We start from the raw sequence: 132,266 nt of genomic DNA on the forward strand, positions 1-132,266 counted from the left end.
CTTCATCACATCTCTCTTTCTTGCCCACCCAAACATACATACAGATCCAGCACGGCACATAGAGTAATGTAAGGCTTAATGGATTTTATACTGAGCTAATGATATTTTCTACCCCTACAGCTACATCTAACACTCATAGAAAACTTTATACATTCATCAATTTTAATAAAAGATTTAGCAAGTTTATTATACGCCATGGTAATGATAACAACAGTTGGGATGTCTTCAAGTTGTAGTAAATGTAGAAAAAAGGTTTTCATACCATTAATGTAGGTCAAATCCGCATAGACAGACACATGCTGTTTTTAAAAAGTGGCAAATGGGAACAGAATGTTCTTTGGCAGTTGCCAATTTCTTTAAAGTACACATAAAGATTCTGGCAGAAATAAATTTAGATTTATTTATAGTGGAGATGTTTGAGGCAGCAGGTCCAGGGGGAGCAATTGAAAACGGTGTGCTTATGTAATGTGTCGACAGCACAAACTCTGAAAGTATTAAAAACGTCTGGAGAGGGCAGGAAAGATTTCCTTCTGGAGAATGGAGTGATGTGTGTAAAACTGTTTGCTCCACCATGATGTCGGCATATAGCAAAGAAATCAAATTTTGTGAATCATATTACACAGGTCTGCAGTCTGAATCGAATGGGATCAGATAAAGAAAATGTGACGATGCATTTTTCTTTGTTTCTATTGGCTGACCTAAAATAAATAAATAACTAAAATAGAGTGATTTTGTGCAACAATTATATCACATGTCATATCAAAACTGTTTGTCTTTCTTTCCTCCATAGAACACAAAAGAAGATGTTCTGAAGAATGTTGGTGACCAAACACATATCAATGCAAGTAAGTGGGTGCCAGTTAACAACATTTCTCCAAAATTCTTCTTTTGTGTTCGGTGAAGGAAAGAAAGACAGACAGGTTTGAAATGAAAAGAGGGTGAGTAAATGATGACAGACTTTTTATTTTTGGCTGAACTGTCACTTTAACTGGTTCATTTAATGTATTAATTCAATCAATAAACTCATATAATCTCTCTTGCAAATACTGAATTAACGTCTGAATAACCTTTTGAAGTTTTCAGTTATCACCAAAGTATCATTACAATGAGATCTTAACTTAGTAATTGTTCATGCAATCAAAGACACATTTGTAAAAAAAAGACAAAAACAACACAAAGATACAGAAAAGACACGCACAGAAGATGTATCTCAAAATCCATGCAGTGCCATTGCAGAAATCTATTTATTTCAATGTTATTTATTGACTTTTTAATATGCACACAATATGAAGATCCAATGTCATAGACAGAAATAACAATTAACTTTTCTTCTTTACACTTATTTTTTTGCTTCATTCACTCAATCACTCGCTTGCTCACTCACTCACTCACTCACTCACTCACTCACTCACTCACTCACTCACTCACTCACTCACTCACTCAATTACAATTAATCTTTCCTGTTATAATGTGCACTCCTGGTTTCTTCTGGTCTTTTGTCCTTTCTCGATTTCCTGACATTGTTACATCATTTAACATCTTTTCCCTTCATTCTTCAGTCTGCTAGCTTTCGTTCAGAGGATGGTTGCCACGGCAACCGACTGAAGAAATGTTATTGACAGCTGAACAGGCAGGCATGGTTAACTCTGAAGCAAATGATGACATAAAGAAAAGCGAATGATTGCAGAGTAATTCCACAGAAAGAGAGAAAGAAATCAGAGTTGAGAGAATGAGACGAGGGTATAGTGCAAAAGAGAAGGGGAAGGACTGAACAGAGACACAGAGCGACAGAGGCAACTTTGTAGTTTAAGCAGTGTGGTCAGATGAGACTCCAGAGACAGAAAGAAAGAGATGGTGTGGGGATCAAGAGCTCGCTCTGTCTTCAAGTGTCCATTTAATTTTCTCGGCGGCATCCTCAAATGTTGCATTTACTGTCATATTGCCGTATACCTTCTGTAGTAATGTGCTCATTATTTGTGCTCGTAGCTTTAAATGTTCTTTAGCATAAATCCTGGCAGACGCAATGGCTCTTCAGATCCCAGCCATGTAACAATGGATACATTCTAGCATTATCAACGGATTTCACCTGTATGTCTCACATCAATTATTTTGTGTGCTTTTTTCAATTTCCCATAAGAAAACATTTCACATGCGCTAAAAGTCTCTAAAACACACACTGTACATGAAATTCTACACATTTCTTAAAGCTCTTGGTACATTTATAAAGGTAACGTCAAAAAACTGCTCATGAAAATCTTCAATTAAAAGATGAAAGAATCAGTGTTCAAACTTGCAGTTCATTCACATGTCTACATGAATGCTGAACATCACCTTAAAATCAAATAAACACGTTTGTTAGTGTGTTAATCGTGTTACAGTAACAGTGTACATTTCTCCATTCAGAATTCATTATTACACAATTTAAAAACTGTCATCATTATGAAAATGGACCTTTATCAAAAATGGGAATAATTCAGTTTACAGGGGGATGAATAAGAGAAGAACAGAGGAGAGAAAAGGAACGAGTCAGAAACGAGCAAAGACGCAAGAACAATGAGCAGCGTAATTGTACTTAATGACACGCTGACCTTTTCGACTTCCACAGGGAACCAAAGAAAACAAACTCCAGGAGAGAGAGAGCGGAGGTAGAACAAATGAGAAGATGAGAAGAACAAAGAGAAAGTGAGTGATGTAAGTGAGGGGAGCAGAGCAATATTTGAGGAAAAGCACAATATTCAGGTCTGAGACGTCTGACCTTTGTAAAGTGAGCCGGAGGCAGTGAGCGAGCTGATACACGTGTCTGTGTTTACACTTAAAGTGGCCGTAACTCAGACACTTTCTGCATATCTCGTGTTAATCTTGGTTACTTACAGTATAGTATCGTACCCATCAAATATCAGTAGAATCTTTAGTTTGATCATATTTATAATTGTGGAAACAGCTGTACGATTATTTCCGAAAAGATACGATGCCTGGAGGGATGGGGTTGGAGAAATGTTACCGCGTGCGGTTCTTCTCCGGCATCTGCCGCTCCATCTATCAGTTTCAAAAGATCTCCAAATAATTCTGCATTGTTTCCACCGATTATATAACATCCATCACCCAAAGGCAGTGAACTAACAAACACAGCTGAACTTCACAAACGTATGCTCTCTCTTCGTCACACAAGTGAAAGTGACGTGTGTGCATACTCCTTCTCCCGCTCTCCTTGGTTGACGCGTGGGCATGCTTTTCCGGGAGAATTGTCCAATAAGGGACAATTCGTTGTATTTTCATGTTCGAAAAAACTTTCCAAAACTTATGAATGCTGGGGGAGTGTATCGAGCACAGATCTACTATACTAGGTCATACGTCCAACTTGTTTTTGTCAAGTTGACCATGTTAAGGATGAGAAGCCTGCATGTTTAACATTGTAAAGAAGTCAGAATGCATGAAACACCATTGCATCCCCCCTTTAAAAGTGAATTTGGGGTGAGTTGGGCAATTCATTTAAATCAAAATCTCACGTATGCGCACGCCCTCCGTCCAAAGAGCAAGTAACACATTTCCTACTCTATGGGTGTACAAGTGTCTTCGAGGGAATGTTTGGTAAGTAAACACTCAATCAGCAAGTACATTGAGGCGATAAAAGATCCCGAAGAACACTCCAGCTCCACTAAACTGTCAGAAACGCACTCTGGCGACATGTGGACGGCATCACATTTTTCTTATATCTCTGCCTCTGCTGCCAGCCTACTTCTGTGTATGCGTTAGATGAAGAGCCTGGATGATGATCACTTGGCAATGGCGATCACACAAAGTGGCCAATGTGCTTGTTAATGGGCTGTCAGATAGATGAGCTCCGCTTACAGAGACAAACTCCCTCAGAAACCTCTTTACTCTCTTTAATATACTTCTTGCTCTCTCTATCTCTCTCTCTCTTATTTTTTGCTTGATTTCTGCAATATCCTCATATTTCATATCTAAACTAGCATTCTATTTTAAACACAGATTTTGGGAGATTTTGGGTTGTGTCCCAAGTGGCACAGGTACGTCTGTAAGACGTAAGCTAAAGATCTTACAGACATCTACTAGATGTCTGAATGACATCTGACAGCAGACGTCTCAGAGACGTAGGCTATTGCAGATGAGCAATCAAAATAATACGTTTTGCAGATGTACAGTAAATGCAGGCATCAGATGCGTCTGCCACACGTTTATGGGGTGAGTTTAACATATTAATTATATTTAAATGGTGTGTGTATGAAAATAACATAAAGCCCTTTACTGACTTTAGAAACCGTTCCGCCATTTCTTTGCCATTTATGAATTACCTAGATAATGGTACAGTTGATTCACTCTGGTTGTTGTCAAAACAGCTGAGTCAGTGCTGGGGTGTGTTTCCAGAAAACTTCAGGGTTTTATGATTAAAGATTGTAACATGGAGGGCTTACAGCAGCCACACAACAGCATGAGTTTACCCCCAAATGAATAAACAAACAGCCAACGGATGTGCTAAGCAATCAACACAAACTTTCTTTCAGATGAAAAACAACGAACATCCTTGCTGTTTTCCATATAGTTCCATATCAAAGTCTTTTAAACATGTATTTTTGTACTTCTTCACATAGTAGCGTTGCTTTTTACTTGGCCTCCCTCTCTTCACGCGTTGGCCGGATTTTCATTTCGGTGAATTTCAGCGAGTACTGCCATCCCGTCCAGGACGACCACTCGATGCCGTCGGCGTACGAGGTGTGCAGTCCGCGCAGGTATTGGCCGTTCAGGTTGGAGGTGTGGCAGTTGCGGTACCACCAGGCGCCGTGATAGAACGAGGCGCAGTTGTTCTCTGAATGATCGTTGTCTCTGTCCTTTGTGGTGAACTTCATTCCGTTGTGCTTTAGCAAAGAATCACCTAGGCAAACACACACATATACACAAAAGAAGAAGGAAAAGAGCAGAAAAGGAGAATTATAGAAGTTGAAACGCCGCTGACTTGCAGTATTCTTAATAAGTGCTACGAAACACAGAAACCCATTTCACACACAAACACACACCAATGAATACAAACGACCACAGACACAGATGTGCAGATAGTTTCCAGCAAACCTGCCTCATCTCCATGGCTCAGACAAATGACAAGAGCAATTTCAGCATTTTATCTCATTTCAGTGTGATTTATGCCTGTAGCGTTACCAATAGTGTACACTGACATGACAAAAAACCCCAATTTGGTTCTCTGGATTTCTCCTCGCTCTTGTCCTCATGCTAACTTCCTTTAAGGCTGTATCTATTTCAGCACTTTAAAGAAAGAATGCCTTACACTTACACTGTGGTGAATTTGGATTTCTGATAATCCACATCAAGCTGTCTCACACAAACATACGCAAATGTGCAGATGCTGCCACATAATTATCTGAACAAATGTGTCATGTCTTTTACAAATTCTCAAGGTGATACTTCTCAAAATTTCCTGAAAAATATCATCAAACTGCAATATATACACTCACCTAAAGGATTATTAGGAACACCATACTAATACTGTGTTTGACCCCCTTTCGCCTTCAGAACTGCCTTAATTCTACGTGGCATTGATTCAACAAGGTGCTGAAAGCATTCTTTAGAAATGTTGGCCCATATTGATAGGATAGCATCTTGCAGTTGATGGAGATTTGTGGGATGCACGAAGCTCCCGTTCCACCACATCCCAAAGATGCTCTATTGGGTTGAGATCTGGTGACTGTGGGGGCCATTTTAGTACAGTGAACTCATTGTCATGTTCAAGAAACCAATTTGAAATGATTTGAGCTGTGTGACATGGTGCATTATCCTGCTGGAAGTAGCCATCAGAGGATGGGTACATGGTGGTCATAAAGGGATGGACATGGTCAGAAACAATGCTCAGGTAGGCTGTGGCATTTAAACGATGCCCAACTGGCGCTAAGGGGCCTAAAGTGTGCCAAGAAAACATCCCCCACACCATAACACCACCACCATAATTGAATTAATGAGAAATTAAACAGGTGTTCCTAATAATCCTTTAGGTGAGTGTATATGGTCTTGAAAAAGAAGTATGGATCTGTTTTATTTTTATATAGCTGCAGTGAAAATAAGAGAGCACTCCAAAATGATTTCAGTTTTTCTGAATGCGCTTTTTATAGGTACGTGTTTAATTAAAATTACTTATTTATTGCTTAATAATAATTTCCTTTTTTACTCCTGAGGTTTTTCTCTTGAAATCTAACTAACTAACAGAAATGCTGATTTAAGGCAAAACTCAAAATTTCTGTGGCTGTACTGAATATTGTCAGATCAGTGGTCCTCACACTTTTTTGTTGTAAAGCCCCCCTTAGTGCAGGGTGCATCCCCTTGTGGCCCTTCAAATAAAGACTTAATGCAAAAAATCTTATGCATATTTACTTTACAAACTTTAACATCAAATTGTTTGGTTGGTAGTTTTATTTTTCTGATGTTTGATTGCACCAAATATATGATCAATTTCTATCTTTAATAAAATGGCACAAAAACTGTTCCCCCCTGGACCCATCCACGGCCCCCAGTTTGAGAACTGTTGTAGATCATATGAAAAGTCCTTATTCATGTTAACAAGCAATGTTCTGATGACACCAAACCAAACAGACTTTGAGTCTCAACAAAACTTGATGCTAAAGGGCTAAACAATTTTTTTGTCAAAAAGTAAAGAGAATTTTTCTAAACAAAACTGTAAAAGAGCTAGTACACTGAGAGAGAGGGCGAGAGAGACGGGGACAAAAGAAGAAAGTGAGAGCGATCTGTATTGGGTTGAGTACAATAGAAGTAAATGTCAGATGGTATAATGCAGAGGTGCTAAAGCTCTTGGCCATTCTATAGTCCTGTTAAAAACCCACTGCTTTCATCCAGTCTAAACGAAAAAGATCTCATACACAGTTCCAAGGCGATAAGCACCCATTCCTCTCCTCTCATATGCCCTTGAACATCTGCTGTCTTCTGATTCACAGTCAGTTTTTCTCACTAACGTCAAAGACAATGAACCGAGCACTGATCCTAGACGGCATACCAGTGCTGAATTTCTCTCCCGGAAACGCGCGTCTTTCAAGCTTGACAGATTTCGTCTACAGCTATGGAAATAAGCCATTAGTCACACTAGGGTCACATAGAGCCTACAGAAAAGATACTTGTATAGATGTCTTGACATTTCTGCATTAGGAGCTTTATATCAACTCATGTCCTTGCAACCCCCCCGATTCGCTCACCTGCTCTTGGGAGTCACTATTCATTTGTCAAGGGGATATTACCATCTCGCAAACCCTTAGGTTGTGATGTGGTAACACCATTTCTGAAAAAGCTGAGCCAAATGTGCATGCCGCATAAAAAAGTTGCTGTAGCGAAGCGCTGGTCTGCGTGTGTATGTGCGGCTATGTGCAGTTTGTGCTCACATGCTGGAGCGAATGTGGAGTCACCTTGACGCTGTCGGATTTTGACATGCATTAGGCCTCACCAAGCAGGTCCAAAGGAGATGCCTGTCAAGCTCCGATGCAAATAATCACAATAATAATCTCGGCTCTGTGATTAGGGAAGAACTGTCAGAGAGCGTGCAGGAAAGCCAGCAGCTCAAGGGCACCAAGATGCGGTCCAGCCGAGACCACCTGCTTTACTGACAGAAACGCTCCGGACACGATCCAATTCACGTCTGAATATACCTGCTGTAAAGACAGGGATTCTCTCACCTCTCCTTCACACTCTTTTCTTGGTATGTTTTATGTCTCTCCATATTCTCTGTTTCTCCTTACCGTTCCACCTGTCCTCGGGTTCAAACACAGAATGCACTTTCTATTTCTGTTTATCTCTTTAATCCTCGATGTTTGTTACAGGTTAGGAGGAGGTTTTCAATCTGCTCGGCGGAGATGCAGTTGTCTATGTTCTTGACATTTCAGTCAATGGTAGTAATTGATTTGGAGGCTTATGGTCACCTAGACACATGTGTGTGTTTGTGTGGGTTATTTTTAGGAGGAAATGTTATACTGACGGGTCCAGACGCCTGAGACCACAAGTAACTATTCCCCCAATTTTTGGTTAATATTTCAGCATATCAACAAGTTAAATTGCATTTGAAGAGTTTGGTTTCAAAATGAGATAAGTCTGTTTAAATAAACAAATTAATATCTAAAATCATGTATTTTTATTGTGCATTCCAATTATATCAAGTTGGTTTGTTTTCATTTAAGCCATAATAACTCAAGACATACAGCTACATAACACAATAAAAAACATTTTAGATTTTTTCTTAAATCAGAGTTATCTCATTTTGGATCCAAACTCTTAATTTTTACTCATATTTGAAGACGTACTGACAGCATTGTTTGTCTTATGCAAATTTGAAGAAACTAAAAATAGAAGAAAAATAGTGCCTGCACCTAAAATCTAAAAAATACATCTGAAATATATTTCATGTCGACGGTTACAAAGCAACATCATAAAAAAACGTTAATGCGCATGCACATGTTCGTGGATTGCTCTTAACTTCCGAAACACATTCACAAATAATAGAGTGCCAAGAAAATATTTCCGATAACGATCAAAAGAAACTGAGAAGAACCGTTACTTGGCTAAACTTAACTCTCCATTATTGTGAATTTAGCCTGCGATACCAACCTCAACTCAAGAAATTGTTTATTTAATAAAATAAACATTCAACAAAATTTAACAAATCATTTATTTAGGACAATTATTATACAACAAAATGATAATATAAATGATCATTAACATAAATTAAATATAAATAGTTATATTATTAAACTAGCAAAACCAATAAACAAACAAAGACCGGAAGTTAAATGCAGTCTAGGCGCACGTGTCCGATGAAACGGTCTATAATAGAGTAGTTGCCAAAAGTGATGTCCAATTTTGAACAATTGACATTTTCACCTTTTAATAAAACATTTGATTAAATATGCATTAGAAAGTGGTGTGCTTGGAGTTTAAACTGGAGCTCAGTTTTGAAAAAAAAATGGGCAATAAATTACACAGAACATGTGTAAAGTCCTTATATAAAGGAGAATGACTTAATATATTACCACACAAGAGGATCAAAAAATATTCATAAGAGAAAAAATGGTAGTCAATATATGCTTTATTTCCAGTGAGTTTTTTAATGCATTTGTTTTTGGATATTTAAATAAAACCCATATTCCCTGACACTCTTTAGTTAGCCTTTATGCCATATAATTTTCTTCACTAAATACCTTAAAAGTTTTGCGTTATGTTCCTTTTGTACAAACACCTTTGCCGCCTTATTCTAACCTGAGGGTGCAATAAAAGCAAATATTGTCCAAATTCACCATCACTCTCGGCCACAACAGCATTTTTCATCACATCATTTACGTCAACATCAATTTAAACGCTAAAACTTTGCTTGCTTCAGGGTTTAAAGCAGGTTTCAAATCCCATAGTTTAAAATGAACCTATTCTGTATATTGTGTTAGCGGGTGACTAAATGAGTGCATTAAGTGCTTTAATTACTCTGTCTATGCCAACAAACGCTGAGATGGACCAATTATCTATACAAATAAACACTTATTACTGGTGACAGAGATTTAATCTTCTCAACTGATTTGCATACCGGGTCCTTCAAAGTTAAACTTGAATATTGGAACACACGGAGGCAAACTAATCGTACAATAATGGTGACAGTGACCCACGGTTATTACAGTTACAGTTGTGCTGTACACTCTTTAAAAAAAGTTGCTTCAAAAGGTTCATACGATGCCATAGAAGAACCTTTTGGTTCCATAAAGAACCTTTAACATCGGAAGATTATAAAAAGGTAAGAAAGAGACGGTTCTTTAAAGAACATTTGACTGAATGGTTCTTTGTGGAACAAAAATTCTTCTTTTATGGCATCGCTGTGAAGACCATTTTAAGCACCTTAATTTTTAAGAGTGTATGTGTTTATTATGTGTGATTGTATACCTGCAGTTCCAGTGTATTCAGCGACGGTCAGGGGGTAACCGTCATCTTCTGGATCAACGGAGAACAATCCAACTCCAAACACAGCATATTGCGCAAAGGCCGTGCTGTTCTCAAAGTCCTCCAGATCTATGCGCAGCTCGTAGTTGCCTTGAATGGTGAGAGCGTGGATCTGTTTCAAACCTGAGGAGAGAAAGAATCATTCGTTTGACATCATTGTCATTTTTGTAAACCGCAGGGATTGTTATTAGATTAACTGTGTGAATGTGTGTGTTCTTGCATATAAAAGAATAAAGAAAGGTGAAGCTCAATTATCTTTTTATTATGCAGAGCAGTTGCATACTTTAATTCATTGCATTCGTGTATGGATTTTTTGAGTTACACAGAAAACAACCCGGACCTGAGGGAGATTCAGTCTTGTCAAAATTCGTTGTTTTGTAAATCAGCATTAGACCCATAAGCACCTGACAGGAAGTCTTGCTGTGTCATCCACAAATATAAATACAGATGTGAGCTCTCAAACTTAATTAGATGTGTGAGACATAGTGAGCGCTTTCACATGAGCAATCTCATGCTTAATAATAACATAACATTCTAACAGCTTAAACTGTATTATTTTATTATGTAAAATCTTGGTTTGAGCATGTAGATATTTGCCAATTACACCAATTTCGCTAAGCATGTAAATGTCTATAAAGGCGAAAATGTGTCTTGAGACTATAGTTCTGTTTATGTTTAGACTATTTAAACTACCCGGTCTCAACAATTGCGTATAAATAACATGTGTTGCATTATCGTGTAATACGTACGCCAAAGTTCCATTTTGCATGCATATGATACGCCAATGTTTGCGTGCACCTGGGTGGAGAGCAGCCATTTTTAAACTTACATGAAGATGAAACACTGAAATAATTAAACTAATACTGTTAGGTTTAAGGTTTGATTTAGGGTAGAGGTTATAATATGCACGCATGCTAACATTAGGTTTAGGGTTTGGGGACAGGTTAATGAGACAAATTGCTGTTTAATATGCACACACGCTAAATTGGCGTATCATATGCACGCAAAAATAGGCATGTAGTATGCAGGCAAAATCAAACTTTGGCGTACGTATTACACAATATTGCATAGCTCGTGTTATTTATACGCAATTCATGAGAATGGGCTGATTTAAAAAGACATTTAACATTTTCCGTATGTGTTTAGTGGGAATCAAACCCATGACCTTTAAGCTGCTATTGCAATGCAGTGCGAATGAAACAGAAAACAGAAAATAAGAAGAAAGAAATAGACAAAGACATTGCATAAAAGTGTCAGAGGTGAAGAGAAAAATAGCCAATAACACAGAGAACCACTCACAGGCTGGTTGACATGAGCACATGCTTGTCTCTTTTCCCCATTCCAGGAAAATTATCTAAAAGAATTTATGTTTGAAAAGAGGAAAAGAAACTTGATGCTTACACATGGAATTTACATAACTTTAATTCAGACTTAATTAAAACCCTTGAGACTTTCCCAGAGGTGCGTTTGGAATAATTAAACATTGAGGGAGTTTACGTCCGGTTTTTCTTCTGAAAAAAGGACCAGAGAGATGAGTCTGAGCGCATTAAACTCAGGTGTGCTCCAATTTTAAATTAACATTATTGTGGAGATAGTTTAAAACTAAGAACTAAGCAGCATTTTGTATGGAATTATCATACTGATTGCTCAATTAACTAGCGAGAGGTAATGCCAGTTTGAGTGTGTTGCCTTCATCAGGTGAATTTTCTTCCTTGATTATTTCAAAGCATAGATTACGGAAGAAGAATTTGCACATCAGAGCAGGGAAACATTTTTCATTTTTATGTCGTTCATGCTATAAATTCACCATTCTTTATGTGTGTTTTACTGTACAAAAGCATGCTGATACATTTTGAACACGTCAAAGAAGTTACAAGTTAAGACCACCTCATAAATGTCTTCAAAAAGTTTCTTGACACATACACACACAAACACACACACACACACACACATTGGGAAAGGATCATATATACCCCTATTTCTCTCTGTCCTACAAAACCTCCTGTGTCTTCAGTGAGATGCCCTGTATTGTGATACTGGCAGTCAAAACACTGAAGCTGAACTTCCTGTTTGCCAGTAAATATAAATAGGCAGTGATATATTGAGGTAGAAAGTGGATTGTGTGTTGAGCGCAAATTTAGGGGAGCAGTAGAATAAAAGCCTTCAGGCACGAGCTCTCACACAGCACACCTGTGATAAATACCACTCTAAAAATGACATATTCCTGCAATTATGCAGGTAAAAATTGGGTCAGAGCAATCTATAACATTTCAAAGCTCCCCTGGGTACCCCCTACACACACCAACACACTTTAAAATATTGTACAAAGACCAGCAGAAAAAAATACACATAGGAAATATAAAACCTTTAGCGTTAAACGTGCAAGCACACACACACACACACACATGTATGCGTGCACACACACACGTTAAACTGTTACTCTCTTTAACCCTTGTGTTTTGCTAAGGTTTTATGTTCATGCTCCTGGAGACCCCAGTGATGATTTGTAAAAAATAATGTTAGTAATATTTCTCAGTTAATTATTTTAATAGAATCCCTTAATCTAACCACACAAACATATTATCAAGCTTAAGCAAGCACTTTTCTTTTGTGAATGGTTTCTATCTGACCCCAGAAAAAACAACACAACATATGGCAGATATAAATACAACACTACAGGAGTATTTAGCATATGCACAAACAAATTATTTATTTACATGTCATACTGTGACTCTGAGCCTCAAATATATGTTTTTATAAACTGAGGTTGTTTGAAACATGTTATTACACTAAAAACATTGTTTACATGAATTAATGTAAATTTAAGTAAATGTCACAAAACATCCACCAGATACATTGTAATAAAAAGGTAAATGACCAGACATAACGATTTAAACTACAAATTCATTTTTCAACCGACAAAAAGTGTACTCTTTATACAGATTAAAGTGGTAAAAGTCTTCGATTTGCAGCTAATTAGAGTGATACAATCGTCTGGCTCATTAACAATTCATACACCGTGCCGAGCTATATTTTTCTTTGTGCCACAGTAAAAGGTTCAAATATTAATGATTTATTTGCTTGGATTTGAAAAGTATGTTTCAAGGGAAATGCATTGAGTGCTTATAAATATCCCCCGAGCCATTCTCCATATTCACGTGGTTTCACTAAAAGAAAAAGACACAGCGCTTGAATCGTTACAATATCTTTTTCTCTTTCTGCCTATTTCAGTGACATTTCTGTGAGTTAAAATATTCATCATGCCTTTTCTCCGTATGTGACGCTGCGCAGAAGAAATGAAATAGTAAGAAGAGTGAAAGAAAAAAGAGAACTCTGTACAGAATGTGAAGTGTGTATCTTCTTTAGAAGGGGGAGAATAGAGCCATGCAGGGCAGAGGAGAGGATTGGAAACGAAGGAGATGACTTTTAACACCTGTCTATTCTCAATTCACTCATCAAGACTAGAAACAAGAGGAAAGGATCACCCATGGACTTTAAAGGGAGAAGCTCACAAGGAAAACGAAATTTGTGCAAGCACATGGACATACAGTAGTATCCGCACACATATAAAACTTTTTTCCAATTATAAACTGTATACAGGGCTTTGGCTCTATAAGAGTGTCAATATTGTGACAATAATTGTACTATTAATAACTATGATTATTGATATTGTGCTAACACCAAACATGTGATAATAATGGTAAAATTTCAGTGCCACAATAGTATATTGCAGTTTTGCACATGTTTAACATGTAACCCTTAAAAGGGTAGTTCACCTTCAAAAAAAAGAAAGAAATACAAGTATGAATTGACAAGAGGGCATGCAAATAAAGAATAAGAATTGTCATTTTGAAGGTGAACTTTTCCTTTAAGAGCTATAATTGTTATAAACTCTCTCTGCCTTCTCCTTGAATTTTTTGTATGATTCATTGCCCGAAAAAAGAAAAATGCTAAATAAACAAAAAACAAATTTAATTTGACTTATTTTGTAAAGCTTAGCATAACTAGAAAGATGTGTGTAATAACTAAACACCAACAAATATATTGATTTTCAGTTGCTTTTGTATTGTTTAAATGCTTGTTTTGTTATATTTTAAATAAGTTTAAAGCCATTTTGAACCCCCTTTGGAAGTTTGTTAAAGCCCCCTGGTCCCCTGGTTAAGAAACACGGTTTTATTGAAAAAACTGGAACTGTAATTCATCAAATATCGATAATGTAAAGAAAATAAGTGTTAAAATCAGGCATAAATTGGATGTTCTGCATTGTACATCTCTAAAACACTACTGTCTGGATTTCTCGGAAGTGATGCCATATAACCATAACCAAACACTCAGGAAGCTGCCTGCAAACTGGAAAATTGCTTCATGCAAATTCATCTCATCCTGATTTTATTTCTTCACAGAAACAAGTGTAAAAACAATCCAGACATCGCATTGTATGGCCTCAATTGATGGTCGCAGTTGTTTTGTTTTGAGAAGCACAGCAGGATGAAGAAACTGGAATAAGACAGAAGCCCTGAGCTACACCAGAAGCTCTGGATCAATGTGAATGAGATTGTCACCTTTTTTTCTGTGTTCCAAAATCCAGTTACAGAAGGAAAACCGAAGCTTGAAGAGCGACTCAGAGAAAGTGACACCCCTGAGGAAAAAAGCTGCTGTGTGGTTGCTAACTCAGTTCCTGACACTGTGTCACATGTGTAAAGATATTCAAAAGCAGTCTGCAGACGGTAGGGAAAGAAAAATGACTCACACAACCCTCAGGAAGAGCGTGTCTGATTTGATACACCACATGCATTTTCTGCCATACTGCAAATTTAGTGGTGTTAATTAACCAAAATGATCAGCTTTCTGACTGGCAAAAAAAATCTGGTTTTAAAGAGGCAGTACAAATATATAACTTGAAGAGTATACTGTATTACAGAACAACATTATTAACACAGTCTCCATTTTGCATTAAGATTATTTCAATCTTAGAATTTGAATCAAATAATCCTTTCTAAAAGACTTTTTCCATGAGTTTTCGCAATAAATATTATCAAAAAGGTTGAAAAAACCTACGCTTACTGCCTATTACATGATCTGCAGCCATGTGGCCATAGCAACAGAATAGCAAACATGGAAATGAAGATGATATCACAGGGGTCATATTTGCAGAATCACAGGTTGTAGAGATTTGGTTTGGTACTAGTGACCAGGCCCACACAGAATCTGTATATACAGAACTGCAGATATCATAAAACCCCATTTTGGACTAAATTTAAGGCAGCACTCCTTATCAAGGATAATAATGCCAGAATGCACAGCAATGAGCTGAGTGAAAGGTTTATAAGGCTTGAGAAAATGATGTAAATGTACATTTAAATCAGTAAGTAATGAAGTGTGTAGATTAAAAGAATCATTTAAATTGTCAAATATTGTAATTAACACTGTTAAAATTGTAAAAATGTAATATGTTTACAATTACACTGTGGTCTATACACCAATACATAAACTGTAACACATTTTAAAGGGAGAGTTAAGCCCAAAATAATCATTCTGTGATCCTTTTCTTACCCTTGAGTTGTTCCAAATTTGTATACATGTCTATGTTCCGATGAATACAGAGAAAGATATTTGGAAGAATCCATGTAACCAAATACTTCTTTCCTACATTCTTCAAAATATATTTTGTTGTGTTCAACAGAGCATATACATGTATAAAGCCTTTTTTCCTAATATGGCAGTCAATAGTGGCCAAAAAATGTTTGGTTACAAGCATTCTTTCAAATATCTTTCTCTGTGTTCACCTGAACAAAGACATTTATATCAATTTGGAACAACTCAGGGGTGAAGACAGAATTTTCAGTTTTGACTTAACTGTTCCTTTAACATAGGGCTATGCTGCAGAATTTTGCATCAATTTTCTCTCCAACAAGTGCTGAACAATAAAATAAATAACATGCAGAGTGATCAAAATGCAGGAAAACAAGATTTACAGAGATGGTTAGTTCACTAATGGAGGCTGTTCGGAGTACATAATGAGAGGGGGTGAACAAATTAAAGGGGGTACAAGATTTGCAGAAATGACAAGGAATTCAAGTAAATAGCAAAAGCCTCGTAATGTGTGTTTAAACACAGCTTGAGAGGTGGCGACTGGATTATAGTTCATTCTTACAAAACAAACTCACCTCGGAAGTGTCTGCATGACTTTACTTTCACCTCTTTGACACCGAAATGAAATGAATGCACTCACTCACTCACTCACTCACTCACTCACTCACTCACTCTCTCTCTAAATACATCTTTCATCTCAACATCCTCTCTCTTTCCCCTTCATTCTGCACTTTCTTTTTATGCGTATCATATTTCTTAGCAATATTAAACTCCAATGACACCCATAGTCAGTGCGAGCTGGTGCATTATGGAAAGTGCACTCGCTGTGCTCGAGTTGTGTGTGAGTATGTGGGAGGGTGTGTTTGAGTGTGTGAGAGAGAGAGAATTATGGTGGGGCAACTTGTGAGTCTGCAAAGAAAATGGATGCTCTTTGTTAGCCCGCTATAATTCATGTTGATATAATTGATCCAAAGTGTGGGAACTTACAACCGGAGAGGAGAGAAATAAAAGAGAAAGTGCTGAGAAAGAGCAAGAATGATGGAGGAAGTGAACGTCTAATGTCTAAATAGGAAGTGATAATGATCTCTTGTCTGCTTCAGTTATATCTTCCCTCCAGTGATAAAGGAGCTCCGTTTAACATGGGTTATTCAATCTGATGAAATCTGATTTACGGTGAATAAAATCAATTTCAATGGATAAAGCTGTCAATGACAGGGCTCCCCTATAATGTGCCCAGAAACACAAAGAAGGCGTATCTGTTGGAGCCATGACTTGGTGAACGTGCCATGTGACTTAAAAAACCCACTGTCCTCACGCATTCTTGAAAGCAGTTCCTTTTAAGATTTTATGCCATTTCAGTTTCTCTCCACTTTTCTTTACATTAAAAACCAAAAGTCTGTTTAGAAACCGGTCAGATTTTTATCAAAGAGAAATGACACACAAACGCATGCATTTAGATGCACACAAACCAAATCTGTAGTTGCCTTAGGGTTTGAATTTAATTGCTATTATGTATTTCTGCTAAACAAACACAAATATTCAACAGAAAAAATGCAGAAATTAATATGCAAATGGTCTGTGTGAAATGATCTTTGTCTAACAGAAGTCCATCCTATGATGAGGTTAATGGCCTCAGTGTACCTCATGGAGCTTTCAATAATTCCCACCTTGTGCACTGGTGCTGACAATAATGTGTAATTCTTAAGAGATAAATAGTTTTTTTTCTCCTCAAGGGTGGTCATTTCAACACCCTGCACACATTCTGGTGTTCTCAAGCAGAGCTCTGACAGCATTTTTACATTAGGCTTACAGACATGCAATAAATATTTCCATAAATGAATTTGAAACTTTTTTAAGTTGTCTTGGAGACAAATGAACTGTAAATAGAAATTTATGTGCATTAACCACGTAAACTGACAAATTTTAGATTAGAAACAATGAATGTTGCAGAAAAGTGAAGATTGCAGTTCTGAAAACAAAACATAACTAACATAACTAACATAACATAACTAAGAACCAAGATAATAACATACACAAAGTACACACATTGGCAAAGTGTTTATTAAAAAAAATATATAAAAAAATAACCCCAAAACAAACATCCATTGTATCCCAGTGTACAAGCAGGTTAGTCTTGTTTCAGTGGGGTTACTTAAACTGCAGTAGCCCTCCCACAAGAGTGGTCTCAGGGCCCCTTTACCATATATTCAAATCAGTGGAATTCATGCATTTCAATATCGTGCATCTTTCCAGTGCTATGCCACTTAGTAGACCCTATCTTTTTGTGTCAAAACCATTGGACTACTTGCACGTAACCTTGTGACGTACATCCGACTTGAAATGCCAGGGTACAGCTCTATAGGTTCTGGTTATGTTTTTAAATTGAGCTGTAGTTGCCAATGAAACCTAAACTATTTGAAAAAAGATTTTAAGTACATACAATATCAACAACATGAGAAGATATATTCTAAACGCCACTTAGGTACATTATGTTTAAAAAAAAAAAAAAGCTTTAATGCAGTACAAATTAACGCACAGGCTTGCCTAGGCTGCAGCCTAGGGGCCCAGCCTGTTTAGAGGCCTATGATTGGTTAGATTTTTATTATTAATTTACTTCAGCGGATACAAAAGAATAGACCCTAATTGGCCCATAAGACATATTTTTTAAAATAAGCCGGTTATTGCTTAGATGACACGAATACAGATTGTTTTTTAATCATTGGGTTGTTTTATACACAGTTTACAGTATGTAATGCACAGTGATTTTGTCTCAGTAAAGATTTTTAGGGGCCGTTCACATTTTGTGTATGCTTGTGTAAAACTGGAGCTTGCGCTTTCGTCGTGTTTGCCGTTGCAAAGTAACCAGGAATGTAGAGGAAACACTGTAGTATTTGATGTGTGTGTATCCGAGTGATATCGTTCTGTGCCCCTCGCAACGTTGGTTTGTGTCTCAGCTTGATTCTATCGAACCCTGGTGTGTTTGCACTCATCTTACGTCATCACGAACGTGCATGACACATGATAGTAAACAGAACATGGGTCAATATCTTGTGCTTATTATACACTTGATGCAGCTCTTTAAAGGGCTGTGTCCACCAAGGCGATTTTACGTGGAAAAAATACACCAGCTGCCCGCGTTTTCAAAAAACACTGTGTTTCCCTTGGAAACAATTGAATAAAACATGCTGTACGCCGGCAGAAATCCCTCGGTCGACACCGTCCCATACAGAGCTTTCTGCTGCTTGCAAACAAAATATTTATCGTTTATTTTTAAATCTGGAAACATCATATTACCGTAGATTTGCCACTCTGATTTCACTCGCAATGCGTAAAACAATGCAGGCTCAATCGTGTAAAATTACCAATGCAATCATGTGTTTGATTGAAGTAAACACAGTATAATAGCCTGAAGCGCATGCGCAGGGTTCCATACCCATGTGCGCACCTGAATTCGCGTAACAGCTTTTACAGTAGCAATTTTTCATGCAAACCGTGCTCAGTTCCGAACTAAACTGCAAGCGTTAAAGGCACTTGAAAGCTACCTTAGGGGGGGCCTCACCCAAAGAGCAGCCTAGGGGCCCATGATTTCACCGGGTTTCACCGTTTCTCCTCACACACAAGTCCGTTGCAGACATTTAACCACCAAACGCAAATCACAGAAAGATATAAGGAGACTAAATTACCAGCACAGACTTAAAATACAGCTGTGTTTCATGCATGAGAGAGCAGGGACCTGACCAACACAGCAACACATGTTTTTATTACATTTACATGTATTCATTTAGCAGACGCTTCTATCCAAAGCAACTTACAGATGGGGTGAACAATGGAAACGATTGGGACAGCATGAGGATAACGAAAAGCATATGTGGAATCAAAAAGAGTGGTCTCATATAGCCTAACACAGAATACAGAGTTAAGTTAGAAGATATATATATATTTTTTAAATAAATAAATAAAAGTCAGAACTGATCGATCTGACTGATTGTTAAATGTCTCATTATTTCATTGACATAATATATATATCCATAGATAAATACATTGTTTGTCAATATTTAGGCCTATGTAAAAATTTGTTACCACAAAATGTCACGCAGGTAATGAATTTGTAACAAACAAGAAGGTTGCAAGTTTAGTGGTTTATTAAAAACCAATTGGCAAACAATCCAAAACAACAGGCAAAACGTAGTCAAGGGCTGGCAGGTAAATCCATAAACCATGAGACAGTCCAGCCAAACGACAAAATAAGAGGGTAATCCAAAAGCAGGAATCCAATAATCAAGGCACAATGGTCAAAACAAGGTACACAGACAATGGCAATGAACAGTGACATTCTCGGTACGGAGTAAAACAATACTTTGCACCGTATTCATGGCACAGGCATGGCTTAAATACAGTTGTGATACTCAGAGACCTTTTTGGAGATATTTTATCTTACTTATTTATCAAAGAATGCTACGATTATTACGTTCCAGGACATTTGTAGATATTCACAATTAAGACTGGATAACAACAACGACAAAAAAATGACTGTGATCACCAGTCCCAATTATTCACATCAAAAATAAGATTTTTTTGTGGGAAAGTGCGTGGCCGTCCGTTACACCACTGTCTTGTTTGAGCCATGACGTCAATGCGGATCTTCCAATGCCAGGTTTGTGAAATGAGTATATTTACGAGTTATATGGCTTTGTTCTACATTTAAAAGCACTAATGAACCACCTACACACTCTGCAGCAGAAAGCTGCTGAGCGGCAACTGTTTAGTGTAGATACCACAGTTTGCCATCATTAGCCCAGGCTAAAAAGCTGTTTATGAGCCATCTGACATCAGACAGGAACCCTGCTTCATTACAGCTCAGCCTGATGTTCCATCACTGGAAAACAGGCAGAATGCCTCAATACGGTTGGTTCGCTTTGAGAGCTCTGAGGCTCCAAAAAAAAAAAAAAAATGTTTATACATAAAATAAACCGTGCTGGCTTCGGAAAAAGGAGTTCCCTTTCTGTTGGTCTCTCGACGTTGTGTCGAGAACGGCAGATGGGGTTCGCCCTTGAGAACCAATCAACTCTGACTACTAGAGAAAAGCCATTGAAATTTGGCGAATGAAATTTGCATGCCGGTCTCAGCCCCCGGATGTCCGGTATAAAAGGAAGCCGGCGTGCAGCATTCATTTACCTTTTGTTCTTCAGAGGCTTCCCTCATGACTACGAAAAAAACGAATTCAACAAATTCTTCTTCTATATTGCCGGATCTACGACGCAGAGCAGCGAATCGTCCCTACCTGCAGCGACCTTCCCCTGGGCGTCTCCGCGGTTCCGGAGGTGTTAGAGATTTTTTCTAAAAAGTCCTTTTCAGGACTGAGCATTCTCCAGCGCGGCATGTCTCGCTGTTCTCTTGGGTGCTCTCATCGAGGAGGGGGGTTGACACGATAGCTGCGTCGAGTGTCTGGGCGTCCAGCACACTGAGGCAGCTTTCGTTGACATGTCTTATCTGCACTTCAGGCAGATGGTCATACAGAAGTTGCGTTCATGGGTGGCTGTGCAGTGTTAGTGATGTAGGGACCTCTGTGAACGTAAACCCGCCAGCCAAGTGCTCACGGGTCGATCACAGCCCGATTCGCTCTTCTGAATGTTCCCCAACCGATGCTGGCATACCGTCCGGATCCTCAGGCACGCAATCAAAAGGGGGAGCTAACCTTCCCTCCAGGGACCCCCGCGACATATGTATAGCTCCGCCAGCCGACGAAACCCCCCCGTGGGAGCTCGAGAGCTGCCCACACTGTCTCGGTGGCTAATGAGGGCGGTCCGACTTGGTTACTCGATCCAATTCACCAGAGACTCTCCCAAGTTTCGGGGCATCCTCTCTCCCTCTGTCTGAGGCAGGGTGGCCTCCGTACTTCGGGTAGAGGTCACCACCCGTCTGGCGAAACAGGCATCGAGTTCGTCCCTCAAAACCAAGATGTTCAGTGGGATACAGCCCGCACTTTATCGTTCCCAAGAAAGACGATGGGTCGCGCCCCATAGGTCTGCGTACCCTGATCAAAGCACCTTTACAAGCTGCCGTTCAGGATGCTCACGCAGAGGCGCATCCTGACCTCCATCAGGTGTCAGGATTGGTTTCGTGGCAATCGACTTGTTCTCCCTTTCGGTCTGTCCCTGTCCCCACGGTCTTCACGAAGATCGTGGAAGCCGCCCTATCTCCCTGAGGTGAGGAAGGTGTGCGGGTGCTAAACTATCTCAATTACTGGCTTATCTTGGCACTCTCGCGAGATCTGTTATGTACACAAAGGGACCTTGTGCTCCGGCACCTAGATCGATTGGCACTACAGGTCAACCGAGAGACTTTCCATGCGTTCTCCTCCAAGGACGAGACCATACCTATGTCCACCGTATTCCTCCCCACAGGTAGGAGGTGGCCTCTGCAGTGCATCCCTAATTAAGGAAGTTGCGCTTACCCGGTGTAAACCCGAGCCGGATGGCCTCTCGCCAGTAGAGAGCTAAGGCTTCCTTCTGTGAAAGGTTACCGGTCAGGGCTGTACCCATCTTTCTCCAAGAAAGCTCATGAACCCCCCGACCACCACACTGGAAGGTTACAGTTTCACGAAGCTTCGAGCTGACAAGCCCAGGCCTGTTACCGTTGCTTCAGTAGAGATTGTGACGCGATACAGCGTTGTGGTGTTTTTCATAGGTAACCCCATCTGTCTTTCTCGACACATCGTCGAGAGACCGACAGAAAGGGAAAGTCTTGGTTACGTATGTAACCTCAGTTCCCTGATGGAGGGAACAAGACGTTGTTTCCCTTATGCCACAAACGCGTATCGTATTCTGCTTCAGTCTTGAGAAGCTCTCAGGCTCTTCAAAACAAGAGGTAAATGAATGCCGCACGTCGGCTTCGTTTGATACCGGACATCGGTGGCGGAGACCGGCATGCAAATTTCATTGTCCTTTTCTATAGTAGTCAGAGTTGATTGGTTCTAAATGGCGAACCCCATCTGTCGTTCTCGACACAACATCTCGTTCCCTTCATCAGGGAACTGAGGTTACAGACGTAACCAAGACGTTCTTTAGGGTGTTAATATCTAAATATATAAAAACTATTTAGGTGCTATCAACTGACATAGATAAAGTAGATTTTTATTCTGTTCTATTATAATACATTCTATTTATTCTAAAAACAAGATCAAATTTTCACAGCATGATTATAATAATAACTTTTTGTCTAAATGGTTCCACAAAGAACGTATAACATCCAAATAATCTTTCTGTCTCACAAAAGGTTGTTTGTGGCGAAAAATGGTTCTTCGGATTATGAAAAGGCAAGAAAGATAACTTTAAAGAATCTTTGAATGGTTGTATGTGGAACCAAAATGGTTCTTGTATGGCATCGCTGTGAAGATTCTTTTAAGCACCTTTATTTTTAGGAGTGTATGTGACAAGCGTAATTTATTAAATTATTATATATTATAACTTTTTATTATATATTGAAAAAAACAAATAACCTTACATGGATATTTCTACTACAGCCAGAAGTCTTTATAATGTCTTTAAAAAAACATATTTGAATTTATTTGTGTCCAAGTTATACAATTAAGTACATGGATTAAAACAAAAGTTGACTCTCTCCTAAATGTGGACTTAGTGTTAACTTTAACTGTTTCCTTTACTCTCCATCTGATTCATGACTCACTGAATCCCTTAGTTCATAAAAAATGTATAATGAAAAACTTGTTCTCCTATTTGACGCATGATTTTTTTTGCTTCTTCCTCCCCCATATTCCTACTGATGGAATCAGGTGGATCACAGAAATTAAAAAAAGAACTGAATGATTTCACTTTGTTGAATTCTGATGTTGTTTGGCTTTCATTTTATCCCGTAATAATCTTTACCTTGCAGGCATGAGCTGATAATCAGCCTTGTAGAAAATAAATAAAATAAACAGATTAAACAAGCTAAAGCTGCTTTGCCAATCTTTGGTAGTCTCAAAGCTTGGTCTAGTTTGTTGACTGTGGTTATACAGTTCTTTTTTACTTGGCCAGTCTGACCAATTTCAGACTAGTTTTTGCTCATTCTATTTTAGCAGGATTATAATGACTGCTCAGCATGTTTTTCCTTCTATACAGAATGGTGTATATACATACACATTATATCTAGGGTAAGGTACTGCTCACATTGTAACCAGTACCGGTACGGTACCTAGAATTTTGGTACGGTACCAAACAGTTCTTTTTTCGGAAGCACTTTTTTTACAGACCTGTTTCCCATGTACATACTGCACTGTGTACTTTTAACAGTACATTTAATAACTGGGTGATAACTAGGTACTAACTCTAACCCTTCCCCTAAACCAAAGTCCAAACCTCTCAAATTCACATTGTACACACTGAACAAGAAACACACAAAGAAGCAAACACTATAGAAATAACTAAAGCATTATCAGTACTACCAGCTTATTCTATTTCCTCATCACACACATATCACTTATTTATGCTGTGTGATAATTGACATAAACAATGAGGCCTCCACCTTTAGTAGACCATTAGATAATATGACATAAAACAAAATTTAAATCGTCAACAAAAACTATTTTTAACAGCATCATTACTGAAATTAACAGATTGTTTTTTAATATACATTTGAACAGAGTAACATGTATTACACTGTATATAAAGTTATGCTGCACTTGTTAACAGCTTCAAACTGCACCTTGATGGCCTCACTCACCTCTTTCCATCATTTGTTTTTATCGTGTTTTTACTGCTCTAACGCATCTGTCACTAATAACTTTGTTATTGAACTTCATGAGATTATTTTATTCATTGGTGGACAGAAAACACAGAGAAAACACAAGACCTGATCGTTCGGCGCATTGTTAAGTGTGTTCGTTCCTGATACGTCTGAGCGCGCATTTCCTTAATTGGAGCGTATCCTTATATTTTCTAAACAAGAACAAGTGAACAAAATAATATAGATATGATAACCATATGTAGAGTCAAGTGTTTATTTACATGTCGTACATTAATTTGGAGGACAACCTGCTTTATTTATCTCTCTTATGCACCTGCTCTCGCGCAGCACCTGATGCGTTCTCAGGACCCGATATTTGGCACCGATTGCTTTCATGTGAATCGATACTTGATAGTACCGAATTAAATTGTTTGAGGCCCTTAAAAGTACAGAGTTCGGTACCATCTCTAATTATATCTCACATGTGGATTAACCAGTATTAACTAGCACCGAAAAAAAAGTTAATTCTAATCTGTGCTCGATTAGCAGGGATGAGTGACATTTTCAGAGCAAAGTTTTTGAGGACAGACAAGAGATCCGAGTGTTGAGTATATGAATGAAGTATAATGGTACACTTGTATTCAATGGCAGTCAACTGCAGCGATTTTATAAAAGTAGATGTTCTCTCTCCTAATACACAACATAAGTGAGATTTAAAGTTTCATTCGACACTCTTTACTTTTGAGACTCCAGACAACAGCGAACAAGCAGGTTCAGAAACAGATGCAAAAAAGTACAGATATGTGGGCTGGCCTCAGTCTGGCTTTACTTGACACTGTATTCCACATACAAACTCAAGCAGCAGGCAACTTTAAAATAGCCAGAAAAAAAAATCCAAGCATATTAATGTTTTTGAATCTCCTAAGAGCATCTAAGTTGAATAAAAAAACAATTGTCTGGTCCCTAGAGTCAGAAACTTTCTATTTCTCATAGAATGATATTAATTGTAAATTTTATTTAAAGTAAATTATCTAAAGCTGTAAAAAACGTTTAAGGTCAAAATAAAAGTCCTTGGCCACGATTGACTCCCATAGCAGGAAAAATGAAAAGAGAACGTTCCCCAGAACTGTTTGCTTTCCTACATTCCTCAAAATGTCTTCTTTTGTGTTCAACAAAACAAAGACATTTATAAAGTAATTTCTGCTTCAGGGTGAGTAAATGAAAACAGAATTTTCATTTTGCGGTGAACAGTTCCTTTAAGCGGCTCATAATTCCTCACAAACTCAGTGGAATGGGGGTACTGCAAAGCAATGTCCAATACACATTCAACTAAATGCTGAAGGAAATGTGAAAATAATCTATGTATAAAAGTTGGCTTCTGAAATATTGGCAGACCTGTACTTTTGAACGCGTACATTTTTTCCACTTTGGCACAGACTGCAGACTCAATCTGAACAGGCTGAGCTCTGTTTTCCAATATTCAACTGCTGTGTGATGCTAAACCTGCAGTGATTCATCCAACAAGGGCGGCATCTGCCATCACCAAAACTCTCATGAGCTTGCAATGTTTGATGAGTTGGAGGTCAAAGACAATGAATAAAAGTATTAAGGGAATTTGATTGGTAAAAGGAACATGATGTAAGCTTTATCTTAATTCTCCATGCTCATACTGAGCATATAACACTGCATCCTCCTCCTGTGCCTCTCTCAGCCTGTGGGGATCGAACAGAACAGTAAAACTTTATAGAAAGTGCAATGACAGCCATCCATTTGCGCCACAGTGTGTGGCGAAAACAAAATGTGTGTCTGTTGAAGGAGGACGAGAGTTGGAAAAGGGGTTGGAAAGTTCACACTTGACTAAACCAAACAGTCTGTCTCTTTGATTTAAATGTATTTAACGTAGAAAAGACACAGATATTTAATTTCCATTTATTAGTATGCCCTAGGGCACACGTGTCTTTCTTGGCCACACCCGGGAGGTGTGAAGAACCTCTGTATCTACATTTACAGTACATTCTCATGGGTCACTAATGTCAATCTATCTCCTCGCACACATTTTACCAATTTGGTGTGTTTGGTTCCATTCTTGTGTCCTTTAAATTTGTTTCATATATACTCTCTTTTTCTCGGCAGCAGAGACCAGTAAGCCACTGCTCATCTCATTATGCACTGAGAGAAACAAAAAAAACCTCACTCACAATAATGATTCCAGTATAAACCTCTCTGCAGGTTAAGAGCTTGATTATAGAGCTTTGGCTGTCAAAAGCCATTTTGGCTCACAAAAAATGGAAAACACAGCAATTTGGGCTTGCTTGTTGATTTGATTCCCGCTTACTACATGAAGAGGAGGGAAAGTCGAGGGAACGGGTGCTTCTGTTCATTCTCTGATCATGTAGAAATACCATATTAAGCTCTAATTCAGTCTTTTTTTAGTTCTGATTAGAACCCCCCACCGCCAGAAATTGTACATTTTAGGTATCAAGTTTAATCATCATCACACATTGATACCAAAGTTGAAACCCGGTTTAAAGTGTAATTATCATCCTTAACAACGGAGTCGGAGATGTGTGTAGCCAAGCAGTCATGGAGGGATTACAGACAGTAGAGGGATTGCAGCAGTGTAGCCATGAGTCTGAGGTTTGATAAATTGTGTTTGTCCGCCCCATACTTCCTGCAGTCGGTCTATGTTTTCACATCAGATTTACTGTCAGCATCCTACTGTCTACAGTCAACACTGGGCTGGGTTCCATGATAACCAGACCAGATCGGTATTCCTACTTCAATATCCTCTTAAAGATGTGTGAAAAGGCTGTCATAGTCTGTTTGCACAGTATGTGGTTGAAAGAATGTGCAGGTGTTGCAAGTTAATCTTGAAAAGATCATCTTTAAAAAATCTGTTTATGCTCACATGCAAACACATTCATTACTTACCCAGCCAGTGCTCTCCAGTGATTTTTCCAAATCCTTCTCTGTAGGAGTCCCACTCTCTGAAGAAGTTCACAGATCCATCTTCTCTACGCTGGATCACCTGACACACAACCAGCATAATAATATCAGGACCAATCAGAGAAAGAAAATACGGTTACACTTTACTTGACAGGGGGATCAAATGACTGGTATGAAACCTTCATAATCATGACATGACATTATCAATGTCAAAGATTCATAGATATTTTAAGACCACCTAACAAACCCCCCCCCCGTACCTAACCACTTGTTAACCATTAAACACAACACTCAAATAAAATTTCAGTCACATGTATTTATTCCATAAAATGAAAAAAAAACAGTGTAAACTAGTGGTGGGCCGAGACTCTTATCGCGCGATAAAAAAAATGTCGCCGTTAATCTATTCTCAAAGTTGGGTTGGGAGCTGGGTCTATACAACGCAAGCTATGATGACTTTCACCTTGATATTTTAGCGCAGATGTATACCAGCTTAACTGCACTGTACAGGGCGAGAACGAGATTTTTCAACTCGCGTGATTCGCGTCATTCGCGGAAGCAGAAGCCGCCTCATCATCTCATAACCAGGGCTTCATTTGTGCGATTCGCGCAGCAAGTAGGTCTATTGGCTCTTTGCATTAACATTTAAATCACTCGCGCTTGACACGCCATTCGCGTTTGGTCCGAACACAACATAACGTTACTGTGAAATTACCGCATCAAACGTGACGTGCTAACATGGATGCAGCTATGAAGCCGTCGGGTTTGCTTCAGGGAATATTAATTTTTAAGAAGCTTCCCAATAGAAACATCGACAAGACTAAGGTTGTTTGCACCTTGTGCAATGCGGAATTGGTTTAAAAAAACACTTTCTCTCAACAGGTACTGGTCTAGCTTTAGTTGAAACCAGTAACTTTGTATTGAGATCTAATGTATTATGGCTCCTGTATGACATATCGCTTGTTGCTCCCTCACTCTTTGTAAGTCGCTTTGGATAAAAGCGTCTGCTAAATGACTAAATGTAAATGTACTGTAGGAGCTCTTCCAGTCTCAAGTACCACCTAAACGCAAATCATCCGTTAGCTAATGCGGAAGTAAACACAAGTTCATCTTATTGAACATAATTTAATTTTCATCACCAATTATCATAGTAGAACAGCTTTCTCAAGCAGTTTGTGATGCATTTTGGAAACAGGAGATGAGCCCCTGGTCTAATGCGCCACCTGGCTTGAGAAACCCGTTCTCACAGACTTACTTTTAGTCATTATTTGGGTAGCACACATATTCTGAATGCCTTCGGCAGAAATCAAATGAGCCATTTTAATCTAGATTAATCTAGATTAATCTTGGAATTAATCTAGATTAATCTAGATTAAAAAAATTAATCTATGCCCACCACTAGTGTAAACATATTACAAACAAGTCGCTTTGCAACCTTCTAAACTGTAGGCATACAATAACTAAGTTGAAGGAAATCCGGGAAGGGACATCAACGCATCTTTTTTAAAATAATTATTATTTTACGGACAACAACACATCTGTAAACAAGCCGGAAGATTAGACTGACATAATCGGAAAATTAGAGCCAATGCGTCACTCATGCGTTAGTTTCTGCGAACAAAAGAGAGGGTAAGTACCATCCTTTTATACTACGTGTTGAGGGATGATAGGCTAACCAGTAATTAATTATGATGTGAGGAGTCTTCCTGATAGAACTTTCGCGGAAGCTTACATTTTTATAAAAGTGTCATGAAACTTTTCTTGATCTCTACTACAGTGGTACGAATTAACATGTTTATGACAGATTTATGACAGGTTATGTTGTCTTGGTAATGTCAAATTGTCATGACAAAGACACTGACAGAATATTATGCATTGCTTTATGTTAAGTTGTCACAACAAAGACAACTCAAACAATCTTTGCATTAAAATTGACATAAATCAGTGAACGACACTAAGTGACAGTTGTCAAAAACATGCATAAAATCTCCTTCATATTCATGACATTGTCATGTCATGATTATAAGGTGTCATGTCAGTCTTATGAACACCCCTTCAAGTAAAGTGCTACCGGAAATACATTATGAGGATACAGCAATTTTATAAACTCTGTCCAAAATTACAAATTAAGTAATGTCTTAATTATTTACCATAAATTGGAGTAAAATCATGAAGAGTATTATTTTTCCTGCTTCTGAGAAATAATCTCACAAGTCTTCACTAGAGTGTTAAAAGAGATGTCACAAAATGTGAAGTAGATCTGCTCTCTGATGTCAGGGCTCTACCCTAAAATAAACCTGTGATAAGAGTGAATTATTAATTCATAGCCTCTCATGTCACAGCAGAGAGTGATTTGAGACTTGATGTTGATGAAACAGCTCAAGGCTGACAAACTTCATCGGGATCTTGGGGATAATATTGTTTAATAGACCATAAGCTCTTCATCTACATAGAGCAGGACTCTAAAAGTTCCTAATCCCTTTTCATATATACGGTGCTTAGCAAATTCATTAGACCACCACCCAATTTAAGGTTTGTGTACATAAACTAACAGTGCTGGTATTATCCAAATAATTGGGTATGTTTCTGCAATGGTTAATCCACTTGTATTTCATTTCAATTTCATTTCATTTGAATTTTATTGATATAGCACATTTAAAAAACAAGCAAACTTTAGCTTTCCTGTAGCTCAGTGGTAAGAGCATTGCGTTAACAACACAAGGTTGTGGGTTCAATCCCAGGGGATTGCAAATACCTATGTAAAATGTATAGGATAAAGCAATGTAAGTTGCTTTGGATGAAAGTGTCTGCCAAATGCCTAAATGTAAATCATACTGTAATAAGATTCAAGTATGGAAGGAAGGAGTCGGGAACCGGAAGACATTTAAACAAACATTTAATAAAGTAATAATAGCCGGCGGCCCCTCACGGACGACCGCCGGCGCAATAACATTAACATAAACATAAATACAAATACAAACACAAGTTCGGGCCCGGTCCTCTCTCTTCGACGGTCCGGTCGCCATTGTTTCTTTATACGCTCCCAATCTCCTACGTGGTGCGAGGCCGGTGCGCGCACCACTGGCGCTAATTAACAATCACTTACCAGCCTCGAACCACGGTCTCGCCCCGCCTACTCTACTACATACCCCCATCACCCCTCACAGGCCGGGGGGTACCCCCGCGACTGTGCAAGCTCCCTCCCCCTCACTCGGGGGGGGGGTGGGGGGTGGGGGGTATGCAGCGACGAGACGAGACAACGGGGACGGGAGCTCTCGGAGCGACCGGAAAGAGAGAGGGGAGAGAGGTAAAAAAAAAATTATAGTCCGGTTCCCTGACATGCTGCCGCTCGTTCCTCAACCAGCCGAGAGGCTCTTCCTCGCGGTGCTATGCGGTGGTGCTGGACGTTCGATGGACGGCCCGATCCTCCTCCGCCTCCTGGCGGTTGGCGATGGCTCCTCCGTGTTAGGGCACCGGGGCAGCGAGTCAGTCCGCCGTTTCCTGCTCCTCACCATCATGGCTGTTGGCAGCAGGATTCCGGCTCACGGCCAACGGCGCTGACTCCTCCCCTCCCTTTTGGACGACCGCCATCCCACCTCGGCCCAGGAGCACGGCAGCGAGCTCTCTGTCCCATCCGAATCTTCGCTCCAGAACCACCGCCTCGGGCAGCCACTGGCGGACGTCGCTCGTCCGCGCTGCCCGAACTCCTCAGCACCGCGATGCCCCTCAGCAGCGAGGGCTCTCCGACAGCATGTCTCTCCTTCCTCCCGGGTTTCGGCACCAATGTAATACATCTCAATAAAATGGAAGGAAGGAGGCGGGAACCGGCAAACATTTAAACATTTAATAAAGTAATATAACAGCCGGCGGCCCCTCACGGACGACCGCCGGCGAACAAAACATAATATAAATACAAACATAACATAAGTTCAGGCCCGGTCCTCTCTCTTCGACGGTCCGGTCGCCATTGTTTCTTTATACGCTCCCAATCTCCTACGTGGTGCGAGGCCGGTGCACGCACCACTGGCGCTAATTAACAATCACTTACCGGCCTCGAACCACGGTCTCGCCCCGCCTACTCTACTACACATACATACAAATACAGTAAAACATCACAATGTCTCAGCTCAACTCAAAATAAAAACCAAGGATTACATGTGTTTTAAGTAATGACTTAAAAACTCCAAGGACTGAGCAGTTTTCATGTGTACAGGTAAACTATTCCACAAATTGGATGCCACCACTGAAAAAGTACGGTCACCTTTATTTTTACCTTTTTTTTTTTTACCTGGTTCTGGAAACTTTGAGGAGCACCTGATTGGAGGACCTCGGCAATTTAACAGGAGCGTTGACATGTAAAAGCTTATAAATAAGATAAGATAAATAAGCAGGCGCCAACCCATTTAAAATCATATAAACAAACAATGAAATCTTCAAATCAATTCTGAAACAGACAGAAAGGCGGTGTAGTGAAGCTAAGACTGGGATAATGTTCTCATACTTTTTAGTCCCAGTTAAGAGCCAAGCTGCTGCATTTTGGACAACCTCTAAGCGTTGAACTGTTCCAAACCAAGATATAAAGAGTTACAGTAGTCTAGTCTAGATGTTATAAAAGCATGAATTACACTTTTAAACTCCTTACGTGGCAGGTAGGGCTTGACTTTAGCCAACAGTCTCAGTTGAAACAAACTAGCTTTTACAACAGAACTATTCTGTTATTCAAATTTAAAAGCAATGTCAATAATCACATCACATCAAGATTCTTGGTAAATGGACGAACACAGAAACCCAAATTACCAAGAGTATCTACACAAACACTTAAATATCCAGGACGACCAAACACAACAATCTCAGTCTTAGGTTCATTAAGACAAGGAAAGTTCTGAGCCAGCCATATTTTTTAAATCTCTCAGGCAATCAAGAAATGACAGAAATTTTTTGACAGGCAAATACACTGAAAAAATTATAAACGCAACACTTTTGTTTACGCCCCCAATTTTTCATGAGCTGAACTCAAAGAACTAAGACCTTTTCTATGTACAAAACTGGCCTATTTCTCTAAAATAAATTCACAACTCTGTCCAATTCTGTGTAAGTGAGGACTTCTTCTTTGTTGAGATAATCCATCCACCTCACAGGTGTTTAGGGTTGCTCGTTGTTTCCAATTTATCGATTCCAAATTAAATTCTGCTTATCAATTCCGATTCCTAACGATTCTTAGTTTCGATTCTAAAGCGATGAAAAAGCAATAAAAGTCAAGCAAGATCAAAAATATTTATTTTGTGCCATTAGTTACAGCTGAAAACACAAAAATTGTCCTGTTTGAGCATTTCTTTCAAAGCGAGGGAGTAGGGGGTCTCACGTGTAGCATCATGTGAAGGTGTTCTGTCGAATTGTCCTACCCTGTCAGATTTTCCTACTGCAGGGCAAAATTTAATATAATCTAAACCACATCGACAAAAGAAACAGGTAGGATGATTTTACAATGCAAAATACCCTGTCAGATAGTCCTACCAGCTAAGAATAAACACATTAAATAAGTGTACATCGTAAATACCTTGTCAGATTTCCCTACCAGAATAAAAAAAACATGCAGGATTAATTTACAGGGCAATACCCTATCATATTGTCTAACCAGTATTAAATAAATATGTAGAATGATTTAACAATGGAAATACACTATCAGATTCCCGTCGCAGTATAAAATAAACAGGTAAGATGATTTTATTCTGCAAAAAAATGACGTGACATTTATGTGCACATGGCTTCGTCCTTGTCCCCGCACTAGTGTCATCGACGGCTAATGAAGAGCACTTGAAAACGGCAGTGTGGGCTATCGTGATGCACTACGCATTAACCAAGGTGCATTCTTATAATTCGATACGATTAACCAACCGCAGATGCTTTTCCATATTGCTGGTGACACCCGTCTTGTAACATAATAGTTTGTCACAATAATTACACTTAGTTTTGTCTTTTTGGATCTGATTTCTTTCTTATGTATCTGTTTACAGAATTGAATTTCGATTCCCAACCCTACAGGTGTGCCATATCAAGATGCTGATTAGACAGGATGATTATTGCACAAGTGTGACTAAGGCTGGCCACAATAAAAGCCACTTTAAAATGTGAAGTTTTAATGTATTGGGGGAGTCCGAAAACCAGTCAGTATCGCGCAGTGCAACACATCTCCTTCGCATAGAGTGGATCAGGTTGTTGATCGTGGCATGTGGAATGTTGGTCCACTCCTCTTAAATGGCTGTGCGAAGTTGCCGAATATTGGCAGGAACTGGAACACGTGTCGTATACGCCGATCCAGAGCATCCCAAACATGCTTAAATGGGATACAAATTCGGTAAGCAAGCTGGCCATGCACGAACTGGGATGTCTTCAGCTTCCAGGAATTGTGCACAGATTCTTGCAACATGGGGCCGTGCATTATCGTGCTGCAACATGAGGTGATGGTCGTGGATGAATGGCACAACAATGGGCCTCAAGATCTCAAAAATATACCCAAAGGGCAGCATATACAAATAAAACAACATAGGGCCCAATATTGACCCTTGGGGGACACCACAAAATACTTTACATAGTATTTATGTAAAGCACTATAGTCAATGCCTTTTTACTTCAGAAAACATGTAGTCCTTAATAGAAAAATATGTTTTATTGGTTTAATGTTACACTTGATTTATTTCTGACCTTAAAGAGAAGTTGAATGAGTTTCAATTTGAGTATAAATAAGTGCATACATATTATTTAGACATAACCGTTTGTAATTTGCCTAATAAATAAACAATTAAAAACATGTTTCTGACAGATTCTTTAAATATTAGTGCTTTCTCTTTATTATGACAGATGGTACTGTATCAACATTAATGAAAAGGAATTATGAAGAATTACTAGACCAGTGGTGGTCTACAAAGTAATCTTGTATATGTGATTCTATTCGATAAATGTTGTTGATAGAAAAACAGAATAAATTATGTTAACTGATGCATTTTGCAAATGTACCAGAGGGATCAAATGAATCTCTGAACTCAATTCAGATTCAAAACATTGAGTGTAAAAATAACTCAATGAGGCGTCCTACAGCAAAGGCCTGTGAGGTATAAATCGAGACGTGTGCAGAATTAGACGGATGAAATAGGGCCATATAATTAGCCTGACACAATTACTGACACTGAGGTGTTGAATGTTTGTGTGTGGGTAAGAGTTTCAATGTGCTTTCTGTGGCGTAGAAATGCACTCAGTGCATTATTGTCAGATAAACAAAACTCAGGTGTCTGTTTTGTTATTCTGCATTATTTGTCATCTCTCTGTCTGAATTACATTATTTCAAAACTGATAATTGTTATAATTTGGTTGATGCATTAAATACTAAGTTTAAAGCCTTTTACCAAGCAAAGTGCAACATACTCTGCCTTCATTCGATTTAGAAACTTCAGAATCTAAACTCTGATTTTAAACAGCCTTTTGGAGCAGTTTTCAGGTCAAATGTGAGTGTAAACAGAAAACATCAGTTTAATGTTATTGTCCAACCCATTCATTGTTAAATATCCGTTCCAAATTATTCATAGACTGAAAAAACGTTTGATTGAAATGTGTATGAGAAAAGTGCAAGGTTTAGTCGTTACACAGCTAAAACTGTCAATCATTTTTAAAGTTACGCTCGCTCCTCCATCACACTCACCCTGTAGCTGCCCTGGAGGCTCCTGGGAGATCAACCCTGCCTACACAGAACTGAGGCAGAAATTGCTGTCAAAGTTGAAATTACACATGCAGGCACACACATGCAATCACAGCTCGATGATGTCTTGCTTTTTTTCACTGATTTAAGGCAGGCAAGCGGTAGAGGTCAAAAGAGCTCTGACCATCACTGTCTAAGCATGGTGTCAGTAGAGACAGGGAAGGGAGTGTAAAGGTAAAAACAGAAATGGGCCACCTCTTTCCCTGTGTTCCTGTCAACAGATTTCAGGATTAGAGCAATCTCTGCAGCTCTCCTTGCCATGACAAGTCTTGGGAATTTATGGTAATACTGTTTAGCAAGGCTAGGTGGTATGACAGTTTATAAAAGAGATTATTGGTGGTGATTGCCCAAAAGATGTGTTATAATCCTGATATGATGTTTTAGCCAAGCTACTGTTTGCATCACTGCATAGCACCGACCTCTTATCTGTATTTGTGTTGCAGAATTTTCATTTTTTTCTCCTTTTACGGATTATGAACTATATCTTATAATGAAAATGCATAAATATACAAAACAATGGTAAAAGTGCATACATTGGTACAGATTAAAGTTAATAGTCAATGGCCCGGTTTCACAGAATTAAGATATTTATGTCGCTTCAATATTTTAAGGTATTTCTGGGCAAGTAATATTGAGTTAAAACAGGTCACACACATTCATATTAGTCTGGGACTAGCCTTAAGCCCTTGTATGTGAAACCGGGCCAATAAATCAAGCTATGAAGTTAATACTGTAATTTTGTGTATGGTGTGATTAAAAAAAGTAACACTGAAGTAAAAAGAAAAAGAAAATTGTTTTTAAAAATGGTTAAAAATAAAGAAATATGGTATACATTTATATGATGGTATTATATTTTATATATGTACATATATATACACACACACACACACACACACATACTACAGTATACACTGTAAAAACAGCCCATAAAAAAAATTCTGGCAGCTGGGGCAACAAAAATAATTGTACAAAAAATGACATGTTATCCCCATTTTTCTTGTTTATTTGCAATCTTTTTCTGAAATTTTACATTTTAACTATATAAAAAACATAAAATACTTATAAAAAAACTGTAAAATTCAGGAAAATTTTATGCATTTTATATGCATCTCATTTCAGTATGCATCCAATGTGTCAGGAACTAGATAAGGGAAGAACCCAAGCGGAGGGCAGCGGTGCACAAAAAACTAAAACTTTATTACGATAACAAACAAAAAGCCCACGATGGGGAGTAACACAGGGATATAACTAAAATGCTTAACTACTAACAAAAGACTTCCCACCTGTTGACAAAAACTGGGAAAGCAGGAAACTTAAACAAAACTTACAAACTAGACAAGACTGGGTCTACAAGGCATCAAGACAAACTTTTCACTTGGCAAGGTATAATTCCAGTGCATGATGCATACATTGCATTCAGGGAAGCAAGACATAAGCATAACAAGATGAATCTGCACAGGACAGAAAACACGAGGGCATTAAATAGGGAGACTAACAAAGGATAATTAACAAGTGACAAGTGTAGGTAATGAAACTCTGAAGGGAAGCTAATGAGGAATGAGAGGGCGGGAACAGAGACGAGACCGGATAGAGAGTATGCAAGGCCAAAAGGGTCAAAATGTCACTCTCCACATATAACAAGAGGCCCAGCCATGATTCTGCCCACAAGATCAAGAAAGACAAGACATAAAGAGGCAGAATCATGACACAACGATGTCCAACTTAATGATGAATAAATACCTGCTGGGTACGAATTGGTGAGAAAGGTACGCTTTCAAAATTGAGAAATTTGACTGAAAATGCAGAAGTCGGAACATAAAAAACATCCAATTGTAATTTTCAAACATATCATTTTACTGTATTTTTCTGGCTTAAAAGAAGTCATATGGCACGAATGTGTGTTTTTCTTTGTCTTTGGTGTGTTATAAGTTGCCCATGCATGTATTAGACACGTACAATTGCAAAATTTAAAGTTGCATTCTATCTAAAAGCGAATGCTCACACAGACCTACCTGAAACGCCTCGTGTAACCACACCCCCAGACATTAATGTCAGTTTGTGGTATGATTTGACCAAGACCACCCAAATGCATACCTAAGTTAGGTAAGCGTACCTGTCAGTACAATTGCTTTGGAACCTGATTTTCCAAATACAGTAAGAGGCGTTACATTTCCGTCATACCCTTGCAGTCTTCGACCAATCACTACACACTGGTTAACTGGCCTTTTCAGAGCGATGAGCATTGTAAAAATTCTCTGTTTCAGAGAGGCGGGGCAAAGAGGAGATACAAACATAAACTGTATGTGGAAAATACAGCGTTTTTGAACCTTAAATTGTATATAAACATTGAGTTACATCTAAAACAAACGATAATTTTCGTTTTAGACTTGTCATATGACCCCTTTAATAAAAGTTTTTTTACAGTGCAAACATTCACTATTTCAAATTCATCATCTTAATGCCTTGGTTTAGATTTTTATCATTACAGTAGTTACTCTGTATTCTTCAAAACATCAAAGAGCCTTATATACTCTCACTCATTCAGCCAATCAAAAGACTAAATCATGTCACCTCGTATAATATTAACCTTTTCGCACCCTAGTGTTTACAGCAAGTGATCCCAAACTCTTACAGTGCAATGGTTTGTGAATCGCTCCCTGTGGTCTTTGTGGCACGGCCCTGCCATTTCACAGCAAATTACAACTGCACCCAGAATGTCAGTCGCTGTAGACTGGACTAATTAAAGATTCTCTTTTAATTAAACTCCTCACCAGAGGATTACAGCAGCTGAGGGCATCGCTATGACGTTTGCTTTCTCTGTTGTTCTGTAGTACACAACCTTTATAAAATTGATATCCTATTCTAGAACACAGTATGACTCAGAAGGTGAAAAATTATCTGTTGTTGTTTCACAAGCGCTCTGTTATGTTTGCTTCATACAAGGCAATTTATGACATTCAATCTGTCGCCTGGATTGTGCCTTTTAAAATCCTCAGTCAATACCAATGAAATATTTAGGCATTATTAATATTATGCATTATTAAAGTTTTGAGTTTATTTCATTCATGAAATATTCAGAAGACCCAAGTCAAGTTCAAATTTACCGTTTGAGTTAAAAGTTCTCTTTTCAATAACTGCTGAATCAAATGAAACTGCATTTTAAAGGCATTTATGTCCTTACATTTAGCCCAAGGACACACGTCTTTAATAAAAATAACTGAAATGTGCCCTCACTGGACAGTTGGCATTAGAAAGGAAATGAAGTCTGTCACTGTTCCTCACATTACCGTATTTATGACCATTAATCAGTCTTATATTGCAGAATTCAGAAAGTTCAAACTAAGTATAACGTCTACCGTTACAGACGTGTAAAATTAATGTGGTTCCTTGTCTGCAAATCTTTTTTTCTTAAAGGCAAAATCAATAAACATTTATACTTTATCAGTAAGACTTAAATCATGAGTAAGACTGGTTTCTGACTGGAATTAAACTTTTGTTTTAAGCCAAAACATTTTTAATAATTTATTGAGACTTACTCCAGAATCAAGGGTAAGCACTTGACTCGTTAGATTTATAAAACAATGATTAGAGCACACACATAGCCAATTTAAAATACCATATAACTATTAACTAAATTATACAAATAATACCATTGACCAATGCAAGCCATTGATGGTGCATGTCAAGGAAAAGACAAACTGTCGAGAACAAAGAGCAAAAAGCTGATGGAAAGACAAGGAAATAATTATTAGATTCTCTCTTGCGACTATAAGACAAACACTAGCCAACTTAACGAAAAAATAAATGCTTTATTGGGGTGATGTAATGGTTTGGAGTCTTAGGTTCTGGACATCTACCAGCCACTGAGAAATCAATGTGTCTGTCAATGCATCCGTCTCAAAAGCAAAAACCAGCTGTGTGTGCATTCATTTACACCTGAAGGATGATAAAACAGCTGCTGTAGGTCTCCATGTATTTTATATGTTTAATCCTAGACTCACAATAGGAGAAGTTGCCATAGTAACTCTCAAATGTATTTGAACGTATTTATGACACTTACGTACAGATTTCATTGCATTAAACCAAGAATTCTGTCAACCAACCAACTACAAGTTCACGAAGATGCTATTTCATACAATAATAACAACGTGTAGGTAATTTGATTTACTAAAGACAAAATTCACACCCAGAAGCTACCACAATACAGTCATTTTTGTCCTCTTGCTTTCAAATTCTGTGATGAAATGTCATTTACATTATATGTTTTAAAGCGTGGTGCAAGTATCCAAATCCTTTGTATTCATACACATGAATCCACACAGTAAGCTTTCACATTTGCTGCATGGAAAGCCACACAGGTTTGAGCTGTATGGGATCTGATCCGATGAGATTAAACCAGTTTTTTGGTCTTCCACACCACATTGTGATTAAGAGATCAGTTGTAATCTGTGGTTGGCAGTGAGGCAGATTACATCACAAGGGCAGGAACTCTTGTCTGATAGACAGTCAAAACAGATGTCCGGTTTTAAGCAGGCTGGCAATAATCATCAACAATAAAAGCTTAGGGAGAGAGAGAGGAAGATGTGTAGATGGATCCAGAAAGAGAATAAATGAACGTGGCAGGGAAAAGATGGCTTTGTAGACACAGTTTAATGTTTCTCAGACGCCATCACATTTGAACGCGTATGTTTGGATATGAAGCTGACTTTTAAATGGCTCTATTTTATATACAGCATTCTCACCCTTCATTTCTCATTCCCATTCACCTAATGTTCTCTGTAAACCTATTCTTCACAGTTTATCACCCCTTTCCCTCTCTGTTATCTGCTCTTTTTTCCTTCTCTGGAAAGGGATTACTGGATTGGTATGGAGCAATCAATAGGGAGAATTGGTATCATGAATGATGTCTAATCTGAAGATAGAAAGATAATGACTATCATTGACTGCACACAAGAGAGGAAGTGTAAGAGAAATGTGTTATGTTGCCGCCTGATCACTAATGGTATAAACAGAAAATGTTGTCATCATTTATTACCCTCTTGTCATTTCAAACCTGTTTGACTTGAAGAACATGAAAGAAGATATTTTGAAGAATGTTGGTAACTGGTGCCAGGTACCAACATTCTTCAAAATATCTTTTTTTTTGTTCTCCGTAGGAAAATCATACAGGTTTGAAAGAAGGGGTGAATAAATCATGAAAGATATTTCATTTTTGGTTGAACTGTCGCTTTAAGTGCCTATTTCAAAGTAACAAGCATAAATGTGTATCGACTTCTAAGGTGGTTATTTTCAAAAGGTCAGGTCTTATTTTCTTCCAGTTAAACTAATAAAATAAGTGATCTCCTGCAGTATTCCACAGGATATTCACTTAATTATGTCATATTGGTTTGGCGCAGAACACACTGTATAAACTGTAAAAAAATCATTTTTGGGTGAATCAATCTTAAAATTTTCTCTGTATGCCTCAAGTTTCATTATAATATCAAGAACTCTCTAAACCACTCGTTTCCCCGTCAAAATCTAATCGCATACCATAAATCCTGCACGATGGGGCATGTTATAAAAACAGAGGCTCACTTTATCTAATCAAAGCTACAAACCTGTGCAACTGCATTCGCCCTGTGCAATAATTTAAAAACATGCATTCAGAAACACACGACCGCCATATACTGCTAAAAAATGGATGAGCAATAAGAAACAGTCAGAACAGTTTTTCCAGAAGGAAAAAAAAAACGACTCGCATTCCAAGTCCAGGTTTCCCCACAGCCGCTCCACAAATTGAGTTTCAATCTAAAACTTTTACGTTTCAAGTCTTGGTGCATTTTTTATATTTCAGAGAGGAGTTGTGGGTACTTTTGATAAAAGCACCATTTGATAATGCCGGATCACGTAGCACTCTAATAGATCTGCTCCCATAAATGATTTATAGAGTGCTCATTTTTAGTCTTCTCCTCTTAGCAGATAAAATAATAATAGTGGAATACATTATCCAGGGCCAGTGCGTGGGTCACGGACAGAATACAGAACGTTGCAGGTGATAATGTGAGCCTGTGAGCGAGCTTGGATGTGTGTGTGCACGGATGCACGGATGTGTGAGAGAGGAACTTTGTAGAAATAAAGGAGAGAGAGAGAGAGAGTGTGTGAAGAAAAAGCAATGAATCTGTAGTGCATGATCGAATCAAGAGAGAATGTATGAATCATTTTTGACTGACACCTCCACCATGTCCTGATTCTTTCATCTGTCAGAGCTTCGATGTGTCTGCGTGACCATGTAATGCTATGCTTGGTTTTACCTGAGGAAAAATCACTCTGGCAGAAATACGGAACTATTAGAATTCTTACAATTTTCCCTCTCTCTCTCTCTCTCTCTCTTGGTCACTTTCTCTCTTGTTCGCTAGCTTTCTCTATTTAGCATTTTTGCTGAGGAAAAGTGTCACTCCTATTTATAGGAACTCTGGGTGTCTGGCAACAGAATGTTCTCTCTCTTCTCCTTATCATGCTTCTTGCCGAAATGAAAACAAGAGGCAACAAAAAGACGAGGGCAAGCAACAGGCACTGTGATGGAATTGATGAATGAGAGCACAGAGGGTTGAGGGGACTATTTCCTCACATTAAGGCAAAGCTGTGGCTAAATCGTCTGCTCAGAGTAGCTCAGTCTGTAAACTCAACCATTTTGGTTTCCATTTGTTAAAGCAGTGAAACGATTCACAGTAAGCTTACATTGCCAGGCCAGCGTAAACATCTGCAAAACATATGCATTCCATTAATAGATGCCTGAAAATGAATAGCTGTTCCTTTGGCGGGTAAGTGTGTGTGTGTTTTAAAGGGAGGTTTCACCCAAAAATAAAAAGTGTCATAATTTATTCACCCTCTTGTCATTTCAAATCTGTATGACTTTCTTTCATCTGCAGAACAGAAAAAAAGAAGATAATTTTAAGAATGTTGGTAACTAAACAAGCCATTCACTTCTATTGCATGGGCACAAAAAACCAATAAAAGTCAACCGGTACCACCATAGTTCAGTTACAATTACTCTTCAAAATATCTTATTTTGTATTCTGCAGAAAAAAGAAAGTCATACAGATTTAAAATGACAAGAGGGTGAGTGTATGATGACAGACTTTTCATTTTTGGGTGAACTATCACTTTAAATTAATAATTTTACCCATTTGGGTGTATTCACATAAAAATTCCTCATCCAGAAAAATAACATAGTGATCAGGAGGCAACATAACACATTTCTCTAACACTTCCTCTCTTGTGTACAGTCAATTATAGTCTCTATCATTATATCTTCAGATTAGACATCATACATGATTCCGATTCTCCCAATTGATCGCTCCATACCAATCCAGTAATCCCTTCCAGAGAGGGAGGGGTGAGTGAATGATGACAGACTTTTCATTTTTGGGTGAACTATTCTTTTAAAGAGATTTTGGCTTGGAGTGGTAAATTTAGGACCTCTGGTCTAAAAAAATAATTAATTTATTTTTTATTATTATTCTTATGAATCTCCTATAAAGCCTTATGGCTAAAGGTTGGTGAATTTGACACTCTGTGATACCCTCTAGCGCCAACAACTCTTTAACATTTAATGCAGGTTTTAGCTAATAACTTTTAAATTGCATGGCCTAGAAACAAAATCCCTTTTGGTCTGATTTCAAACTATCTCCAATTTAAGGTCACGCGACCATGAAGTCAATTGTGATTATGAAGTGATTACAGCTTTTTGAAAAACCAAACCGTTCACGTACACCACCTCAGCGAGGCACGAGTCGCAGAATCCACCAATTTAAAGATTCACATCTCTACATGTCTCTCTTGTTGTTCTTCATCTTGAACATCAAATGCCTCTTGCCTCTCTGGCTACATTTTCTTAGTCTCCTTTCAATTTACACACACACACTATGACAGTGGGTGTCTGTTTTCACACTTGTAGAAGTCTCATGAGCATCAAAAAGTGGGGCAGTTATGAAGAACTAATAGCCTGTCAGACTGCACACAACAGACTCTTTCGTCTCAAGCAATTTCCTGCCTATGACCAATATGCCAGCACTTTTCTCTCTCAAAAGCTTTGTATAGTCACCATTTTTTTTTCTTGTATTTTTTGAATGCATAATCATATGCAGATGACTCATTAACTTGATGTACAATCAACATTATAATCATGTAATGGTCATTATTAGAAGATATATTTTAATGAGTTGTGTAATTCACTCACTGGTTATTTACATATGGATGACTTGAATGTGACACTGTACATAGATGGATTGTTATGCAGCATATTGATTCTCAAGACGTACAGGAAAGGAGAGCCGCTGTAGTCAGCAGAACTAATTTTTATGCAGGGAAACTCTATTTGTATATACAACTTATTATCTAAAAACGTTGAGCATTAATCACCAGCAAACCTTATCATCATCATATCATAATCATGATCAAGACTTTAATCTTACTAAGTGCTGCCATGATACTTTCATCATTTCAAAATATGACAGCATCTTTCAGCTTTAAAATATAATCCCATTCTGTAAAGACTTTCAATAAAACCGTCCAGCTACATTTTATTACTGAACTGCTTTTCTGTGGCTCAGTGATTAGAGCATGGCACTAACAATGCCAAGGTCATGGGTACAATGCCAAGGTCATGGGTTCGATCCCAGGGGATTGCATATAGTCAGAAACAAATGTGTAGAACAATGCAATGTAAGTCGCTTTGGATAAAAGCGTCTGCCAAATGCATAAATGTAAATGTGAACTGGATGAAGGATTATTGATACTGTAGATGTTTGTTTCGAGAGATTCAATGAAACATTTTTATACGTTATCTAAAGTATATTTTTTGCTTTTATCTTTTCCCAAAACACAGGAGTGATTTTGAATTGTGATGGATTATTATGCTCTTTTCTTTGGTTTAAGACATCTGTGTATGCAACTAAGTGCAATTGTTTAGTCTGTGTAATAGACCTGAAAGTAATGGGTTTGTGTTTGATGGAGAATCTGCACTTAGTGGTTTTACCAATGCAGTTTGCTGTATGTCTTTTTAAATGTATTAATATTGAATTGTCTCAAATGAAGCAGGGTTATTTTAGTTTACTAAAATTAAAACTTTGAAAATGTTTCTGTTCATTGAAATCAAATTAGATATTAATCAAAAAATTATTGGAAAGACTTAACTAAAGTAAAAATGTAAATGTTGCCTAAAAAATGAACAGAATGAAGTTAAAAACACAAAAAATTTATAATAAACAAAAATAAAAAATCTTATGTAGCAACAAAAAAATATGCAAAGAAATTATAAAATGACAAAAGTATATATCAAAATGGCAAAGACTTTAGCTTAAATTAATACAAAAACCAATAATCAAAAAATAAATGCTAATTTCAAATATTAATACAACTAAATAAAACGTAGTTCAAAACAATAATAACTCTGAAATTAAACTTATGCCACACATACTTGAATGGCAACCTTCACGTCATTGAATAAACATTAAAACACACTTTTAATTAACTCCTTTTGTTGAACAGACATGAAACATTTGACACAGACACCATGGAAACCGAAGAATTGCACCGTTCATTTTAGCATGCCAAAATGTCAATATACAGACTTTAACTTGTGCCAAAATGTTTTAAATTGATTGATGAAAAAGTTGCATTGTGGTGCATGTGTGTGCATGCAACCCAGGTTTGAGACCCGAATTCTGTCACATTATCACTACATCTAGTAGCCACAACTACTGAACAGAAATCTGAGAATAAATTGATAAAGATCCTACAACAAGTCTATGGCAAATCCACTCAAACAGAATACTTCCTGATAAAAGGGCAAAATTTAATTCTGTGGAATAGTTTCCATTCTTTTTGGACCTCTTTTTAGTACCCCCAGCACATATCGCCTCCACACTTCAACATCCAATCAGGGGCAGGATTCAAGAAACTGTTCTTGAAACAAAGTATAAGATTGTTCTTAAGATCAATTATGGAAAGTTTGTAAGAACATCTTAATTTTTTCATAAGAATAAAATGGCATTTCCTTTGTAAATCAATCTTGAAAAAATATGTATGAACTGTCTTAATTGTTTTCTCGGCAATACAAAATATTACTAACATTTTTCTTCAATTTGAATTAGGGTTAGGAAAAAATATGGCAGTTCAGCAGAATTTTCTTGTGAATAAAGCCTCATGACAACAGGAGTGGGCAATCAAGATGACATTTGATGGTAGCTATTCAGTCGTTCTCTTATGTGCACATCATGTGTCATTCAAACCCAAGTAAGCAGTGATGCTTTTCCAACCACAGATACAACGGCATCCACCCCCATGTAGTGTGTATCACCGCAAGCTTAGACCAACATATGCATGTGTGTATGTGTGTGTGTGTAACTGTGACTCACCGTCCAGCCACCTCCATCCGTGCTCATATCACAAGAGACCTGAAAGCCGGCAGGGTAATGAGTGGGAAAAATAGAGTAAATGCCATCTTCCCTCTGACCACTAGAATATATATCACTACAGTCACGTGGACGAGAGCCTGAAAGAGAGAGAGAATTTCATTCTGGTTATATGCTGAACAGTAATATTTTTGACAAACCACAGATTTTTTGTCTAGGAAGTCTGTTATGTTTTAACCCTTTTTTTAAATAACAATAGAACCCATATCACAAAATACAATTCAACATATCACTACTGTCCTTCTGAAACCTCATACATCGATATTTTATGATTTTATTTTTATGCCATAAATCAATATTTTAAGTCACTCTTTTTGTTTGTCATTTGGTTTTGCAAAAATCTAACCAAAGAAACTTTGACAAAAGTCCTTTCCCTGAAAAACAGTGAATTCATACATCCAAGTTTTTGCAGTATGTCTTTTGATCTGGTAAGCCTACTACATCACCTTTAGCAACAGAATAGAAGATAGCTAACTAGGCCAAGGCTAATTCAATGTCCAGAGGAATAGTGCTTAAGGTTAGCCAATATCACTTCATGCCAGCTTTTCAAGGCAGCTGGTGCATCTCAGTTCACTGGTCTTTGCTCCCAAAAGAGCTATTCTTCTCTCTGATTATAGCAAACACTCCTTCCTTCACTGCCGCATGCTTGCATACAAGTGTCTGCCTCAAACCGGGGTTCATTACAACCACACCTGTGGCTTCAGCAGAAAGTGGCAAATGCTTTTAGACACATTAGGCTTCCCGAGAGCGCAATTTAAGCACGGGCACTTTCCTCATGTTCCCAGTCAATCATCTAATGAGAATTCAAATCAGCAGGGGTATAGAAATAAGGGTATAGTTATATGAACACTTTAAACACAGTTTTCAGTTAAATTGTGTATCGAGAGCGAGTCGGTGAGTCAACAGTGGGAAGATTAGCACCTCTGCTCGGGGACTGGAAAGCTCATGACTCTAAGCTGGTGATGTCAGAGTGAGATTTCGAGGGGGCATGTTGTGTTATCGAGATTGTGGGAGTTGATAATTGTCTCGCGGTGAAGGTAGAATGGACAAACAGAATTAATCATTTTTAGATGCTGCTGAGAGGGTGAGTAAATGGATTGAGTGGTTGAAAAAAGCTTGGAGGTCTGAGGAACATGTGGATTTACATAATACATTTTGTGATTGGCCAAAACTTGTCCAATTGGTCATTTATACAAATCTATACAGTATATGCATTATGATCACTTAGTTTCAAATCCACAATCATTTAAAGGGAGCCGGTCTTCTTTTTGATGCTACAAACGCTTTTACACTTCTAGAAATACATTTTATACAGGCCTGTCAAGCTCTTTCCCACCAGAATCAGTCATCCATATTTCTAGTGGTGCCCTATGACATTACCACATTTAAAGTCACTGAACCCTAACATATTTTACATACAAGGCAATCTAATGCGTGAACAGTAGGCATGCTGGTTGTCTCACCATTGGCACAGCCTTTAAGGCGGACACCCCTGACTGGTGCCCTCTGCAGGTCAGCCTTCACCCTGGCTTTCAGACCACCTGTTTCCTTCTGCATGGCATTCAGAGCATCGCTCACGGAGTTCACAACCTTCACCATGTTAATCTGGCTTTCGGAAAGCAGCTGCAACACAAATGTATGAACTGTTACATAGACAGCATATAGTTACATTCAGCAAGTGCACATGAACTATAAGGAACAGATGAAATATGAACTGACACTAAATAGGTAGAGGTAAGTTGCACACCATTCACTGTTGTATATTTAAGTTTTGACTGAAAATGTCACATCCGTATTGGTGAAATTGCCCTAAAGAAAATGAGATAAATGCTCATTCACAGTCATTCTAAAAAACCTAGAGAACTTTTGTCTGTTTATATTAAGTGTAATTTGTCAGTTGTAATCCATATTCCCCATTGTGCGTACCTTGCATCTTCTACCATACTAAGACCAACTTCAGCACCTTGGACAGCAACACATTAAATTAGAGTTGTGCAGCTCAACGTAAAAACAACTCTTATTCTAAGTGTGAATGGGTTTAACTTAAGAAAACACTTGGCATTTATGAAACTTTAAATCAATAAAGTGCCTTGTCAAACTGTGACTGTCCACTGAAAATCCCTTGTAGCCTATGGAAAGGTAAGATCTGTTTGAGGTGGTTCCCAAAAGGCAATCTGTCAAGTGAAGTCAATTGCTTGACGTGCAATAAAGCTGTAAAGGTCTTTGTGCCAGAGTTATGGTGTGGTTTTCTGCTCGAGGCAGTGAACTGGACCTGTCACTGCTTGACTACCTAGAAATAAGACCCCTGTACAAGATACACACAGATGGACACAAACAAACAGACCCAAACCTACTGTGTTCTTTCCACTCTAAACCTGAAAGAACTGAACCATTTTAGATAAATAAATAAAAATTCCTTTGAGCATGAGTGTGTGCTTGTGTGTACGTTCGTGAGACACATTCAATGGTTTAGATAAGTTTGGTGTTGTAGCTTCAATCTGCGCTAAACAATGTGTCTTTCAAATTGAGTACAGTGATTTTTTTGAAGACACCTAAACTCCTGAGTTAGATGAAGTAGGATATAGCACAGGAAGATCCTGCCTACATCTGTTACAACTAAAGGATTTGGCTTTTCCGATATTGAGGTATGACAAGCAGTATTGACTGACAAAAAAATTCACACTGACGTGTGAATTTTATGTAGCATAAAAAACAACTCTAACCATATATTAAGTTGAATTTTTTTAAATGTGTTTTCTTGGGATTCTATATTTCGCTCTCTCTTGTCAAATGTTGAATGTCTGGTTATATTCTTGGATAGAGGTAAATGACACAAACATGGAATATCTGAAGGTGTAATTTCTCTCCCGGGACAAGAAAGCAGACAGGGCCCTTGCTAAGGCACTCGGAGCCTTGACAGTTTATAGCTCACTGAACTCAATGATCACGTCTGGATTGACACATCACTGAAACCCCACACACAAACACACACACACACATGTAAGTGCAATGACAGCGTTGTGCCCAGAGGAGGTAACCTTTAGCTTCAGGGCTTTTCCGGGTTTATAGCGGTTGTAATGCTGAGATGATTGACAGCGCAGAATTACTTCCATTAATGGCAGGGCGTAAACGGAATAGTCTCTACAGCTAAAATGCCACTGAAGCTAAAATGAATTCACACAGAGCTCTTTCATTGCTGGCTTTAGTAGGTAAAGCATTTACTCTTGGAGCTTGGAGGAGTGGTGGGGGTTGTTTAGTGTGCATATCCTGGTGCATCACCGACTGTATGTGTAAAACGCTTTCACCTCGGTGCACAATCGTTGATGGTTTCACCACAAATTAGCAATTAAATTGGCAGTACAATTAGGTTTAATCAGAGACGGAGGAACTGCCTTTCTGTTCCACTTACATGCATGTTAATAACAGGTAGAACTAGCTTTAATTAACACGAGTTAGACGTTGTCTTCGTAACTTCCTGCTCTGTCCACAGCTGGCATAAATGTAATGCATGCAGTTTAACTACAGAACCGTGGATAATACAGACTGAGTACAATACACAACAAAAAAAGGTTGTTAAACCAATATGTTCATGAAAATCCCTAAAACAGCGTTTTTTACTTTTTTACTTTTATTACAACAAGGCAATTATTAGAAAATCATTTGTTAAACAGCACGCTGATACCAGGTAGACCTTAAGATCAAATAAAGACATCTATAAAGTGAGCATTCAAATTCAACGCTCACAAATATTAGTAACTTTACTATATCGCTCAAATGTATTGTATATGTATACGTTTCTTATACATTTATGTCTACCTGCTGAGGGACTGTGGAAGGAAATCAGCCCGTGGGCTAAATTCATCAATTTTATAATTGTACATGGTCCCTTTCAAATAAACTTAAATAATAATCAATAATTTAATAATTTAACTAATTTAAAGAGATAAATATGCATGAAAGTCACACTAAAAAGTTATTTATATTTTCAAATGTTTATTTTCATATTGTTACATTCCATAAAAATTATTCATAAAACTCATGTCATAACATCATTTCGGCAAATGCAATGTGTAAATGCATGTGAAGCATGCACATGTTACTGCACATGTGTAAATGCATATGTTTGTGTTATATCTGTCACTTTACTGTAGAAGCAGCTTCTGTGTCACCTTTGCAGTTCATTTATTGGAATACATTAAAAATAAAAAAAACTAGCTTTTCGAGACTTGTGATATCTTTGTGAGGTTGCCTCTGGTCATATTGACTGTGCTCTGATGTTTCTTTCACACCAGTGGTTTTGATGCAGTCCCAGTTTCGATTATCCATTATGTTGATTTTGATTACTGTGAATGCAGTCATAAGTGTGAACCAAGAACTGGGCTTAAGTCTACTTGAACACACAGGGTTTGGAGTAAACAGCTTACACTTCGCTATATTCTTGTCTTATTTCCAACGGTAAGCTCCCCTCAAGACATGCATCTTACTCGTTACTGGTTTTACAAACAGTGGTAATAAGCGGGGTCCTTTGGCGAGGTCCCACCTGTTTCTCAGCAGTGCTTTGCTCAACTTGGCAACTGCTTGGACGTGTAATGTAATACACAATAGGGTTTGGCCGATAGACGATGCCATTTTCCACCGCTGATGGCTGATAGACATGACGATGTTGAGCTGGCATCCTGATTCCAACAAATGTTTATTTTTTATCACGTGACTCTCGCTGCTCTGTGCTGCGGGCTCCAATTTGTTAACAAATATGAACAAATGCTAAGAGGAATAAAAACATGCACTGTACAGATCAGACTTGCCTGACTTTACAACTGTAGCTTGCGTTGTATAAAGAAGATGCGCCATACTTTACAATTATTTTATTGAATATAACATCAGAATTAGAATACATGCTTTTTTTTAGGCTATGATTATCGTTTATGGATGTTTAACAATGGATGTTCATGTTTCTAATAAAAAAAACGCTTTATATTTGACATATTTTAAGTCTTTTGTTCACCGCTGTCCCTCTTCTCAATAAATGACTGGATTTCTTTCGGTCTATATAAAGTCCCGTCTTCCAAAACACTCTGTTTGGTAAAGCAGACCCAGTCTGTCGTGATTGGTTCCCTGCTTAGAGTGTGTGTGAAGATGTCCCACCCAGTCCCAGCTTTCACAGCCGATGTTGAATTCATGGAAGCTGTTCGTTGGTAATCTTAGAATGTGTGTAGCTGAATTCTTATTACCAGCTGTAGGACTGTGATGAAAGTGAAAGTAGTTTAGCGTGTAGCTCAGTTAAATGTTTACAATCTCTGATAACCAAACACCTCCCCAGCGGCTCTTCCTCTTCTCTAAGGAAGGCCTTGCCCCTTTTTTGTAGTCCGATCCAGGCGATGTCTGTAGTCTTTGAAAAGCGAATTCTGTTAAACACAATATCTCGCTTGGCACTAAACTTTGAGCTTTATCATTTTGCAGGTATTATTTATGCTCTAACAGCAACATAACACACTAACTAAAGGTTGAATAATAGGATCGCAGGGAACGTGCTCTGTAAAATGCCGCAGGGCGATGTCACGGTCCATGGGGACATTTGCCTGTAGCCATCACCTGATGCTAATTTGGTAAACATCGCCCAACCCTAAAACACATATTACAAATACACAAAGAAACCCTAAACATTTTCTACTAGTGTAAATTTGTTTAGTGATTCAACAAACTGAGTCTTATTGCTGTTCTTAAATTTTTCCTGTGTTTTCAATGTAAAACCTTGCCGTACATTAATCAAGTCTGTATGAAGTCGCTTGAAATGTAAAAGGAAATACTGGATATTTGCTATTTTAATAATGTAATATTTATTAAAATGACAGATTTATATCATAATACAACGTTTGACAGCTAAAACTAGATTTGATTTGGCTAGCTTTCCATGCAACCATTCATGCCTGTCCAAGGCTTATTCATCGTGCTTGATTATTTTGCAAAATATAAAGGTGTAGAAAGTAGAAAGGTTAAGTAACACTATTACGGTATGATTCAACAAAAACAACATACCTGAGCTAAAATTGTTCTGACACAATTCCATTTGTTTCTGCAAGCTGCATGTGCTGTCACATGCACACTCTCTATATAACTTCATTTTGTAAAAAGATATAAACACGCTTTCCAACAGGTTGGAACAATGTATTATTCCAATAATTAATTTATGTTAAAGGTTATGTTTTTTGACCTTATATTAATTCTGTATAGAAATGCACATAGTAAACCAAAATCAACTAAAGACGGCAATAAGGTGATTCAAATCTGTGATGTTTTGTAGATGTTATACATTATCAAAGCCCAGATAAAATATTGATTTATGTTGCAAAATCTGCAGAATTCAGGATATTTGATTTAAAGATGGTAAATGTGTTAAACACAGATGAGAGTCTTATTGGTAGCATCATGAAAAATAAATCATAAAACAAACAGGGGCAGGGGATGCGTACATCTTTGTGATGGATGAGCATTCAAATTCTGTGGAAATCTGTAGAGCTTTCTGCTGAGTTCTGCAGTCACAAATTTTGTGTGGGCCTGGTTATATCTGAAATCTGAAAATGCAGCTGTTTGGTATGTGTCTGCGTGTGCATGTCATTACCTGTATAAGTCTGCTCTGTTCAGTCTGCAGTGTGCTCAAGTCCTGTCCCAGGTTGTTCTGTCCTCTTCTCAACGACTCATAGTCCATCTTCAGCTGACCTGCATGGGCAGACAGCTTAGCAACTTCCTCTGCCAAGTTGACCAATAGTGCGCGATCCTGTCCTTTGACGGATTTCAGATCTGTGTCGTGATCAGTAAGTGAGTGCAGCAAAGAAGTCTGCACGCCTTCCAGCCGAAGAAAGTTACTGTTATAATCGGGGCAGTTGGGGTCGATGAAAATATTGATGCGCGATCCATCGCCCCTCTCAACTGTTACCAGTGCATTGGCTTCATCCTGATTGGTGCTAATATGGGGCGGTCCATCCGACATGGGCGGGGCCTGATAGTGGTTCATAAGAAGAATGGTTCCGGTGACTGTGACGGCGAGGAGCACGGCAACGAAGAGCAGGATGGTACATAGCAGGTAGCTACAACTCATCCTCTGCAGAGAGATAGAAAAAAGAGAGAGAGAGATTTAGAGACATCATAATATCATAATCATCATTAGAGTTTCTGCAGAACAGAGAGTGCTTTTTAAAGCCCTTTGGGAATAATACTGCAGTCTGACAGAACTGAAGGAAAGAAAGACATAGATGAAGGTGTTCCACCATCCACTCCGCTCCGCTGTGAGCTTTTATCAACTGACTACTTTAATAACAATGAGCACTAAGTTCTGCAGGCCTAGATGGAATCTACTATTTAATTTTTTTACATTTGGAAGGAAATCTACAGAATTGTGCCAAAAGTATTTTACCATGCTAAATGGCGCCGAATGCATAATTAGACAAAATTGAAAAAAACATGTATGATTGGGAATGAACAGAACTTGGTTTTAAAATTCAGCAGGTGCAAATTCCACATTGGACACTCATTGACACACCCAAGCACAAAACTTTGGGTCCATTAGAAGTATACATCTCATAAACAAGCATTGCTGCACATCTCAGATCCACACCTACTGTAGAAGTATAGAGTGTGTTGGTATATGTGTGTCTGGGATGTCAATGCACAGTTATCCTTCACTCCATTACAGTACCTGTTTCACGCAGTTAATAGATATCGCACTCCATCTCTCCCGATTCCGTTAATGGGAGAAAATCTCAACCACTTTGAGTTTACCGTCCAGACAAATGCGTATGTGCGTGCTGTCTGCATTTGTATGCGCATTGGTTGTTGTGCAAGGATGCGCTGCAACGTGGGTGTGGTTTCCATGTGAACGATGTCATTTTGAGAATAAGTGCCCACACATATGTTCTGTCTCAAGCCGTCCTGTTCATTAATATGCAAAACAGTCACGCTGGCATTGGCCCATGCTGATGGGTGGTTAATGGCTTGCTTTATGATTTGGCTTTTACTACCATCTCTGGGAAAATAAAAAAAGATTTCTGAGATGCACATCAGTGAGCAGTTTACACAGAGAGCTCAGAGATCTGCCCCGTTTCATTGGCGATGGTTGATGAAACATGTAAAGGACAGGTTTCAGAGGCAATAAATCTCCGCTGAATATTTAAAATCACACTGTTTTTTTTAATGTTTGTAGATATGCACTACATGTATCATTTTGCTATTGCTAGCTCACTGGAGACACATAGTCCTAGTATACTTTGGAGCCAAAGGGAGCTGTTTTTATTTAATATACTGTCGATGATTTTATTTTAGCTCCGCACTAAAGTGATTAAAAGAAGAAACTATGCTGTCAGCATGAATGGCAACGTAGCAAAACCCTTTGGCCAGATTTTAATAAAGCTTTCCAGTTGCATCATAATTTATTGGCTCCTGATGCTTTGTATTTATTCCAGCCAACTGTTCATGATAAAGGACAAACGGTATATTATTTAACAGCCCTGGCTGATGAGCGTATGAACTACATGTAATCTAATTGAACCCAATCCAGTAATGCCCCTTGGACACTTTCCTCCTGAGCAGCTGTTTCATCTAGATGAAAAACTGGCAAAACAGATTTATATGCAAAACTTTTTTCAAAAGGTGGAAGGGGGTTATTGATGACGGGACTATAATAGCCATTTTCCCTGTAGATTAACCGTCTTTGTTATTGTTTTCCGTTGCATATTTTCTACAGCTGAACCACGGTAGATTTATAGATATTTTTGCTTGTTGTATTCTGTTGTTGAGTGAAAACTGCACAACTGAGTGTCACTCTTGTTCTTTCAACACACAACCAGACACACAAACGTTATTTTAAACAGTCAGGGCATCCTAAACAAGCACTTAGCATTCTATATGCGAGAGAAATCTGTGTACTCCCACACATTTGTGTATTATGTTGATTTTTTATTTTAATGCCCAGAAAGATGGAGGGTGTCTCATAGCTCATAATGTATGTGTGTGTTAGACGTATCGGTGCAGTAACAAACTACTCAAAGATAATCAAATAAACACGCAAATGAAGGTTTTGATTTTGACATAGGGTTTACATGTTAAATGCTATGTGTAATATAATCTCATTTGAAACTGGATTCAATTCCTCATTTATTCCTAATCCAAACAGTTAACAGAAGCCACACAGAATAATCAAGTTTACAAGATTCACAAAATATTAATGGGATAGTTCACACGAAAATTAAAATGCGTTCGTAATTTATTCACACTCATGTCTTTTTCAAACCTGTATGCCTTTCTTCTGCAGAACACAAAATATATTTTGAAGAATGTTGATAACCAAACAATATTGGGCTCCGTTGAAACCACTGAGACATTTCACAAAATACCTTCTTTTGTGTACCACAGAAGAAAAAAATTCCAAGTGTTAAAGCACATGAGGTTGAACAAATGATGACAGAAGTTTTATAATTGGTTGAACTATCCCTTTATAATGCTGGGAGATTTGACATATTTCTTGTCTGTATTTCTAGTAATGTGTGTGATGTACAGTTTGGACTTAAATTATGTGGAAGACCGTAGCCCTTACCTTGGGCGATGTTTGTCTGACTGTATCTGAGTCTGACCAGCGGTGTTTGAGTTGAGAAGAGTTGGGCACACAGAATGTCTGCATCAAACAAACAAACAAACAAAAACACAAAACTAAATAAAGTGCTGTTCTGTTTGCTATTTGACACCTTTATTTGCATTTTTAAATACGTTCTGTTGACAAGAGCTAAAGGAGTTTGCAGGAAAGCACTGTTGGTATGAGAATAAGCTCATGAATACTCTCTAATAATATACTTTTCTTAGCGATAGAGCTCCTCTTATCTCCAAAACAAACAAACACATAGGGTCGCATACACTTTTGTAAGCATCTTATCTGATTTTCTGTTTTATGTCCCGGGCAATAAAAGCAAACAATATTGCATTAGCATTTCACTATAATGGTTACAGAATAAGATCAAAGGAACATTAGGAAGGCCTCTCAGTGCTTTCTGAAATGCTGCTTTCGCTTGCTGTGCGAATGGTCCGGTTACCCACACAGCAAAATCACCAGTATTATAAAAAATCTAATTAACACTCACATTGTGGATTATATATACACTGTGAGTGTTCATTTGACAATGCCGAATAGGAATTCAATACATTCATATGCTCAAGTGAAGATGTGGAATTTACAGATTTTACAAGTACATGTTCCCTGTCAAATTCATGAACAATTTATGGCTGCTAATTATTGAAGCCTGCCAACCAATTTAGAGAGAGAAAGAGAGAGAGAGAGAGGTAGAGGGAGAGACAATTAACCACAGATATAATGAAGAGAGTGAACAAACTACAGTTAGTTCAGAATGCAGCTGCAAGAGTTCTGACCAGGTCAAAAAAATACGATCACATAACCCCAATTTTATCATCCCTTCACTGGCTACCCGTTAAGTATCACATTGATTTTAAAGTTCATTTAATTACATATATTGCCTTAAACGGTTTAGCTCCTACCTACTTAACAGAGCTTCTATCACATTACATCCCATCCCCCAGCTCTCTAAGATCTAAAAACTCCAGACTTTTGATAACACCTAGAATAACTAAATCCACCAAAGGGGGTAGAGCTTTCTCATGTGTAGCACCTAAACTCTGGAATTGCCCCCCCCCCAGATGCTATTCGAGGGTCAGACACTCTCTCGCAATTTAAATCTAGATAAAAGACACATCTTTTCAATCAAGCTTTCGCTTAATGCATAGTTAATGAACAGCAGCTACACTTATTATTCTCTTTCTGGCAGAGATTCCGCCAGGCCCAGATGAAAATCCAGTGCCATCCTCCTGTGAGAGCCTGCAGACTGAATGACCATCCCAGCTCTATCTCAGCCAATTCCGTCACCACAAGGGAAAGGCGACCATCTGACTATCCCAGCTCAGGAAATTCCATCCCCAGCCATGAGCATAGACGGACTACTTGTCACATTAATGCTAAAGTTACAATACTTGGTATTTAATGCTAAATTTACATCACATTACAGCAGTTTGAAGTTATCGCTGCATTCAGTGACCCTGAATGGAGGTTGCTGGATGGGTGTTTGTGGGGCCTGGGAGGACTTGTTGGCTGGGGGTGTTCATTTGTCGGGCTGTGTGGGTCTGGTTTGGTCTTGTTTTGTGGTCTATGACGGACAACAGAGGAATAAAGTTACATTATGCCAATACTATTTTCCCTGGTTGTTCCTCTGTTTTCTGGTGATGATTGCGGAGTGGGACTGGTTGGACCTGCACGGTTTTGGAGAGTGGGACTTCCTGGCTCGCGGATGGTGGGATCTCCCTCTTCTTCGTGGATGTATGCTCAGTGGCCTTTGGTCGGGGTCACGTCAGCGGAGATCTATCCCTCCCGGCTGCGCCTTGATTCTCCCAAGTTTTTTTTTTCCATTATTCATCATTGGAGTTTGGGTTCTTAGCCTAAGCAGGGCAGTGTTGGCTTGCTCACCGGTAGGGCTGCAACAAACTGTTATTTTGATAGTCGATTAATCTAGCAATTATTAGACCGATTAATCGACTCGTCGACAATTATTTCAATGACTAATCTGTAATTTTTTTAGGATTATTCAGCCTTTGCAACTAGTTAAAATATTGAGTTGAACATAATTAACGTAATGAATAAAATCAATTCAGCTTTTTAAATTTGTTTTAATCAACTTGAACCAACTGGTGGTTACTCTCTTTAAGTTCGCTGATTCTGTCCAACTCGAATCACACAAATACTCTCTACAAACTTTTAAATACAAATAAAATTTTGACATTGCAGGCCCTTAAATGAAGTCACGTAATCAAAGGACTCTCGACAACAAGAATATTTGTCGACAATTTTTATTGTTGACTAATCGTTTCAGCCCTACTCACAGGGAGACTGGATCTATTTATTTATTAGATATTATTTATTAGAATGATCTTGCTTTCCTGTAGCTCAGTGGGTTCGATCCCAGTGGATTGCATATGCCTAAGTATAAATGTATAGGATAATACAATGTAAGTCGCTTTGGATAAAAGTCAAATGTCAATGCCAAATGCATAAATGTAAATGTAATTGTTCTATTAACACCATGCACTGTGCTGTGTTTTACCTTTCCGTGATTTTCTGATTTGCTTCTGTAAAGCTGCTTTGGAACAATGCATATTGTGAAAAACGCATAATAAATAAATTGAATCGAATTGAAAAGTGAATAATAGATGATCACTGATCAGCATTATTTACTACTAAGAATTCTGACTGTCAAAACTTGCAATAAGAGAGAAAATGCATTAAACCGAAAGATTAATGATTCTGTGAGTTGTTTTGAAGCATTCTCTGGAGAAATACTAAAATCAAAAAAATGTACAGGCACATATTGTAGTAGAAAGCTTTTAGTTGTACTTTCTTTATCCTAAAAAATAAAAGATGAAAGCATCACTCTCTGGAAGCTCCCTCTGTTGACAAAGCTGCAACTTTAATCTGATGATAGCTGGGTGTTCAAAATGATTTTCTGCTTAATAACCTCAAGTGTCCATAAAATAAAAAATGAATAGAAAATAAATTATGATTTAAATATTGCAGTGTTTATTATATAAGATTTTTTTAATTAATGTGCCCACATAATCTTTAATAAAAATTCCCTCAGAAAGTCCCCCTCCCATTCTTCTCTGTATGTCTTGACCTGAGGGGGGAACTATATTAACTGTGGCCCAGCCCCTTTTTCTTCTCATTGCAGAAGCCGTTACACTCAAATATATGTCACAATACAGACAAAAACATTACTGCAAATTCTGACTATATAAGTAACTGATAAACAAAAATCAAGAAGTCAGACTTTCAAAAGTTTGCACAGCAATATGTGATAGAAAACTACACTACATTTCGTTACACTGTACTTGTATATGTGTAATGACAATAAAGTTGAATCTAATCTAAAAAAGCAGCTTTGTGCTTAGTATTTGTGTCACCGATGCTGATTCCGGCAGAATTGATGGAAAGACTTTTCAAATTATTTAAATTGTCCATTATACTGGCTGATATTAAATTTCATTTGATAAGTCACATCCACCCTCCATCCAGGGTGTATCCTGCCTTGATGCCCGATGACTCCTGAGATAGGCACAGGCTCCCCGTGACCTGAGGTAGTTCGGATAAGCGGTAGAAAATGGAATGGAATGGAAGTCACATCCAGTTTATGTAATTTTGTATTAAGAGATAGGCCTGTTAATTTTGTATCTCAAAATCTAAAAGTCAAACAATACAATACAACCTGAACCTCAGGCTTTTTAAACATGACAATATACAGACTACTGTATGTTCACAAAATCATATTAGCCTATTGTAAAAGCAATTTATATTTGGATCTTACAAACAGCACCAAGCAACATCACTTCGCATCCATATCTCTCCTGTTACAATGTGAGTCTAGAGTCTGTCACATACGACATATGACATATGTGACATGCATAAATGAAAACACACTCGAAACTACATTAACTACATCTCACCTGTTCAAAATCATCCTTGAATCAAAGTCATAGACACACCTTGATGTTTCAAATAAGCTCAAGTAGGGGACATGAAACAAACTGCATGATGCACAGACGTGCTGAGGTGAGGAAGACGAATGGATTTTAAAACCACTGCTTATATCTCCAATCACACATGAAAGAGTTTCCTGTGAATAATGCATGTAATAACTGCAGAATCATTACCACCTGACCACAGAGATGAACTCTCTATCATTCTCTTTCTGTCTTTTTCTCAGATTAATCTGCACATACTCCAGCTTCATGTGTGTAGAGAGGGTGGGGAGTGTATATACTGTATATATTATACATTTGACATTGCCGCTGTTGGGTCGGTGTACATGTGGCGTGTGTTCATTCAACTCTGATCCACCCCACATACAATCGGGTGTTAAGTGATGCTCAATTGAACTGAGAGATACAAGGGCAAGCCAAGGAGACCTTGAACACACACACACTTTCCCTCAAAATCATCCCACCACAGAGATGATGGTTGCAATTATGGCCAGAGGCATGTGTGAACTGATGGGTAAGAACTGCTGGGACTTTGATGTGTAACTATAAAAGCTGGATTATCCTGATTTGACCTTTCACTCAATAAGAATGCTTTTGAAGAAAACGAAAAATTTAAAATCTTCCAAGGGACTCTATTTAAAAGCGTGTGGTGATTTGTATAAAATATTAGTATAGTTCTGTTCATACGAGATGATGTTATTTGAAACATGTAATAAAAGATTGTCAATCTATAAACACCTTGAACACAGCAGAACAGTGCTGGTTCTCATATTGACCAGGGTGTTTTTCAAATTGTGGTCGGCTTTGCGATCTTTAAAACCACTATGGTCAGAGATTTGTGTTGTTTGTTGAAAGACATCCAGCTCCTAGCAAACATAACCAAATTCTCGCAAGACCACAAAAGTGCATTCTAATCCACATAGATATTAATGAGTTCACAGTATCCAAAACCACTTCAAATTAAATGTTATAGAAGAGTTCATGTAATAATTACGCTTACCATCCTAAATATAATAAACATCTAGAAAGTTGCGATAACAACACAAACAACAACATAAACAAATGTTATGTGGCCCAAATTTAAAGGAGTAGTTCACCTTCAAAATGAAAAATCTGTCATCATTTACTCACCCTCTTGTCATTTAAAAACTGTATGATTTTTTTATTTCGCAGAACACAAAAGAAGATATTCTGAAGAATGTTGTTAACAACCCCCCATTCACTTGCATCGGTTTTGTGTCCATACAAGAGAAGTGAATGGGGGGCCGTGCTGTTCTGTTACCAACATTTTTCAAAATATCTTCTGCAAGTCATACGGGTTTGAAATGACGATGGAGTGTAAATATTGACAGAATTTTTATTTTGAAGGTGAACTGCTCCTTTAACTTCCTGGTAGACCTCACCAAAAAAAACAATCGACAAGTTTTAATTTAATTCAATACACTTAATATACAATAAATATAAATATGAATTTATATGAATATAAATAAAATGTAAAATAAATTGTTATATTATAACCAAACACAGACCAGAAGTCAACTTCAGGCCAGCGCATGTGTCCGATGAAACCGTCTATAAAATATGTTTTGAATACATAAGGGTTAAACGTATTCTAAAGGTTACCCGCTCATTTTCATGGCCTATGTTTAAAAAAATCCATCTTGGTGAAAAGTGCTTCAGAGCTCAAAAGTCTCTGTGCAACCCACACACACAAAACACTTAGCATGCAATTATTCTAGCAATAAGCCCAGAAAGGCCTAAAATGCTGCTAAAGAGACAATTACTCGACTAAACGCCTAAAACCCTTGACACTTTTCAATTTACAATATTCACCTCACTAACATCCCTTAGAAACAAAATACATAATCCCCAACTTACAACACAGAGCACACACTCTAAAGAAAACAGTCAAGGGTGAAAAAAACACACCGTGCCATGCTCTGTCACTGCTCAGTGAACGTAAGAGAGCAAGAAAAGAGGCTTTCACACCTCAAGTGAACAATAAAGCATAATTGTCACCTTAAATTTCAAATTGTACCTTTCACATCAATTTTTTTCTTCCCCCACATCATTCTTACCAAATCTCTCAGCATCTTTTTCACAAACCCATCCATCACAACTTTTTCTCTATCTCTCTTAAAAATCTAACATTAAGCATCAGAAATGTGTGGATAAGAGCAGGGTTTTGTGTGTGCGAGAGTGTTTGTGCAGCTCATAACCTTCACAATCACACAGGCCCGTGCGTTAGAAAATCTGTTCACGGCAATGAGGTGGCTAGAACTTTTCAGAGCCTATCAGAATCCAGGGATTTTGGAGTATATCATGGTATAATTACAGCACTGAAAATAAAATAGACTCATTTAATTTAGGTCTCATGAAGAAAAATAGCAGGAGTAGGATAACAGACCATATTGGTCTATTTTTTGGTAGGTGCGAGACAATGATTTTAGAGATCTCATTTATTTATTTTCTCTCTCTATGGGTGTCATTTGGGGCAGCAATGGGTAAATCAGCTTATCAGTGGTTCTGTAACACAACTGACATTTTTTTTGTGGCATACAAAAACTTATTGAACGCATGCTCACATACTTCATTTTCAGACATTATCTGCAATAGGCTGTTACCATCTAACATGACACATACTCTGACAAATTAATGTTTTTTTTTCAATCAAATGAGCAAAACATAAAAAACTGAAATGTTCTCTAAAATGTCTGCAATATAATCAAAATAGACACAGCGAGGGGGACTATTTTGCTCGAAATTAACACTTGTTAAGTGATTATTGTGACTGTGAAAATGTGATTATTTAACAAGAACACGTCTTGCTTTCAAGTATCATTTCTACAGTGACAAGTGACACTCCGATATACAAAGCTGTAATGAGACGGGCATTTAAATAGGTGTTTGGAAAAACAAGTGACAAAACACAGAAACACATGCACGGCAACATACAGCATATAAAGGCAGATTTACTAGAGCTAAATGAGCATAAATCCAATGAAATATCCACCTTTATCACCTACCGAGCCATTTCACACCACACCGTTTCACAACATTTCTGCAACTATTTTCACACATGCCAAATAGGAAAGAAACAGCAGAACTGATCATGAATTTCATTAGGTTGAAATTAAACATGAGATATTAAACTGAATGGATTTTCATCTCTTCATTTGAGCGAATTAAAGTCTTTTGTAGCTCAACGGGTAGGTCGTTTAAATATTTTGTTCTTTTTTAGCATTTAGCAGTCAAATAAATTGACTGAACACCTAAAATGTGCTTTACAAGTCATCTAAACATACATGATATCCAAAATTATTATTATACTATTTTAAAGTTTATTAATTACTAATGTTACTTTAAAGAAACAACGTATACACACTTTACATTGTAGCGGTGACAAGCTGAACCACCAGATTCCAGTCATTTGATGGCAAATAATGAGTAAAATCAAATCACTTTTCCTAGTCTTTACATCTGTATGTCTACAGTGAGTCAAACTTTTTTTTTACCTCACGTTCCCAGTTTCCCGCAGGGCCGGTAAGAACAGGACATTCAGTAGAATATACTGCTTGCTCTTTGTGAGACAGTGAAGAGATAAAAGCATTCAGATCAGCTAGGATAGGAATCTCGCAAAAAAATACAATTTTGTTCAAAAGATCATTTGCAGATGGGGAAACAAATTTGTTTGGCATTTAATAAATGTCAAACGCAGAGATACTGTTGGTAATTAAAAAAGTGTTGTCCAAGGCTTTATTTGTTTACTCTTAAACAAGCCACATCAGATTCTGAGGCTAAAGCTTATGTCCTGAAATATGGTAAGATCAGTCAGTGTCATTCTTCTCACATCATTAGCTTGGGTTAAAATCATGCTCCCTCTCTTTCTCTGTGTGTCATGCCATGCTGCACCATGACCTTGTCATTTTGGTTGCTCAATGCTGACAAGCCACCTGCACGAATCACTGTTTCCATGGTGACAATTAAACACATTTTAGCCCTATCAAAAGATGTGACGGGTGATATTTCCTTTCCGACCATCTCATCCACTGTCTCAAAAATTCACAGATCTAGTAATTTTCTTATAAGCAGAAGCATTTATGACACACAACAGGTTGTATTACTCTATAATAAAGCATGTTTCTCAACAACAAAACTATAGACGTTGTGTATTATTAGTCACAGATTAAAGCACATTCATTCCACAAAATGAGACAATAAAATGGTTATGGTTCTTATAAAAAGCACTTTCAGCTCCTTTTATTACATTGTTTGCTTCCGTAATGAGCTAAGAGGACCTCCTTTGGAAAATCAAACAAATGATAAAACACCTTACGGATGTACCGATGATCATCTGCAATTTATGCAAACCTTAATTTGAGCCTGTTTAAAGTGAGTTACCCCAAAACCCATTATTACCTTGCGGCAATTATCACTATCTATTCAGAATGTTTCAAAATTAAACTTTAACAATAACTGCTCTAATTTAGTGAATTAGTCAGAAGAGCTAATGATAAAATTGCCGTTTGGCTTTCCTTGTCTCTAATTGGGCTCATTTAAAAGCCTGACAGTATCTCCACAGTGGCTTTAAAGTGGAGCACCTTTAAAGCACCCTTCATTTGCTGGTTTTGCAGTGCTTTTATGCATTCCAATGTACCCTACATATTCATTATCACAGCACCTGTTAACAAACCCACCTCTGAATGCAATCCTAATGCATTAGGTTTATATCATGATGGTTGTGGCGACACTTCAAATTCAAATCAGCTGCTTTCTCTCCTTTTCTATCGTTCAGTTTTATCTGTTTGTTCATTTCTCTGTATGTCTCAGCTTGAAGTTTGAAAGACAGATCTTCGAACCTATCAATCACAGTAGCATTCAACCTTATCCGAGACACACACACAGTGAGGCTCATTATAAAGTGCACCTGTGGCTCAAAGTCACTCAGTTGGAGAAAGTCATTATGTTCCTCAGATTCTGCTTCAGGTTTGTACCCAACTTCTGCATAGTCAGCGCAAGAATACTGCAGATAAATAAACGTATGCCTGCTGTTTAAAAAATTATTCCCGCTTTATCATTTGAATTCAGTTGTATTATGCTTAGTGAAAGGACTGAAGAGAACAGTGACACTTGGGGATCCTTGTGTTCCGCTCTGGTGCTTTTTAATTGTCTTTCTATGTAATCATGCATTAGAATTGACATTGCGTCACATCTAACTAGCACAAGCTGATCATTCTTAAGAGGCCTAGTAAAGTTGAAAGAAATTAAAGCTCAAAGCTCAAACAGAACATTGATTTTGTAAAAAAAAAATCCTCATTTATGCTCCTCATAAAAAAAGATTCAAAGAGTTAATAGTGTTTTCTGTGTTCATTCCCTAAATCTGAACAGTGAAAATCGAATCAGTCGTATCTTGTGCAAATAATTCTCTTTAAACTGAAAATCCATCATCACGTTTAACACTTACATATAGTTTACATAAAGTACTACTACAGTATGTTATCATGCACTGGCATAGTGAACTGTTAAGTTGCACTCGCCTTCATTGATTTATACATGCTGGAGAACCAGAGAGACTGTAGTAAAAGTCATTATAAAATATAAATTGTTTTTTTAGGAACGTTGGTTCCACGTGTTAAAAACCGTAGAGTTCTTCCAACCAGTCACTTTCTCTAATCTTGATTCTAAAAAAATAAGCAGTTACTGCTGATGTATTCGCATGTTTTATTGATCCAATCCTCTGGCCTCTCTTCAAACCTCTCTTTTATCCGGTTTCTTCTCTTCACACACCTCACTTCATCCCTTGTCTGCCTTAAAATGAGGCAATCTCACAGCTATCTATTCTCAGTTCTTCTGACTGATTTGACATGTAAATAATTTAGAATTTGAATAACTTCTTAAATTAATTTATTAATCCACCCACTCTCTCTCCACTCTCTCTCCCTACATCATCTATCCTTTTCCCTCCCCCATATGTTGTGCAGAGGAATTGATCGGTGTTTGGTAGATTGAGCTTAGATGCAGTTTAAATAATTCATGCGCTGGATTACTGTTACCGAGGGCCTGAATCTTTTGAAGAACCTGCAACGTTTCTTTCTCAATACTTTGGCTTTCAAATCCTTCTCCCCATCTGTCAGTATATTCGCCTTTTATAATTTTCTGCGGAACCATCGCTATTAGCATCCCTAATGGCTACCACCCCCATACAATCATCATCTGACAGACCGCTTCTGTGGATGCATGCGGAAGTCAGGACACGAGATGTGGTTACAGTCTGGCAAATGCTGAAAAGGTGAAGCCTTCCTTGCTCTCCGTCTTTCCTCCTTTTATCTCTGTCTCTGGGCTGTAATTAGTCCAGTGATTAACCTTGACATTCCTGATCACATCATTCCGCCTTAATGATGCTATTACCACTCAGTTTTAAATCAACTCACACATTCACGTCCCCTTATAATGCACACATAAGCGTGAACATACAAACACAAGAGCGAGAGGGCTAAATAATGTCATTAATCAACCACCTAATACACGAGACGAGAGTCAATTTGGTGCAGAAATACACAAAGCCCCAATTTCAGGGAAATTAGAATCTGAACAGCAATTTAAACCTGTCAAACACACGGCTCGATGCTGTCTAAAAGGGGATGTAATTAAGTTATTTTCGCAATTTCTCTGCCCATTTGACCATTTGCTTGATTCCAGGAATCTGATTTCAAAACAAATAATTGATGAACAGGACCAGGTTTATTAGAACATTAGACTGCAGGAAGCCAAATTTAACACTATTAGCACTACTTAAATTAGTGCTGCGCTGCATACTTGGGCTAGCGGCTAAATACTGCTTTATTTGGATATTCTGAATAACTTTACGTTCATTTTGAATCTTGTACTGACAGCTCAATCAACAGCTACACAGTTAATGATTTTTTGGCTCATTACATACTTTTCATGCAAAGCTCTTAAAGACCAACATCAGATATATCTTCTATTGCTATATTTTTCAAAAGACTCCACTTTTCACTCCTGGACCCAACTGTCAATTTTAAGAATTTTAAATTCATGGCATTGTGGAAAGATTATATGGGCCTCATTACTAAACATCAAAGGATAGTTCACCCAAAAAAAATTGTCATCATTTACAGCAGAAGTATACTTCTACGTCGCGCCAGTTTTCATTTTTACTTGTGCTTTGTTGTCCACATCGACAGGCAATGACCACTAGGTGTTAGTGTCCATGGGCGTATTACTAAACAAGAGCCGAAGAAGAAGCAGCTAGGCTGTCTGAGAAGTATTTGCAGTTATAGCAGCACTTGTTGTCCATGTCGCATTGACGTGCTCAACCTGATTTTGCCAAGTGGTTGATACATATTTTGTGACCTAAGGACAACATTTTTACAAATAAAACCTAAACCCACACCATACCCCAACTATAACCATAACTTAGCCTCTAAAATCAGAGGGAAATGATAAGTCAAAAACAATGGTCTAGAAGCATCTAATGATGGTTGGAAGATAAAACTTAAAATTAACTTTAAAGTTATTTTTTCAAATCTGATTGGTTGAATAAAATGTTGTCCCAGGGTCAACATGATGTTGTGCTACGGATATCAACAACTTGGCAAAAACAGGAGAGCCTTTTGGAGAGCTGTGCGCCAGGCTAAGGCATATAGTCAATTGTGTAGAAGTATAAATCAGCCTTTACTAACCTTTAAGTTGTTCCAAAACTGCGAACATTTCTTTGTTTTTTTCATAGACAAGAGCAGAAGAAGAAGAAGCTATGCTGTCTGAGAAGCATTTGCAGTGATAGCAGCACTTGAGTGTAAACTCTGCGATGCAAAGCTGGCTTATCATCGATCAACAACTACGATGCACAATCATTTGAGGGCGGAGCACCAAGCAGGTCCATCCACAGGTCAGCAAATCAGTTTCTAGTTTTATGGTCAAACCAACCACTTTGGATGCCAGACGGGCGGAGCAAATAACGGCTTTAATTACCAAGATGATCGCTAAGGATATGCTTCCGATCGGCTTTGTCGGAGGAAAGGCTTTTAAAAATCTTATGGAAGTTGTACAGCCTGAGTTTACTGTTAGTCTAGAAAAACCAACACTGCCAGACTGGAGAAACTTTTTCATGACAATAGGAATAGAAGCCTTTTGAGCTGTTAATTCATGAAATCGTTCCGGACTGTTAATAAATGCCGTCATTCGGTTAATAACGCGTTTTAAGTCTGCTCTAAAATCTTCATGGCATTATTATATTTTTATTGATCAATCACACTGCAGTATTTTAGTTGGTATAAATGAGCATGCTCATATTTTACAAGGAAATGTTCTAGCATTATGACCGGTTGATTCTGATCGAAGTAGCCTACTATTTATATGTGACGTTATTCAGTTGTTAATATATTAATGTTTCAGCGCGTTATCTTAATGTATAACTTAATGTAAGATTGCCTATTCCATAATAAATAAAGCAGTGTGTCGTTTTGGATTTAAAGCGTAAATGATCTCTCTCTCCGTGTATGTGTGTTTGATACTGTAAATGCGTCCATGTGGGGGAGGGGTGCGAATTTCGAATATTTTTCGAATACTTCTCATCGACCTTCGAAAATTATTTTTGCTTTAAATGTCCATCCCAAGTATAAAACAGCCTTTACTCACCTTTTATACAGGTTAGGTAATTAAATGCAGAATTTTCATTTTTAAGTGAACTATTCTTTAAAACAGACAGAAAACAGAAAGGCTATTTGTAAGGTATACACAGTAGTTCAATGAAAAATGTTAAAACCATGTTTTGATTGAAAATGACTGACAGTACAGAAACCAGCCTTAAATTTAAACTGGTATGTCAACCGGTAAGGGTTGCTCATTCACTAATATAATCTAAGACTGCCTAAGGAGCCTTCAGACCATCACACACTGACACACTCATTGATGGATTTACACTCTCTCCAGACAGTAATCTGATTCATCTGTCCGTCTTGTTTCTTCTCAGCCCCTTATGCTTTCTCTCCTCTCTCTCTCTCTCTCTCTCTCTCTCTCTCTCTCTCTGTCTCTCTCTGTCTCTCTCTCTCTCTCTCTCTCTCTCTCTCTTAGAACTTTTTCGTTGTTCATAAATGATTCAGTTATTGTCCTGTTTTAATGCTTTACCTACCATCACTGTTTAGAAGTTCACAACCAAATAACCATACTCTGGTTTTTGTGTGACAATTCATCAGCAGGCAATATAAAGAAATTGTCATCAGGGAGGCATTGATGAGGATTTTCCATGAATCACTGAACAGTCATCTTTAATGAGTTTAATGTATAACCAAGCGTGGAAATAGATCTGTCAATGCATCTGAAACCTTGACATGTGAATGTTCAGCTCTATACAACTGAGGATAACAAAGGAAGTAATTACATAAAAAAACAAGTAATTAGCTATATATTTAGAGTATATATAACCTTTTTACCAGGTGAGATAAAAAGTAAATGCATGTAAAGCATTTCAGCGAGAAAATACATCCCACCTCCATTTCCCTTTGAAACATTAAGTACACTTTAACACCCTTAACCCATAATTCTTCTGTATGGAAACAGCCGGAATTTATGAAGACTTCATTACAGATGTATACGATTATTACTGCATCTTAAATACAGCATAATGCACGGTTTCATGCATTTTTCAGTGAGTGAACAATGCCTAATGGCTTAAGGCTATTGTCACATGTGGTGCTGAATGCATAACAGGAAGTGAATTAAGAGGCCCTGTGCAACCGCATGTGCAGCCTCCGTTTGATTGGCCCGCAGGGCACAGAATTCTTTCAGCGTACAAGGGCATCATACTCTGCATAACACGGGCATGGCGAACCTTGATTCCTCATTATAGTGCGTGGGGTGATGTTTGTGTCAAACTGTGTGTCTGTGTGCATAAGCCCACACTCCTGTTAGCTGTGCATATTTGTGAATGAAAGCAATAATATGGGGAGGAAGATATGAGAAAATGATAAGAGGTTCAAACAAAAGCCAGGACGAGTAGAATTAAAGAAAGAAAATGACCAAGTCCACCCCCCAGGCCTCTATTGACGAAACCGTCAGAGGTTGACCTGATGGAGGAAAAGAAGCAAGAGGTAGACTGACAGGGTGAGGCAGGGTAAGAGACAGATGGTCTGTGAGAAAGAGAGAGAGAGGAGAAAGGATCAACGAGGAGAATAAAAAGTAGAGAATATAAGAACTATATTCCCAAGCACACATGTAGAAAAAAGTAATGGTATATACACAGACACAACATGCAGATGTTAGGTACATTTGAGTGGTGTTGGCATCTGAGTTTATGCATAAACAGGGCACTTTTTTCTACAGGATATCATGCTATAGAATATTAATCTAATATAAAGCAAAATGCAATCAAGCGTATCTGTGTCTGTGTGTGTCTGCCTTACAGCATATCCTCAAGCTTAAAAAATCCCCACAACTTGCAGTTCAACCTTACACCTCTAACAGCTTCACCTTTTTTCCTTTTTGAGGGTTGCTTTGTACTGTTTTAAATATTCACAGACTGTCACTGGTCCCTCTTAGCATGACACACTTGTGTAATATTGCAATTTATGGCTGAACTAAAGGCTTTTGCAGTAACATTTGATTTAAACTGTTTTTTTATTTATATATATTTTCTACCAGTCTTTTTCATAATTTAATTAAAATTCCACTAAAAATTGTATTATGCACTTTCATGTTTTGCTTTGTTCTAGCTAAATAGTCGTATAAGAGAATGGCCATAGTTGATTGCTGAAAATATTTTTAACAACAATAAAACTACAAGAAACATCTAAAAATGCTGGGTTATTTCCAACCCAACTCTTGGGTTAAATTAACATAGAAAATACCCATCACTGCACTCTAAAAAAAGCTGGGTAATTTTACCCATCATTGAGTAAAACGCAACCGTTGGGTTATAAATTAACACAGAAAAGGTTTATATTTGACCCAAAATAGGTTAAAACAACCCTTTTTGACCCAATGTATGGATGAAAAGTGTGTAAAAAAAATATCAACTTGAAAACGTTTTCCTGATCAAAGGTAATAAAAACAACTATTATTTTGTTAAAGTGCAAGACCTAGTACAGGCTCTGTCCATGGTTCTGAATGTGGCACTGGTGTGTTGTTGTTGCTGTCCGTGGTCCTGAAAAGCTTTGTCAAACAAGTAGAAGTGTGTGTCAGTGTGTGCTTGAGTAGCTTTGGAACAAATGTTTGTTAAAAATGTTTTAGCAGATAATTTAGTAGTTTAGGAGATCATAACAGGAGATCATCCTTTGAGGAAATCTAAACTCTAATAAAAGGTTTTGTGTTACACCCATAAAGGTTTTTCAGCCTGTCCCCATAGGAAAGCCTAAACTCTCACTGGTATTAACTTAGTTTTTTCTCTGCAAGATATCAAATACAGTATTGCTCTTTATGACTGATTTAATTGAATCATTTCTTTTTTTTAATCTTTGTTCTCTATACATCACTATGATTATCAGTTGAATCTGTGTACAACTGACACGTTCAGTAATTCTGCAATATTCCCTGGGACTTTCTTGTCAGTGTTCTTGCAACCAAACTGCTCAGCTAAAATGTAAACACATACAATAACAAAGGATTTTGAGAGGAACAGTCACCTAAGGTCAATAGTTTAAAATGCATGTGCAGAGCCTGCTGTTGACTATTGTGTGTGTATATATATGAGAGGATGTGCATGTTTCGGGAACTTTTTTATTGATTGATTGAACTTTCTTGAAATTCTTTGGCAAGCTAAAAATTGTATTAATTTTTGTTGGTTATAAGTTTCATTTTTTATGCATTCATTCTAATCTTCCTAACATTTAACCACCTCATATAGGCTAGAAGACAACTGATATGAATCAGAAGGCCCTAAACTCCTTTCATGAAACCAGCAACTGATGCAGACATTGATCCAGGTTATAAACATTCAGATCATTTGAATCCAAAGAAACTCACACCAGATCATATAATCAGAGACCAGTTTTCATAACTACTGCACATCAAAGTAAAGTCATTTTTGAGGACTGATTCTCTCTCATCGCACCACAGACTAGATTGTACTGAGATTCATCCCAGGATAAAGAAGAACATGCTGTCTAGTGTCTAGTGGTATACATCCAACCTAGCACAGATAAATAAATGCTGAATTGTGGTACAGTCTAATCGTAGGGCTGTCACAATATTTGAATTTCATTACACAATTATCATGGCCAAAAGAAATCAGAAAAATCTTATTATTTCACTATTCAAATGATGGTGGCAGAGAGAGAGAAATTACTGGTCAACCAATTACTGGTTTTTAGTATTTTTTTTGACAAAATGATCATATGTATAGTAATGCATCAATAATCATAATTATTAAGATCATGTCAATATATTAATATTGTTTGTCAGTGCTGGGACTGTATAATTGTGACACCCCTAATCGCAGCATAGAGAAACACAGACTGTGGTACAATGGCATCATATTGTTGATCATTAAAAAAAGCATTACAAAATACACAAAGTATGAATTAAAAAAAAGATGAATGGGAGAGAGGGTGAGGGGAAAAAAAGCACAGGTTGTACTAACTGCACAGTATACTCTACCTCCCTCTCTGCTTTTCTCTCTCTATCCCATATATGTCTGTGTACTTGATTGTGCAATGGTGTGGGTGTGTACTAAAGCTTCAAGTATTTCTTGAGATGTGTTGCTTTTGATATTTGGTTGTTGTTGTCAGTGTATGTGTGTGTGTCAAGGGTTGTCTTTTCAGATGCTGGTTGTGTTCCAGTAAACGCATTGACAAATACAGTCACATACTTTTAAATCACTGGCTATTGATTCTCACGTTCACCATAAACTTCTTATTCAAATCAATGAAAACATGTTTTACGCACTTTCAAGCCATTTGATATTCAGTGATATTGATAAAGGAGTTTCATTATGACGTTTTGTAGTGTTTGCTTAGTCTCTATAACCTTCGATCTGTTTTGAAGAGCCCACAAAAAGCGCCACTGTGGCGTATCCATGCCTTACCGTTCCGTTCGGTCTCACCCTCTGCTGACCCTGAGGTAGAACACAAACGCTCCCTTACCCACGCACACACACGACTACCACAGCCATATTTCTATTCGTGTTTTTTCTATATGTAAATGGTCTGGGTTTAATCATGCCCAGCACATATCTCTTCCAACATCTGTGCGTCAAACAGTCTTGTTATTAACCCCCGCGATCCTAACGAAACACGTTTCAGTGCAGTGTTCGGATCGTGAGTCAAATGATATTTCTAAACCGTTTAGAAGGTTTAGTCAACTTATCGGATATAGCCTACTCTGGAAAAGGAACGGATAAACTTCATACTAAACCATTTTTTGGCAAATCCACACAGCAGCTGCATTTCGCATAACTAGACCACTTCAGCAACATGCATTACAGGGAAACCAAATTCAGCCGCTTTCAGTCGAGCGCATGATCTACGGGCGCGCTTATGCGGAGTGACAGGAACGAGGCGCGCTCCACTTATTGTGCTACTGTTCTCTGAACACACACACACGACTGCATTGAAAAACTCTTACATATATACATGAATGATTATTATATATAATCAGGAATCGACATTGTTCCGTTGCTAAGTGTAAGACGGAGTAGTGGGACACACACCTGGTTTTTGCCCCGCTGTCCGTCTTCGAGTTCCGATGAGCTGTTCATGATTCCCCATCGATCATTGAGCATTCTCCGGAGAAGTGCCAATCATCAACCGCCTGTCAGTTTCAGGCGGAGGTGAGAAAACAAGACACAGGGTCGTTCAGTCGCTTTTCTGGCCAGTTATTCCATAGAAACAGACAAATGACATTTTCAGAAAAGAAGGGTAAGGGAACCGAGGGGAGAGAGAGAAGACTCCGATCTAGCCTCTACTCCTGGGACCACGCGGACTAAATTTAGTCAAAAAGGGGCGACGAAGACTCTAGCACCACACAGATCGTATATCATACGCACTTGATAAGAAAAGATTGTCATAAGAAAACCGTCACAGATTTCAGTTAAGTTGTTCTTTAAGAGCTTTTTTCTTTGGTCCACACTAAATAATGGCAGAAAGAACACGTCCTCAAAAAAGGGGCGCGAAATCAACTCGCCGACAACGAGTATAATCCAAACCGACTCCTTTCCAAAGACGATAAACTCCACTTTTTTGTCAAAAAGTGATTACTAAAAGAAAGACGTGCAGGCTCGAAGATTCTATTACAAGTGACCCGAAGCACTATTCCGTTTGCGGGCTGAGCCGTTAGAGGAAGTGTGCGGTGATAAAATGTTGCTTCAAGCGCAGCGCTCGCGGGTGGCTCGCGCAGGAGTAGTTGGTTTGAGGAGGAAATCCATTTGCCGGACTGGGGCGAAGGATGTCTCGTTAATGTTTTGACAGCCAAGAGTGCGGCAGGCAGATTAACGGGTTCTTATTCGTGTGCCGAGCTTCTCGCTCTCCTCGAGCCTCAGAAGCTTTCCGTTAAGCGCGCTCCCTGTGCTCGCTCAATTTCTTCTTTACGCTCCGAGACGCCGTCGGCGCTGACTTTTCCACACCCTCGTCTAGTTCAAGAAACTCCCACATCGCATAAAAAATGACCCGTCACGACAGTGAGAGCGAACAAACTCTGAGTGAAACAAACAAAAACCTAAAGATTCGTTTTGTGTCAGGTGTAGTTTAATTTGATAAGCACGCAGCCAATGGACGCAGGGATGTTTTTGTAATGTTACCTATTACAGAGCATGACTTTGCCATGTTGATTATATGACAGGACAGGGATTTAAAAGGAAATCATGCAAAGACGCAGTCCAGGTGTGACTGAAAAGGAATGAGCCTTCAAGTTTATGTGTACAAGCTCACTGACAAAATAACTTTTGCTTTTTGTTTTCTTGTAAGCCTTTATTGGTTAATGAAAGCATGCAATTATGACACAATAAACTTAAATGAACAATACAATAATATTAATAGAAGTTTCCCTATTTGGCCAAGGGGTATGATTTAATACCTGTTGGGAGGCCCAGATTTATATAAACCTAGTTTGAATTTGTAACACTCCTATGAGCAAGGGTACATTTTTGCATTTTATTTTGTGATTTCATAGTGATTTTTGGTTTTCATGAACTGTACATCATTATCCCATAATCTCCCATGGTCTGCAGCATGTGAGAGAGTAGGCTATGGTACACTTTGACATTGAAGATTGTGACTTTATGTTGGGGTACGTGCTTCTATTAAGAACCCGTTACATCAATGAAAACGTCCCATTGCACATAAGGTTCTTTGAAATAAAAAATGTTCTTGCCTAAAAATAAAATGTGCGCATTGCTCATTTTTTATGTTTAGTTCAGCATAGTGTTTGAAGAAAGAAAATGCAAGAACACTTTTGGAATTTTCGAAAAGATGGTTGGGGGGTGGCAGATCAGATGCAATCCGGTAAAACTGCCATGAATGAGCGATAGAAGAGGTGGAGTGCATAGAGCAGCTACCCTGTCTGTTTGTCTCATCTTCCAGAATATACACAAACCATTTTACAGACTTATATCTAGTCCATGTTATAAGGCACTTAAAAGTTACATTTGCAAAATCTGTGACTGTAGAGTATGAATAAATATTAAGATGGTAAAAGCATAAATGGCTCATATCTCATAGATATGCAGCTTTGCATGAGTACAGTAAAATACAAAAAAGAAGTTCTGGTTGTAGATTTTTTCTCTTACCACACAAACATATACTTATCCATGATGCCTCATTGAAGTGTTTTCAATCAAATTTCACTTACACTGTCATCTTCCAAAGATATCAGCATGGACACTGTGCGCATACTTCAATGTAACAGGATTGAAGATGTGTGGAGCCTAAACCCTCAAGGGCCTCAGGCAACAGCCTGCCACATGCTGAGACTACTTGATAGTGGACAGAGGGGAGCTTTTGGATGCAGGTGTGTATGTTAGTTGAAGAATCCAGTAAGACTCGCATCTCAGCCAGAAGCCTTAGGCAAAGGAGAGAAAGGCACCATTGGCATGACTTACAAAACTCATAAGTGGGCGGGCCCGCATTCCCTGTCTGCCGGCTTGTGAGTCTGATGAATGTGGGCACCAGCTTTCCGTGCAGAGTGTATTTTTGTGTTATTTCTGTGTGTGTCTGTGTTGCTGATTCTCTGCATGTGTCCTATTTTTTTTAACATAAAGAACAGCATGTTGCTCTATGCGTGTGCGTACTTGCAGAATTGCGCGCTTTCATGGATGATAGAGCATGGGGACAGAAGCAGAGGTCTGTGAAGAGGCTAGTCTCCCTCAAATGCCAAAGCCACAATTTGTAAAACATTTGAGGGGTGTAAGGAAAGGGGGAGGTGATGTGACAGCAAAAAAATAAGAAAAAATGTTGGTAGATATCGAACAATGAAAAGTGGATAAAAAATATACAGAAGTATATTTTCTTTCTCACTTTTCTTCCTCAAGCACATACCCAAGACCTCCAACCACCCTCGGCTAGTTCAGAATGAGAGAATTAAGCTGGACTTTAAATTATAGCTTTTGTGGCTGTATTGACAGACACGAAAGAAGTCATTCAAACTCCCAAAGAGTTAAATGTAAAGAAACCGAAAACATAACCAGACTACACCCCTTCAGACAGCAGGAGGGAGATCAATACAACGTACAGGTGGGCAAAGGAAACAAACCTATTAATATATAATGATAACGTGAGGGAGAAACACAGTAAGAAAGGAGACAGAGGAGAGCATGATGAGCTATACAAGCCTTTTGTAAACCTTGATGACAGGGAACGAAGCCGATAAAGACATGTGGTGATTTCCCCCCAATGTTTCCCAGGATTGGTGAGGAATGAAGCTGTATCTGCTGCAGTAAGATTCCTTTTATTGATTCTCTCTCGCATCACATGCTCTCCCTTCTCTGCAATTCAGCATCTCTTTCTCTCCTCTCCTCTCTTCACTCCATCTCCTCGTACACACGGAAGAGCCTGGCACATATAAAGGTGACATTCACTGATGGTGTAATTAGTGGCTGGCAACTCACATGAGGTCAGCGATGGTGATGATGTGGTGTGTGATAATAGCACTGATTATTCTCGCCAAAAACTGAATGGAATTATAGGTCCACTGATATTAGGCTAATAGGCTTTGAAAGTAATTTGCATTTCAGTCTATCCTCTTTGTGACGGAGTGATGAATTAAAGATGGAGAAATGGACAATTTGTTGCGAACATTTAAAAGCGCTATTGAAAATGTCGATGTGAATTATTAAAAGATGCTACCAAAGGTTCTTCACATTGATGCCATAGAAGAACAATTTTTGGTTCCCCAAAAGTGATTTACTCAAAGGTTCTTATAAGAAACGTTTCTATCATGAAACAAAAATCTCTTCAGATGCTAAAGGTTCCTTATGGAACCGTTAAGTCAATGCCGTTAATGCCATTGTCAAGCATCTCCTTTATAAATCCTGATGAATGCTACAACTTTATATCATCTCTGTCCTTCCAAAACCTTGCATGTCCAAATTCCTTACACTTTACTTTCACAGTTTCACAGTTTACACTGTACTTTTTTAATGATTACATACTTTATTTTTATACTTTTCATTGGTTAGATGTTTACCAAACGCAATAGAAGACATACAGGGTGACTTATAATAATGATTTATGTAAGGAGGGACAGAGAAGCGGAGACTCAAATGCAGGAAAACAAGACTTAAATGAGAAGAATGTCAATAACACAAAAGGCCGCTCTAAAACAAGGTCCTGGAAAGCGAACGGGAGCACAACGGCCAAGAAGGGAAGAGGGCAACGAATACTAAGAAGCTGAGCAGCAAACAACATGATTAGATAAAAAACTAGAATAGGAACTAAACTGTTGAAAACGACGAGACTATGACTATGCTAGGAAACGACTGTGACTAGGGTAAAAGTTTCCAAAGGGGAATGTCAATGCTGGCAAACGCAACGGACCGACACAAGACAGAAAGACAAAAGGAACTAAATAGAGTTACAGAGAAGTAAAACCTGTGCAGGGGAAAGCCTGAAAGGGAGACACGAGGCGGGGCGAACGACACAGACAATGAGCACACGGCAAGCTGTCAAAACACAGCACACGTGTGCTCAACAAAACAAGCCCAAACACCCATGACAGATTAACCACCAACAAACAAGGATCAGACAGACAGATTAACTGAAATCACAAAATATGGACATACAAGATTTTAGAAGAACCGAATCAAACTATTATTTGAATTGTCTTATTTGAGGCATTAAAGGCAAAGTTCACCCCAAAATGAAAATTATTGTAAATTTACTCACCCTGTGCTTTCCCAGATATACAGTACATATGAGGAAAAAATAAGTGACCTCTTCGGTTTTGTCTTTAATCAGCATTTCTGCATGTATTGTGGCAATTCCAGTCCGGTGTCTGTTCAATGCCAACAAAACAATAATTACCTCACGAGTGACAAAGTCACTAAACAAAAATGTGAGAGACTGAGAGTTGTGATAAAATCAGGCTTATGAAACGATCAGTTCTGGTCCTTGATTCTGATTGGCTGAGCGGAGTTCTTAGCCGTTATAAAATACCCAGATGTATTACGGCTGACCACACCACATAGCCTAAATATCATTTTATTTACTTTATTTTATGAAACCTTGCTAAGCATATGGAGTAACTGTTTTATAAAAACAATAAGCCCCACGAAGCTGTGGGTTACAGGGCATTTTATAACAGCTACATGGTTTTACATGCCCTTAGCTGTTATAAAATGCACTATAACCCACTGCTTCGCGGGGCTTATTACTTTGTTAATCCATCATAAATTCGATTTTGATTGATCCTAAAATATGTGTAAAAACATAGTATTATGATATATGAAACTTGTTGTCTTTTCAGCGTTCAAGAACTGCAAACATTGCATCTTGTTTTGTTATTTTGAGCATTTTTTTCCGTTTCAATTTCCTGCAATTAAATGTAAATAAAAAACGAACATTTTCTTCAAAACAAATATTAAATTCACAAAGTAAATTCAGAAAAAACAAAAAAAGATGTCTCTTAATTGTTTGTGGCTGTATACCACCTTTCCTGAAAAATGATGAACCCATATTTACTAAAGCTGTTTTTGACGTTCGACTAAAATAACCTTCCCCTCTACGTTTGCCGTCTCTTAAGTAGTTCAGTAAGATAAAACATTTAAAGTGCATTAATTCAGATCACCACAGAAGGTTAAACTGGTTGAAATAAGCTAATGTCAAGCTGATTCAGTTCCTTCACATCATTCCAACTTTTCACACGGGTCTCTACGCTCTATGGTTTCTGCCTCCGTGGCTCAACCAATCGGGTGTCTGTCTGACAGTGCAGGGCATCACTGAGAGCTTCGTAATTATCTGCGATGGTCCCCTGAGCTCTGCTCTGGAACTTCCCAGCGTTCTGGCTCCGTTCTCCTAGTCTGGCATTCACAAAAGGCCAGTGGGAACAGGGGAATAGAACCATGCTGGAAGCCAGTGTAAATAACACCCAAACCTGTCCCCACAGGCTGAATCATGGTATTTTACTGAGCTTTTAACCTTACGGGACAGACAGTGACCTTCTGGAGGTCTCTGAGATGGGTATGATTGTGGTTGTGTTTTTAAACGTACACCTTTTAAGGAGTTTGACCAGTTGTAACATCGTCAGTTTGGAGGGATGTGTTTTGATGTCATGAATAGTTTCCCTCCCTCCCTTCTACACACATCCCAGTTTCATCATGTCTCTGGTCGTAACTCAAACATATAACAAGTTGACCTTTTGAAAGCATAAGAACTATATTTTTAATTCATGGCATTTCTCATTCTGGAGCCCCCATCTAAAAGCTCTTTTCCATTGCTAAAGGGGAAATGGAATTGAAGAAAAAATCGCAGATTCAAACACAAGTTATTAATATTTTTTCCATTTCTTTAATCACATTCAGTTACCCCTGCTACGAACCCAGGGGCTGATTCCCCTTGCTTGACTTCTGTCTTTTTCTCACGCGTCACATATTTGACAGGAGACTTTGTTCTGCTTGAACACAACAGGTGTAAAACCGACCCTTCAAGTGTTTAAATGGCACACACCAGGAAACACCAATTAAAAATGTTAAGAGCGCTATTTGATATTTCAAGAGGAAAGGAATTAGGTCTGGACAAGTTCATTTCATTGCATTCACACTACTGTGAATGAAGACAACTGAATCACTAGCGCATCTGAGAGCAGGATAATGATCTCGGATTTGATCAACTGCTTATTCAGTCTTATTCAGTCTTAGATCCGCTCGAAGGTCATGTGCTCTGTAACACAAAGCTTAAAACACTGTCCTCACCTGACTCTCTCAGAACAAGCTATTATTTATCTTGAGACTTTAATCCAAAATATCTCAAAAGCTTTTCTGCTAGCTCATTTTTGATCTTAATAAAGTCGACATCTGGATTTGAAACAAAAAGATTTTTGTGGTCGAGTCGTGGTTCTTGTCTTTGTCTAAATCTAGTTTGGTTTAAGGGTTTTCATACACTTTTGAATTCTACACATTTCAATCTTTGGTTTTGGTGGAGATCTTCCAGTTTGGAATGTTATATATACTCTGTAATGTATTCTCGTTCATCCTTTATTAGGCTGGAAAAAAGCACTTTGTACAGACTAAAACTAGTTTACATAAAAGATGAAAACGACAGTTCAGAAGGTCAGAAAGAACATTAAATCCAACGATAATATTGGTTTTATTCATAATTTGCTTTTTGTTCAACTGGGGCTCAAGTCTGGAGAGGATTATGACTACTGATATTCTCTACTTCCACCTGTGCCAAGATTCATTTAAAAGTCTTCAGAACTCTGTCTGCCCTCTGGAAACCTGTAGACTTTGAATAGTTTTCTGTCTGGACAAAACTCTATTAATACTCTCATCATTCCCCTGGGGATTTAACACAGACCTATAGAAGCTTTTATTTGAAAGCCCTTATTATTGTTTGTCCCCCTTTATTATGAGCTTGAAAACTTGAGGCAATAGGTTTGTGTGAGGAAATAATACACACTAGCGAACTAGCTATTCAGCTAAATTATTTCACAAAATACAAATTGCAATAGCCTATTTAGAACTACAAACAAGTCAAAACTGATGGAGCTAGCTGTGTGTTATAAAACAAACCAATAAGCTTTTGAAAGATGTAAACAACACTTCCTGATTAAGTTTAAATCAGTTTAGTCTAAATGCTCTGTTAAAAAAACTTAAACATTTTTCATTTTCAAATAACACTTATTTTTGATCACAGTGTCACAATTATGTAGTTATAAGTAACAAAGCAACAAATCAATCCATCAAGTTCCCCTTTTCTACTCAGTTGACAAACAAAAACAAGCGAATGACAACTTACCTAAATACCACCTTCCGTACTTGACAAAAGAAAATCTATAGACCTTTACACCTTTATCGTCAGCAGTTGTTTCCGGCTACTGTTTCTCCTATTCATTGTGATTTGATGATGCATGACACTTTACCATCAAATTAAATGTAGCAGAAAAACAAGTGACTGTTTGAAAGAGCTCTGTTTGAAAACAAATGCTCTGTTGCTAGGAAACAGCCATCTGGCTAGTTTTTTGTCCTGAATGAATGAGAGTGCTTTGTGGAGGGCACTGACCAAACAGTGTTTGGCATCTTTAACGAAATGGTTCGTTCAAGTCACGTCGGAATCATTGTGTTTGTGTTGAGCACTCATGAATGGCACCAAAACATTATTTAGTTTTTTTTAACTTTCACCGTGTCTACACAAGCGCCCAGCATCCAGTGTGGACAAAATGTTAAATTATAATGGGTTCTAATGTGTTTCTAATGTCTTTTGTTGTATCGCGTCATGCAAGTTGGTCTGGTGTAGACACATGTTAGACTTTTGAAGTTGGGGATGGGTCACTTCAAAATTCATGGTGGACATAAACTGACAGCGATCAGTCGTAATTGGAAATGTGGATGGAACAAGGGAGATAACTGCTAACAAAAAGTGAAGCTTGCTGAAAAACTACTCATTTAACCAATTTATGAGCTGACAAGCTTTTGCGACAAAACTACATTTCCAATCAATCTTTGTGGCAGCGTGAAAACAATAAAAAAGTCAAGCTAATCATCAGTCACACTTAATGCATTCTTTGCTCTTCATTTTGTTGATGTCCCGCTAAAAACTATCTTGTATTTGTCACTAAATGGAAAAAAGAGCAGATGTAAAATTGCCTCGTGCATCCATTTTTTTCCAATCAGAATCACTTGAATGCACATCACTTCCAAGCTCATAAAAACACCCCAAGAGGACTTAAAGAACCCAAAACTTGTGTTTCAACAGCTTTTACATATGGAATTGTTACGCTAGAATAGCTTATAAAGCCAGCGATATTTTCTTTACACCTTAAATGAATCAAATTGATACAGTATGTATGTACGTTCTTCATCTAAATAAAAGCCCTATTTATGTATGACAGCACATGAAAAAGCTCATCTACCCTTAAGATTCAAGCACTGACACTGTAGTTCTAAGTTACGGATGATATTTTAATTTTTTTAATGATTGTATATGTCATTTTTCAAAGTTTCAGTGGAAGGAGGATTGTGTGTCAAAGTAAAAAACTATGTTAAGTGACTCCACAAAAGTTCTCAAGGCTAACCATCTTCAAGAAGGCAAAGGACCAAAAAGAAAGCATGCTTTCATTTTTAAGCTAGGAATGGTTAATCGAGGGGGCTGAGGTAAAGAGAATCATAAGATGCATTACAAAAGCAAAGGAGAGAAGAAAGACATTCCAAAGACAAGAAATTAGATGACATACTATGAAGAGTGTTGAGGGGGAATGAATCTGTCTTTAAGAACAGCTATTGATTTTAAAAACTTTAGTTTTCTATTCGATTGCCAAGTGCTGTTCCTGAGGAGTTAAACCAAGTGTTGTACGAAAGAAAGAACAGCCCTTCAACGCTTCATATAGATCGTTGGAAAAATATTTATAAAGGAAGCCTTGGATTGTTTCTGCTTCGCTCCCACTGAGGCTCATGTAATACTTTTAATCTGTGAGATTCAGTTAATGTTTGCAGAAAGCAGCTGGGTTTATGAGCAAAAATAACAGAACTGGACTCAGTCTTGAGAGACAATACTCAAATGTAAAACTGATTCTGGCCTTGTAAAGTTCATTCACCCACCTTTCCTTCTGCATAATATAATTTATTCTCTGGTTGCCTTTCTTCAGTAGCCCTTCCTTCAATGTAACGGAAACCTCTTTAAACCTTTTTCTTTTATTCCATCTATCCACCCATCCACTACATCTTTTAATATTGAATTTATATTTGATGACAGCTTCATTTGAAGACTTCTCTATAGCAACTGAATGAGAGAATAAAGGTTCTATTCCACTGTCCCTTAAAACCAGTGCTAATGTTTTCTGTTTGCTTCAAAACAGGACGCTGGTATTGACACATTACTGTAACAAGCGTGTACCTATGAGCGATGGATGTTCCCTTGCTGCCTTCCTTGGCAGCTACAATGGTTTTTGCTCTTTAAATCACAACTGACATTGTTTGCCGAGATTAATAGTTCATAGTTAAAGTCTCCATGAGTGATATGCTGTAACCCAACGCTCCAAACCAGCAGAGAATTACTGTCAAGATTTGATATCTGTCATCTATTCAAATTTACAACGGAGGCCTATAAATGACATTCAAGCATTACGGAATGGATAAAGTCCGTCTTTGTTCGTGGTTTTACATTCTATGCAAATAATAAAAAGGAATAAATAGAAAAGCGATAAAAAAATATCCCTATGAGGCATGTGAGGTGGTTGTGCGCCGATGTGATATGAAAGGATTGTCACAAATTTGCTCATTGTGATAGGATCATTGACAGCAGATGTAATGTAGCAACATCACAGAAAAAAAACTGTTTTATTGAAAAAAGAGAAACCTGTATGAATACAATTACATAGGCTTTCGTGCTCAGAGGTAAACTCTACTACTGAAAACCCTCTTTAAAAGAGGCTGTTTATCATCTGAGAGGATGAAAGGACAGATTTAAGGATTTCACAGAAATTTGCTGATGCATGTGAAAATCTATATGGGCTTGTCTAAACGGTTAAATTGATGTGCTGAGACTCTCTGTGCGTGTACCTCTGAAATCGGATAATTCTCTTAATACAAATGTAGTTGCACAGCAAAAACTGAATGACATTAAACACTAATTTCTGTAATAAGAACTGCTTGTTTTTTCCTCATGTTTCTGTAAGCATTCATGTTTCGTAATGACTCAGGAATATTAATCGTGTAATGCTATTTCACTAAAAGGCATGTATTGGTAAATTGGCCACAGACGTTCAATAAATGAACACTATATTCTTTCTGTTGATGCTCCAGGAACATTCTGAAGAAAAATGAACATGTCCGAAAAATATTCCTGCTATGCCTTTTACATTGTAAGTGTAACAAGCTCTCCTCAGCGGTCAGCCACACCCCCTCCATCAGCACCTTCTCCTAGATCCACCCGTTCACTTTCCTGGGACTATTGATTCTCATGGACTACATTCCCCATCATCCTTAGCACTCATCCCATGGACACTATATGTTCCCTTTCTTGTGTTTAGCTGTTTGTCAGATCTAGTTGTATTTTGTTTCCGGTCTATTGCCAACCTTTCATTCTCCCGTGGGTTCCTGGTTTATTCTGATATAGTTACCTTGTGGATATTACCTGTTTGTTTTTGTGGATCACCTACCTTTGGAGTTTACCTTTTTTGCCTTGGATTTTTATTAAACCTTAATACATCACAGAGTCTTGTTGTGGCATCGTCACTGTAGTGTTACAGTAAGATTCATTTTTCACAAAAATATTTCCTCTACTCCTGAAGAAAAAACGCAGTATTTTTGTATTATTTATCATTTCAATATATGCATAAAGACAATTTCCAAATTGCTTTCAGTTTTTCTAAATTTACTATTTAGGATTTTTTAGGTATAATTATAATTTTTGTTTCATTCTGTGAAATACTAACAATATTTCCCCTAATTTTCAAATGAGAATTTTTTTTATATTTGCGTTTACTTGCAGAGGAAAGAAACTGGAGAAACGGTCAAAATATCAGAAAAGATGCTCTGTATTTTTTTCAGACCTCTAATACTACAAAGAAAACAATTTAGAAAACATTTGCATTTTTTTTCATGTGATAACCTGGATTTTAATCAGAGTTTTTATGTAACTTTTCATGCTGCTAGTCTTTCACATTGCTGTTGGATGACTTTGTCACTCCTGAGGTTTGATTTTGTTGAAATTCAACAGACTCTGGACTGGAATGGCAACAATACATCCAGAAATCCTGATTTAAATGAAAATGGAATGGCCGTTTAATTTTGTATAAGCCTACATTGATTTCTGCACGTTTTAAGTTAAAGATATCTCAAATGTACTGCAATTGGTTAAACTATGTTCCTTTCAAGGACGTCATCAAGTATTGGCATATCTCCAAAATGTGCTAGGATGCCAGGTATCTCCTATAATTAGCACTCCTTAAGACTGAAGCCCTTTACCTGACCCAATATTTCATGAAATATGGTAAAGTTCAGGTTGCAATCTTTAGCATTAACTCTCACCACCAGAAAACTATGAACCTTTCGCAAAAAAGTAAACTCACTGCTAGTGCGGAGATGGTGGTCTAGTGGGTTAAACCACTGAACTAGTAAATAAAGGTTGCTGGTTCGATCCCAGCAGCCACCACCAGTGTGTCCTTGAGCAAGACACTTTACTCCATGTTGCTCCATGGGGATTGTCCTGTAATAAGTGCACTGTAAGTCGCTTTGGATAAAAGCGTCTGCCAAATGACTAAATGTAAATGTAAATGTAGTGCAAAAGACTAAAAGTTGCCAACAAATAATATATATATACACACACACAAAGAGGCTCTGGATGTTCCTTTCCCTTTAAGCATGTAAAAGCTCCAGAGAAATACAAACCACCCTATTCTTTTGTCGTAAGCATCCTTTTCCAAATAGATCATGCTGCCCACAATCTCTCCTGTGAGGTAAATTTGAGAACATTTATGCAAAACTGCTGCTCATTGCTGAACGAGTCCCTTCTGCATGTTACTGTTGTGATAGGGATTAAGTTATTCTTAACAAAAAATCTGCAGGCTTTCAATATCTTTAAAAGATGATGTAACAAAACAGTCTACATTTGGAAATGTATGTTTATCTAGGAGGCTGTCAATCAAAGCCTAGACAGGGGTATTCAATTAAAGTTCCAAGAGGTCCAGTCTTTGTATTTTGTCCCAAACGAAGGTCTGGACAATATGTTTTTTGAAAATAAATATTTAATAAATGTAGCCCAGTTGGATGTAATGTATTAAAGAGATTATATTTTATCAGGCCATTTATTTTATATTTTGATATCCACAGTGTGTATGTATTGTAGGCTCTGTGGGTTTAGGGGAATGCCCTCTTAATAGAAGTCTGATAATTTATATTTGTAAATAAAAAAACCTACTGAGAATATGCAAACAGCAAATGTAAAGTAACAATTTATGATGAACAGAAAACAAAGTTACTTGATAAATAAGTATTTCCATGCCTGGTATTTTCATACAAGAACTACTTCTATCTTTATATAATTTCCCAATTAAAACGTTATCCATTGCAATTTGGACCCTGCTTATGAAAACCCAGCAAAAGTCACAGGATATTCTGTGAAAATATCTTCAGTATTGATTGAATAATGCCAAAATCTTAGCGAACTGAATTCTAGAAATGAATCTTTGATGCTTGTTGAGCCATTCGATTGAGACTTTAGCCTGGGTTTTCACAGGGTCACAAATTTTTACATGCTGATCAATAATGCAAATGCTAAAAGTAGAAAAAGACGTTGTGGTTAATAAAATATCACAAATCTGGTTGAAAGGTTGGAGACAAATAGCAAAGAGTTAACAGACTGACGGTTACAAATGTTTTAATATTTGCTGCATATTGTTAACTGTTCTTTGTCTATTTACCTGCTCTGCATGTCTGCAATAGTGTTTTTGAATTAAACATGCGTTTGGTGGTCTTCTTGAGGCGCGTCTTTGGCTGGAGAGAAGCAGTGCACGCGGAGCGGATACCCTGCAAACAAAGGCAAGTCCAAAAGACGTCTTTTCAACATCATTGATGACGTTGCATAGACGTCCCATGAGGAGCCAGAATGAAAGTTTTTACAACGTCTTTTTATGATGTCTTCTGAACGGGTGCTATTGTTGTCCTGGTCATCTCCATAATTGTATTGGACTGATATCACTTTTGTACCTGCAATTAATATTGAAATTGAACAAATCCACCATTATTGTGATCAGTGTTTGCTTCAGTTGGGCTGTTTACTCTTATTTATTACAGAAATTGTAGATGTACTTTGCCTTTATAAATGTGTTTTTATACACTGTGGCCAAAGAATACTAAATCATATCGTACCAGCTTTCAAATTTACTTTGCGGAATGAATATTCTCACTAACATGAGTGTGTCGTATTGTTGTGTAAATGTTTGCTGATCTATTTACTTTTGCATAATATGTGGTTAAAGCCTTTCGTTTGTCATTTCTTAACAATCTTATAAAATATATTTTCAAATGATTGAACAGCTTGAGCATTTAAACACACAAAGATGTGATGAATTAGTGCATGAAACTCAACAATGGTGACAACCAACAGAAGAATACTTTGCGCTGCAATGCATGCTGGATGACATCATATTACAAAACACATACATGATTCCCAGCATGCATTGCAATTGAGCTAATTATCTCAAGTTTTTGTTAATTGTCACCATAGTTGAGGTTTGTATGACGAGTGTTGATGTCAAAGTGTGTCAATGAAGGAATGAGGATAATTTTAATTCAATACTTGTAACATCAGTCATGATATAGTTTTATCTAACTGTCTTCAACACTTTAGGATGACATAGTACAATAACTCCCCGTCACCATCTTTTTCTTTAATGACAAACAAGTGTTGTAAAACACTATTGTCTGAGAGGGGATTCGTAGAATGAAGGTCTAAATAAGAGTCAAGAGCCCAACTAAAGCAAACACTGATCACAATAATGGTGGATTAATTCAATTTCAATATTAATTGCGGGTGCAAAAGTGATATCAGTCCAATACAATTATGGAGATCACCTGGATAACAATAGCACATGTTCAGAAGACGTCATAAAAAGACGTTGTAAAAGCTTTCATTCTGGCTCCTCAGGGGACGTCTATGCAACGTCATCAACGACGATGAAAAGACGTCTTTTGGACTTGCCTTTGTTTCCAGGGAAGGGTTCAAATGATGCGTGTTTAAAGGATACAGCGGCAAAAGATAATTTACATAAATGTGCCAGAGTATGCGTGTGATGTGATTCTCCATTGTATAAATGCGAGGCTCAATATAAACAACCAAAATAGTCAATAGTTTGAAATGGTTTATTAGTCTAAGTCTCGCTGTCCGGAAGGAACTCAGGTCCGGAACCGGACCGCGGTAGGCAAAGTGAGGATTTCCCACATGTCCCTATGAGACTAAATTGTCCACGCCCGACTATAAATTCAGATCTTTAATTTTTCTTACTCTGGTAATGCACTAGACCTTGGCTTTTTTAATTTGAACGGTTTCAACCCCTTAATCCGGCATTGTTGTTGCCTGCAGAAATTTTAAACTGCAAATCACTTTACACATAGAAACCAACATTTTTACCGCAAAACTGATTGTATATAATTTTTGAATGTAAGTCCAACAGACAGGGCCAATGATTTTTATGACCTCTTTACTTCTACCACAAGGCACAAAGGTATTTTGATTGCTTGCTCCACATTCACTGCACACCCTGTAATAGTTCATTGTAAATATATATATATTTTTTGATCACTAAAGGCAATGATTTCATGAACAATTATCTTCTAAAAGCCATTGCAATAATCTTTTTTTCCTGCCACCCATCTAAGCTACTAACACACATGACTTTCTATTGTTATCACAACAAAAATGAATAAGTCTTATGTTTGACGCTTTATCCTATTTGATTTGAGACAGCGTCTTATTGTAATACTTTCAACCAAAATAATACAATTCCTAACCAATTCATTTTGTTTATTTTGTTTGTCGGTCGGATTTCTCCGTGACAAACGCTCCACCCTCAGACCATTTACGCGGTGTGTTGGTCAGATAGGTGGATTCGCCGAAGTGCACAGGCCGCCGCGTGAGGATAGATTTGTCAAGTGCTTGTTCTTCAATGACCTGTGCGCAAAAAAAAAAAAAAAACAGTCCTAAGGGCAATCGTGGCCTAATGGTTAGAGAGTTAGACTCGTGATCAGAAGGTTCTATCCTCAGGGCCTGCGATTAACAATTGAGGTGCCATTGAGCAAGGCACCTTACCCCTACTTGCTCCCCAGACACTACAGCGATAGCTGCCCTCTGCTCTGGGTGTATGTGTGTTCACTACTTGCTCTGCGTGTGTTCACTACTCACTGGATGGGTTAAAGCAGAGGTCACATTTCTGGTATGGGCTACCATACCTGACATATAGGTCACTTTAACTATTCCACCCCCCAGCATCCGTGGATCCCTATTTCCACTTGTTTTCTCGTGACACATCATCACTAGTGGACCTTGGGGTCATCGGGTGTTTCGGCCTTTAACACTTACCCGAGGCGGCCCGCCATAGGTAATCAGCCCAGGCGTGTGTCTTCCTTCTATCTCTTATTATTCTATTTACTGACTTCCAACGGTGGTTCCCCATTTTGATGCTGACCCCTTCTAGTCTATTTTGGTAAGTACTAGCCTTTCCCTCGATCCGCTTCCTTCCGATACTCTCCATTTCAATTCAATTGGTTCGTTTTCCACTATTTTTTGAAGATTTCCCCTGGGTATTCGGCCCTTGTTAAGAAAACTATTAGTGTTGTGGTTGCTATGTCGTTCGATACCCGTAACCTCTCTCGGTACGAGGTGTTAAGGCTGTCTTCTCGGTTTACTGTGTGTAAAATCTCTTCCTGGTAGGTATAAATATTTCCTTGGTATGATGTGTGTAAAATGTCTGTTGTGTGGTCGATGCTATCCATCAAAGAAGACTGAGATCCATTTTAAACCCATCAACCCTGGGTTAACTTTCCTGCGTGCTGTCCTAGTGGACCCATGAGGGCTGGATACCTTCCCCCACAACCCTTTGTTAACACCGCAAGGTATCCAGGTTGTCCGAGAAGGCCCTGTATTCTATTGCTCTATAAGATGTAACTAGGCATCATTTAGTTTAGTGTAAACACAACTATCAGCATCCATATGATTTGAATTTTGTTATTAACTGGCATATTTAACCGCCTTTTATGATGTGTTGACAATTTCCCTTGCTTTAAAACAAGATTATTTCATATCTGTCTCTGAGACATAAAACTAGTTTGAATGTAAGCAGTAAACTCTTGTTCAGCATCCTGTTGCTTAATTTTCCTCAAAACTCATTCATGTATCCATGTATATGATATCTTGCCTAAAACATACCAAATGTCCTAGATCGGTATATCCACACAACGGGTACTGAAATGTACTAAAATAAAAACTTTTGTGTGCACAATTTGGCAACTGCATTGGTTGGAACTGCGTGTAATTTGGTACTCCTTAAAGGAGAGAAAATCATAAAAAAAATTAACAATATGGATGCAGTGCTTCGGTTTACCTAGAATGAAAAACAATCTTTGCAAAAACATCTTTACTTTAGCCAGCAATATGAGAGGTAACAATACACATACAATAACATATTCCTTTTCTAAAGACAATGTTTACAAATGAATAATAGACACACTATATTTCCTCTCATTCACACAACATTTTTAGCCACACTGTGTTCAACAGATTAATCTATGCAAATATCAAGGTGCTACCACATAACACGCGTCACGTCCCATAAAGACGAGCTACATAGTTTTATTGAACACATGCACCTATGAAACCATTAGCATACGCAAAGGGTTTAATTTACCCGCATAAGTAAGCGATAGTGCATAACATTGGATTACAACTAAACTGAACATTATATACACCTCTCGATACAAATAACAACGTTATTTCATCAACTCAGTTCATGTAGTGAGCTACAAGCTAACCGGGATGCACCCCTGCTAACCATGTGCTTATATCTCGGAAAATTCCATCAATAAAGTGCAAAAAAGTGTTTTTAACATATTTAACATATTAGGATACAGTAACAGTGTTTTCCCAAAAGACAGAAATGCTTTGTGTGCATTTAAACACTACGTGAAAGGAGAGAAAATCATTGATAGAAGGAACGACACGGGTGCAGTGCTTCCTCAATAGAGGGAATGCATTGACGCCACTTTCCCAAGTGGACATGTAGGGACACGCTCCCCTTGGTGACAAAAACACCCAGCAAATTGACTGAGGAGAACAGGATAAACAAAGAAACCGGGACTAAAACACGCAATTATTTGCTGAAATTACAAGCAGATGGACTCGACGGTGATCCTTACGACTTCTCTACAACTTAAATATGAATCAGGTGTTCCTGCACTAAAAGGTTGCGCGGAATTGCGTTACTTGATATTGAAAGCAGTCATTTTGTCAGTGTTTTGCCACCCAGGAGTGCACGCTCTGGCGTGCTCACGTGGTTTTTATGTGACTTTGATGCGTAACCTCTATGGTGCTTTACCTTTAATAAAGCGCATCTCGGTACGTTCGCTCTGTCAGCACATGACGTCACAGACACGCAGGCGCGTGGTCACGCAGCAAGGGTGTAAAACATAACTAAACACACACACATAAAAAAATACTTACACACTAACTGAATATCACAGACAAAATAACAATAGAATAATTTCCACTACACCACACTCTCCCCTACAGAATAGAATGTTGTCTCGACATCCACCAAGATCTTTATTATTTCCTTTTTGTTTTCCCTTTAAAAAGTCACATTTGTCTAACATTTTGTATGCTCACATATTCACATTTCTCAACAAATTCCTTGTAACAGGTTTGGAGTCTTTCTCAACCCACATGGAATAATTTATGACCCCACTTATAATAATAATAAGAGGGGTTCTTATTTAGTGTCCCTTTAAACGTTGATTGGTGTCCCTGTATTTGGCCATCCCAAAATGTATTTCACTAGTGTGATATTACACAATACACATCAGCCAGATACATACTGTACAGTAAGGTTCCTGAGTTCTACGTAATGGAGTTATTCATGGCCTCAGGTGTTCAGAACCCAAGCACACACGTGTCAGCGCACACAGACATTCGGAACACTGACACATCTGAGAAGTATTAACAAGCCACTCTCTTCCTGTGTTAAAGGTCATTCTCTCGTTGACCCAGGTATGTGGTTCATTATGACCGAAGGATTTGAGAGCGCTCTCCAATCATCTCTTCTTGCCCCAGAATGTGGTAAGACGTTGGCAGTACAAAACAGAGCTGGCACCACTCAGCTACTTAATGAGCACGACTCTGACAGCCCCATCACACGCAGAGTTGCCAAGCCATGATCAGCAAGTACATTAGAGAGCGGAGGGTTACATAGCTGCGCTGTTATCAGTAGCAAGCAGCTGATGTCTTAGTCTCCTTCCTTCTGCAAGCCCGGCTAATCGATTCTCTTCATCCTTCTCTCCACACATTCACCAACTCTATTTTTGCCCTCATTTCATCCTAGCCTGTTGTAGGATTATTTAGTCACTCATTTTCTTACTTGTGTGTCCTTTTGGACTCGAAACACGGGGTAGTTGAGTGAGAGATTTCTAGTTGTTTTGGTGTTTGTGTGACTTTGTTAAATATTTCAGTTATGTATTTATTACTAATTAATTAAATACAATTGATTATTTAATTACTACTACCACTATTACTTCTAATAATAATAACTTAAACTATTATTATGATTATTATTGGTGGTAAGTTAGTATATCAATAACAATAAGTTTTAATTTACAGAGCTTTATATATGTTCGTGTGATGTTTATTCCCCTGCATCATGTTCTCTGTTCCTGTTTTGCCCCATCGTGGGAAGTGTTTTGTTTTAAGTCCTGATTGAGTCAATTATTTATTAAAGTATTTTTGTAACTACATTGGCTGTCTGCACTTGGGTTCATTCTGTCTGAATCATGACATGATTATTACTATTAGGGTAAAACTTCAGTTAGGGACCAATGCTGACTATTAACTAGTTGCTTTTTAGATGCCTATTTTTAGCATATTGGCTGTTTATTAGTTCTTATAAAGCACATATTCAACATGGCAATATTCTACTTCCCTAATCCTACCTAATACCTTAACCTAACAACTGCCTTACCGACTATTAATAACCAACAAATTAGTAGTCTACTGAGGCAAAAGTCATAATTAATGGTTTAATAATACAGAAAATTGGACCTTAAAATAAAGTGTGACCCCTATTAATAATAATAAAATACAAATATTGTTTTTATTTATTAACAAAAAAAATGTTGTTAATAATAATAATAATAATACCTATTATTATTATTTTTGACGATGCTATAATTCCATTCCATTCCATTCCATTTTCTACCGCTTATCCGAACTACCTCAGGTCACGGGAGCCTGCGCCTATCTAAGGAGTCATCGGGCATCAAGGCAGGATACACCCTGGATGGAGTGCAAACCCATCGCAGGGCACACACACTCACTCATTCACTCACGCACTCACACCCTACGGACAATTTTTCCAGAGATGCCAATCAACCTACCATGCATGTCTTTGGACCAGGGGAGGAAACCGGAGTAACCGGAGGAAACCCCCCGATGCTATAATATGAAATATATTTAGTTATTTATTATGAAATATTTATTTCATAGCGAGAATTCAAAATGTCAAATTGCCACACATTCACCAATTTTATTTTTTTCCCTCATTTCATCCTGGGCTGTTATAGGATAGTTTAGTCACTCACTTTCTCACTTGTGTGTCCTTTTAGACTGGAAAAACAGGTATTAGTTGTTTTGTTGTTTGTGCAACTTTATTATTATATTTATTATTAATTATTAATTCATTATAATTTAATGAATAATCATCATCATCATCATCCATCCATCCATTTTCTACCGCTTATCCGAACTACCTCGGGTCACGGGGAGCCTGCGCCTATCTCAGGAGTCATCGGGCATCAAGGCAGGATACACCCTGGATGGAGTGCCAACCCATCGCAGGGCACACACACTCACTCATTCACTCACACACTCACACCCTACGGACAATTTTTCCAGAGATGCCAATCAACCTACCATGCATGTCTTTGGACCAGGGGAGGAAACCGGAGTAACCGGAGGAAACCCCCCGATGCTATAATATGAAATATATTTAGTTATTTATTATGAAATATTTATTTTATAGCGAGAATTCAAAATGTCAAATTGCCACACATTCACCAATTTTATTTTTTTCCCTCATTTCATCCTGGGCTGTTATAGGATAGTTTAGTCACTCACTTTCTCACTTGTGTGTCCTTTTAGACTGGAAATACAGGTATTAGTTGTTTTGTTGTTTGTGCAACTTTATTATTATATTTATTATTAATTATTAATTCATTATAATTTAATGAATAATCATCATCATCATCATAATTAATTAAAAATATATTTAGTTAATTATTATTTACTTCATACCTGGAATTTAAGATGTCCAATTGCCCTAACTTAGTTAATTGATAAAATTATAAATTGAAAAACTAGGCAGTTGCAGGCAATGATTGAGTAGCTTTGAAAGAAAGGAAAATCATGGGATCTGGATCTAACATCATCATGTGATTACGATCTCATTAAGATATTGTTTTAACAGTATCTACACTATAGCAGCAAACTTAATCTATTAATGATCCAGGTGTCATTTTAAAATGTTCACAGCTCATGCTCATCAGTAGAAACTACATCTGGAGTGACAGTTTCATCACCTCGCACACTTTCATATTCATTTCCAGAGCACACAAACGTACCCACCACCCCCTTTAATTTGATACAGCAGAATGAAGGAATTCACCAGGTTTCTCTCTTTCCTTCTGTATTTGCTTGTTCTATTTTTGCTAGCTGCCTCAGGACACTATTAGTTTCATATAAAGAGCCAAGCTTGGTGAGCAGTGTTTATTGTAATGTCAATGTTGTGTGTGCTTCTCTCTTTTTTAGAAGGGGTAGGAGGATATTTGGGAGCAGCCAATGTTTGCATCATCTTAGAGTCGTATGTATTAAAAGTTTGGGTGTTGGATCTAGGTCTGCTCTGTGAATTGGTTGTTTAATCTTGGACCATCAATGTCCACTTAACAATATAGCTTGTTGTATGTGATTGTTTCATGAAATGAATGCCAAACATCTGGCAGACGTTAAGCAGCATCTGCCTCTTCTTGTGGTTTCGTACAGCATGTTTAAAACCTAAAAGGGTTAATGGCATTATGGATTTTCTAGTGGAATACTAGAATCTGGTTGTGAAACCATGTCTAAAAGACACTTAAGTATGATCTAATATTAAATGTCATGATAAATACAAGTAATCTCTTTTTTATGATTAGGATAAAAAAGGTGTTTTATTTTTTACTTACATAGGTTGTATAGGTTTTTTGCTTTAAAATTAGAATGTTTTCAACATTACATCTCCTGCAACTAGAAACTGGAGCACATTAATGAATTAGTAATTACATCTAATGTGGAGTTGTATATCTGCAACACTGCCTTTTCATATTCTAAACACATTTTAGCAATAATTACGTGAATCTTCTATTCATTTATATGTCATTATGCATAATGTATCGAATTTGTCATTATCTGATAACTGGCTCTCTGCATGTAAAGAATTCATGAGTTATACTTCACATCTGTGCGTTACACATTAATAAAAACACAGACTGACTTTGAAACATGCAAGTGTTGTTTTTGTCTCCTAAAGCGCACATAATTAACACCAATAAAGCTGTTATGCTTAAAGTACATTCACATCCACACATGGTGGTCCATTAACATTCTGATAATATCAACTTTTCTTTTCTTTCTTTGTAAACTAAGAGAAAAGACAAATCTTTTATCCATTTAGCCATTGTTAGTGTTTGCTTTGGAATTTGTTCCAGACCTCATGGCCTTCCCTCCCAATGGCTATTTTAGATCAATGTCTAAGACAAATATTTCTGGCCTTTGTGTGACCCGTGTGTGCGCGTTCCATTAATTCCACAAGCCACTAATGCTTTCTCATCAGATAAATACCGTCTGCGGTCTTTGGCCAGGCCCTCATGATGAAAGACCCTCTATCAGTGAGGTTCAAATCTTCTCTTGAGATCATTGTGGGAGAATACAATGAAATAAATATAAATCGTATTGGACGTATTGAATAGTGTTGTGTCATTGACTAGACATAAAAGTTTATGCTGTGTTTTAAGTCCCTGTGGAGACATCCAAATTGATGGCACTCAATGCAATTACCATGTTCAATCGTTGATTTCTGAACAGTTTAACCTATATTTTGTAGAGCCCACAAACAAACATAGCTGTCAATCAATAAATCCTCAGGAGTACAAATTAAGGAACAACTTCTTTAACATAAGTAATATAAATTAAATACTCCAACACACACAATGAATTAATCGCAAAACAAAAATACGTTTTTATTGCCATTTTCTAAAGATGATCTACATTATTTTTGTTTTTACCATAAAGAAAATATAACACTCAGTGACGCATAAGACACAAAAAGCTGGTTGCATAAAATGCTTAGACAAGTGTTACAAGTTAATAATCAATTTTGGCCAACTTCAAGTCAGATCTATAAAATAGTAGTCTCGTTTAATTGAAATATGAAAAATAAGGCTGTTTAGTCCTAACTTATTGGTAGTCTGTTAGAATACTTGATAAGACACACTTTTAACTTAGCGGCTATGTTTATGCAACTGACACACAGACATCAAAATAACAAAATCATTATGCTATCATTATTTTGCTGAAATGGAACTTCAATTTGATTCTTTATTTCCTATGGGCGCTTGAATGAAAAGCATTTTGCAATAACAGGCTAGTTTTGTCACACTTATCATGCAAAGTAATTAAAAGTAATATTTTTTGCACACCGGGACAAGGATTTGTGAATCCTATTACTAATCCTGGGGACCTACAGCATTGCACATGTATGCCTTCCTTTTGCTGAGCACATTTATAAAAATTATATTATAAATAATAGGAATAAAATATTAATTCAGCTTTCATATTTAGCCAAAATGCAAATGAATTCAACCAGTGGTGCACAGTTGGCCAAATGAGCTGAATTTGTGATATTAGCCTTTCCTGGCAATGTCAAGCACAATATTTGAACGATATAACACAGTTCATCAGGCAGTAAGAGCCGCTTAGTGGGGATTCAGCGCTGAGCCTTTACATACAGCTGCACATCATTTCACCAGAGAGGTGAAGAGGACAAAATCCGTTTACACAAGACCGCACACGATCGTTTGAGAAAAAAACTGAAAATGTTCTTCCAAACCATTTATTCGCGTAATGAACTTATACCATTCCGTGGTTTCCCCAAAACTATAAAGTTTATACTGATTTTATCTGTAACCGTATACTACAGTATTGTATAAGCAAGCAAATATCAGTGTTTCTGTAGTTCATTTAACAGAGCATTGTGCTGGCAATGAAAATGTCAAACAGTTCACTCCCAAGAAACAGATACACTGAACAAGTCTAATGTTGGACTCAACTCACTACAAGGTACAGATGTGTACATTTGAAATGTGAGAATTTCTTATCCTGTTATTATTACTTTACTGTTAATCAAATGAAAATATGCAGTTGTAATGCCATTAGTATGGTAGAAAACATTCACAAATTAACACTAACAATCACAACTATAGACGGTTTCAGCGGCAACAACAAAAACGTTATTTGACCCAAACTAAAAATTGTTGTTCTTTGGCTGTTTTAGAGGATTATGTTTTTTGGGTGTTTAACAATGGATGTTCATGTTTCTAGTTTCAAAAAACGCTTTATATTTCAAGTCTATTGTTCACCGCTCTCTTTTCTCACATAACAAGCAGAATTCCCTCCTTCCAAAACGCTCTGATTGGTAAAGCTGACCCAGTCTGTCATGATTGGTTCCCCACTTAGATCGTGTGTCTGAAGATGTCTAAAGATCGGTGAGATTCCACTTCTCAGGCTGCTGTGATTGGTCGGCCACCCTCTCAGTTCACGTGAATTCATAAGCTTTGGCTTTGAGCACTAAACAGTAACAATGGCACTTCATCAGTTAAACACATGTAGAATCAATTGAAGTTTGACAGAGGTCTGCTACTGCATGTGCAAACGTCAATATTTGTTAGAGATCGCAATTTTTTCCCTACTATGGCAAGGGAAATTACACCGGACAAATTGGCATCAGACTGGTTATATTAATTTACACTAATAACAGAAGCGTTAGTTTTGCTTTTTTATATTGAACCTAAGTTAGATAATAAAACAAGCAGATTGACCAGGAGACATTTGCAAGAAGGACTTCAAAGGATGTTTCATAGAAGTGATTTAGAGGTATGCGCATACACACAATATCAGTGTATTACATAGAACAGCTTTCACAGCCGATGTTAAAGTCATGGAAGCTGTTATTTGACAGTTTGGTTATTCTAGAATGTGTTCTTATTACCAGCTCTAGGACTGTGTTGAAAGTGAAAGTAGTTTAGCGCGTAGCTCAGTTAAATGTTTACAATCTCTGATAACCAAACACTACTCCAGTGGCTCTTCCTCTTCTCCAAGGAAGACCTCACCCCTTTTATCGCGTATTCCTTTGGGCGGAGGTTATTCAAAAACTCAGAATAGTGACATCATTTATCTGGGAAGTAAAGGGCTGTAGTCCGATTCCAGCAGTTCTCTGTTGTCCTAGAAAAGCACAGAAGGACAGTATGTCTTCAAAGGTATATAAACACCTTACATAATGAAGCTTTTGTTCCCTTTCTGTCGGTCTCTCGACGTTGTGTCGAGAACGACAGATGAGATAGGGCGAACCCCATCTGTCGTTCTCGACACAACGTCTCGTTCCCTCCATCAGGGAACTGAGGTTTCATACGTAACCAAGACTTTTTTATTACTTTTGAATTAGCTATTTTTGTCTATACACCACGGGTCCCCTTACATGAAATTGTCCATATTGTTCCTACAGTAGCCCTTAACGGACAAACTATTCTACAGAGAACTTTTTATAATATGTTATCTCCTTCGACAAAGAAGTTAAAACGTGACAACACCTCATTGCTTTGAGCAGGGCCGGATTATCCAATGGACATAAAGGGTTCAGGCCGAGGGGCCGAGGCAAGAGGATGAAAATTTCACATAACTGCGTTTACGCCATATTCATTCTGCCCGGGGGCCTCTCTGGACCGCGCACATGGAGGTGGGCACACAAAACAGTGTTTCTGAATAGTCCAAAGTTTCTTTTACGAGCCCTCTGGCGGTTTTTGTTCAGAAGAAGCGCATAGTGACAAATCTAGCAACTTCTTAGATAAACCTTAGCTTTCATTCAATAGGAAAATGTCGCCAGTGCTGCCCAGGGAGCGCGTGGTGTCTCTTTCCCGCCGCAGGGATCGCCTTGTCTGGGCATCACACTGTACAGGGAGCGGCAGGAAGCAGCAGCACCGTACGATGGGTGACTCGTGAATAAAATGAGTACAAAACAGCGTTTCAAACAACATGTCACTGTTTAGATATATAAATATGAACAAAGTTTCTTGGTAAATATCCAAACAAAGCAACTTAAATAGTCTTAAAGATTTATCAGACTAATTTTGTTAGCTGGTACTTTATGCTAGTGTTTTATTTACTCAGCAGGCTAAACGAAAGGTTTGACAACAGTGTGGAACCCTTGTTTTAGGTCTACTTATCCTCTACAGTAAATGAGGGCAAGCATATATGTTTATGATTACAGGCCTGTAAATACTAATCAATACTAATCATAAATACAAAACTTATGAAATCACTTATTAAAGGCTAGTGATGCTAAAGCCTTACATTTAAAAAAGATGGGCAAAACAAAAAGACTGAAGATGGCAAGATTTCACAGAACACTTGCTGTCAACAGCCTTTGGGAATGTTTCTCCTCCGGGTTCTTCTGTTCCAGCAATTAGTGTACTGCAAATCACTCTGGATAAATATTGGCCTCTTACACTATGGTTGAACAACTCTGGAACATTCACGCTGCTGATTTCAGCCTGCTGGGAAACACTCCACTTGAAGTGTGTAATGGTTTTCATTCACCCAGAACACTGTGGAGTATCCGCAGAATTCAGTTGAAAAGCAATATCAGTTTTATCGGTTGTTGGAGGGTGATATCTCCCACAATGCATCATGGGAGAAAACGTGAGACTTTTTAGACATTTCAGAAGGTCTTTTAAGGCCAACATTACGAGCCGACTTCGTAAATGGCAAATTGTTATAAAATGTCAATAATCCTATTTTTTTAACTTTTAAGAAGCTTAAATTCAAAGCAATCATACCTGTAATATAGAACTCAAAAAGAGGAGAGTCACTATGACACCCTGTGTCAATAGACAGAAGTAGACCCGAGTGAAGAGGAACCGGAGAGATAATTCTCCACTAGTGTAGGTTGAGTATACAACTTTTTTTAATCTCTGGGATCATCAAAGCCTTGTTAAACACAGCAAGCACAGTGCCAGTGAAATGTCACTGATATGTGTAAGTGTACAGTAAGAGAGAAAGCTTATATAGTATATAGAATGAGATCAATGAGAGCGGTGGAAAGGAAAACTTTAGAAACATCAGATTCTTTGACAAGAAAGACAAGAGCACAGAGTCGTATGTGAGAGGTGGGCTGTGAACGCATAACGCTGAGAACTCTTGACAACTTTTACCTTGACAGTTTAAACATTTTAAAGTCATAAGACATCTCAGAGGTAGAGGGAAGAGGACAGTGCTTGGGAAGATCTGAATGCCTTCAGCAGTCAGCAGGTGTCAGGGGCGACGTTGATCTGGTTGTGTAGTCAGAAGGTTTGGCTATGGAAACTTGGTGAAACGGAATTTCTGCTCATCTTTCCATGTATGCTGTTTTCACTGAGATGCCCTAAGTTTGGTGTGAGGATGCATATTGCCTTGGAGGAAAGAAAGAAAGATGCTGCCAACATAAGATGGAACATAATATGTATGTAGCATTGTTTCCATCGGCTGAGGACCAAAGAAAAAATAAGAATAAAAATTTCTGTTCATCAAGTTGTACTTTATACATTTCTTAGTTCTGATGAAAGATATTTGGAAGAATGCCTATAACCTAACAGATTTTGGACCTCATAGACTACCTCATAGACTACCATGGTAGAAAAAATGACAATGGTCGTCAAAAGTGCCCCAGAACGGTCTGCTTACCTACATTCTTCAAAATATCTTCTTTTGTGTTCAACAGGACAAAGAAATTTAAAAGCAAATTTTCCTAAAATGGTTGTCAAAAACTGTTTGGTTACAAGAATTCTTTTCTTCGTTCTCAGTTTTTTTCTTAAATATCTTTCTCTGTGTTCAAGAAATATATACAATCTAGGAACAAGTTGAGGGTGTAAATGAACACAGAATTTTAATTTTGGGGTAAACTGTTTGTAGTAGAGTAGGCGGGGCGAGACTGTGGTTCGAGTCCGGTGAGTAATTGTGAATTAGCGCCAGCTGTGCGCACACCGGGCTCGAATCACGTAGGAGATTGGGAGCATATAAAAGGAACGAGCGACCGGACCGTCGAGGAGAGAGGTCCGGGCCCGAACTTATGTTAAGTTTATATTTATGGTCTTGTGTTTTGTATTTATGTTTTGTTCGCCGGCGGTCGTCCGTGAGGGGCCGCCGGCTGTTATTATTTATATGAAAACTTGTTAAATGTTTGCTGGTTCCCGACTCCTTCCTTCCTTTTATTGAGTCTTATTACACTGTTCCTTTAAAGGAGGAAAGATGAGCACAGGGTATGAAATGAAGATAGGTGGGTGAGAGGTTATGTGGGAAATAGCGCAGCCAAAGACGTGCACCAGGCATATGTCCTCTGGGCGAAAGCATGTCTCGGTCAGACTGAGGGTATTGAGTTGAGTGACTGATGAATGCTGGAATATAGACTCTTGTTTACAACTGTCAGTCATGCAGTTAAGTGAATAGGTGCCAACAAGTTTTAAACAAACACATACTTGTGGTTCTTCAAGCAGACACTTCTTTTAAAATGCCTTCATACTATACAATGGAGCACGATTTTCATGCTAATTTGAAAAGGTGAAATATTCCATCTTCCCCTCACCTTTTATGAACATGTTTTTCTCTTAAAAGTATCTTTTAATTAAAATGTATACAATTTCGCTTACTGTTACTGTCTTATGTACAGACACAAAGCTATCATGCAGGGCTGCTAATGCATGAAGTTAATAAACGGCAAAAGATAACACTCATCCACGGCACAGTAGCTGTTTCTTTTATGGATGGAAGGCAGCATAAGGCATAATTTCCCAAGCAACAGGAACGGCTATATATTTCAACAACATTGGGCCATAACTTTCTCAAGATTATACCTATATTAAGTGTGATATGTACATTCTGTTCAGGTCAAATGGAGCTTCGCAGTATAATTCCGTAACAGGTTCAATTGGATTCACATTTTGATTCCGTTTGATGCTGTGTACACAGATTAAGAGTTTTCGCGTCCTGGCTAAACTTGATGTATATCATCAAATGTTGTTGATGAAATTATGCAGAAACAAAACAACACAGCCGGTATCATTTAATCTGTACCGTGTAGAATGACTTGGATGATGATTCCACATGCAGCTTACAGTACTTACAAGTTTAGGTGTTAAATGATTGCATCTCTCTTATGAAAAGCTTTCAACGCTACCAGCAAATAAATCACAAAGCTCAACTCAAGTTTCAAATAATCACAAATGTCCTATATTGAGAGTAGTTTTTAGCACTGGTGAGCCTGGTGAAGCTGTTATTGCCTATTTATCTCATATTCTTGTAAGATCAGGATACTTTTGAAACAATAATAAATTAAATTGTCTCAGAATGGAAAAGGGCCTGATTTTCACCACATGTGGGGGATTGGAAGCATCTTGGGGCACTTTATTATTTGGGCGCTTTCATGCTCCAAGTATTAGATCCAGTAATTTTTCTCGCGAACAACACATTAAGGGATAGTTAGCCCAAAAATGAAGATATTTTGAAGAATGTTGGTAACTGAGCAACAGTGGTACCCGTTGACTTGCATTGGTGCATTGGATTCAATAGAAGTGAATGGGTACTGCGGTTGTTCAGTTGTCTGTTATTTTTCTTTTGTAATTCTGCAGAAGTAAGTCATACAGGTTTGAAATGACAAGAGGGTCAGCAAATGATGACAACATTTTCTTTTTGTGTGGGAGGGGTGAACTGTCCCTTTCATTCAGAATAAAGTTAACAAACAGTTTTTAGTGGTCACCTGGACAAGTTCTTTGTGAGAAAAGACGTAATTATACTGAGGGACAGAATTATTCAATTTAAAATTCAATATAAAGAACGGTATGTATCTGCACTTATACTCAGAGGGCAGTGTAGCATTCGCACACTATCCATACTTTCTGTATGCAAAGACAAATTTGTCACAAAAGAAGAGCTTGTGTGGGATAAACTGTGGGAAAGGGACACAATACGAAGGCTCGTCCAAGATATGGAGAAATATAGAGTTCCTGTATCACTCCGTTCGCCAAATTTCATCCAAATGGCTATATCATGAGGTCAAATTATCCATCTCTCTCAAAAGTCTCTACAACAGGTGAGCTGCCCTTATAAGTGAATGGGGAACATTTGCGATTGGAATGCATGCAAAGCAGTTTCGCAAACTGTGCATTACCAGTTATAATGTTGTAAATAACGTTCAGTTTCTTGCACAGTTCCATTGATTCGCTTAAATAAGACGTAACGAGTAACTAGTACTCTGAGTAGTTTTTAAGAAAATTAATTTTTACTTTTACTCAATTACTTATTTAACACCCGTATTTTAACTTCTGCGGTTCCAGCATTATATCTGCCGTTTATAATACATTCTCTAACTGAAATGCAGTGAACAAACAAACACAGCTAAACTTTGCGAACGAATGAGAAAATTGATGGGCCTGCTCCATGGTTGACGCGTGGCTATGCTCTTTCATCTCGCTCTCGCTGGTTGATGTGTGGGCGTGCTTTTCCTTGAAAATTGTCCAACAAGGAACAAAAAAAGTTGCTATAAGACGGAATTTAATGTTTGAATGCCGATACCAATACGAACACTGGGGGAGAAGCCAGCACGTTAAACATTGAAAAGAAGTCAGCATGCATGCCATGCATGAAACACTGTGGGACCCCACCTTTAAAGTAGAACAGACAGAGGAGAGAAAGATAGAAAATGGAGGGGCGAGACAGATGCATTAGGGGGTAGACAGCAAATACTTTAACCAGGATTATAAACAGTTTGAAAGGAAATTATTTTCTCTCTCCGCCCCTCATTGTTTCTCATCCAGATCTGAGGTAGTTTAATGCTTAATTAGCCTGTTAAACAAAATCTGCCATCAACAGTCTTCACACACACATAACAACATACACACACTGCAGACTCTCATTTGCATTTCCAGGTCTCCCGCTCTGAGCTCGGATCAGTTGACTCTAGGGAGGAAGCCTTCAAGAGATTCCTGCAAGTTAAGCCACAACACCACCACCTACATATGTATGTGAGTGTTTCTGACAGATTCTCCATTTACAGTATGATATCTTCTTTAAAGTTATTATATGCAACATATCAATATAAGTATTACTGATGCATAAGCATAATGCTTATGCATTATGATGCATAATGGTTTCAAAGCAGCAAATTAAACACACGTTACTGTCCATGCATGCTTTTGTGGCCTAAATTTAACTTCCAGTACAGATCCGCAAAGAGCCCTACAGATTATTTCTGATAACAATAAAAGGAAACTACAAGTAAATTATTTTGCTACGATTTATTATATTACTATCTTTTATATAACGTTGTTTTTCCTTTTCTCCCGGACCAATCCATCGTTTTCTTTACTTATCTTTACAGAGTTTCACATGGTTGGTCATTTGGGAAATTAGTGCGAACACAAAACTAAACAACATGTACGGGAATGAACCAAGACAGGCTTGTTTACTGTGTTAGCTTCATACGCCATCAAGCTGTGGAAATCACTTTTTTTCTACATTTTATTCTCCATCTCACTATTAGCCTCCCTCTGTGCACTCAGTCTCCAGCTATCATTACTTTCCAGCACCATTTGACCTGCTTTCTTCCTCTTTGTTATATCATATGCTAATCCTTATCATCACTCTTGCCATCACTGAATTGTGTACATGTGTTCTCTGCACCTCCCCTGTTGCCCTTCTTTACCCCTGTCTATGTCCTCTCTCATATTTATTAATCACCCCATTTCCCACCTCCTCCATCTCTCTCTCCCTATCCACATGATGGAGCAGATGCCTTGCCTCCCTCTATATCTGGCTGGATTACAGAAACTAACAGCTGCTGCTAATGTTACTAGCAGCCCGCGTGTGCTATACAGAGGGAAGGATAGATGATGGTTTATGGATGTGACATTTTCAGTCAAAACTTGAAATACAAACTCTTAGAATATGTATTTGTAATCAATGTATGGAATCATCTGTTTTTATTTTACTAAACCCCTGATGATAGACCCCAGACATCAGAAAAATATCAGTCTATGCAAAAGTTTTCTATTTTAAAGAGAAAAATGTATGCATTATGGATGTGACAAGAAAAAGACACCTGTTTTTGAGAGACGACATACTTCAACATATCTGTGATTTGTGAAAATCCACTAACCAGAAGCAATAATACCCAACAAATGGAGAAGAGATGGCATATAAGATAATTATTTTAATGGAATTTTCATGTGGCCATGGATATTATAAATCATATGGACCATTACGGATGTGGCAATTCGGTTATAGATGTGACGATGCTTTAAAGATTAAGTAACATTTGAGCATGAAAATCACATTTCATGCAGTGTGTTATGTTGCCATGTTTGAAAGAAAGTCTGCCAAGTTGTAAGTCCGAAGGTGAATTAATACCAAAATTATTGGCTTGTAAAAAAGAGAGTCGACTCTGAATCACGGAAACGAGACGTGACCTAGTCCGAGTCTCTAACCGCCGCGTATCTTCGTCACTAGAAAAAGTCTTGCTAGGACTGCTGCAAAAACTTCACTCTCATTCTCTAAACACTGTCGCTCTATTTGTGATGCGTGTGCATCATGTTTTGTACCTGTGTTCTACGATGTGAAGCAAATTCCTTCTTATTAAAACTACCAAAGGAAGAACTTCTGAGGAAACAATGGTTCAAATTCATTTTTCAAACGACACCATAGGAGTATAACTCCAGGGTTTTACTGTGCGTGCAGCATTTCACCGAATATTGCTTCAATAATCTTGGCACGTTCACTGCAGGATATGTTAATCGAATATGAAAGAGGGGGCAATACCAACTTTATTTGTTCCTGTTAGCTCCACCAAATCACAACCTGTAAGTGTGACTAGTTATTTTTGTATTAACTTCATGAAATATTTGTGTAATTTATGTCTGTGTTTAGCTAATGCATATAACGCTAACGTTAACATGTTCCATTATTTCTGGGGAATTTCAGTTTGTCTATCTAGCTATGACCTCGGCTAATTTAAGTGTTCAATCTATAATCTGTTATCTACTATCGTCTTCGGATGTTTCTTCTTCAGACTCGGGTTTAAACTGGTAAGGTAAAATCCCATCCATCTCTATCTATACACTGTATATAATATCCAACCACCTGTAAACCGTAATCCAGTAATCCATTTGTGACACATGATGAACGCGTTTGACCAAGCACAGCAGACTCCCATAATGATGATAGGCATTCCGTTTGCGGCACATGCTGAATGCATATGACCAATCACAACAGACTACACCATCTGACCAATCACATGACACAAGGCTAGCGGATAGAAGGGGATTATACAGGTGAATCGAGGAACAAATCATTTGAGAGTCAGTCAAGAAGTATGGTAGGAATAACTGCCTGTTTTTACGACATAATAGTATTTTTACACCTTGAATGTAGATAAACTTGTTGTTGGACACTCTATAAACCAAAGTAGGACCTTAAAAATCCACTGTCACTTACTCTTCAAAAACAAAAAAAGCTTTAAAAACTATAAAATAGCCCAAAAAGCAAAACATATATTCACATCTGACCGTCTGTTGAAAACCTTTAGTAAAAACGTAATACTTTAATCTTAAGGTTGATATTTTCAAGGTATTGCCCCAAAACAGCTTAAACCATCCTAAAATGCTTTTACTAGTTTTAGACTGAGATAAGGTTGTTTATTTTACTGGTTCTAGAAGAGTTCTAGAAATTTGTCAGGTGTATTTTACGGAAAATCCTTGGCCATGTTGAAAGAATAGCAAGATTTGCCAAACACCAGCTTGGCCAAGATAAGAGACCAGCCTGAAATAGACAAAAACACAGTTCAGATTAAAACCTCAAAACAGCATAGGCGGGGATGGAGTACAGAAATGAATAGAAAGAGAATCACAACTATGCAGCAGCTGTTTATGAACACAGAAAAACACAGCGAGCGAATGGAACGCACACATAAACAACCACAGATGTGCTGGTCATTATAGTCAGCAGTCTTTTGAACCTCAGCGGAGATGCTTCACGCTGCGTTTCATGCAGTTTTCTATTTTGATGCATTACCCATTTCTGACTACATTCAAGCAGAAACACAACATAGGGTCTTTAATGTGCTGCCTGCCTGAAAACTGCACTCCACATCTGAGGATGCAGCAATAATGAATGTCTATGGTGGAGGATATTACGCTTAACTGTATTGAGAAGCCACTTGCACACAACCCTTTCTCCATTAGAGAAACCATGGGGGGTACGGCATTCCTAGACAACATACTTAAACAAATGAACATTTTAGTCTACCCTGATCTATTTTGGGCCCCAAGAAGAAGAGTAGAAAAACACATATTTTAGTGTTACAATCCCACAAAAACGTCTCGGTTACTACTGTAACCTTTGTTCCCTGATGGAGGAAATGAGATGTTGTGTTGAGAGAAAGACTGGGGTTTGATCTTGAGAATGTATCATCTCCGAACGCCAAAAAAACGTCAATGAACTTGGCGAATGGTACCAGTCACCAGTCTAAAAGGAGATGGTAGCACCCATTCATATCTTTTGGGCTGAGGGATCATGTTGGGCTCATGTTTTGGATACTCTGTGGGTCACTTGCGAAAATCCCAGGGGAAATATGCTCGAACAAAGGGAGAGTTCCGCTGCACATGTCTTAAGTCCAGCAGTGTAGTAGTTTTCTCGAAGAGAATTGTTGACTGACATCTAGTCACGCAGGTTCCGAAGAACAAAAAGATGAATGTATGGGTGCCGCAATCTCCTTTTATATCCGTATGCACCAGGCGGAGACTGGCATGATGTGCCATTCAACAAAATCATTGCCGTTTTTAATTTCCTCTCGGAGATGATAGGTTCTCAAGATCAAACCCCAGTCTGTCTCAACACAACGTTTAGAGACCGACTGAAATGGAACCACAATTTGAGATGTCTGCTGTTAAAGCATATCATGTGACGGTATATCCTGCACATACAAGTTCTCTCGTCCTTCATACAGACTAATTGCCTGGAAACATACACCGTTCTAATAGCTCATACCCTCCGGTGTAATCTAAACCAGTTAGAGCTCTTATTAAACAGGCTTCTGAAACATACTTCATTATTTACTTAATAGTAATAGTAAATAAAGCCCTCCACATCTGAGTCAGGTTACCCCAGAGGACAAACACGGAGAAAGATTTACTTAGCTACATGAAATGTCACTCCTGTCATGAGGATCATGTTTTCCTTTTACCATTACTGTCACAAGGAGAAATGGTTGAGCTGAGGAGGTCTCAGTGTCGCTCACGGATGGGTGAGAATGGGTAAGAAAGAAATGGCTTACCGAAGTAAAGTACTGTATAATGGACTTTAACATGACGGGGACACTGTATCCTGTGTGTTCTGTGTCACTATTCACTCCACTGGCCATGTGTTAAAATGTAATCAATTAGAATGAATAGAAATAAAGATTAAAATGGATATGGCATACTGTAACCGTCATCACAAAAGTTAGGGTAAGAGGCTGTTTATTAATGCTTATATTATGATTGAAAGAATGATATATGTAATTAAAAAAATGATATTTGATATAATTTAAAATCAGGATATTTAAAATAATCTTCCCTAAAACCAACTGTATATTTATATTGTTTACACCTAACACTGTGTCAACACCAGACGTGACCGGCGCAACGCAAAAATGACAAAAAACATTAGAAACGCAATAGAACCCATTATAATTTACATTTTTGTCCACGCTGTATGTGTTAACCCATTAAAAACAAGCAGGTTGTCATGTCGCGTCCGGTCAAGACACGGTGTAAGAGAGTTTTTACAAGTCAGTTATCAAAACATTGCATTACATTTTTCCTTATCAGACTAAAGGCAAGATACTGTAAAACACCAAGGACAATATCTATACAGCATCTAAAGCATTAGATACAAAGATGCAGGTTACCGATATAATAAATACTACATATTCCCTTTCTCAAGACCAAAGGAAGTTTGTTCCAGCAAATATAAATAGAACAAACATATAATTATAACCCACAGCACATGTTAATGTGTTCCTATACAAGCATGCCTACACACACACACGCACACACACACACACACGAACAATCCTATAATGTAAAACCAACGGTATTTACACACACACACATTCACACTGTCCCACTCATAATAGAAACATCTGTTTCTGTGTTTGGAGAGAAACTGGCCTTGTTTACCCCTTATCCAGCAATTATGCATGACAAACACATCTGAAATTGTGAAAACATAAGAAAACACAGTCAGTCTGAGGTTCTGACCCAGATGAGAGAACACAGAGAAAGATTTTTGGTTGAATGCTTGCAATCAAACCATTTTTGGCCACCATTGACTATGACAGAAAGAAAAATTGCTTTGTATATTTCTTTGTTCTGTTGAACCCAAAAGAAGATATTTTGAATAATGTGGGAAATCAAACAGTTCTGGGGCACTTTTCTCTACCATGGTCCTTGTTCCTACTATGGTAGTCAATTGTGGCCAAGAACTGTTTGGTTACAAGCATTCTTCAAAATATCTTTCATCAGAAAAAAAGAGATTTACACAGAGTGTGTTGTTAGGGTGAACTGTCCCTTTACGACTCATACATAGCTTTAGTTCGGTTTATTTTGATGTGTGTGGTGGGGAAGATGACTTTAAAAGCCAATACTGAAGTGGCTGATATTTAAATACATAATAATGTTTTTGTAACTCATTGGGAAACTCTTTTATGTCTTTTAAACCTGATGTAAAAAGACCTCACTTGAAATCTATACCTCTCAAAAGTGATATTGATACTATTCAGATATTCGCCAGGGTTCATAAAACTGAGTTTTAGCTTGGTTGAAAAGAGTTTATCAGATTTTCTCTAGACTTAAGAAACTGATGGCCTCAGGCATTGAGATAACAAAGTGTTTGAAATGTAGTTTATCCAGGATCTCTTAAAGAAATGTTTCATTAAGGTCAGTCAGGTCCCTGACAACTGATCCTAATATAAAAAAATCACAATATTTTTCCTTAAGATTCTTCCCAGCGGTATGAAACCTGAACATTTCATGTTCAGTATGAGTAACAGAAATCTCTGAAATCTTTTTCGTCTACAAAATTCGTGTCAAAACGCTGGTTTTGGACATTTCAACCCAAAACAGAAATTTTAGATGTACTCACAAAACCTTAGCCACCTATAAACACAACCTTTTACCTTGCGGTAAGTGTGGACCACATGATGATTAATCGCAGCGCATAATAACTGACCCTACAAACTTGACTCATAAATCACACCAGAAGAGAATTTGTAAGAATGGTCATTTACATAATTCATAGTTTATTCTCATGTTTTTCTAGGTAGGTTTAACACAAATGTTATGTTCAGCACTAAGCACATTATACAAAATAAAAATAAAAAAAACATTTATTCCTCTTTCACTTCGTTAATGCGCCATTTTATTACAACACATTTGTGTGTGCATATCATTGTCCGGTAGCAAGTTCTTATTTACATGGCAAGAGAAGCTAACCTGTCGAAGCTAAATCATAATGGCAAATGCCTTAAAAAACAGCACTCATATAAGCTTACACACACACAATGAGAGAGAAAGAGAGATAGAGAGAGAGCGATAGAGAGAGAGAGGGTTGGATTTCAGGGCTTTGAAAATGTAATGGATTACTCAGAACTGAAGTGTAAAAAATCAAGAGTGTGTGTGTGTGTGTGGGGGGGTAGATGGATTCTTTGAATGCAAACAATCTACTGCCTACTGACTGATGGATGCAGACGTTTAAAAACACTAAAGCCCTCTGTGATGAGATTTCATGTGCTGCCTGACTCTTACAAACAGACTCATGGAATCTCACGGTAATAATAAATGAAACGGTGTAAAGTCGCTACGAAAGTATTGGCATGTTCAATTTGTTTGCAGAACAATTGAATTTAGAACAAATGCCTTCAGCCCGGTGGAATGGTTGATCTATTGTAATTACACTAGTTTTTCCTATTTTGTTCTGCTGGCACAGTCCAGGGAAGGCATATTTTCCATAACTTTTAGTCCATTGTATGTATGAATATACGTATGCATGTGTGCATGTCCATCCATCCATCTACTGAGTTTGTAACTATGTATACACAGTATGTGTGCGTGTGGGATCAATATGTCAAGTATGTAATGTGTCCTTTGTGCCATGTGACTGAGGGCATTGGTATCTTAACGTATTTAATGTGTCCTATGTGCCATGTGACTCGACGGAAATGAAAAAGGTCAATTCCTATTGATTGATTACCGTGGCTAGTTTACTACCTAATGGGAAATAAAAGCAAAATGGTGAGATGCAAACAGCGGGTCTATTGATAAACTGGCAAGAGCAGTAAAATCAACAAGCCGATCAACAACAGTGGATAGAGAGTGAAAGCTGATCCCCTTATCCAACCTTCAAACGACCTCACACAACATTAGCATACACTGTATGAGACGATGACAGGAATTTGTTTTTTATTCACTCCATTTTTCCCCCTATAATATTATACAATACTTTGAGCACCAAATGGGATTTTCAAATCATTTATCAAAGAAAATAGTGAGACATCTGTGATGGAGTGCCAAACAGAGCAGCAGAGGGCTGAGGATGTGCTGGAAGAGTTCATTGCCACCCTAACTCTTTATTAAATCCAGCTAATGAATGTTCAGCATGACACTATCCAACCTTTCAATGCATACATCCCCAGTGCACCTGCAATGTTGAAGTTACAGATCAGGAGATACAGCCACGTGGCTGTATACTAGTCATCCGTGATGTCACATGGATCTGTCATACAGATAAATGCTTAACTAATTATAAGACAACAGATTTCTAATTTTAACTCTTTTTATCTTGTAATCGAAGTTTAAAGTGACAGTTCAACCAAAAATGAAACTTATTTCATCATTAACTCGCTCTCTTGTCATTTCAAACCTTTATGACTTTCTTTCTTCTGCAGAACACAAAAGAAGACATTTTGATGAAAGTTGGTAACGGAACAGCACTGGCCCCCAATCGCTTCTATTGTATGGACACAAAACCAATGAATGGGGGCCAATTAAAAACATTTTTCAAAATATCAACTTTTGTGTTCTGCAGAAGAAAGCCATATGACAATGGGTGAGTAAATGATGCCATCATTTAATTTCTGGGTTGAACAATCACTTTAAGTTGTGCATACACAAAATTGATTGTAAATTTTAAAAACACACAGGTGCTAAAGGGGAATTATATTGACATTTGCTGAATACAAAGTTGCATACTGTGGCACGCAATACAAGAAACCACACATGACTCCATAAGAGTTCTTCCCAATGTCATAATTATTATGTGAGTTTTGCTTAAGGAGGCAAGTGTCACAAAATTATAGTGATAGTTCACCCAAAAACGAAAATTCTGTCATCATTTATTCACCATCTTGTCAATTCAAACCCGTATTGTTTGCATTGGTTTTGTGTCCAGGCAATATAAGTGAATGGGTACCACCGTTGTTCAGATTTATACATAACTGGAGACATATTATTTCATTGCAGAGTCGGGGCCAGGGAGGGGAACTGAACAAAAAGTTTGAGAACCAATGATGTACAATAAAAAATTCAGTTCTCTAGTTCAGTTGTGAGTTCACTGGCCAGGGATTTGGGCATTTCAAGGACTGTTCAATTTTCAAAATTATTCAAGTGCAGTGCAAAAGTCGGTCCCTGAATAAAAACTGACAATGGGAGGTAAAATAAAAGCAAAAACATTCTACAATCCTCCATAATGGTGTGACGGGAGACTGAGTCATCAGTCTTCTGATGTTCAGTAAATCAAATCCTGGCTTTCATGTTCATAATACACTGATTCATGGGACAGGGATTTATGGAGCAGGATGAGACATAACAATAAAGGATTTGAGAATTTTATAACAGATTAAGTCAGTAGTTTGTTTCTGAGGGTAGTTTATTTGTTTAACCCTCTCTCTCTCTCTCACACACACACACACACACACACACACATGCATGTGCTTATTCTCTTGGTGAGAATTTATCTCATCTCTATATGAGAAAAAAAAATGTAGTGCTCTTTGCTCATTGTTCTTTGGGCAAAAGTTTTTTCAAGATAAATATACTTTTTTTTTAGAAAGTTTTTCTAGTAAAAAAGTGTTGCATTTACAGCCCATCTTGTAATTCTTGAATATGTTTTTTCACACCTACACCATTTCCCCCCATCATGACAATAAATGATTCTATTAAGCTATTGGTTACTGAAAAATATTGAGATTTCAGCAATTTCCATTAAAACTGAGAGACGTCCTGCCAAGTCGAACAAATTCCTATCGCATTTAACCATGTGTTGAAAATCTCACTGTTCAATACATTAAAACATGCTCATTACTGACACTCCATCTATGGGCTTGCTTTGTAACGTGCTACAGTCCCAATCTGTCTTCTAGCAAGGAATTTAAGAACAAACAATAACAGTCTGTCAAAATTGATTAAAAGATATTGATCACAGATTGCCACCATGCAAGTTATTCCAAGAAACTGCCTAGTTAAAAGTTAAAATTGGTTAAAAGGTTAAAATTTACCCCAAAAATAACCCAATGCTGGGTTACTATAGCATCAACCCATTGTTGGGTTATTTTAACCCAACAAGTTTAACCCAACTGTTGGATTATGAAATAACTAATGTGTTGGGTTATTTTTGCCAACATGTTATTTATGATTTTATTGTTATATTTGTTGTTTATTATTTTTGGCCATCCTATTTATTATTATTTTATTGCAGTGTAAACAAAAAATGCACAACATAGAAATATCTTTTGGTTGCAGTTGTTTATTAATGTAAAGTACTTACTTTTATCATAAAGTTACTAGCAATTAAGTATTAATTTACAAGAATTAAAATAAATAAATAAACAGGTCAGAACAGAGACTATAGTCTAGTTTATATAATTATAAACTACCAAAGCAAAAGCTACCAAACAGTAGCACCAGGCTTGGCACACTCCAAAATGTAAATAAACAACACATATCAAGTGCTTCTAAAACGGTCTTCCTCAAGCATCATGCTCCCCCAAACTAACGAAGACTTACGAGGAACTGGTTTTATCCCAAGCGGAACATGAAGGTCTTCCATTGCTCTTCCTAGTGCGCCCCCAAATATCTAAAATATGATTTCAACAAAAGTAAATGACTTACCTAAAGGTTACAGACAAAGAAAAGAAAAGCGAGGGGGCATCCCAAACAATTATTTTTATCTACATTTGAAATAGTTGGGTTATAAAAAGCAATTGTTGGCGTTGACAGTCATGCAGATTATAAAAACAGTCGACATAGATGTACATTTGTACAAACGTCATACAAACATGTATATATATACACACAAACCATTAATAAGTAATTTATTTAACAGCTCAGGCAGCTTAATTTTAACCCAACTGTCTGGGTTGTTGAAGAAATGACCCAATGTACCCTCACTTCAAACAATGAACTCTCCTCTTTCGCCCCACTGACTGACACTGAAGTCACCACACTTCCCTCCAGCCACCCCACCACCTGTCCCCTTGACCCAATCCCCTCCCATCTCCTTCAGGCCATTTCCAGCACACTCACACACATCATCAACACCTCCCTGCTCACCGGCACTTTTCCATCCACATTCAAACAGGCCCAGATCTAGCCTCTAGGGAAGAAACCCACATTGGACCCCTCTACTACCGACAGTTATAGAACTGTTCTCTCATCTCTCCTCGCTGTGGACTGCTCTACATGATCACTGTGGTACCTCAGGGATCAGTGCATAGACCATTGCTTTTTACCATCTACACTACATCCTTGGTACCCATCACACGTGCACACGGCTTGTAATATCACTTTTGTGCTGACAACACCCAGATCTACATCTCCAAATCACTCCAGCTGGTTCAGAACGCAGCAGCACGCCTGGTCTTCCAACAGCCCAAAAGGGCTCGTGTGACACCCTTTTTATCTCTCTCCACTGGCTACCGGTTGAAGCCCGTATCAGATTCAAGTCACTAATGCTTGCCTACAGGACTATCACTGGATCTGCACCGGCATACTTTCACACACTCCTTACACCCCATCCAAAAGCCTGCATTCAGCAAACAAGCGATGTCTAGTATTGCCTTCTCAAAACGGCAGCAAATTGCTTTCCGGTCCTCATTCTGCTTCACAACTCCTTCCTGGTGGAACATTCTTCCTAACTCAGTCAGGACAACCAGTTCCCTCAAAACCCATCACTTCTGCGAATACTTGACAGACAAATAAAAAAATAACCCTCTCTCTTTCTCTCAACGGGTAGAGGTCTAGCTTTTGTTGAAACTAGTAACTTTGTATTAGTACCTATTGTATTATTGCTCCTGTATGACATATTGCTAATTACTCCCTGATCTCTCTGTAAATCGCTTTGCATAAAAGCGTCTGCTAAATGACTAAATGTAAATGTGAACGTCAGAAATAACCAAACAAAATGACCCAATACCTCTAACCCAGTGGTCGGCAATAATATCTGGCCCGCACCAGCAGAATTATCTAGCTGGTTCTGAAATAGATCTGTCACCATCACGTCTTTAGTGAATTTGTCTTCATAATAAAAGTTTGAGAATGTTTTGCAGCAATGTTTTATTTTGAAAATAATTGAAAGCTTTTAATTTGAAAAGTTATGAAAGATATTCTAAGTCTGTCGATCTCTAGACACACTTCTAAAAAAGCTGTCATGAAATATGGGGTATGAAAAGCATTGAAACGTTTGTTTATAACACGGGGCCTCAGCACCAACAAATGAACAAAAAAAAGCAAATTCAGCTTCCCTTTTTTCTTAAAGGTGCCCTGCTTCGTCTCGTGGTGAATCTAATATTATATTCTTTCCAAACAGTGACAATTGCAGATAAGACACACCGGCTTTGCATTCACAAAACTAGGTAGGCATAGTTGTCTTTCCATTCCTCTTTGTATGCCCTATTTTCGCTGTCAACTTTCCTCTTTAGATTCCTTTGTAGTGCCCTTTTCCCTCACCATCTAGCTAGCTTTAATGTTAAAATCACTCTGCACACTCAAGCTCCCCCCCCCCCAGAAAAATGCAGTTTAGTACACAGTGTTGTGCAAGTTACTTCCAAACTGTTATACATTACAGATTACTTGTTGCTGTTATTTGAAAGTAATCCCTTATCTTACAATATTACTGTCTCAGAATGTTAATACTTAACATGACTCCTGTATTACTTTTGAGTTACTTCCATTAAAATAACTACAGAAGTATAACTTGACATTCTAAAAAAAAAATGTTTTTGTATTTTCAAAATACAAAATACTTTTTGCCAATCAGCCTCTTTATTAGAGTGCTGATTTCTTGAATTAACTAAGCTATACAAAAATAGATACAAAAAATACTTAGATTAAATGCATTTGAATACAAAATACAATTACAAAATAATAGCATTTTGTATTTCAAATGGATGTATTTGAAACACTGCCCATCCATGCAGTCTAATAAGGCAAAAAAGTATTTTAGAAAAATACTAAGATTATTACATTTAAATACAAAATACAATAAAATCGGGGGCACGGTGGTTTGTGGTTAGCACGTTCGCCTCACACCTCCAGGGTTGGGGGTTCGATTCCCGCTTCCGACTTGTGTGTGTGGAGTTTGCATGTTCTCCCCGTGCCTCAGGAGTTTCCTCCGGGTACTCCGGTTTCCTCCCCTGGTCCAAAGACATGCATGGTAGGTTGATTGGCATCTCTGGAAAAATTGTCCGTAGGGTGTGAGTGCGTGAGTGAATGAGTGAGTGTGTGTGCCCTGCGATGAGTTGGCACTCCATCCAGGGTGTATCCTGCCTTGATGCCCGATGACTCCTGAGATAGGCACAGGCTCCCCGTGACCCGAGGTAGTTCGGATAAGTGGTAGAAAATGGAATGGAATGGAATACAATAAAATCAATTTCAAAGGTATTTAAATATAAAATAGTCCCATCCCACCACTGAACTAGATTATATAGAATTCTAGCTAGTCATAATGTAAACATTAACTGTCATAGCATCTAGTCACAAGACACTTGCTAACTAGCTTCCCGAAAGCAGCCCAATGACCCCTCAAAACCCGCCCAAAAGGAATCAAAACTAGCCCAATTATTTTCCGGTGTCAAATCAGCGTTAACAACTTAAGACGTTTCTATTCCTATATTTAGATATCTGAATGGTTTCCTAGGTATTGCATATATTTTTTGTTCTGTTGTTATGCTATTGTAGTAAATTAATTTCTGAAATTATGTTTTGACTATGATCTGGCCCTTCATCTAGCGGCAAATTTGTTTTTTTGGCCCGATTTCAAATTTACTTGACGACCCCTGCTCTAACCCAACGTTTTTTAGAATGTCCTGTCCTTGCTTTTTGCAGGACTTTAAAAGCCATACAGTGGAGATCATTATTGCTCAACAATTCATGAAGCACGTAATAGGATTAGAACAATACTGCCAGTGTATGAGTGAACAAAATACTCTACAAAGACGTTAACAAGACTATATGAATGTGGAGATGAGACCCCTGGGAGTATGGTTGATAATTGGATTTTCACAGGTCTGTGTTGAGCAGTTGATCACAGTCATTCTGATGAGGTTTGTTTGTATAATTGTGTAATGGCTGATTGATGGTTGGATGCATTGTGAGAAATTTAGTTTCTAACACTTTAGTTTCATGTCTTTTTATGTTATGTTATGTGTGAATTGTTTATGTGTGTGTAACAGGAATAAGACATGTTTAAAGCATATGACATTCCAATTCCAAAATCTGAAATGAATTTAGAAAGGAACGTCATGTACAGAAAGATTGCTAAAAGTACTTTCTATTGACATAAAATATAGTTTTTGTAAATAAAAATATTGTATGTTCCACGAAAAGAAAGTCATACAGTACAGGTTTTGAATGAGGGCAAAATAAATATTGACACTATTATAATTTGGGGTAACCTATCCTTTTAAGATGATGTCTCACCAACAAGCACATTTGCATTATTTACTGATTTTGAGTAAGTTTAAAGGAGGCATGAATTAAAATCACAAATTCAACCCGAGCTTTTGTTATATAAGGGGGAAATCGTATTCACGCGAACATCATGTAAGTGAAATCATCCCCTGCGGATGCGTCACATGAAATACAGATGTGTGTAGGTCATTTAAAAATCACAGGATGTCTCCATAATACAGATGACGTGCGAAAACTGTGAATGGTGCTACTGTGTAACCTAACATTACGTCTCTAACCAAATTCACAGAAGGCTCCGACTAGTCAAACTGCTATCCATTCAAAGCAGTGGGCGTTTACTTATCAAGCCTTCAATGTGGCCCATTAAAATTGAGCATTTGTATAGCTGGCCTCAAAACCAGTGTAGAAAAAAGCATATTACTTCTTTATTTTGAGGTTTTGAAAGTAAAAATCATGCAAACGTCATAACTAGACCTCATACAACAGTATAAAACAATAAACAAGGCCAGTTCATGAGAACTTTAACACAAAATGTCTGAGGTTGCATGATTTTATGGAACACGTCTATTTTTTTAACAAAATTTTCCACCCTTGTCTGAGGGTGGAAACACACCACCAACAAAACGGATAGGAGAGACTGAGCGGATGACAAAAGAGAGGGAGTAAAGGATAAATTAAGAGGTTCTTTTAGGCTGAAATGAGGTGGAATAAAAGAGACAGAAGTACTCCGTTGGATTAAGAAAATTACAGCCAACATAAATGATTGTCAAAGTCCTTCAGTGGAAACAAAACTGTATATCCACATGACCTATTATTAAGTTTTCTAAACAAACAAACAAGCCTGTCATTCCACAGCGCTTTAAAGTGCATGAAGTCATGAGTACTTGGTAAATATATCATACAGTTGACATAAATTCCGATCAAACCATTTTCTAGACCAGTGGTACTGCATGTGGGGCTTGACAGTTCACCGAAACCCCAACCTGTGGAACTCGATCGCAAATGCACGGAGGAACGCAATTGCAAATTGACGGAGGGCAATGTCTCCTATGAAGCTGTACGCGTCAGCGACCACGTAGACTCAGTGTAGGTCCTGCACAATGCAATTTTAGGCTGCGCACGAAAGCTTAATATCCACAAAGAAGGCAAACGTCCACTCATGAAGCAGCAGAAATGACCTCTCCGTTCATTTTACGAAACAGGTAGATCATTTAAGTATGTTTGTCCTTTAGACTGTAATTAACCTGTAATTTGTCACATACAGTTTTTTTTTGCTTCTTTATAAGTAGTTTATGTATATAAAAAATTGTATAGATTATTTTATCTATCCTCAATTTACAGTATATGGGGGGGTGACAGTTCTTAAAATGGGTTTACTGGGGGGCGTGACCATGAAAAGGTAGAGAACCACTGTTCTAGCCCAACAAAGCACTTTCCAGCATCAAAATGTGTATGTAGATCACAAATTGGGAACTTAATGTAAAACTGTTGTCGTTTACACATCTTATGAATATAATTAAAAAGCTCATAGTTTGGAATCCTGATGACATCTTCCTTGTGCTTTAATTCCGGCTTTAAAATGTGCTTTTAAATGTTGTTTTAACATATCTGTGTGTCAGGAGTGTGTGTACAGAACCACCCTGGAAATATAAAATTCCACCCTTTTTTTTTTAAATCCCCAATAAACCTCTTGTAAGAGCTGTTGGCATTCTCTTAGTAACTTGACGTCACATTGATTGAGACTTCCCTATGACTGCTGATGGGTTCTGCTGTCTCCACCCCCATCGAGTTGTACACTGTCCGCCATTGTTTTCAGGCTGGACTACTTAGAGTGAGCTACAAGAATGTTTTGTAAACAAGGTGTTTTGTTGTTGGATGCAAGACTGAACATTACTTAATTTATAAATGCATTTAATCCCGACGTTGAGCCTCTAAAGACGCTGTGGATTAGTTTGATTTCTCAACGGAATGTGCTGAAGTGAAGTGTGAAGTCACTTTACACCGGATGCTTCACAAACAAATGTTAGTAAAATGCTTGATTCATAATGGGTCATGTTTTCAGCTCTTAACACATTTACATTTATGCATTTGGCAGACGCTTTTATCCAAAGCGACTTATATTGTATTATCCTTTACATTTTACATAGGTATTTGCAATCCCCTGGGATCGAACCCACAACCTTGCTCTTACCACTGAGCTACAGGAAAGCAATATGACGTGTTTGTCCCATGTATTGTCACGTTTAAAACAATGTGCACGTTGTAAAGACATAACTCGAGGTGCATTCATTTAAAGACAGCATGTTTTCAGTTTTTATAGATAATGATGCGTTTGTCGAGGATAGTGCTTGTGAATCAAATTCACGCTGCATTGAATGTCATGCCGTCATATCTATAAGTGCGTTCAATGAAGCGGTTTGTTTTTCCTGTTTGATTAGGAAAATGGTAGGTTTTCGAAGCTTTGATTGTGTTTTTTGGGTGTTTAACAATGGATGTTGATGTTTCTAGTTTAAAAAATCTCTGCTAGAGATTGTGCTTGTTTTCGAAGGAAATGACAACAGACCGAATGGCGTCAGACCGGTTATATTATCACTATTAACAGAAGCGTTAGTCTTGCCTTTTTATATTGAAGCCGAATTAGATAATTAAACAAGCAGATTGAACAGAAGACATTTGCAAGCAAGACTTCAGAAGACGTTTCATAGAAGTGTTTAAGACAGAGGTATGCGCACACACACACAACATCAGTGTATCACACAGAACAGCTTTCACAGCCGATGTTTAAGTCATGGAAGCTGTTATTTGTATCTGTTGTGTATTTTGAGCTAAAACTTCATAGACACATTCAAAGGGCTACATAGTGGGGCCTTAACAACTGCACAGTTTCTCTTATGGTCCACTATCACAAATACTAATTGTTATCTAGTTCCTAGGATTTCCTTTTAAAGTTGTCCATGGCATTCCATTACAAACAATATTATATTTTTCAGCCTTTCTCATTTCTCTCAAAGTAGCACAATTAGCCTTAAATTAATATTTTATGGACATTGATTATCATATATTCTCATATAAGTCAAATAGTGTATGCCCACAGATTTAGGTGATTTGGCGATGCTGTTGCCACCAAAGGCGCCTGAGTCACAAAACAGGCCACTGTCATTTCGCAAAATCAAATAAAGTGATAGAAAAGATGAAAATGTCTTTCTTATTCTTTTTTTAAGCAAATTGCATGTCTCGAGAAGAAAGTACTTGCATATTTAAATCTGAATGTGAGAATTTTTACCTTATTTTGTGTGTTCTACCCCGTTTTCCTTAAAATATATTTTTATAACTTTTTAATTTTCATAGTTATTTGTCTTGGTGGCTTAAAACAGCAGGACCATGTAATGCATATGGATGTAGATTATAAATATCAGCAAATATCGGCAAAATGTTCAGCAAAACATGAATTTATACAACCTAGAAGTTTCACACTGCAGACCTATGCTTGCTATTTGAGTTTATGTTGTAAGATAAAACTCAAAAGCCAACTGGTCAGTTTTATACTCTTTGCCGTGTAGCAAAATTGTGGCTCTATATAAAAAATGAAATGATTTCTGTAAATTTCCTTTAACAACCATACTTTATAAAATAGTCATTGTGAGTGATAACTGTTACAAAATTAATAGTCGTGAAGTGTAATTTATGAGAAGGGGATCATATTTAAACCCAAAAGGTAATTCATGTCCTAGAATCCAATACCCGAAGTGGTCATCTGAATTCAGTTAGCCAAATAAATAAAAGTGCCTGTCAGAGCTCCTTAACAGTAACTTACATCAAGCCAGAATGATCTTTTACTCATACAAGCAGGTAGTTCATTTTATGCAGCTTCATAAAAGTCAATATAGCATTCAGTTAATAAATAAATAATTGGGTTTACAGCACATATTTCCACCAAGTTTAATATGCGATAAACAGCACATATAGACACAAAAAAGTGTGAAAACTGCTAATATACCGAAACGAAAAACAAGACAGTGTTGTAGTCAGAAGATATCTGAAACAGGCATTCATTTTAGAAACAATATTGCAACAACAACTAGCTGTATATTAAATGTGTATACAGTTTGTGGTTATACTGCTAAAAACAAAACCTATCTCTCTCTCTCTCTCTCACACACACACACGTGCACACACACTGACATTTCAGTTACAGGTTGCCTTACACATTCTGTTACACAGAATATCTATATAGGCTAATGTATGTAAAATAAAAAAAAATAAAACGTCTTTTTTATTTTCCTCGTTCTCTCTCTGTCTGTCTCTTTTCTAACTTCCCGTTCTCTACTTCTTCCCCATGACAGGAGTTAAAGCTAGCGGCAAGCTGAGCCTCCCAAGCGGGTTTCCATCACATCGGGAAATGGCAGACTAAAGATGCTCCCAGCTCTTCCATGTCCAGACGCTGCCCTACATCAAATGTTGTCAAGCTTGCTTGACTCGGTGCAAACTGCAGGGGGACACTGTAAAATGTGGAGCACATCTTATTACAAAGGCATGAATTTAATTTCACAGGTTAAACCATTACCAAATGTATCTGAGGACACATGGAAACACTTAAAAGGAAAAGAGTGGAGTTAGTTTAAGATGCTGTAAATACAATGCGTTTAAATGATGTTCTGTTCACAATAATTTGTATGTGTGCTGTGAATATTATAACTTTTATGATGGAAAATATGTATTTCTTTTGGATATTATTCTAATAACATCATGTTGCTTGAAAAGAAAGTGCGATGAAAGGCTATCTACCAAAATTGATGGTGTAGATATGAAGGAAGTGTTAGTATTAACACATTGTGTTATTCCATTTGACACATTATGTGCTGGTTTGTGTGAAATACATGAAAGGGACAACACAAGTTGTGTTAAAAGTAACAAAAATGTTTTGTCCCAAGAAATAACACAGAGATGTGTTCTGTTTTAATGACAATACATTAATCTGTTACCTAATACTTGTGACCCTAGAAAAAGAAACCATAAACAAACAAATTCTCGTGAGATTCTTATTAGGGTGAGAGTCTTACATTTTTACTGTGTCCAGCCAGATACCCAGGAAGTCCAGAGACGTTGATGGGCATAAGGTTTTATCTTTCGATGGAGGAACTCCTACATAGCTGAAAATGTGTTAAAGCGTATCTAGGATAGGGGCTTGTCGAGAAGGAAAATCGATCATGCAGAAATCATCGAGTTAATGAAGAATGAATGGAAGCTTGTATACATTCAGCAGGATCCAACACAGGAGAAAGAAAGAGGGGAGAGAACACCGACAGACAGGGAGGACGAATAAGGAACATGCAATTTGTAACACCACTGGTTGATTCTTTTTTTCATTTAATGCCAATGTGTCAAAGACAAGCAATTCTGCAGAGCAGATTATGAGTTTGTGTGTCAGATGAATTTGTGTGTGTTACCACCATAGACTATGAACCATGGACGTTGTGTCCGTGATTTCACCCGTGGGTTAGTGAAAGCTTAGGTTAGTGAAGAGTGAAGGAGTGAAGTTAACATGGGCAGAGGCTGCCGTCGCCACTCCCAGTTAATTGAAAATGGTCAAAAGGGAAGATATGATGGGTGGAGCTGAGGTGCCTGGTTGGTCAAACCACCCGTCACTCACGTGACCACGCCCTTAATTGTGCATACTTTTAAGGCTAAATATAATTTAAACGGATGAGTTTCAAAAAAATTAACCCCCCACAGTTGTCATGAAGGGCAAAGATAGCTATTTAGACCAAAATAACATTTATTGCTGTGAACATGTGCTTTTCTGCTATAAAGTCGGGCATCTTAACATGGTGCTCAATGAGACTCTGCTCTGTTTTGGAGCTGTTTTGCTGCTTGATTACCAAATGCAATGACCTTGTTTATTTTTAATAGATGTAAATTAAAGCATGATTCAATGTTGTCTGCAAACTCAAATAACATTCTAGTAACATGTACCAGACCTACAGCATTTGAGCATAATTTCAGAATCATTATATCATTTCAGTTCGAAATTGTCTGGGACTATGAATTCAAGTTAAACATAAACATATGTCGGTCTGTTTAAAAATTATTAAGCTTAAAAGAAACAAAGATAGAATAAAACGGCGCAAAATAAAAAAACAACTATGAAGAAAATGGAGAGAAGTGCACGACTGTAGAATGATCTGCATAACAAACAGGGGTAAAAACAAATATCCCAGGAGCCTGTTATGATGGCTCTGGATTCTGGTGGGACGCATTTAAAAAAGACTATCACAATAAAGACCAGCTTCTTCCTCTGAAACATGCATTCACGCACAAAAGACCAGAGAAACAAATAAAGAAATACAGTATGCATCAAAACTGCTGTTTTCTCAGAGAATGAGGCCAGGGCAACATAGTTTTTAGAGGAAATCGGCTGTCTCATCGCCAAACAATACAGATGTTACATATGAGCTGCTTAGGGACGTCACAAACACTGAATACGTTTTGTGCTACCCCTAGTTTAGAAGACATGAAACATACTGCCCACACACACTCACAAGAGTAATCACACAAAACTGGGGTAAGATATAGTCTTCAAGGTAAAATTAGGGTTTTATGTTTAGGTTACACTTAATCAGTGATCAACAATTAAAGTTTGAATTACAATATATAAATAAATAAATATGGGGGTTTATTCATGCCTACTTAACAAGCCGATTAAACATTGTGAAAAGCAATAAACAGCTCAGTGCAATAAAAGCATTTCTCAGATTCTGGGCTTTCTCCCATTGTGGTCTAATTATGCTGTTGTTTTTATAATCAGCAAAGGCAGGTTGAAATGAATGCTTAAGGCATTTGTGCTAAAACAACATTTCTCTATTAAATGTGTTCGAATTGCTAAATCAATGCTACAATATATTCCCACTTTTAATGAATTAAAGGGACAGTTCACCCAAAAATCATTCACGTGCGCCCATAGTCATTTTAAAGCTCTATGAGTTTCCTTCTTGTGAGGAACATGTAATAAGATATATTGATAAACAACATTGGCTTTCATTGTACAGACAAAAACACATTTCTATTTCTGTTACACAGGAGGAGGAGTCACATACAGGCTTTGATCAACATAAATGTCAATTTTTGTGTGAATTATCCCTTTAAGTATCCCTAAATATGTATTTGAGTATCTCTTATAGTTTAAAAAAGGTCTTATGTATCATTTCAGAGGTATGAGAACAACTGCTAAAACAGATAAGACCATTTATCTCGGTACTGTGTGGGTCATAGAGAGAGTGGAGTGATAGATTAAACATATACGTGTTGAATGTATCACTCCACTCTCTCTTTGATCATTAATGGTAAATAACGTAATCTGTTACTAATACCCTATAAAACATTTCAAATATCCCTTTTTTTATAATAACCATCTGGATTAACTTTTTCTATTATTTCCTACATGATATACATTTCTACTTTTAGAGTATCTTTCAAAAGCTTAACTTGGTCCTGAGTAAATTTTATATGATTTATAAACGTCACATTATTGAATAATAAGTAGACCTGATATGTATTTTCTTCTTAAAAAAACATCTTTAACTCACAAAATGTTAATTAAAATATAATACTAAACACAACAACAACCACTATTACATTTACATTAAGTCATTTAACAGACTCTTTTATCTAAAGCGACTAAAGTAGGGGAAAACAATACAAGTAATTTGTGCAACAAAAGAACAACAATGCATAGGTGCAGTAACACTGGTCTCAGTTAGCCTTCCTCAGTATACGATGCGAAGAATAATTTATAAAAAAAATTTGGACGGGAAAGGAAAGTAGAAAAGAAGTAGAGGACTGTACTAATGGGTTAGATGTTGAAGGAAGAGATGCTTTTTTATCTTGTGGAAAGAGGTAGATTATTCCAGAGTCGTGGAACACATCCGGAGAAAGTGCATGAGAGTGATTTTTTTCCCTTTGTGGAATCGCACCACAAGACGTTGTGAGATTGCAGAATGCAGGGATCGGGCGGATAAATAAATCTGAATTAGCGAGTAAAGATATGGGGATGCCGAACCAGTGGTGGTCTTGTAGGCCAAGAGCAGAGATTTGAATTGGATGCGCGCGACTATAGGGAGCCAGTGCAACCTTACAAACAGAGTAGTGATGTTTTACAGAGTATTATTATTTTTGTCATTTCAATACAAACATGTAAGCATTATGTCTGGCCACACAGGTACTACAGTCGATTTTGTGAATTTTTACATTTAAATTAAACATTACCTGTGCTCTCTACCCTCACATAGATTACGATTTCTTCTTCACATCGCAATTTCTCACTTTTTTCTTTAAAATACATTTACATGTCAATGTTCAGTTTACATATTTTTATCCACAGTTCCCTCGACAGCTTCTAAAGACCCGAGCCCTCACAGAGTAGCTGTTAGGGATGTCAAAATATTATCGATATCGTGTTATTACAATGGCAAAATTGCCTCAATATTATTGTTGTCATATGACTGTATGAGACATTAGGTCTTCCAGGCCTAACATAGAGAATGTTAGAAAAAATAATAGACGTGACCTTTGGCGAGGTCCATCTGGTGCAATTATTTTATTTTATAAAGGGATTTCTAGGTCATTTGACCCATCTCATACTATAACTCACACCTCTTAGCAACAGTAATGATTAGAGGATAAAGAAAAGAGGATGCTTATGGCACGTTTCAAAGTCATCATTTGTCGTTTTTAAATATTGCAATAAATATCGTACAGTAGACTTTACACTGAGGTATTTTCGATATTACTAAATCCCTAGTAGCTGGGCTCATTTTCTTTAGCTGACACCAAGCCTGATCTACCATGCTAATGTATTCAAGCTGAACATACTGTGTTCCTCATTATCCTACTATTCTACCAATTTCCTAATTTCTCTCCCTACTTCCTCTCTCTTCCCCTCACTCTCTCAATTTTTCTTCAGAGATGTGCAATTCTAGAGTTCATTAAGTCAACTTGAGTATTCAGAGTGAAATGAGCTGTAAACTTTCTTACAGCGAGAGTGGGCCGTCGGTATACCAAAGAGGATTTGTGGGAGATTGTTCTTAGAGGCTATTGTATTTAATCCAAAATGCGTAAAATTATTAATAATGTCACCCTTTTAGGGATCATGAGAGGGTTCATTTGAGAATTCTCTGTGTTCTACAGAACATCCCCTGTAACTTAATGTATTATGTGGACAGTCTGCTTTCGAAGAGTTTTATTTTGTGTAACACCACACCACATATAATTCAGTTCATTACATTATGCAATGATTCTGCCATGGTTTCTTTTGAAACCTTTTTAATGAAAGAAAAAAGTAACAAACTGTCAGTTTTTTCAACATTCACTTTTTAGAACAATTGTTTATATTTAGACACATAGCCTCCATTTTTTTATTCAATTCACTTATGTTCATATTCAGTAGAAATGTAGTGCAGCACAATTCCTTGTATAACACATCACACGTTTACAAACAGAACTGTTTATAAATGTTTAATGTTTAACCTGAAAAATATGAAATGCAACTATTTATTCATCCCTGCTGCTTCTTGTGAAAAAATTAACCCTGTTTTCGGAGGATATTTAACTGTGTTTTGTCTAAATATAGGAGCTTTACCAAGCATTTTTATACCTTGGTACCTTGATTAAATCTTAGATAATTTTATAAATGACAAGGATCTATCAGAATTGTGGCCTTGGAATTAAGGTTCTATCTGTTTGTATAGAAGTTTTGAGATATTGAGCTTCAAAGTTTTTGTATTTTGACTTTATTAAAGCTTTCTGTTTTCCAAATAAGTTCCAAAATGTACACAATATAAAAAAAGCAAAATAAATTGAAGCAGAATAAGAATATGTGAATTACACAATTTTGACAAAAATGTCAGAAAGAACCTTATAATTCCAAGGCAACAAAATGCTTTTGAAATTATTTATTTCCATTTTTGATAAGCAGAATTGAGAGCTTCAACCTAACATAATTTTCATGACAAAATTTCAACCAATTCAAATGTGGAGAAATTGTAGTCTGGTGGGTGCGCTTTTTAAGACACACCTTTATCTCTCTATGGACTATATATTATAACCCAGATGATATGATGAACCTACAGGCACTATACTGGCTTTAACGATTTTTATGCCTACAGGTTAAAAAAGATAGACTTTTTTCATTTAAAAAACATTTCATCACTTTTTCCTTATATTACATATTTCATCTCCACCTGGACGTATGGTAAAATGTCTTCAGAAAGCAAGAACTTAGGTGTCATTAAGATTTAACAAAAATCATCGACTTTTTTGTCATCATAAATGTTTGTCAATGGGTTTTGAAAAAGTTTTACCAATAAAATATTAAAATAGTTTGTAAACTTTGACAACACCAGTGTTTCCCCTACAATTACCTTAGGGGGCGCCCCGCCCCTCCAAAGGCATCCCCTGCCTACCTGTCATGAAACTCAGTGGAGAACATGGCGTAAGAACCCAATTGCAGGCACAGACAGGACAAGACAGATGAAGGGGTTAACGGATTTATTAAATAACAGGGCTATAAAACACAAAACAAAACCCACGCGGGGGAAAACAGGACAGGAATCTATAACTTTAACAGGAAACACTGACTAACTAAGACTACAAAACAAACACTGGAAATACAAACACTAAACTTACACTTACTATGACAAGGGTGATAAACACGACCAGACACGGGCAAGGAACAGTCAAAACAGCATACAGGGTATCATATACAATGAACGCGCACAGGACAATGAAACATGAGGACTCTTTATAGGGAAGACAGACAGAGGATCATAACGAGCAACAGGTGCTGGGGATTAGCACTAAGGAGAGGCTGACGAGGAACAAGATGTAGGGAACAATGACGAGACACGAGAAAGATCACTCAATCTCACACAAAACCATAGGTTATGCCATGACTCCACTCAAACAACAAGAATAAACATGACATGATAGTGGAATCATGACACTACCCTGAAGGTCAAGTTAATTTTATTTTTTATATAGCGCCAGATCACCTGACAAGTCATTTAAGGTTACCTTTTGTATAGAACATGTCTATTCCTTGTTCTTTCTTTAAACAAACTAAACAGCATTTACACGGAGGCATGTCATTTGTGTTTCTACCAACCAGCGGACAGAGAGGGTGTGTCGTTAAATATGTAAAGTCAACCACCTGAAATGCAGATTAAAATATTAGCGTTTTTAAATGCTCCCAGGGTGGTGAAAATGGCAACATTCGCTCTCCTGCTCAGAGTCTAAGTACAGAAAAGACACACCCTCAATGGACACTTTTACTCTAACGCTTGAGTAAACAAAAATGAAGAAGTAGTCTAATAAAGTATTTTTAGCTGTCAGTCAGGTTACTGTTTGTTATATAGGTTTGTGACAGATTATATAACGTGTATCTACATTTAGCATTGATGATATTAATAATATAAATAGCATTAATAATCAGCATATTAAGAGCATTTTATAATGAATCATGTTTTAATAGGAAAGATTATTAACACTCAGTTCTAGTGTAAATGGCAAGGAAAGGCTGTACTTTTTAGTAACTTTGTAAGTGCTTCTGCTCTGTCATGATCCTGTCCTTCTCATCTGGAGGATGGTTTTTGGGCAGGGTTGTGATAGTACCATGTCTTGTGTCTTTTTTGCGTTCTGTGTGGAGACACATGGCCTCTGTAATGACATTGCGCCACTTGTCCTCCTGTCACGTGTTTTGGCTTCCCCTTAGTGGTTTTTGCCCGTCCCCTGCCGTCACCTTCCCCATGTTATTATCCCCCGTTAGTGTTCCCCCATATTACGCTCCAGTTCCCTCTGTGATTCCGTGTGTTCATTTCCTGCGAGTTTTCCCTACGTCAAGTTTCTGAGTCTAGTCTTGCCTGCCATTTTTTGGATAATTTGTTTATCATGTTGGACTCCCTTTGTTTTGCCCCCTTGCGGAAAGTATTTTGTTTGAAGTCTTGTTTTTTGTAAGTGATGCTCTCCATTGTGGGTTTTTGTTTGAGTTGTCTTTAAATAAAGTGCTTTTTTTCTCCATCTGTCTGTGCCTGGGTTTAGTCTACAAAATGATGACATGCTCATGATTAAATTCATTTCAGTTGTTAAATTTTGTTGTCAGTAGTTTTTTAAATATTAAAATAGACCATAGGACTTTGCTTTAGCACCAGACACAACAAGACATGTTCTCAGTTAACAGGCCTTGCTATGTTTCATACATACTATGGGTATCAGAATATAAAATAAATGGCATGATAAAATATTAGATGTTAACTTTTTATTCAACTGGGTTCAACTGACTAAATATTATTTATTAAAAAAAGTATAGTCGACGACAATATGTACTTACATGTGCATATATAGAGACTAAATATTCATCTCATTTGTCTCGTAAAATCTTGATTCTACCTTGGTTAAAAAAATAAATCTATTATTGTCAAGACAGCTGTTATTACAAGACGGTCTGAAATTAGATTCTAGCGAGAACCTACCTGCCCGTTTATCTGTAAATAATCTGTGAAATCTCTGCAGCACCATACTCATAAAGACTAATTTCATGTGAAAATCCAGATCAGTTTCTTCTAGGGTGGGCAATAGTGATGCGCGGGTCGTGTTGGGGCAGGTTAAGAAATTGTCACTTAATTTGTCGGGTGGTTCATTAAAAACAAAATTAAAAACATGTATGTTGCGTGCAATTCCCTATAGCCTATATTAAATACTTGGGAATATATATTTTCTTATTTTATAAGGGTTCTTTGGTAAGGTAACAATATGTAGGCCTATAGTAGCAACCTAACTTGCGTGATGTCCCTAAACCAAACATGTCATGAAAGCGCCAAGCAGCTCCCGCCGCCAACAACAAAACAAACTGAGAAATAAAAGTGAAGATAAATGATGAGGTGCGGCAGAAATTAAGGTCGGGAATTTACATAATTTAAAGAAAAGAAGGTCAAACTGCTAAATCTAATGTTTTGGACCTGTTCTCAGAAATACTTGCAGCAGGAGACAAAAGCAGTATCCGCTGCGTGAAGTGCAAGTTTACATGGTTCATATGCGTATGTTGTTGCCAGTTTACAGGGCGATTTAATCTAATGGCTGTTTCCAAGCACTTTTAGGTTGAAATAAAGTGTGTTTTCATTTACATTACAATGCATAATATGTCTATTTAAAGGTCGCGGGTCGTAAATATAGAAACAGTGGTGTTGTACGGGCCAAATCATTTCATAACAGCGGGACCAGTAGGTTGGAACAAAAAACCTGCACCACGCATCACTTGTGGCAGATAGTCTGAGGGTGTTGCAGTGTTTATAGACATTTTCTGTCAGACAAAGCCCATAGCAACAAGCAATATTTTGGATAAACCTTATCTTTCATTGAGTAGAAATATGTAGCCTGGTTCCCCCTGCGAAAACGAGGTTTCGCCTTCCTGACACAGCTCGTCCTTCTCGGTGCCTACTCTGTGCAGCAGCCGGTCTGGCAGAGTAAGCAGCAGCAGCACATTCTTAACCGCAGCAGACTTGTGAATGAATAATCACAATGATTATACTGATAATGACGGTCTAGGCATGAACATGAATGTAGTTCATCTGTAAATATGCACATAGTTTGTTGCACAGACGGACGTTTGTGGTGCATGATAGATAAAATAATATAATTCACTGCTGTATAACAGCGTATTGCAGTTATTATTCAAGATTTAAGCAATTCAGTCAAGTTACTGAAGGTCATTAAAGTACTATAAAGTAGTTTTTTGGGGGGGCATTTAGTTGTATAAAAATGCAGTACTGTTTATGTAACAGCTCACAGAGTAAACGAAAGTAGGCTTGATGAGTTAAGATATGATTATTAGTATATCTAAAGTTGAATTATTATATATAATTATAATCATTTTTATTAAAACAAGTTTCCTTTCTGTTGGTCACTTGACATTGTGTCAAGACAGGATGTGATTTGAACATGAGAACATATCATGTACTTTTAAAGGATCCTGTCTTTGGCTGTTTTAGAAGCTTCAATTTAGTTTTGGGTCTTTAACAATTAATGTCGATCTTTACAATTTCAAAAATGGCTTATATTTGTGTACTGTTCACCGCTGTCCCGCTTCTCTCACGATTGGATTTCCTCGCCCCTTTTTTGGCGTATTCCTTTGGGCAGCAGTTATTTAAATTACTCTGAATAGTGACATCATGTACCCGGGAAGTTGGTTCCTTCCCCTCATTCAGGGCAAGCATGTGCTGCTCCGCTCAGAAAGCACGGCTGCCATGGCTTAAATCAACCACCAGGGTGGCAAATTTCGCAATTCGCTGGAAGCCTCCTCCTCTGGAGTTAGCAGCTGGTGAAATCCCTGCGGGCCACTCATATCCCAGCCGACCTCAACCAGACAGCTGATGCACTCTCTTGGCAGATTCAAGCTCTGCGTAGAGTGGTGACTCCAACCCTGCGCTGTCCAACTCATTTGGGAGCAGTTCACGCAGGCACAGATGGACCCGTTTGCCTC

At 37.7% G+C, this 132,266-nt stretch overlaps 1 protein-coding gene across 3 annotated transcripts; it reads right to left on the reverse strand.

Annotated features, from left to right (window-relative positions):
• Window positions 1–1,237: 1,237 nt before the first annotated feature.
• fibcd1b (fibrinogen C domain containing 1b) lies at window positions 1,238–80,592 on the reverse strand. Of its 3 annotated transcripts, XM_056747339.1 has the most exons (9): window positions 80,451–80,572; window positions 72,716–72,816; window positions 55,058–55,135; window positions 52,091–52,570; window positions 46,935–47,094; window positions 45,415–45,551; window positions 27,250–27,346; window positions 9,946–10,125; window positions 1,238–4,891 (listed from the first exon to the last, which is right to left on the reverse strand). In XM_056747339.1, exons 2-9 carry the CDS (start codon window positions 72,785–72,787, stop codon window positions 4,623–4,625), a joined length of 1,473 nt encoding a protein of 490 aa, XP_056603317.1. In that variant the 5' UTR covers window positions 72,788–72,816; window positions 80,451–80,572; the 3' UTR covers window positions 1,238–4,622. The 3 variants fall into 3 exon arrangements, 2 of the variants coding, with proteins under 2 accessions (XP_056603317.1, XP_056603318.1); XM_056747340.1 differs by lacking the exon at window positions 55,058–55,135; XR_008906590.1 differs by lacking the exons at window positions 1,238–4,891; window positions 9,946–10,125; window positions 27,250–27,346; ... (3 more) ...; window positions 55,058–55,135; window positions 72,716–72,816 and adding exons at window positions 75,927–76,049; window positions 77,382–77,490 and having other exon boundaries at window positions 80,451–80,592.
• Between the last annotated feature and the right edge of the window lie 51,674 nt (window positions 80,593–132,266).

Source organism: Triplophysa dalaica, chromosome 4, assembly GCF_015846415.1.
Source record: "Triplophysa dalaica isolate WHDGS20190420 chromosome 4, ASM1584641v1, whole genome shotgun sequence".
Lineage (NCBI taxonomy): Eukaryota > Metazoa > Chordata > Actinopteri > Cypriniformes > Nemacheilidae > Triplophysa > Triplophysa dalaica.

Coding starts and splice junctions, on each gene's coding strand:
- fibcd1b (XM_056747339.1), bottom strand. CDS start 72,787: ATGCTCAATGATCGATGGGGAATCATGAACAGCTCATCGGAACTCGAA. Junction 55,136..72,715: donor GACAGCGGGGCAAAAACCAG/GTGTGTGTCCCA, acceptor TGTTTGATGCAG/ACATTCTGTGTGCCCAACTC. Junction 45,552..46,934: donor CCTTAAAGGCTGTGCCAATG/GTGAGACAACCA, acceptor TCTCTCTTTCAG/GCTCTCGTCCACGTGACTGT.